Raw genomic sequence first — 144,179 nt, 5'->3', positions numbered from 1 at the left:
CGAGAACACCAGAATCACAACTAGCTGCTGGACAATCATCGACAGGAAGACACTGGAACTCACCAAAAAAGATACCCCACATCCAAAGACAAAGGAGAAGCCACAATGAGATGGTAGCAGGGGCGCAATCACAGTAAAATTAAATCCCATAACTGCTGGGGGGGGGGTGACTGAAAGAATGGAGAACACTTATACCACAGAAGTCCACCCACTAGAGAGAAGCTTCTGAGCCCCACGTCAGGCTTCCCAACCTCCTGGCAATGGGAGGAGAAATTCCTGGAGAATCAGACTTTGAAGCCTAGTGGGAATTGATTGCAGAACTTCAACAGGACTGGGGAAAGCAAAGACTCCACTCTTGGAGGGCACACACAAAGTAGTGTGCGCATCGGGACTCAGAGAAAGGAGCAGTGACCCCAAGGGAGACTGAATCAGACCTACCTGCTAGTGTTGGAGGGTCTCCTGCAGAGGCAGGTGGTGGCTGAGGCTCACCGTGGGGACAAGGACACTGGCAGCAGAAGTTCTGGGAAGTACTCCTTGGCGTGAGCCCTCCCAGAGTCTGCCATTAGCCCTACCAAAGAGCGCGGGTAGGTTTCAGTGTTGGGTTGCCTCAGGCCAAACAACCAACAGGGAGGGAAAACAGCCCCACCTATCAACAGTCAAGTGGATTAAAGTTTTACTGAGCTCTGCCCACCAGAGCAACAGTCAGCTCTACCCACCATCAGTCCCACACATTAAGCCTCTTAGATAGCCTCATCCACTAGAGGGCAGAGAGCAGAAGCAAGAAGAACTATAATCCTGCAGCCTGTGGAACAAAAACCACATTCACAGAAAGACAGACAAGATGAAAAGGCAGAGGGCTATGTACCAGATGAGGGAAAAAATAAAACCCCAGAAAAACAACTATATGAAGTGGAGATAGGCAACCTTCCAGAAAAAGAATTCAGAATAATGATAGTGAAGATGATCCTGGACCTCAGAAAAACAATGGAGGCAAAGATCGAGAAGATGAAAGAAATGTTTAACAAAGACATAGAAGAATTAAAGAACAAACAAACAGAGATGAACAATACAATAACTGAAATGAAAACTACACTAGAAGGAATCAATAGCAGAATAACTGAGGCAGAAGAATGGATAAGTGACCTGGAAGACAGAATGGTGGAATTCACTGCCACGGAACAGAATAAAGAAAAAAGAATGAAAAGAAATGAAGATAGCCTAAGAGACCTCTGGGACAACATTAAATGCAACAACATTCGCATTATACGGGTCCCAGAAGGAGAAGAGAGAGAGAAATGACCAGAGAAAATATTTGAAGAGATTATAGTCGAAAACTTCCCTAACATGGGAAAGGAACTAGCCACCCAAGTCCAGGAAGCACAGAGAGTCCCATACAGGATAAACCCAAGGAGAAACACGCCGAGACACATAGTAATCAAATTGGCAAAAATTAAAGACAAAAAAATTATTGAAAGCAGCAAGAGAAAAATGAAAAATAACATACGAGGGAACTCCCATAAGGTTAATAGCTGATTTCTCAGCAGAAACTCTACAAGCCAGAAGGGAGTGGCATGATATACTTAAAGTGATGAAAGGGAAGAACCTACAACCAAGATTACTCTACCTGGCAAGGATCTCATTCAGATTCGATGGAGAAATCAAAAGCTTTACAGACAAGCAAAAGCTGAGAGAATTCAGCACCACCAAACCAGCTCTATACCAGCTCTACAACAAATGCTAAAGGAACTTCCCTAAGTGGGAAACACAAGAGAAGAAAAGGATCTACAAAAACAAACCCAAAACAATTAAGAAAATGGTCATAGGAACATACATATTGATAATTACCTTAAACGTGAATGGATTAAATACTCCAACCAAAAGACACAGGCTTGCTGAATGGATACAAAAACAAGACCCATATATATGCTGTCTACAAGAGACCCACTTCAGACCTAGGGACACATACAGACTGAAAGTGAGGGGATGGAAAAAGATATTCCATGCAAATGGAAATCAAAAGAAAGCTGGAGTAGCTATACTCATACCAGATAAAATAGACTTTAAAATAAAGAATGTTACAAGAGACAAGGAAGGACACTACATAATGATCAAGGGATCAATCCAAGAAGAAGATATAACAATTATAAATATATATGCACCCAACATAGGAGCATCTCAATACATAAGGCAACTGCTAACAGCTATAAAAGAGGAAATTGACAGTAACAATAATAGTGGGGGACTTTAACTTCTCACTTACACCTACGGACAGATCATCCAAAGTGAAAATAAATAAGGAAACAGAAGCTTTAAATGACACAATAGACCAGATAGATTTAATTGATATTTATAGGACATTCCATCCAAAAACAGCAGATTACACTTTCTTCTCAAGTGCACATGGAACATTCTCCAGGATAGATCACATCTTGGGTCACAAATCAAACCTCAGTAAACTTAAGAAAACTGAAATCATATCAAGCATCTTTTCTGACCACAACACTATGAAATCAATTACAGGGAAAAAAACATAAAAAACACAAACACATGGAGGCTAAGCAATATGTTACTAAACAACCAAGGCATCGCTGAAGAAATCAGAGGAAATCAAAAATATCTAGAGACAAATGACAATGAAAACATGATGATCCAAAACCTATGGGATGCAGCAGAAGCAGTTCTAAGAGGGAAGTTTATAGCTATACAAGCCTACCTCAAGAAACAAGAAAAATCTCAAGTAAACAATCTAACCTTACACCTAAAGGAACTAGAGAAAGAAGAACAAACAAAACCCAAATTTAGCAGAAGGAAAGAAATCATAAAGATCAGAGCAGAAATAAATGAAATAGAAACAAAGAAAACAATAGCAAAGATCAATAAAACTAAAAGCTGGTTCTTTGAGAAGATAGACAAAATTGATAAACCATTAGCCAGACTCATCAAGAAAAAGAGGGAGAGGACTCAAATCAATAAAATTAGAAATGAAAAAGAAGTTACAACAGACACCACAGAAATACAAAGCATCCTAAGAGACTACAACAAGCAACTCTATGCCAATAAAATGGACAACATGGAAGAAATGGACAAATTCTTAGAAAGGTATAACCTTCCACGACTGAACCAGGAAAAAACAGAAAATATGAACAGACCATTCACAAGTAATGAAATTGAAACTGTGATTAAAAATCTTCCAACAAACAAAAGTCCAGCACCAGATGGCTTCACAGGTGAATTCTATCAAACATTTAGAGAAGAGCTAACACCCATCCTTCTCAAAGTCTTCCAAAAAATTGCAGAGGAAGGAATACTCCCAAACTCATTCTATGAGGCCACCATCACCCTGATACCAAAACCAGAGAAAGATATTACAAAAAAAGAAAATTACAGACCAACATCACTGATGAATATAGATGCAAAAATCCCTAACAAAATACTAGCAAACACAATCCAACAACACATTTAAAGGATCATACACCATGATCAAGTGGGATTTATCCCAGGGAGGCAAGGATCCTTCAATATACGCAAATCAATCAATGTGATACACCATATTATCAAATTGAAGGAGAAAAACCATATGATCATCTCAGTAGATGCAGAAAAAGCTTTTGACAAAATTCAACACCCATTTATGATAAAAACTCTCCAGAAAGTGGGCATAGAGGGAAACTACCTCAACATAATAAAGGCCATATATGACAAACTCACAGCAAACATCATTCTCAATGGTGAAAAACTGAAAGCATTTCCTCTAAGATCAGGAATGAGACAAGGATGTCCACTCTCACCACTATTAGTCAACATACTTCTGGAAGTCCTAGCCACAGCAATCAGAGAAGAAAAAGAAATAAAAGGAATACAAATTGGAAAAGAACAAGTAAAACTCTTACTGTTTGCAGGTGACAGGATACTATACATAGAGAATCCTAAAAATGCCACCAGAAAACTACTAGAGCCAATCAAAGAGTTTGGTAAAGTTGCAGGATACAAAATTAATGCACAGATATCTCTTGCATTCCTATAGACTAATTATGAAAAATCCGAAAGAGAAATTATGGAAACACTCCCATTTACCACTGCCACAAAAAGAATAAAATACCTAGGAATAAACCTACCTAGGGAAACAAAAGACCTGAATGCAGAAATCTATAAGACACTGATGAAAGAAATTAAAGATGAAACCAACAGATGGAGAGATATACCATGTTCTTGGATTGGAAGAATCAATATTGTGAAAATGACTATACTTCCCAAAGCAATCTACAGATTCAGTACAATCCATATCAAATTACCAATGGCATTTCTTACGGAACTAGAACAAATCATCTTAAAATTTGAGTGGAGACACAAAAGACCCCGAATAGCCAAAGCACTCTTGAGGGAAAAAAACAGAGCTGGAGGAATCAGACTCCCTGACTTCAGACTATACTACAAAGCTACAGTAATCAAGACAATGTGGTACTGGCACAAAAACAGAAACATAGATCAATGGAACGAGATAGAAAGCCCAGAGGTAAACCCACGCACCTATGGTCAACTAATCTATGACAAAAGAGGCAAAGATATACAATGGAGAAAAGACAGTCTCTTCAATAAGCGGTGCTGGGAAAACTGGACAGCTACATGTAAAAGAATGAAATTAGAACACTCCCTAACACCATGCACAATAATAAACTCAAAATGGATTCGAGACCTAAATGTAAGACCGGACACTATAAAACTCTTAGAGGAAAACATAGGAAGAGCACTCTTTGACATAAATCACAGCAAGATCTTTTTGGATTCACCTCCTAGAGTAATGGAAATAAAAACAAAAATAAACAAATGGGACTGAATGAAACTTCAAAGCTTTTCACAGCAAAGGAAACCATAAGGAAGACGAAAAGAAAATCCTCAAAATGGGAGATAATATTCGCAAATGAATCAACGGACAAAGGATTAATCTCCAAAATATATAAACAGCTCATGTAGCTCAATATTAAAGAAACAAACAATCCAATCCAAAAATGGACAGAAGACCTAAATAGACATTTCTCCAAAGAAGACATACAGATGGCCAAGAAGCACATGAAAAGCTGCTCAACATCACTAATTATTAGAGAAATGCAAATCAAAACTACAGTGAGGTATCACCTCACACCAGTTAGAATGGGCATCATCAGAAAATCTACAAACAACAAATGCTGGAGAGGGTGTAGAGAAAAGGGAACCCTCTTGCAGTGTTGGTGGGAATGTAAATTGATACAGCCACTATGGAGAACAGTATGGAGGTTCCTTAAAAAACTAAAAACAGAATTACCGTATGATCCAGCAATCCCACTACTGGGCACATACCCAGAGAAAACCGTAATTCAAAAAGACACATGCACCCCAGTGTTCATTACAGCACTATTTACAATATACAGGTCATGGAAGCAACCTAAATGCCCATCGACAGACGAATGGATAAAGAAGTTGTGGTACATATATACAATGGAATATTACTCAGCCATTAAAAAGAACGAAATTGAGTCATTTGTTGAGACGTGGATGCACCTAGAGACTGTCATACAGAGTGAAGTAAGTCAGAAAGAGAAAAACAAATATCGTATATTAATGCATGTATGTGGAACCTAGAAAAATGGTACAGATGAACCAGATGGCAGGGCAGAAGTTGAGACACGGATGTGGAGAACAAACGTATGGACACCAAGGGGGGAAAGCCGCGGGGTGGTGGGGATGGTGGTGTGCTGAATTGGGCGATTGGGATTGACATGTATACACTGATGTGTATAAAATTGATGCCTAATAAGAACCTGCAGTATAAAAAAACAAACAAACAAACAAACAAAACAACTAATACTAAACTTTCTTTGGGTTATTTGTATGGAAATATGTTAATATAAATGTTTCAGACATTACACGAAATTTCCAAAAGTCGTATATATTCTGGTATAATGTTATAAGTCATAATTCTAGTTATTACTTTAAAATATATATCTCAGAAATAACTAAATTTCCTTGTCGATTGCATTATTATGAACTTTCATCAAATCTTTAACCGTGGTAATTTTTAAATCTTTTGTCCTTTACAGGCAGTACTGGGTGTACTCTGATGCTTTCACAAAAATGTTCCTATAAAAGGGTTTCATCTTCACGGAATTCAAGGAAAAGACTCTGACAAGTACAGGTTTCTGGTAATTGACTATAGTGCTGAACTGAATGACTAAGCATTTTCAGAATGCTAATGGAAAACTGATGAATTCATAAAAGTGCTAACAAAAGATCAAGATGAAAAAAATTAATTACATGGGACTGAGTGAACTGATGAGGATGATTATAATTCTTGTGACTTTCTGTTTGAATAAAAAAAAAATTCCCACAAGGACTCAGAGGCAAAAATGACACAAATCAATTTTCACTGCAAAGTAAGGGAGCTGTTACAGTGGAGGATTACTGGACTGAATGTCAATATTATGACATAGTATCAGTGTGTTTCGTGTTTGGTAATTGCAATCATTGTTGTGGTCATCCATTTACAACGCTTGTTGTCAGTTTATCTCTTGTAAAACTAAAATACAGTGTGTGTGTGTGTGTGTGTGTGTGTGTGTGTGTGTGTGGAAAAAAAAAAGTGAATAAAAGAGCCAGGACTGAAAAAAAAAAAAAAAAAAGAATGAATGAATGAATGCCTGAATTGACTTATGAATAATTTTCTTTGTGGAATTTTGAAAAAAATATGGTTAAGAGAGTAAATTTTACATTATGTGTATTTTACCACAGTTAAACTAAAAAAAAATTAATAAATAGATAAAACCTAAAAAATGACATCAGTAAGAAAATGAAAAAGCAAGCCACAGACTGGGAGAAAATATTTACAAAACATATTTGATAAAGAATTTGTATCTAGAATGTAGGAAGACCTCTTAAAATCCAATTTTACGGTTTTAAAAAAGTGAGTAAATAAAAATTTTAAATAGTTAAAAGATCTGGACAGACACTTCACCAAAGTATATAGAAGATGGCAAATAAGAACATGAAAATATGTTCAACCTAAATAATCACAAGGAAAATGCAAATTAAAGCCACCGTGAGATGCTACTTCATACCCTGCGGAATGGCCATAAATAAAAAGTATTGGAGAGGATGTGGAAAAACTGAAATCTTCATATATTGCTGAGAGAGAATATAAAGTGTTATAACTCCTTTGGAAAATAGTTTGAGAGTTTCTTCTAAAGTTACACAAACTTACCTTATGAGCCAGTAATTTCCCCCCTAGGTATTTATTACAGAGAAATGAAGTTCCACATAAAGACTTGTATGTGAACATCAGTAGCAGCTTTAATCATAATTGCCTAAAACTGGAAAGAACCCAAATGCCCATCAGTTGTGAATTGTGATATAACCAGACAATGGAATGGTACTTAGCAATAAAAAGGAACAGACTACTGATTCATGCAACAACATGGATGACTCTCTAAAGCACTATGTTGAATGAAAGAAGTGAGACAGAAAACGTTACTTATGGAGTGATTTCAATGATATAAAATTCTAGAACAGGCAAAACTATAGGGATAAGAAGCAACTCAAGGGCTGCCAGTGATCAGGGACTGGTGAGAAGGGGTTGACTGTAAAGGGGCCTGAGGAAACTCATTGCGGTGATGGAATGTTCTATATCACCAGTGTGCTGGTGGTTGCAAGACTATATACATTGTTAAAACTCACTTAAAACTGATTGATTTATTGTATGTAAATTAATACCTCAATAAAAGTGAACCGAAAAATCATAGTCCAATCTGCTAAGAATTGCCTAATTAGAGTGAGAGCAAAATAACTTAGTAGATATGAACCACTGTGGTTCTCAGAAATGAATGGGCTTATTCTGACATGACAGCAAACTCGAGGGCATTCTCCGTGTGACTGTTTTGCTCAGGGAATAATAGTGCAGTGGAAGTATTCGGAATCTTTGAATCAAAGAACCCAGGGATCACCTCAGAGGCTAAGAAGACACCTCAGAGATTCAGAGATTCCAGGAAAACTTTCCTTTCTTGTAGGGATCAAATGTACTTGCTCTGTGACAGCCGATCCTGACATCTTGTGCTACCACAGAGCAGGCAATGATTTCTTTTTTTCCATGATGTTTATCTGAAGGACAAGTGTAACCTGTGCATGTGTGCACATATGTGGGCAGGAGATTTAGGGATGCATTCTTCCACTGTAAGTGGTCAGGTTGAACATGCCAAACAGCAGGGAGAATTCCTCTGAGGCCCATATAGCTAACATCTGACTGGCACCCCACCCGGGTATCCAAATGGAATGCATGTCTTCTGCTCACAACCTGGCCTTCTTCCGGAGTTCTCTCCCTGCAGGGCCACAGCTAGAAGCCAGAGGGTCATTCCTGACCACCTCCATCTCCATACCCAATCCCTGACCCGGTCGTCTTGACTTTACCTTCTGATCATTCCTTAACACGTCCACTTCCTTCCATCCTACAGCACACCTCCTGTCTGATCCACCATCATCTGGTTCCCAAGGGGCTGTTAGCCTCCTCGTGGGTCTCCCTGATTCCATCAAACCAAACTCCTTCTACCAAACTCCTCATTGCAGCCAGATGGGTCTTTAAAAATGTAAATCTGTGTGTGATGATTTGATTAATGCCTGTCTGCTTCCAACTGGACTGTGGAACAGACCTTGTCTGCTTTGCTGACAGGTCCTAGTATAATCTGACACACAGTGAGTGACTGATATATATTTGCTAAGTGAAAGAAAGTGTGGGAGGACTGCTTGATTTCATGAAGATAAAGGAAAAAGAGAAACAAGGCTAAAAACAACATCTGGGTCAACGTCAGTTCCCAGCAATGCTGTGAGACCATGGCATTAAATAAATAAATAAAGCTGCCATTTCAATCGCACTGGGCTCGGAGGAAGGTCTTTGAAGCTAGAGACCAATATGTGTGTATGTTTACACATGCATGTATTTCCAGGGAAGGGCAGAGTTGGCTCCTGTAACCTACCCAGGTCCAAGTCGCTCAGATGCTTCACGCTCCAGGTCAAATTCACAGACAAGTTCATAGTTACCTGAAAGTACAATAGCACTATTATCACGTCCCACTTACTTCCACTAACTCTGAGCTGGACGCTGTGCTAGGAAGTTACTCAAAATCGCTTATTCTTCAAAGCCATTCTATCAAACGTTCATCATCCCCTTTTTAAGAAAAGACAACTGAGTTTCTGAGACATGGTGAACTTGCCAAAGACTTACAGCTGGCAGATAACAGAGCTAGAATTTGATTCTAGGTTGCTGATTCCAGAGCACACTCACCTAATGTCTCAAGTATATTGCTTTCCACACTTGTTTTATACTAAAATGTATCTATCACCTATCCATCGATGTTTTATTGTCACATGGCTATTGACAAATTGATAACCTATGAGGAAATTCTATATGCATGAAAACAAAGACACAGAGATCCTGGGTGGCTTAGGAGCAGCAGGAGGCCACTGAAGGGTGAGGGTGATTTGGTTTGGTCCCCTGGGGAGACTTTCAGTGTCTTTAAAGGTGGCAGGGAACCTCAGGTCAGCCAGGGAAGCACAAGAAGAAGCAGCGCGCTTAGGATGAGCAGCTCCAGGGTATGGGGGTTTAGCAAAAACACACATCACCTGCTTCCCAGGCTGCTCGGAGTTGGCCCTAAGATTCAGTTATCGTGGACTCACTGCAATTTTGTTTCCCGCCCTCCCCCGCACCGTTGGCAGCACACACCATTAACTCTCCATGGGATGTAGTCAAGGGTTGACGTGGGTCTCAGGACAGATGTGTAAGAAGGCAGATCTGGCCCTTCTCGTAGGACAACAAGGAGGGGTGTTCACTCTCATTTCCCCATAGCCAGCATGTCTTGCCTTCCAGATTCTCATGTCCCCTTTCCTGGACTGCCTGGAGGCAATGCTGTTTTTCTCCTCCTCCAGGATGATGGCATGTGAGAAGAGACTGTGAGAGTTAACACATCTCTAAGAGGTAGAAGTTGATTCCCAGAACACCATGAGCAGTGAGCTTTACCTTGAGCAGCAGCTTCAATGTACAGAGCTCACTGCTCACAAGACCACAGATGGGTTTACATTCTTGATGATACCTCATCAGACTCTAAGGGATAAATGCGCCAGGGAATGCTTGGTGTCAAGGCAGCCCTATTAGAGAGATGCTGGGAGAAGGGACAGAGTGTGCATGTGTGTGTATGTGTGTGTGTGTGTGTGTCCTCAAGTCAAGCTTCAGTGTCACAGAGATTATTTAAATCAGGGATGGCCACAGACAACAAGTAAATGAATGGTTGTGTCTGTGTACCAATAAAACTTTATTCAAGAACACTGAGATGGGGATTTCCCTGGTGGCACAGTGGTCAAGAATCCATCTGCCAATGCAGGGGACACGGGTTCGAACCCTGGTCCAGAAAGATCCCACATGCCGCGGAGCAACTAAGCCTGTGTGCCACAACTACTGAGCCTGCACTCTAGAGCCCGTAAGCCACAACTGCTGAGCCCATGTGCCACAACTACTGAAGCCCGCGCGCCTAGAGCCCATGCTCCGCAACAAGAGAAGCCACCGCAATGAGAAGCCCGTGCACCGCAACGAAGAGTAGCCCCCCTCACCGCAACTAGAAAAAGCCCACACGCAGCAATGAAGACCCAACGCAGCCAAAAATAAATTAATTAATTTTTAAAAAAGTTTTAAAAAAATTTAGAAAATGAACCCTGAAATGGATCTAGGGATTATCATACTAAGTGAAGTAAATCAGAGAAAGACAAATAGCACATGACATCATTTATATGTGGAATCTAAAATATGACACAAATGAACTTATTTACAAAACAGAAACAGACCCACAGATATAGAAAACAAACTAATGGTTACCAAAGGGGAAAGGGGGTGGGGAGGGATAAATTAGGAGTTTGGGATGAACAGATACACACTACTATATATAAAATAGATAAATGACAAGGACCCACTGTATAGCACAGGGAACTATAGACAATATCTTGTAATAGCCTATAATGGAAAAGAATCTCAAAAAAGAATGTATATATGTTCTATATATATATAACTGAACCACTCTGCTGTACACCTGAAACTAACACAACATTGTAAATCAACTATACTTCGATTAAAAAAAGAACACTGAAATTTCAATTTCATAAAATTTTCATGTGCCATGAAATATTATTATTCTTTTGATTATATTTGACCATCTAAAAATGTAAAACTGTTCTTACCTCATGCATCACACAAAAATAAATAGAGGACAGGATCATGACCCTAGTTTATTTATTTATTTATTTATTTTTAACATCTTTATTGGAGTATAATTGCTTTACAATGGTGTGTTAGTTTCTGCTTTACAACAAAATGAATCAGTTATACATATACATATGTTCCCATATCTCTTCTCTCTTGCGTCTCCCTCCCCCCCACCCTCCCTATCCCACCCCTCCAGGCAGCGTGACCCTAGTTTAAATCCTATGAAGAATGTGTCTCACCATTTGGGGGGGAAAAAAAAGAGCTGTGCAATATTTATATAGCAGACTTAATCTTAAGTCTACTTTCTTGTGTCTCAGGGAGGTACCGAGTGGTCATGTCATGCCAAATGTTTTGCAATTCAGGACCATCTTCAACAATGGGACCCCAAGTGGCAGACTGATCCTGGGGAGCGCTTGGACATAGCCATGTTAATTAACACCCACATTTAATTGGCAACTGATGTCCAGCAGGCTTTTCTGCTTAATAAAGCAAACAAAGGAGTTATTTGAAGAAGGATGAGTTTTTAAATTTAATTTCCTGAAAAAAAACCAAACAAACAAACCTCTGCGTGTGCCCACAGAGTGATGGAAAGAGATGTATCCATTGGATAATTTTTAATTAAGGTGAATGAACCCTCACTAGCTAAAAGGTTTTCTCAGGGGAAAAGTCTCAAACTGTTAACACATCGATATGTTTCTGTCCATCAGCTTTTCCCAGGGTGACAAGGATGGCCTTAATGGCAATTTCAGGGAAGGTTCTTTCTATACCTTCAGGGCTGTTTAGTGATGAGGTCTTAGAAACCATGGAAACTTCTCTGGGGAGGTCAAATTTCAACTGTAGCTCTTAATGACAAATCGTTACCTGGGGTCGTCAAAACAAGTTATACAAGCTGGCTATGTGCTGAGCCAAGATTCAGAGCAGGTACGTGTACCCAAAGCACTGTGTGCCACTGAGGCTTTTAAGGAGGCTCCAGGAAAGGAGTCAAGTAGAAAATATTCAGGTCCGCGTTTATCGTGCACCGTGATATGCCTCATGCTGCACATATAGTATTTCACTTAATTCTCACAAGCATCAATGAAGTACGTATCACTAATATTTCTATTTTCCAGATTGGGAAACTGAGGTTCAGAAATGATAAATGACTTGTCCAAGGTCTCTCAACAAATACTTACTGAATACCTGTTGTTTGCCATGAACGGAGCTCACATCTAGTGGGAGAAGCAAACAGCTACAAAGACAAATATATAATTACAAGTTGTGAAAACTGCTAGGAAGAAAAAGTACAGGGAGCCGCAAGAGGGTACGAGAGCTGGTAAGCACCAACAGTGTATCAAGTCTCAAAGCCACTCGATTGCTAAGCCACACTGAACAATGTAAGATGCAAAAATACATGTTTTCCTTAATAATTATATTCATTTTTTTAGTACTGCCATAAAAAAGTACCACGACTGGGTGGCTAAAAACAACAGAAATTTATTCTCTCACAGTTCTGGAAGCAAAAAGTCTGAAATCAAAGTGTCAGCAGGGTTGGTTCCTTCCTGGGCACACAAAGAGAATCAGTTCCATGTCTCTCTCCGTGTCGCTGCTGACAGCCATGAATCCTTGGCGCTCCTTGGCTTGTATCAATAGATGCATCACTTCAGTTTCCGCCTCCATCTTCACATGGCCATCTCCCTGTGTGTCTGTCTGGGTCTCTTTTCCTCTTCTTATAAGGACACCTCTCATATTGGACTAGAGGTGACTTCATAACTTCATCTTAACTTTGAGTACATCTTCAAAGACTGTATTTCCAAATAAGCCACATTCATAGGTACCGGGGGGTGGGGGATTTAAGACTTCAACATATCTTTTGGGGGTACACATTCAACCTCAAACAATTATCTATATTAGCTTTTCTGGTTTTGCTTTTGTTTCTTCCCCACAGTTTTCAGTATCGCCTCAGAGCCTGAAGGAAGCAGGGCAGGGTTGACCTCCTAGGTCTTAAAAGCAAACCAATCATGGGGGAAAAATGGACAGTTTTAAATTGCTGCTGCTGTCATCAGGGGGCTGAGGGCCAGAGACAGACAGGAAATGAGGCTGAGGATAGAGCTTCTGAGTAACATGTGAGTCTTCTAGCTGCACCCATATACCAAAGGTATCTGTAAAACCTTTCTCAAGACTAACAGCCAGGGCAGACTTTAGAGGCTTTTCTTGCAGAGGGCATTTTTAGGAAAGAAGACTCCCACCACCTGCATTTCTGCATTCTGTGGATGGTCACAATAGCAAACCATTAGAACACCTGGGACCATGGAACTACAGAGAGCCAAGTCCATGAGCGGACAGCCTAAAGCTTCATGTAACACAAAGGCTAAACTGAGAAACTTCCCTACAATCACAGACTGGTACAAGGAGGCAACTGGTCCAAAAAAAGATGTCCATCCCAGGCAATGGAGCGGAACAGCAGTGTGAGAGGCAGGAAATAGAATAAGGGCTGAGAACAAGGGTTCTTAAGTCAGGACACCTAGATGAACTCTGGTCCAAGACGCACTGCTGGCCAGCTCCGTCTAGGGCAAGCTACTGTCCTTCTCTGCATACCAGCAACCTCACCTTCATCTTTAATTCCACGGACCAATTCTGCGGTCCCAGATTGAACCCAGTGTGCCTCCATCCCCATAGCAAATGTTCAGGTGAACCACAGAATAGTTTCAGCTGAGGGTCAGCCAACATTTTCCATAAAGGGTCAGATGGTAAATAGTTTAGGTTTCGCGGGCGCAGTCTCTGTCATAACTACTCAGCTCTGCTGTAAACGGGTGAAAGCAGCCTTGGATAATACATACCCTAGAGAGAACTCAAGCAGGGGTGATCTTCCCCCAGATGACATCGGGCAATGTCTGGAGGCATTTGGGGTTGTCACAACCAGAGGCTGCGTAACAAAGTAGCACAAGCTGGGTGGCTTAAACAATAGAAATGTATTGTCTTATAGTTCTGGAGGCTAGAAGTCCAAAATCAGGACCAAGCAACAGGGTTGGTTGCTTCTGAGGGCTGTGAGGGAGAATCTGTCCCATGCCTGTGTCCTAGCTTCCGGTGATTTGCTGGTACTCTTTGGCATTCCTTGGCTTGCAGACACATGACCCTAATCTCTCCTTCACATTCACGAGTTCTCCCTGTGAGCCTGTCTGTGTCCAAATTTCCCCTTCTTATAGGACGCCAGTCATATTGGATTAGGGCTTACCCCCAGTGACCCCATCTTAACTAATCACATCTGCAAAGAACCTGTTTCTAAATAAGGTCACATTCTGTGACACTGTCACCAGCAAAGCCCATTAACAATTCCTAAGAAATAAAAAGAGAATTTGGCTAATAAAGTCTAACTTTTTTTTTTCCTTTGTACTTAGTCTAGTTTCACTTGCTCACAGGGTGCCGTGTGCAGAGTCCTGGCACCTGGCCCTTCAGACCAGAGTTCCCAGTGCGAAATGGCTGTGAAGACACCTCCACTCATGGGCCATGTGCAAAAGGGCTGCATCCAACACCTCAATTCAAGATGGTGGCAGTGGACCAGGTGCACAAATGCAGCACCGGGCACTGCCATCTGGAAAGGTCGATTTGCTCTGTCCCAGGGAGGTTTGTCCTCATCCATTAACACTCTCATCTTCTGCCCTTTGTCTAGGGGAATGACAGTCTCCAGTCTGTCTCCCATTAGGTGGATTAGTAGCTCCCAATTTATGTAACATATCTCTTCCTATCAGGGGTGTAGGGCATTCAGGAATATACAAGAAGGAATGGGTAAGTGTGTGTTCATCCAATTTACATTCTAATGGCTCTACAAATGCCCGTTCTTGGCCCTTTCCTGATACCCCATAATTTTACAACTCTTGTGACTGAGTTCGCCTGATCTGTTGTTCAGAACCGAGTTAAGTGACACCAGTGTCGACTAAGAATTTGACAGGCTTTCCCCCCCACATCCAACGTCACTCGGGGCTCCTTCAGGGTCAACTGCAGTGCCAGCTTAGGAGCCCCCTGGCCCCGTCATTCTTCATCTATTTGGACAATCTGCCTTTGAGGGCGGTGGCTGGTTATCTGTCATTTCTACCCACCTTTCAGGGGCGGCGAGGGCATTCTTTCTTCTAGTGTCCCTCTTATTTGCATACGGTGCACTGATTGGGTCCTAGTTTCCTTGGCTTGCTACCCCTCAGTGGGGGCTGTGGGTCACTCACTGGAGTTAAGAGTCTCTGTGGGGGGTTGGTTAGTCCAGATTCCCCCACTGACAGGTTGACATTGGAGGACAACAGCCAGTAGGTGGGCTTGCCCCTGGGCTTTTTTATCTTCTGACCTTTCCTCCTCTACATCTTGGCTATTAAACATCCAGTATGTAAACTTGACCAGGTAAGAGGTAGAGGTATCTGGTTCTATTTATAGTTTCTGAAGTTTATGCCTAATGTCAGGGGCACTTTGGGAAATGAAATACGACCTCAGGATTGCATCCCCTTCTAATGATTCAGGGTCAGTGATGGTATAGATTCAAAGGCATTTCCTGAGGTGCGGTAGGAATGCCAAAGCGTCTTCTGTTGGCTCCTGGTTGATTTCCTTTATTTTGTTCCAGCTGACAAGTTTCTTTCCTGCTGCCTGAATTCCCTTTAGGATCATATTTTTATAACGGGTCAGCCTCTGTCTTCCACCCGCTTCTCCACTGTCTCAGTGGTCCCAGTTGTGTTCATTATCTGGGACCACTTGATTCCCTGGTCTGAAAATAGCATGACCTGCATTGTTTCCGTTTTCTCTGTCTGTTTCCTCTCAGGCTTTTGAAAAGACTGTGGCCTTTTCTTCCCCCATTAAGAGTACATTGAGGAGGCTCTGGATGTCAGCCCAGGTGGCGTCATGGGTGTGAAACGTTCCCCTAATCAGATTCAGGAACCTCTCCGGATCTTCCCTCAACCCCTTACTATGACTTTCCAGTTACACAAGTGGTAAATGGGACATGTACCTGCTTGAGGCCTGCTTCTCCATAGGGGGCCTGCCTCAAAGGGAGTACTTTTCCTGGTAGGTTGTTGGACCCTGGCTCGTAATTAGTCCTGCTTTGCGTAGTAGCTGGACTAGGTTCTGGAAGAGGGGGCTGGTGTGGAGAGGCCCTTTGGGCCTGTTGCCCAAAGATGAGGAAGGCCCTCAGGAGAGAGTCAAGGACTGATATTACCTCAGTGGAGGAGCGACCACCTCCCTCTTGAAGAACTTTGTTCTGATATAAGGCCATAAAAAGCTGTACATAGAGAATTTCATCCCATTTCCTTTGTCTCTGTTATAGCAGTCCAATTGTTAAATGGTGTTGTGATTTAGAGACCCACTGACGGGCCAACTTTCTCCGTCTCCCAGCTGGTATTGGGGCCAGGCTGTACTATATAGGAAGATTAAATGCTACCCACAGAAACAGGGCCCCTGGAGCATGATTGTATAGAAACCACGATATATTCTGGTCACCCCAACCTAGGAAGGAGCCTCTCCCAAATGCTGAAGAAGAATGGTCCATGGAAGGGAGCAGTTTTATGCGGGAAAAAGGCTGGCGGGATACACAGTAACCTCCCAGACCCAAGTCACAGAAGCAAGAAGCCTACCCCCAAGGATTTTGGCCCAAAAGGTGGAGCTGATAGCCCTCACCTGAGTTGGCTCAGGAAAGGGGAGATCTTCTGTGTTTACACAGACTCCTGGTATGCATATGCCATTCTACATGCACACGGGACTGTTTGGGAGGAAAAAGGTATGCTTACTGTGGAGAATAAACGGGTGAAACATGGCTTAAGCATACTGAAGCTCTTAGAAGCAGTACAGCTTCCAAAAGAGATGGCAGTGTTTCACTGTAGGGGTCACCAAAAGGGGGTGCAGAGGTAATAAAGGGAAAGAGTAAGGTGGACACAACTGCCAAAAGGGTGGCCCTAGAACCAGTAACTTGGCAACTACCCCTCAAACCTTGAAGGCCAGATCCATCCAATTACTGCCCAGTCGACACAAAGGAAGAATTAGACAAAGCCCAAAAATGGGCTTTGCTAGAGATCTGGGAGGCCATGGGTGGCTAGCTAATGAACATAAACGATACTTTTTTCCTGAAATGCAGCTTGTCAAGCCATCAGGGAGGCTTATCAAGGAACTCACTACGGGAGGAAAGTCCTATATAATTGGTTACTTGAGGTCATGGTGACTCCTGGCATGAAAAGTATCATCAGTGGGATAGTCAAGGCGTGCCCCCATTTACACAATGAACAATTCCAGCACCAGATGCCTCCAGAGGCCCCCAGATAAGGCCTGTTCAGACCAGAAGGACACACCCTGGAGAAGACTGACATTGATTTCACTGTCATGCCAAGGTACCGGGTAATTTCAGATATCTCTTGGTGCTGGTAGACACATTTTCTGGGTGGATAGAAGTATTCCCCGATAGAACTGAAAGAGCAGCTGAAGTGGCTAAGGCATTACTCAAATAATCCCCAGGTTTGGGCTCCCAGGATCCCTGCAAAGCAATAATGGTCCAACATTTGTGTCTCAAGTGACAAAGGGGATAGCATGCGTCCTGGGCCTAAACTGGACCTTGCACTCAGCCTGGAGACCCCAACCATTGGAGAAAGTAGAGAGAACCCATCAGACCTTGAAATGGGCCTTAGCCAAGCTATGTCAGGGAACTCAACAAAATTGAGTTAAGTTGCTTCTCACTGCCCTACTCCACACGTGGTTATCCCCAAGGGATAAGTTCAAGTTAAAAGCCTTTGAACTTACGTATGGTAGATCCATTCCCCACCCATGAGAGAAGGGGCAACTTAGCTCCCTTGAAATGGAACAGCTCAAGTGTGCCCTCCAGGTAGGAGAAACCAGGAACGCTCTCACAGAATAAGGGTGCGCACATCTGCAGACCTGGCTCTCCACCCTTTCTGGCCAGGAGCCTGGGTGAACCTAAAAACCTGAAAAACTGGCAGCCTGAAAGCCCAGCTCACCCCTAAGTGGAACAGACCCCCAGTCCGTGATCTCTAGCACCCATTCTGCCCTGAAGATGCAGGGCGTGGCTGCATGCGTGCACCACACTCTAGTGAAGGGGGCCCCAGACTCCAGACAACCAGGGGCAATAGACCCCTGACTACTCGTGTGAACCTCTTTCTGACCTGAAGCTTCTCTTCTGAAAAATGACAGAAAAACAACAAAGCGTGACCAGGGAGATCCAGGCCCTGGCAGTGAGCCTCAGCGTCAGGGCACACTCGCCCACAGGCAAGACCGAGATACCTTCATTTTCTGCCTTGTCTCCAAAAGGTTAGAGAAATGGCCCAGGCCTGGTGACCATCACACAGTTCTAAAGGCAGCTGGGGAGCACTTCTGCTCCTTTGCCCGGATTACGACGACACCCACGCTCAGCAGGAAACAGTTACAGAAGATGGACCTGCGCCCTCAGCTCCCCTCAGCACCCCCAGAGAATAAGTAGGACAAATGACAGAGGAGGGATGTGTCACCGGCAAAGCTCATTAAGAATTCTTGGGGAATAAAAATCAAATCCGGGTAATAAAGTCTAACATTTTGTCTCCTTTGTGCTTAGTCTGGTGTCACTCCTCATAGGGTGCCCGGGCAGAGGCCTTGTACCTGGCCCTTCAGAACAGAGTTCCTAGCACCAAATGGCTGCGTGGACACCTCAGCTCGGCAGGCCAGGTGCAGAAACCCTGCACACAGCACTGCAATTCAAGACGGCGGTGGCAGGCCGTGTGCAGAGAGGCCGCGCCAGGCACTGTGATCTGGAGCCCTGAGCAGCCCCGCTGCACCCGCCCTGCAAGAACTCTGCCCCTCCCTTCCCCACTGCCCAGAACCTATAAAGTAGCCCCACCCACCGCCTGTCTGGAGAGCATGTGCTTTAGAGCTCATACTTCTCTAATCTTTGATTAAAGAATAATGCTCTCCTTGGCTTCTGAACCAAACTAGGTCTCATTTTACTGGTGCTAGTGACACCGGTGAGGAGGATTCTTGTTGGGGCCCCACTCGAAAGGGTCATTGGTGACAATACTAGTGGTTAAGACTTTAACATATGAATTTGGGTGAGCACAATTCAGCCCCAAAGATGGAACTACTGATGTTCAGCAAGTAGACTCCAGAGACCTGTTAAACATCCTGCAATGCACAGGGCAGCCACTCAGCAAAGAACCAGTCAGCCCAAATGTCATTTATGCCAAGACTGAGATGCCCTGGTGTAGATCTGTCCTGGGTGGGTCACTTTCCAACAGAATTGCTCCCTGGGAAAGGGCAAAACAACCATTTGTAAAGAAACTTTCCATTTTCATTCTGAGCTTCCTTGTGTCCAAAAGCTTTGGTTATTTTTGTTAAGGTTTACCCAAATCATCTTTTAAGTGCAAAATTCCTTCCACCATCTTCATATTCAGTTCCCAACCTTTATCTGCAGTGCTTCAAAATTCTCAAGGAGTATTGCTGATGTTTTATTTTCTGTACCTTGATGTGTGCAGAGGTGGATTAATACTACTTCTAAAGAAATTCATTTTCTCCTCTCTCACAACAAAGGTGATACACAGGAGAAATAAATTACAGGAAACAACCATTAGTACAAGAGTGAGTTCCACCAGCTGCAGCAGAAGGGACCCAGCCTGTGGTTGCTTTAACTTATATATATTTCAACAGGGAGGCCAAGTGGTAAATAAAAATTAAAATTAACATTTAAATGAACTCTGACTGCATTTGAGGATTTTTGTTATTCACATGGTTAAGTGTTACACTAAAAAGAGAAACGATTTATATTCAAATTACCTATTACACAACCACTTAGCACAAATAATTAGCAATGTAAGTCAACTCTTTCATTCCTGGCATCTCTCCCACCCCAACGTTTTTTTCCCCTTAGTGACCAAAAACATGAGGAAACTGCTCTCAAATGAGAAATAAAAGAGCAGATTTTAAATTACTTCCCCTCCTAACTTCTGCACAAAATCAAAGTTTATCATGAGTCGATGCAAATGAAAGCAAAAGTGTTTCTTCTCAGGGGGTGGAAAAGCATATTTCAGACCACCTCATTCAACACCTTCATTTCATTGATGAGAAAATTGAGGCCCACGCGGAACAGGGAAGAGCAAAATCTGACTCCATGTTGGATCTGTTTCTTTTACTTTAACCTTTGCTTTTCGTTTCTTTTGTTATTATAATCATACATAATGGCCTGCCTCAGGGAACCCTGCCCCTCGGCCTGAATGTTAAACTAAAATGCCTCTGTTCAGCTCACAGGGAGATATTCTGACCCTGCCCACCTGTGAATGGCTGCAGAAAAGAAGAAGTTAATACATTCCCTCCCTGAGGCTGGCCAAGCCAGGAGATGTTTTGCAAGACTTATGGCCTTTTTACTTTACTTTCTCACCTTCTCTCCCTCTCTGTTCTATGAAAGAAACTGGTATCCAGACCCCTGTAAGATGGTACTCTGGGACATTAGTCTGCCAGCTTCTCGGACACCTGGCTTTCTGAATAAAGTTGCTATTCTTTGCCTCAACACCTCATCTCCCGATTATTGGCCTGTCATGAGGCAAGCAGACTGAGCTTGGATTCGGTAACACACAGAGAAGCAATGTGTCCCAGGACACAGAGGAAGTTAGCAGCAGATACTAGCCTGGAGCTGCAGTCCCCACATGTCAGTGCACTGCTACGAGATGCGGTCGGGGTTCTTCTAGACATCTCATCAATGCCTACAAGCCCCAAAGACATTTGAGACCAGTTCTACCCTCAGACCTGGAGGAGAGGGGCCCTGCCTTGGGCTGCACACTATAGAGGACTTTGATCTTGCCCTGCCCTGGCTGAGCCCTCCCACAGGCAGAGTCCACAGGGCATGTGGGCATGTGCCCACCCAGAGCCTGCCGCCCCACCTGTCCGGACCTTCAAGTGCCCAGGATATCAGAAGTCCTGCCAAATGACACTAAGCTTCCTCCCAAGACTGGGGCACACTCTTCCCCAAGTTGACTCCCAGGAGAGGATCACACCACTGACTCAGCATGCCTGCACCCCAGCCCCCAGACTGAGGGATGGTGAAGGGTGGTAGTCTGCAGAGGATGCGGACAGATTTTGGGCGTTCAGGTTAGGCTGTCCAGGTGCTATGCCGGAGGCTCCTTGTGTGGCAGAACAGAGCCAGGGCCAGGGCCTGGCAGCTCAGGAGCTGGAGGCCTTGGGGACAGGAGCCTGCATCCCCAAGTAGCCACCAGCCAGTGCAGACCTTAGCAGAGTTCAGAATCCTATGTTAGAACCTGGCTCTTCCAGGTCAGTATGTAGGTGCATCTGCAGGGTAGGAGGATGGCATGGATCGCACTTAATAATTTGTCAGCTTGATGGATAACTTTTAAATATTTAGACAGAGTATATGGATCTTTCTTGGTACTATTGTCCTGGGCCCCACAAATGTTAGGGGTAAGGTAATCTGCGACACGTCAGAGGCCTGTGGGCTGGATTGGGCCAGCAGAAGTGTTTTGTTCTGTTTTTGGAAGGTTGGCCAAAATAAATAAATAGATAAATAGATGAAGATGTAATGAAATGAAATGAAATGAAATAGTAAAGATTCCGAATGTCCTTAGCTCCCGACCACACAGAGCTCACGCACACATTTGTTCCCATGCACTAGTTTGTGGCCACTGCTTAGTTCTTCAGCTCTATTCACATGTACACACTGAATCATTCCTGTCCCCAGTCTTTGTGAACTTGCTGTCCTGGGTTCTCAGATTTCAGCAAGTATTAAAAATATTATCAGTCCCTCTCTCTCTCCTCTCACACATGGTTCTAGCTGCATTCCTTTGCAGAGTTAATCACAGGAGACTTGGGTGGGAGTCTCCTTTCTCCTGCATTGTGTTAATCCCCCATCATTCGCTGTGCTTTAGCCCATCCTGCCCTGACCTGCAGAAGGGTAACTATGTACATTCAGAACCAACCTTGATTAGGAAAGGCTCCTGCCAGTGCCTTCCACCCAGTGGGAAAATGGCCTTTAGAAGCAGTGACTTTTGCCTAGCAGGAGTAAATTCAGTAAGGCAAGGAAACCCAAAACATGTCTGCAGAATCTTACGAAATCTTTCACAGAAAGACTTCTGTTAGCTCCTGACGGCAGCACCCCTTGGCCCTCTTGGAATCCAGGGGTCTGGCAAAGCCCAGAAAGTATGCCAGTGTGCCAGGCCCCACAACTTCTCCCTGATCCTTCAGCCAAACAATCCCCCCAAACTTCAATGCACGGTGACTGAAGCACAGACATCAGGGAAGTCTTGACTTCTAGTTCTGAAAACAGAGTGAATCCCAGTTTAGCCTCATCTGAGATCCTCTAAATGCACGTAAGAGTGCCTTCTGCAATTAAACTCTATGTCCCGAGTCCCTTTTCTATGACTGCCTTGTGCCTGACGTCTTTTTCTATTATATGATTGTACATGTGGGCTTCAATCTGGCCCTGCAAGAAAAAGGAAGCCCGGGGTTCTTGCATGGTGGGGTTCATGTCTATGAAAATCACCATAGGAAAACAGAAATTTCCCACAGGTTGCAGTCAGGTGGACGCTGGTTTGACTCCTGACTCAACCTCTGAGTGGCTGTGAGATCCTGGGCAGATTACCTAATCTCTCTGTTCTTCTGTCCCCCTCGTCTGTACAATGGAATGGTGACACCTCTCTCTGAGGATCTGTAGCACTTAGATAAGATATGGGCCATGGCTGTTTTCATGGTTTAGGTGAATCTAACATGGTTCAGTAGCACATCGGTGTTATTAACCAAATGCATTAAAATAATCTGCGCAGCCCATGGCCTCAAAAGTGAGCGAGACGTGTAAAAAAATGTATGACCTTTTGAACAAGCACACATATACGGTGAGTTCACAATTATTTATGATGCCTAATATCAAACATTGTTTCTATTATTAATAATAGTAGCCAAAGAGCTATAGGAATGACTTTTTACAGTGGGCTGGGGAAGGAGGCATCATTTTAACCCTCATCATTAAATCCTAACATCTTGCCTTACTAACTCTGCACCCCTTCTCTGCCATCAAATTATCCCTGCCAATGAAACACTGATATCTCACCACTACTGAATTTCTGATACCTTTCTGATTAGTGTATATTCAAATGCTTTTCCTTTCTGTATGATTTGTGAAATTCCTTATGAATAAAGGCTGTTTCTGCAATGAGCAAAGAGGTACAGCTTTTGTTCAGGTTTCAAAATAAGCAAAGAAAAAATAATCGAATCCCTTCACTGGCATTTTGCACCTCTCTTCCCTCCTCGGTCCCTTCTTCATCCCCCATGAAAAGAGCAACAAGAGATGGAAACTTCTATAGCGTTCCCCAGCTTTCTCTTAAGGATGGCTTTGGTCCGCGGTTGATAAGGAATAAACAGGAAGTTGTAGTAAACCCTGAAAAGGTTCTCCTTCCTTCCTCCTAAACAGCTCCTGCCCTTCAGAAACCCCAAGGAACATTTTTCAGAAATAAAAGTGAGAGATTAAAAAAGATGAGGTATGCTAGGCTGAAAACATGAGGGTTTCAAAGTTTCCCCTATTGCAATTAGGTCTTCAGCCTCTCTGAAAGCCCCCTAAATCTTCCAAGTAACACAGACACAGCCCCAAATAACATCACTATCATTTGGCTTTATCTGTACAGTAGACATGACTTGATATTTGTAATTACATCAGTTTGGAAGTAAACAGGTCTTACTTCTATAGCTTGAGTAAAAGCTTTCCAGGTCCCAGGGCACTGTGCATGACATCCAGATGCAAAGACCTCTTACCACTCTCTTCTAAGAGATAATAGAGGTAGTTTCAGGAGGTGTGATTACAGAATGAGCAGCTTTCATCATGGAACACTTCTACCAACATCACGTATTTATTCCACTTTACATGCCTGGGACACAAGTTGTCTGTCCCCACACTTAACTGAGGAAGATGTATGATCTCATGCAGCTACAGATCTACTTAGTCTGTTCTATTCTGCCCTATTAACCCACAACAGCTCCTGGGTCAATAATGAAAACCATTAGTGGACAATTAGTGGAAGACCTTGGTTGAGAACTCAGCAACTCCTCACTTTTCTATTTCTCATCAGACACAAAACCTTGATGAAGAAGGTCAGAGCAAGACTTGTTCCCTATGGTGAAGAAAGACAGCTGCATTTATAATAGCAGCTATGACAGAGGACAGTGGGAGTCCGTGAAACCCCCAAGTTTCTCTCCCACCAGCCAGCCGTGATACCACCCTTCCACGCGACTCAGCCACAAGAATTCACCAACGGATTAAGCCAATGGTTTCCTAACCTGGTTGCATGTTCAAATCCTCTAATGAGATTTTTACAAATGCACATCCTTGACCCTACTACAGACTTACATAAACTCTTTTGGGGTGTGGTCTGAGAATCTGTGGGGTTTTTTTGTTTTGTTTTGTTTTGTTTATGTTTTTGTTAATTTTTATTGGAGTATAGGTGCTTTGCAATGTTGTGTTAGTTTCTTTTTATTTTGAGTTTTCTTTTTTTATTAATTTTTATTGGAGTATAGTTGCTTTACAATGTTGTGTTAGTTTCTGCTGTATAGCAAAGTGAATGAGTCATACGGATACATATATCCCCTCTTTTCCGATTTCTTTCCCATTTAGATCACCACAGAGCATTGAGCAGAGTTCCCTGTGCTACACAGTAGGTTCTCATTAGTTATCTATTTTATACATAGTTGTGTATATATGTCAGCCCCAATCTCCCAATTCATCCCACCCTCTCTTCCCATAACCTTACGTTTGTTAACCATAAGTTTGTTCTCTATATCTGTGACTCTGTTTCTGCTTTGCAAATAAGTTCATCTCTATGAGAATCTGTGTTTTTAAAAGTGCCCCAGCAGATTCTGAGACAACTCCCCTGGTACATTTCCTGATTGGTGCTTGGGAACCAAAGGTTAGAAATGTAGGTGAGAACACTCTCTCTAAGAAGCAATGATAAAACTGAAGCTCACTTGTAAATGAAGGGGTGGCTTCTTCCAAAAAGTTGACTATGTAGATTAATTTATTAGACGAGATAGGGATATCTTTGTCTCTAAGACAGAGTTCAGGATGAAGGAGGTTGGTAGACAAGAAGACACTTGCAGGTTTTTGGTCTCCTGCATCCACATGTTTGGAAATAGCATCTCAGTTTTTCTTCCGGACCATGCCATCCCTTCCTTGCTCTCTTGCCAGTTTGTAAAGTGGGCTTCACCCCACCCCCAACTCCAGAAGTGGGCATGTGATCCAAGCCTGATCAGTTGGAACATTCCAGGTGCTAGGGAGCCATAACTGGTCAGGAAAGAGTATGATGCGTTAGGCCAATCTCAAATAGTCTTCCTGCAACACTAGGGAACGAAAACTCCTCTCTCTGCAGGTCTGTTGGCTGTGAGGAAGAGGACCCCCGCATGGGGTGGATCTGTCTAACACAGAGAGGCGGAAATAAAGCAAAACCAACCCTGATGACATTGGTAGAGCCCTGGTCTCACTGTGGTTGTTCCAGAACTCTCAGGGTTTGAACCAATTCATCCCTCCCCCCTTATTTACTCCTTAGCAAGCTTGAGCGAGATTCCTGCTGACAAAAAAGAGTCTAGGAAACATACTGGGACAAGTCCAGAAGACAGGATGCAGCGTGGTGGCACGGGGGCAGAAGGACAGAAGAAGCCAATATTACTTAACAAATGTTTACAGAGCCCCCACTAAGCACCGGGTACTAGGTCAGGCACTAGAAATACAGAGATACATAAGCCTCAGTCCTTACTCTGGAGGAGCTTATGGTCTAGCAGGTTCACAAACCCAGACAGATGATTGGAGTTTTGTGGACCTCATTGTTTGGGGGAGAGCTGGTAGGAAATCTACAGTTCTATTCTTCCAATTGTGGGAAACATCATGAAATAACTTTCGAGCTTTAATCTCCCCAGCAGTGCAGCTGAAATAGCTCTCACCTCTTTTCCCAAAAGATGTGGAAAAGTGTCACACTCTATGTCATACCCAGATGGTAAAATCAGCAAAAGGAATGAACATGAAAGAATTCTTTCATTCATTCAACAGACATGTACTCAGGGCTACTGTGGGCCAGGCACGGTGCAGGCTCTGTTTACAACAGTAAACAAGACAGCAAGCCCTGGTGTCATGGGTCTTACTTGAGGGAGGGGGGAGAGGCAGGGGGAAAACTGAGCAAATAAATGATACTCAGTAGTGGTCTGTGATATGGAGGAAGTAAAACTGTGAAATGTGGTAGTCACCCAGTAACCGGGGTGGGGGGAAAGGGAGCTACTTGAAAGCGGAGCGTCAAGGAAGGTGTTTCAGAGTAAGTGACATTTAAGCTGAGTCAAAATTATTGTTTCTTCTGCTCAAGGTCCTTGTTAGAACACATAAGGATGGAAAGCAAGGACTTGGGTGAGCTTATAGACCCAGGTTCTCGACTGTTTCTATGCCTGGTTGTTTATACATCTTTGTACATGCAGCAGAATTCAGTCTGAAATCTACTTTTCTATAACACATTGACTAGTAAGAAGGTTGTAGGGAAAGGGGTAAGAAACTCCCACCTACCAATTACCCACATTCACTCAAACAGCCCGGCGGGGCTTCCCTGGTGGCGCAGTGGTTGAGAGTCCGCCTGCCGATGCAGGCGACACAGGTTCGTGCCCCAGTCTGGGAAGATCCCACATGTCGCCGAGTGGCTGGGCCCGTAAGCCATGGCCGCTGAGCCTGTGCGTCCGGAGCCTGTGCTCCGCAATGGGAGAGGCCCACGTACCGCACACACACACAAAAAAAAAAACAGCCCGGCAGTCCTACCATCTTCCAGCATCAGAAGCAAGTGGAGGGCAGCAACTAAAGGCAAATGAAGCACAGCTCAGAGCCCTTATGCAATGAAGGGTTTTCTGATGGTTAAGGACCAAAACCATGTTCTAACCATAAATTAACAGCTGTTCTCCTGCCTAGAAATTGAAGCAAATCCCACTGTCTTTGGGCAAAAGACCCCCAATCTCCCCAGAAGCAGGAATGAGGATTCGATGGCCCGTTCCCTTCCCACTTTGAGAGAAGCCACTAGCATGCTGGCAGCAGAGCTGTAGACTGCCAGGAAGATGCCAAGCCCAGCTCTTATACAAGTCCAGAGCAGTGTGCATTAGGTACTGGCTGAAACCTGCTGGAGTAATTGGGAGATCAGACATTGGCTTTTATGTACTATTTGAAGCAGTTTTCCTTTGGGGGCTTTCGTTTTTTAATGCATTTCTGATTTGGCCCGGATTTTAGAATAACGGTAGCTTATGTGTGCTTAGAAGAAAAACAAAAGATTCAAATCGTGCTTTTAGCTTTCAAAGGCGAGCAATCTTTATGGCAGTGCCTGTTTCAAAATGCATTAGCCTCCTTTACCCTAAAACGCTGTCTGCTTTTCCTGGTCTCATTGTGTGTGTGTGTGTGTGTGTGTGTGTGTGTGTGTGTGTGTGTGTGAGCATGAAAGCCTTATGCCTTCTGTTCTAAGGTTTCAGAACCTGCCAAAATGATGCCAACAAGCATCCACCCCAGCACAACGCCTCCAAAAACCCACTGTCCCTTTGCCACCCACGTGTCTTCAGGAGCTTTACTGTGCTGTCAAAGCAAAGAGTGATGCTGAATGGTTGCCCCGGTGAGAACTCTCCAATATCATCACAGCATTGCATGAAATCCCACTCAAAGTGCTCTGTTGTCAGAGTAGGTCTCATCGTAAGATCTGCAAAGCCCAGGACAGGAGCGCAAATGGATCCCTATGCCCGCCACGTCTGAACATTTAAAAGTTACAACCGAGGTCCACCCAGGGCCCCCAGCCTGTTCCCCAACAAACCACCTTCTTGACCTGGAGGTTAAATGAGTCATGCTGTCTGTCCCTTCAGTGGCCACTGGCAAGCCTGAGTGATGGTAAGGTTTCGCCAGCACAGGGCAGGATGGAAGCTGAGCCAGGAGCCAGGATTCCTGGGGGTGACAAGATCTGCCCGCACCTGGGATGGGGACTCACCTGGACAAGCTCCTCAGGGAGCAGAGTGTACAGGTTTCCCTCTGCTGCCTGAGGATTTCCAGACCTGTAGGACTTTCCGAACTACACCATCCAAGCAGAAGGGGACAACCAGCTCAGTCACCTGGGGAACTCAGTTTGGGTGATTTGTGGCAGGCAACCTTAAAGCACTGACATTTTCCCTCATTTCCCAGGCTTGGCTATTCTCCCGCCTCCCCCCATACACCTGTGCTCTTAATTCCACATTCTCTGGAAGCTCCATCCCACTTTCCCACCTCTTACCCATAAGGCCCATTTGCTTACCAGACATACAGAATGCTTCCTTACAAAACCAAAACAAACAAATAAACAAGGTCTTTATTTTGGTGGTTCTGACACACCCCAAGCAGGGGTCCCTCTTGTCCAGATCTCAGGAGTGTCTGTAGCAGAATGAACTGAATTGGCTGTTGGTCTGGCCAAAGTTTGCTGGCCCATTAAGGTGGATACCAGTTGATGGTGCCTATTTGGTAACAGAACTCTGATTTTCCATTGAAGATATACTGTCTCACCCATGGCAAGAAGCCCTGCTATCACTCTCGATCAAGATACCCTGGCCTCTGTTGATCTGGAGATGGGCCACTCAGAGCTCACTTCTGGCCATCTGAATACCAGGGCAGAAGACAGTTGGGAATACCTGTCAGGTGACAGGCATTCCCTGTCAGGTGTCACCATCAGGTGACAGTTGGTGTCACCTGATGGTGACACCCTGGAAGGACCACCTGAGTGTCCATTGGTTCCTGCTTCCTGGGTCCTTGCAGCTTCCATGGTTTCTGCTCTTCCCAAGGCCCATTCTTCAGCTTTGCCTTCCATTCTGTGAGCTACGGCTTGTATACATCCAATAAATTCCATTCTATTAAGTTAACCAGGGTTAGTTCCTATTGCTTGCATCGAAAAAGCCCTAACAGACACATTAGTCATGCAGCCTTCATGGTGTGGAAGAGAGAGCTGGACTTTAACAAAGGGGCATAGCATCAAATCTGAAAGGATAGGAGTTTTCCTTTGGACTATGTCACTTGCCTGCTAAAAACCACCAACGAACGGATTGCACTCTTTATCCTCCCCAATCTCCCCTCCTGGCCACCACCACAGCCCACTCTCTCAACACAACCAAAATCTAAACGTGCTTTAACATGGCTCTCCATCCTTATTTATCCCTTACACAAACCCTCCCCTCTACAGACACCGTGCTACTTGTCTCCTCCGCATAAGTCCCTTTGTAGTTTACTTTAAATACTTCTGGGTAGATAGTATGACATTCGGAATGTAGCAGGTGAAGTTTCAACTCTTAAGGGTGTGGGCTATTCTATAAGAAGAATCATCTTCCAGACCTGACTGCAACAAGGAGAGAGTCTCAGTTTGGAATGCATTGGTCTCCTGTATGTATGTATGTATGTATGTATATGTGTATGTGTGTGTGTGTGTGTGTGTGTGTGTGTGTATACAGATATATGTCTTCTACAAGTAGCACAGCCAATTAGGGAGGTAGCTGTGCAGCATTTATTTTTTATTATAATTATTTGTACTGTTACTTCCTAGTTACGGAGAACAGTGTTCGGGGGTGCTCAGCTGATTGAAGTTCTGGGAAACACTTCTATACATTAGAGCTCCCTGATTAGGACATTAGCTTCTATAGGGCACTGAGAATGTTTTATTCATCTCTGCAAGTCCTAAGCAGGTCCTATGGCTGATATATGGTAGGTAATCACGAGTTCAATACAAAATGGCTGCATTAATAACTAAAAGACCATTAATTCACGGTCAGTAATCTGGAATTGGTAATATAACTTGAGCAAAGAAAAATTATAAGAACAGCAACAATGTAAAGATGTGCTTACTGAGTTGGCTAAAGATGACATATGTTTAAGCATTTTGTGATCCCTTTGCTTACAAACCAGTGCCTCCCACCACATCTCACCTATTCATGGAAACAAGCTTGGCCGGACCGTGAATGTTCATCCTCCACTTACCTATGAACTGGATTCACTGTATGTGTCGGCTGAAATGTCATTTCACTGCAGTTGCCTTCTCTGAGCATTGTCCCCGCCCACAAACGCCATTCAGTGTCCCTGCTCCCTGAACTGTTCTCTCGCGGCAGTGATCATGGTTGAATTATAAACTGATTTGGGTGATCATGTGATCACTGTTTATCTGTCATGCTAGACTGTAAGCTTCCTGAGCAGAGAGGCTGCATCTATTTCATTTACTCTTGATTCCCAGCGCCCAGCTTTAGGCTTTCACTTAGTAGATGCCCGATAAATACCTGAAACATTAATGAACAAATGTTCCACGTGTGTCATTTAAACAATTAGCCAATTCAGGCTGTTACAGCAATTCAGACTGGCCTTGCTGTCAACTTTCCTGAATAAATAAACAAGATTTTACAACCAGCCATAAGTCAAGACCCTAACAAAGCCATTTAAAAAGTACTAAGTTTAATCTCAGTGGGAAAAACTGAGAACACATTTTTGCACAGTCTAGCACCTCACATAGGGCGGGCCGTTCTCCTTGCCGAGCCTTTGGCCAAAGTATAAAATAATGGAAAGACAGACCCTCTGGGAACACCAGGAAACACGATGCAACTCTGTCCTCGGCTTTGTGCTGTTCTTTATGCCATCCTCGAAAACGTGCTGTTTTGACCTAATCGCTCCCATTTTCTTGCTTCGGGGATGACTCCTCATACTTGGCCTTATGTGTTATTATTCTCTTGTGGCTAATATTCCCAATGCAGAACTGACCCTTTGTTCAGATTCTTCTTTCCGCAGTGCTGCATTTCAGGACACACTGTTTCATCCATCTCCGTAGTCCTTTGTGTTGGGATTTCCAAAAAAAGCATCCCACAAAACTAACCAGATTTCTTCATGCCTCCTGTTCAAGAAGAAGATGCCCCGGATTTGCAAAGAGTGTATTGAACAACATGTTCGCAATGCTCCTGAGGAGGAAAGGTACTTTGGCAGAGGAACTCCATTACCACTCAGATCTTTACGCATGAATTCCAGAATATGACAGGACGCATGCTTCTCCCCCAAACTAGCAGATCCACATGGTAAAAGGTGACTGTTCCCTCCAGCCCCTGCCAGGCTGGCTCTTGGCAACAGCTGCCTGATTTCTCATTCCCTGGGTCCCCACCTCTCACTTTCACTCTCCCCTCTGCATCTATGTGACATTTCTAAAAGACAAGCTGTATTCAGCCTCCTGCTTAATCCCCTTCGATCTACGCATTCTCTTGACACACATGTATCAACAGTAAGCACCTGCTGTGTACCAGGCACAGGGCTCCTAAGAACACTGTGGCGAACAAGATGGCAGGTCTCTGCCACCATGGAGTTTCTGTTTTCTGTTGGGGGAGCCACACATGAACAGGTATCAAAGCTCCCCATCACCCTTGGGGTGGAATCCAAGCCTTCCTTGGGAGGCATTCAAAGCCCTTCAGGATGTATGTCTGCTTGCCTCTTTTCCAGCATTTTCTCACATATGTTCTAGAAGCCTCCTCGATGTCACATTCAATGCCATGGGCATTCTGAACTACTGGCAGTTCATCAGACCTGCCATCCTCTTTTGCAGCTTGGCTTTTGTCAACTCTGCCCCTTCTGTGTGCCTCGCTCTTTTTTTTTCCTTCTCTGATGCTTTTCCTAAAAATCTCCTAGTCATTCTTCAGTGCTTGTCTTATAGGTCACTTTCTATCCAGAAATGCTTCCTTAACACCTCTCTTCCCATTGCCCCTTTCCTACTCTCTCCCCAGCTGGGTATAGATGTCTCTCCTCTCAGTTCCCCAGTGCCTTAAGACCACCATATCACAACACACAACCACTGGTTTAGAATGGCCCATTTCTTACTCATTGTTTATACTCCCCCATTTCCTGGCAACTAGAGTGTAAATTTCATCTCCCCTCTTGGATCCACTACACTGCTAGACTTTTCTCTAGGAGAAAAGTTTATACAGAGCTTGCAAGGTTCATTGATATGTCAGAGGCTATAAACTGGTGTGAGGTAGGGACGGGACTTGAACCCACATGTCCTGTCCCTGAATGTCTGTGCAGAAACTGCAAAAGCAGATCACACTTAGGAATAGCTGACAAGGATTCAGGTGACTTGTGCAAGGGGACCATATGTCCCAGTTTGTGCAAGACAGTCCTGGCTCATGCCTGGTGACCGAGTATAATCATTCACATTTTCTTTCACTTCCAGAAGTGACACTGACTTACTTGGCACCATGTGTAACTTATGTGCCTATTTATATGGCAGCAGGATGTCCTCTGAATTTCACTTAGAAGGTATCCTAAGAGCGTTTGCTGAGGGCTCTGACAGGGCCACTGTTACAGATACAGCAAGTGTTTCCAAGAAAGCCCAGACCACAAACCAGTAAGAGCCCTCCTTACAACCAGACCATGCAATGCTCCTTCAAGTGCTCTGTGAAAATGCCCATTTGAGGGTGACTGTTTGGGACTCACTTGCCTGGAAGTTTATGTCGTACTCCAGAAAACGTGCATGATGATTACTAGGAAAGCAGCTGGGGATGTATCCAGACTTAGGAAGTTAATACGACCGTGACGGAAAAGGAGTCTGGTTCTTTAAATAACATTGAGAAGCCCTGCAGGTGGCACCGGCCACTTGGCAGACTTTACTGCTTAAGCAAAGGCGAGAAAGAAAAGTAAACCAAGAAGAAATGGTCCTCCCCAGCCAAGGGCAGAGAGGTTTTCCATGATGTCCAGTGGAGAGCAGACTGGCACATCTCCCATGGGAGAGTCAGATAGAGGAAGAATGAGGAAAGCCTTTGTTTGATGAACCTCCAGCCAGGACTGCAGACTCCAACCAGGTCTCAGACACAGTTTCTCCTTTAAACAGTTACACGAGTCCTTCATCTAACTGCCCCAGGCTACCTGAGGACAGTGGGTAGGAAGAAGAGAAGCCAGGCACATTGTCTCTGCCCTCGAAAAATTCAGAGCAGAGACTGCAGAGCCATTGCCTTCTACAAACTCTTCAATTAAACCTTGATCTGAACAAGTACAGTCTTGATGACATAGCCAACATTATGAAAAAATATTCTAGAACCAGTTGGAGCTTTAGTCTTTGTAGCTCTTATAAATTGAGAACATGAAACTATAACTCTTAAAAGAACTACAGAACCATGGAAATCCAAGCCTTTTTTTGAGGTGGTGAGAAGTCAGGAAGTTTAAAAGAGGGAGGCAAAAATTTTTCCACCAACTTGTGTCTGAAAGAATGAAAGGTAATGACTTGAGGTTATACTGCTAGAAACTGGTCCTGGCTCCTCCAAACTAAGCAGAGGAAAGCAGGGGAAGTGGTCCTTGTTGTCACGACTCAATGAAGGGATTTAAAGTGGGTTGCAAGATGCTGCCCCAGAAACAGACCACCAGCAAGGAGTTTTAGCCCTGAAGGAACTCTAGAATGATGTTTTCACCATCTCCTAAAGCCAGCTCCTCCTAATTTCCTTGCATTGGGGAGAACATGACAGAAGGACCATTGTATCATAGAATATTGAGGTTCGGAGATACTTATAATCCAACCACAAAACCCACTTCCCCCTCCTAAATTCCCAGAGCATTAAAGAGGTTGCAACTTCTGTCTTTTCTTAATCCCAAAGCAGTTATTTGAGGTAGCATCATAGTAATACTTCCAGTCTCGTCTTATGCTGCTGCCAACGCTAGCAATCTTTCAGTTCTTTGAATATTCCAAAGTGTTTCCTGCCTCAGGACCTTCGCACATGCTGTCCCTCTGCCTGGAAAATCCTGTTCACCCCTCTTTTGCCATGTTGACTCCTTTTCATCCCATAAATATTACCTTAAATATCATCTTCTAAGACAGGCCTTTTCTGACCATTCTATCTAAACTAGGTCCCTCTTCCCCTTCTGACAGATGAATAAGGTTTTTTCCTTCTTCATCATCATATATTTTCCCTTTCTCATGACCACTACCTTGGGGAAGGTACATAGGAAAGAACAAGAAGGCAGTAGCCCACGTCTTCCTGGTTTTGTTTTTACTAAGACCTAAGCTCATAGTGGATTTAGAAGTAAAGCAGAAAATCTCAAAGAAACTTAGAAGGGAAAGGATTTCCCCCAGACTAAAGGAGGATTCCCTGGAGAGAAGGAAGGAGGTACGAGAGAGGGTCTGTATGGGGTTCACTAGAGCCAAGAGTACCAGCCCCTTGCTTCTCTATAAGGCCTATGGGATGGGGGAGGATAAGTAGTGTGGGAGAGGAAAGAGCTATGGCCCAGCTGAGGTATATGCAAGAGGATGGGCTCTCATACAGCTCCATCTGGGCATGGAGGTGGCAGGAAGGGGGGCAGTCTATGAGGACAGAGACCATGGATGGCTCAAAGGCAACATATATGGACAGTTGACAGGGGACCAGATGAGAAACCTCCTACCCAAATTCCTCAGTACTGCTCAAGGCACCAGAATTGCAAAATGACCTGCAAAGCATGAAGGAAGCCAGGAAGGACTGTGGGCTCAGAACATAAAATGAAGTTGGGGTATAGAAAATTAAGAGAATGAGTTTGTGTATGGAGAGTCAGACTGTGATAATAGATTAATAAATAATATGTGGATGGGTGAGCTCTACATGGAGTTTAGGGGTATGTCCTTTTGAGACCCCATCAAGTGCTATTAAATGCATGGATGCTCTTAAAGACCACACATGAGGCAAGTCTCTCTACCCTTTAATAATTTACACTTTAGGGGAACGGAAGAAAGTCCAGGCTTTGGAGTCAGACAGCTCTGCCACTTTTATGTATGTGACCTTGGGTGAGGTACTTCACCTCCCTGAGCCTCATGGCTTTTGAGTAGATCAATGAGCTAATGCTTACATTATACCCAACATAATATTCAGCACATAGTAATATCTCATAAATCATGATTACAAAAAATTTCAAGTGAAATAGCTATGTACCCGGCCCGAAGCCCCAAAAGATGCACAAAAAGGTAACATTTTTTTTCCCATTACGAGTGACGAAATTTAGAGAAGAGATTTGCTCAAAGGCAAGCAAGTGGCAAAACTGGAACTTGAACCCATGTCCATGAGACTCTTAGACTAGAGCTCTAGTCACATTTGTTTTTTTCAAAATATACAAGGGCCAGGCACTAAGTATATAGCAGAGAAATAAAAATGGCAAAAAAATCCCTGCCTTCATGGAGTATATGTTCTGGAAGAAACACCAAAGCCCAGCCCATCATTAACATATCATTTGAGTTGCCTTTCCAGCAATGAGAATGGATCCTACCTGTTCATTGGCTCTCTTTATCCATTCCTTACGAAACGCAGATTTGCTGGATGGAGAAAGGATGCACATTTGCTAAGCACCTGTGATATGTTAGGCAATTTGCATGCATCCTTGTATTTAGAGGCAAACTGGAGTCAGGGCCACAGACAGACCCCATATCACAGGGCAAACATAACTGGCCCATGCAGGGAATGAGGCCGTAACCTCGATCACATTCTAAACACACCCAAATGAAAGAACTCATGGGCCATAAACTACTAAGAATGGTAAACATGCAAGTCCCCTTCTGCAACTAGCTCTAACTTTGAGAGTTGATTTTCAAATCTGAATGTTTTCTGTTTGTTCACATGTTTGTTTACATTTGAGAGACTTGATGGTGTAACATGGGACAGGACCATAGTCAGCTGGGTGCCCCGCTGTGTCTGAGAAAGACTGCTTCCAGCCCGGTGTCTCAAGACAAACGTGGACTTTGGAGTCAGACTTATTTGTGTCCCAGATTCTCCCTCACCTGCTGTGTGATCACGAGCAAACCACCTCAGGACTTCTCTAAACCTCTGTCGCCTCGTCAGTGATATAAGGGTGGTGTACTAGTTTCCTCCTGTTGCTGTAAGAAGTTATCACAAACTTTGTGGCTTAAAATGGTACAAACTTCCTATCTTACAATTTTGGAGGTCAGAAGTCTGACGTGAGTCTTGCAGGACTAGAATCAAGGTGTCTGCAGGGCTGAGTCCTTTATGGAAGTTCCAGGGGGGTATCTGTTTCCTTGCCTTTTCTAGCTTCTAAAGGTTGCCCACTTGCCTTGGATGAGTCACTGAGAAAAGTGTAAAAACTATGAATTGGGACTAGGGTGGTGATGGAGGGAATAGAAAGCAGGTTAGCTTGACCAGGACAAAAAGACTAGACAGTAGAGAGGATAATTATGACTCTGGGGGAAAAAAAAACAGACTCAATAGCAAATTTTTCCCCCAGAAAGTGAGGGGTTAACATTCTCTTCTGCAGAATTGAGTACAGGATACACCCTTGAGGGCTGATTTTCTGTTATAAACAATAACACTCCTTTCCCTCAGTCCTGCTGACTAGGAGAATGGAGATTCCTAAGAGTAGCACCAGACTCCCAGTGCTTTGATGCATCCCATTCCTGGCAGAAGAACTCCAGGTCCACTTGCTGGGGTGGCACTGAATGGTTTAGGTTTGCATGGAACCACTAGCAAATGCCCTCTCTGGTGACACAATGGAGGCAGAAGGGCCTCCCTGTACAGATGCCTGAGAAACCTTCACTCCCCACTAAATACAGCTCAGAAACTTTCAAGACCTCAGTCATTTCCAGACTCAGAGCTCAGATTTCTTCCTTCTGGTATTCAGGGCTCCCCATAATCATCACTCACTCGCCCGGTCAACATGCACGTGTCTTATATCCCAAAGCCCCTCAACACGTGGATTATATACTCAGATCTTCATCAAGTGCAGGCTGTCATCCAATGCAAACCACGTGCCAGAGCCCTTCCCTGCTCTGAAAGGACACCAATTGCCACGTACATTTCTTGAGTACTTACTATGTACCAGCTGATATTCGAAGAGTTGTGCACACAATCCTTGCTCTAAGCCTATGATATAGGTCCTATTTTGTCCCTACTTTATAGGTTAGGAAACTGAGACAGCTACAAATTAAATAGCTCACCTTAGGTCACACTGTCAATTCTAAAGCAGTGGTTCAACCAGGGACAAATTTGTCCCCCTGGGGACAGTTGGCAATGTCTGGAAACATTTTTGGTTGTCGCACTGGGGGATGGAGGGGGATACTATTGGTATCTAGAGAGTAGAAGCCACGGATGCTGCTAAACATCCTACAATACACAGGACAGCCCCACAACTAAGGATTATCTGGCCCAAAGTGTCAACAGTGCCAAGGCTGAGAAACCGTGCGCTAGAACCAGGTTTCGCACGCGGGTAGCCCCGTTGAACATGCATTGATGATATCCCTGGCCACGTGGTATTAAAACAATTTGTCTCCTACACTAGCTCATGAATTTCTCAAAGGCAGGGACCACTTTTTATAAACATTTATATCTCTCACGCATGACCTATTACTCAGTGAATGCTCGTAAAACAAATGAACCAACCAACAAGCAATTTCTGGAACAGAATCTTCTCCTTTCCTGAATGGTTCATTCTCTTTTCCTTCCTTTGGCCCTTATCATCTTCTGTCTTAATTTATCATCATCCAGACACTTGTCTCGTTTCCGCTATTAGAACAGAATATTCCAGAAGGCAAACACTGAGCCACCATGCTTGTGGTCTCAGTAGCTCCAGCATTTAGCCCACAGGAGACCTTTAGTAAATATTTATTGAGATAGAATGTTCTCCATTTCTTTCTCTCCTTCCCATTTTCTACTTTATGCACCCTGTGCTTTTCTTATCTTCATTTACTCATTCAATCTACTGAAAATTCCAAAGTGACTGACAGGCTGCGGAGGTTGTAGCCGGGGTGATTTAAAAATCGGGCATCATAGGTATGCGCTGGAGGATACCCAAGATACATTTAAGAGCCTGTGAAAGTGTTCTCATTTTAATTTTTTTAATCAGGAGAAAAATAAATAGTAATGAATATATAATAATGAACTCAGCCTGGATTATATTCACCTTTATAAAAAGGCAGGCATAAAACATAATTTTTTTTTTCAATGAAGGCCCAGAGTGGCAAAAGTGCTCAGGCTGGCGCTTCCCTGGTGGCGCTGTGGTTGAGAGTCTGCCTGCCGATGCAGGGGACACGGGTTCGAGCCTTCATCTGGGAAGATCCCACATGCCGCGGAGCAACTAGGCCCGTGAGCCACAACTACTGAGCCTGCGCGTCTGGAGCCTGTGCTCCGCAACAAGAGAGGCCGCGATAGTGAGAGGCCCGTGCACCGCGATGAAGAGTGGCCCCCGCTTGCCACAACTAGAGAAAGCCCTCGCGCAGAAACGAAGACTCAACACAGCCAAAAATAAATAAATAAATAAATAAATAAATATAAAAAAAAAAAGTGCTCAGGCTGCTGAAAGCCATAATGCAGCCCTGGGTTGTAGTAAGTACTGGAGCCTTTTGCTCCCTACCCTAATTAACTGACATCAGACATGCTTCCTCACCGCAGAGCAGAAGAAAATGTTCAGTGCCTGGGATACCAACTGCCTTAGTTATCTACTGCTGCGTAATAAATTACCACAAACACAGGAGCTTAAAACAGCACGTTATCTCGTACTCTGTGGGTCAGGAGGGCAGGCATGGCTTAGCAGATTCAGATTCTCTGCTTCAGGGTCTCACCAGGCCGCAATCAATGTGCTGGCTGGACTGCATTCTTATCTGAAGATTCAGCCGGGAGGAGTCCATGCCCACGTGCACTCAGGTTATTGGCACCATTGAATCCCTCGTGGTTATAGGACTGCATTTCTTGCCACATGGGCTCCCTCACAGCATGTCTGCTTGCTTCTTCTAGGGCAGCAGGAGGGCAAGAGTGACTCTCACTAGACCGAGTCTTATATGATGTGATGTAATCACGGGGTGACATCCTATCGCCTCTGCCATGTCACATAACAAAATAATGGAAGTGGTATCCCATCATCTTTGCTGTGTTCTATTGGTTGGAACAAGTCACAGGTCCTGCCGACATTCAGGAGAGGGGAGTACACCAGTGCATACTCACCAGCAGGTGGGGATCATGTGAGTCACCTTTGATGCTGTCTGCTATGTCAACCTCATGGGCATTCCACAAACAGTAGGAAAATGAGGGCCAACCAACCCGCAGGTGGGTACGTGAGCATTTCATTGCCAGGAGGCCTGGGCTCCCCCTTTTGATACACACGTGAATCACTCCCTAGCTTCATCCAGGTCCCTGCTCAAGTATCACCTCCTCAGAGAGGAGAAGGCATCCCCTGAAGCCCCCCTCTCACCTTTGCTCCTCAACGCCTTCTAGCCACCTCTGTTGCTCTGGCAGAGATGGTCAGAAGTGACCAAATAGTCCTCCGCTCTCCTACACATCCCAGCTACCCAGGCTGCTGGAGGAGGGCCAGAGCATGTGACCCCATATAGCACACAGTGTAAACACGTCAGCTCCCCAAGAATTTTCTCTTATGCTTTCTACCTCAGCACTCTCTCCTTCTTTCAATCGAAGAGCTTATTAGCATTCTAGGATATGATCTGAATTGTAACCTCCTGTAGAGCATCCTACATGGCTTCATATGGCAGCAGCCACCACCAGGCCACAGGACGTATGAGACAAACAAATGTCTTTCTGATTATATCAGGATGCCTAGTATCACTGTTTTCGGACCCAGTCCTGAAATACTGATGAGGTCATCTGACAGAGAGTGCTCAAACAGGTTAATGTCTTTGCACAAAGCATAATGTGTAAATACGTAGACAATGATCATGTATTCACACATCACGCTTTGGAAAGACGTTCTACGTAAAACTCTCCCTCTGGCACTCAGAGTTAAGGCCCTGTCTGAGTTGGGGAACTCGGCTCTTTGGCTGACCCCTGAGGGGAGCAGGTATGAGGCATAAGCCAGCATTAGTGTCAGGAACACCTGGAGATTCTGGTCCTGGATTCAAGGTGCTTACCCTGCAGCAGGGGAGAGAACAGGTACTTGAAATCCAGACCTCAGGGCTAAGCAGACCGTCAAGTGACTGCTGCAATGCCCAGAGCCTGTTGTTAGCCTCTGTGCTATACTAGCACCTGTCCACAGTGAGCATTAGCGGAGGCGAGGCTTAGCAGAGCTCCTGCACACAGTATGCGCTTGCTAGACAGTAGCTATTTTCAGACTTCTTACCTTTTGGTTGAAGAGAAACAGAGAATTCGATACACTACAGTGTATAATGCGAACATACCGCTTCCCAGTCAATTTTTTTCTTGTACTTTACCTTAAAGGGCAGCAGAGAAGTGGGTGCACGGGAAAAAACAAACAAGCAAAGACCCACCCCTTGACCAAACCTAGGCTTCTCTGAGCCCCTTCCCAGCCTGCACAGCCAGTTTTAGCAAGACCTCTGCTAAGTCAGGGTTCTTGAAGAATCCCCCTCCCTCTGATGTCTCCTCAGTAATTTTCTATCCACTGACCCCTCACTCTGCACCTGGCAATAAATCCCCCCTGTCTTTGCAATATTCAAAGTTGAGCTCAGCTTTAATGACTCTCCCCTATTGCAATGGTACTGAATGAAATCTGTCTTTACTGCCTTTAACTAGTACTGGGCTCAATTTCTCTTTCACAAAATAAAGCATTCAAAAACCAACAACTTTTCAGATAATTTCAACCAAATAATGCTCGTTTGTTGTAATTACGGGTTTTCTGGATAACGCTCTCAATCTCCTGCTTTGCTCTGAGGCTGTGGAGCTGAAGGGAGGATGGTGGAAGGCGGGCCTGCCTCTCAGCACTGTCACACTTGTGCACATGTACACACAAGTACATATGCATACCTGTACACATACAAACACACACAAGCACATATGTGCATGGACACACACACATATACACAAACACACACAGCCGCTTCTCCTTTACTTCTGCCTGGTTAACTCCTCAGTCAAGGCAGGGCCACTTCCCCCAGGATCAGTCCTTGACCTCCTTGACCAGGTCAAACTTCCCTACCACTTCAGGCCCTCCAGGTAGCACTGTCAGAGCCTGTGACTGGATGCTTGTTCCATGATTCTTTGATCAATGTCTGGATTCCCATCTGTCTATCACCTGAGCTCTCTGAGGGCAGGGGCACTGCCTGTTTTCCTCACCATCACACGACAGTGCCAGGCAGAGCTCCCTCTACATTGAAAGCCTCAGGAAACCTCAGTTGAGCTAGAGAAAGGAGGACAGAAGGAAGGAAAGGAGCGAAAAAAGGGGAAGGAAGGAAGGAAGGAGAGGGAGGGGGGAGGGAGAGGAGGAGGAAGTGAAAAAGGAAAGAGGAGAGGGAGGGAGGGAGGGAGGAAGGGCACAGAGTTTGAGTACTAAGGTCAGAGAGGGGAGCAGAGGTACCCCTGGCAACTGTGGACAGCCCAATACTCCTTGCTGAAGAGGTGAAGCTTTTGCCAGTAGGCAATGGGTAGTCGTGAAGAGTTTTAACCAGGAAGTGGGAGGTGTTGTAGTCAAATATGTATTTTAGAGAAATCAGTTTGGCTATTCAGAGCAGTATGCTGGTTAAATGGGCAGACTCCAGACTCCAGAAAGTCTGGAGACCCGAGTTAGGATGGTGATGGTAAGCATGGAGAAGAGGAGATGAACTTAAGAAATGCTGAGATGCATTTGGCCAGAACTGCTGATTAGGTACTGATGAGAATGGTTAGCGGGAGCCCACTGAGCATTTCCTCTGCCAGACATTGTGCTACAGGCTTTGCGAACACTATGCCATTTAATCCTCAGAAATTCATCAAGGTAGGTGCTCTCCAATTTTGTGGTTGATAAAAATGAGTCAGAGAGAGGTTAAGGAATTTGCACAAGTCACACAGCTAGAGATCGGTAGAGCTGGCTCCAGACCCAAACCTTTAGCCACTGGGTCCCCATGAGATAAAGTCACACCAGACATGAGCTCTGTATCCCTTCATGGAGCTCACAGTCCAGTGTTTTTAAACCTTTTCTTTCTAAGCGGAAGAAATACTATAAGGAACCAATCTAAATTCCCAGCTTGGGCAAATGGGTAGGCAGTGGTACCATTAATTAAAAGTAGAAGAGGGGTTGCTTGTTTGGAGTGAGGCTTGAGGGTAATGGCTTGCATCTGAAGTACTGCGTCTGAGCTGCTGTGGGACATCCAGGGAACACTGTCCAATGGGCTCCTGGATGTTCAGGCCATAATTCGAGAAGGATCTAGATACATATCTGGGAATAAAATTGGAAATGACAGCTGAGGATTAGGCAAATGGCCAAGATCAGTGGTTCTTGAAGACGTGTTCCTCAGAGCTTAGGGTTCTATGCAGGTGCTTCGGGAGCCAGCAGTGGGGCAGAGAAGGGGCACCCATGCTGCCCACCCCCACTACCACCAGGACAGAGCTCCAGACTTCAGTTTATAACCCTATTAGTTCTGCTTCTAGGCAAAGAGTTTAAGATGGATAGATGGGCAAATGGATGGATGGATAGATGGACAGACCAGGGAACAAATAAAGTGGACCCAATAGGCAGAGAATACTTTGGCTGGAAAGGTTCACACAAGCTCCCCAGGCACCCCAAGCCCAAGCCAGGTACATGCAGAAAGGTCACAAGAATATTTCAGATCTTCTGTCTCTGATAGGAATGAACAGTCTGGCAAAATGGCTGCCTTGGTTAATGTTTGCTCAGGATGTAAGTGGGAAATTCAGAGGCTGCCAATAATGAGACATAGGGCTTGTAGCCTGCCGACCCTGAGAGAAGCAAGGGCCAAGCCCCTGGGCCCTGACCACACCCTCGCTCTGGGAAACTCAGTGCCTGTAAGGACTAGAGGAGCACAGCTAGTCCTGGACGCGGGCCACATACATCTTGCTAAGTAAACCTCCACGACCTACTGTAATAACAGTGCAGGGAGACCGTCTGTGGGTCCATACTTTGAGTCTGACCCATGCAGCTATCTTCAATAATCTCTGTAAGCAAAGTTCCAAGCAGGACAAAAATGATCTCTGTGTTGTGTCAAAAGCCAGCAAACAAGATGTGATGCTGGAATGTATCTGGATCACACACATACACCCTCAGGTTTCTTTCTTCCTTCTTTTCTTTTATGGTGGGGAGTTTTTTTTTCTGATTTAGTAATAAATAAAAATATATGTGTGCCTATTCCTGCCTAAATTGTCAACAGCAGGCATGGCTATTAAACCACAAGGGCACCATCTCCTGTACCTACTTTGGATGTATTTTCCCCATTTTTGACTCCAGGAATGTTTGTTCTGGCTGCATCTGGGATGAGGATCTTTAAACTGATTTTTCATTTGGTGAGAAAAAGTGGGTCATATTGAAAATGGCTCTCTGCGAACCTGTAACAGATGCTGTTGCCACACAGTCATCATTGGATGAATCCACCATCCATGATTCCTATTAAAATTTTTATCAAACTGCCAGTGATTCCCAACTAGATAATTGAAACTAATTTTTTGGAGAATTCACATAAAAAGTGCTTCTCTAGAAATAGAAAGATCGGGGTGAATGGACCTTGTCTATTCTCTACACTATGAAATAAAACTTCCAAGCCCTCCTTTGATGGTGTGTTCTTCTGCCTTTCCCCTCAATTTCATGACACGCTCATTTGTGAAATAGTAGAAGTTGTAGTTCATCTATACAACAACAACCCTATTATTATTATCCCCATTTTATAGATGAAGAAACTAAGGCTTAGTGATAAGCAACCTGCTTGAGGAATTGCAAACTGGGAAGTAACAAAGCCTGGATGGAAACCTCTCTAATTCCTACACACCCCACTGTAGGTTGGCTCCCAGGGATGCATTAAATTAGAATCAGGGAACACGGACTCTGACCTTCTCTCAGTTACTATTGGTAATAGTAAGTGTAGACATTTATTGGGTGTTTACTGTATACCATTCATTTACAAGTATATTATTTCAATTCTTACAACTGGATTATGAGATTTAAGATTAAGAATCTTGCTCAAATAGAAAATGATTTGAACCCAGGCAATTGAGTCCAGAGTCCATGCTTCTAACTTTCACACCAAACTGTCCTCAGTGGGTGACCCTGGCAGGTTGCTTCTCTTCTCTGGACCAGTACCCTTCCAGGTAAACATTCAGCCATTGGCTATATTTCCTGTTCCAGTTATCTATGAAGTGTTACAAACTACCCCAAGTCTTAGTGGCTTAAATCAACCCTTTTTTTTGACTCACAATTTTGTGAGTCAGGAAGAGCTCTGCTGGGTGGTTCACCGCTCATGTGTAAGGTGAGCTGGGGCTGGAAGATTTACTTCTATATGGCTTTGTCACCTATAGATCTAGCCCCTTAGTGCTCCTTGGTTTCTCTCTTCCCACACGGCATCGCATCCTCCAGGACCCCTCTGAGTGGTGTAGGCTTAGAGCATGAAGGTCTTGGGGCAGGTAGGCTTCTTATATGGTGACTGGATTCCCCTGGAGCCAGGCTGCAGAGCAGGAGGTGAGCAGTGGGTGAGCGAGTGAAGCTTTATCTGCATTTACAGCCACTCCCCATCGCTCGCATGACCGCCTGAACCACCCTCCCCTCCATCCGTGGAAAAACTCTCTTCCATGAAACCAGTCCCTAGTGCCAGAAAGGTTGGGGACTGCTGCCATAGAGCATTCAATTCAAGCCACCTGGGCAGAAGTTGCAAGCCTTCTTCTAACTTAGCTTCAGAAATCCTATAACATCACTTCTGTCACATTCTATTGCCAAGCAGGTCAATAAAGCTAGCCCAGATTCAGGAGGAGAGGAATTATCTCTCAGTGGGAAGAGTTGCCAAGAATTGGCTATTGTCCTTAATCCACAATGTAGCCTATCTATTAGACTGAGAGTATATTCACCCCCTACAGTGGCGACACAGGTAACGCAAAAAGAGGAGTCTCGTTTACCAGTTTCCAGTTCAGCGTATCTCCTGGTTTATCCTATATGACTTATCAGTCTCAACAGTAGTAGTAATAAAAATAACAACAACAGCTATCATTTACTAAGCCTTACTAAATGCCGGTCACTATTCTCAGCACTCACATATATTAGTTCATCCACTCCTCATCACAGTCCTTTAGTAGGTTTTGTTACTATTATTATTTCCATTTTACAGAGAGAAGACTGAGTCACATGAAAGTTAAATAACTTGTGCAAGGTCACATGGCTTAGAAGGAAGGAGAACAGTGAATTCTCACAGCCTGTGACTTTAATTTATTTGCTCTACTCTTCACCGCCTCGTAAGTTATCATTTCAGGAAAGGGTTCAACATTCCCCTAACGGTTTTGAAAACCACTGGACTAGGCGATCCCTAATGATTCTATTTCTTTAGACACTGACAACTCCAAGAGTATTCCATGGTGGGTCTGGAGCCAGACATTTGGAGGTTCAGATCCTGACAGTGGGAGGTTTTAGTTTTCAAGGATGGCAGTGCTAGCATTCCCACCCCACATGATCTTTTGTGATGTGGCTTCATTGCTCCTTTGTGAGAAGATGGAATTTCCTCCTCCAAGGCCCTGGATCTTAGTGGGTCCTGTGACTGCACTGAATAGGATGGGGGTGATGGTGTGCCGGTACTTAGAACAACCCTTACCTGATCTGGCAGCTACCACATCTTACCTCTTGGAGCCCAGAGCTCCCATGTAAGAGGTCCAGATACTCTACTGGAGAGAGAGACAGAGAGACCATGTGCAGAAGCACCGAGGAGGCAACATGTGCATAAAGAAGCCATTTGGACATCCATCCCAGTCAAGTCTTCAGTTGATCCCAACTCCAGTCACCATCTGGCCCAACCATGTGGGAAACACACTTGAGAAGTGCACAGCTGAGCCCAGTCAACCTACAGAACTGTGAAAGATTATAATAGATTCTTGTTTCTAAGCCCCTGTTTTGGGTGGTCTGTTGTATGGTGATGGATAACTGGAACACTGGCTCTACCTCTTATTTACTCTATCACCTCGGGAAAGTCACTTAACCTCTTTGGGCAGCAGTTTTTTTATCTGAAAAATGGGAAGAGTTATAGTGCCTTCCTCAGAGAGTTGATGTGAGGATTAAAGGAGATAAGGCATGTATTTTTTTTTTTTTGCGGTACGTGGGCCTCTCACTGTTGTGGCCTCTCCCATTGCGGAACACAGGCTCCGGACGCGGCAGGCTTAGTGGCCGTGGCTCACGGGCCCAGCCGCTCCGCAGCATGTGGGATTTTCCCGGACTGGGGCACGAACCTGTGTCCCCTGCATCGGCAGGTGGACTCTCAATCACTGCGCTACCAGTGAAGTGCCATAAGGCATGTACTTTAAATAGCACTCCATAAAAGTGGGCATGTGCTTTTAAAAAGTCAATTACAGGGGCTTCCCTGGTGGCGCAGTGGTTGAGAGTCTGTCTGCCGATGCAGGGGACACAGGTTCGTGCCCCGGTCCGGGAAGATCCCACATGCTGCGGAGCGGCTGGGCCCGTGAGCCACGGCCACTAAGCCTGCGTGTCCGGAGCCTGTGCTCCACAACGGGAGAGGCCACAACAGTGAGAAGCCCGCGTACCGCAAAAAAAAAAAAAGTCAATTACATTACATTCACACCCATTAGGATGGCTATTATAAAATTTAAAAAACAAACAAACAACAACAACAAAAATCCCACAAGAAAATAACAAAAGTGTTGGTGAGGATGTGGAGAAATTAGATCCCTTGTGCATTGCTGGTAGGAATGTAAAATGGTACAGCCAGTATGGAAAATGGTATGGCAGTTCCTCAAACATCACAAATAGAATTACCATTTGATTCAGCGATTACAATTCTGGATACATACCCAAAAGAACTGAAAGCAGGCACTGGAACAAATATTTATACACCCATGTTCATAGCAGCATTGTTCATAATAGCTAAAAGGTGGAAGCAACCCAAATGTCCTTTGACAAACAAAATGTTGTCTACACATACAACGGAATACTATTCATCCTTAAAAAGGAACCTTGAACACATTATGCTAAGTGAAATAAACTAGTTATAAAAGGACAAATACTGTATGATTCTATTTATAATCAGTATCTGAAGTAGTCAAATTCATAGAGACGGAAAGGAGAATGGTGTTTGCCAGGAGCTGGGGGAAGAAGAAAACAGGGGGTCAGTGTTAATGGGTACAGAGTTTCAGTTTAGGAAGATGAAGAGCTCTAGAGATGGATGGTGGTGTTTGCACAACAATGTAGATGCACCTAATGCCACTGAACTGTACACGTAAAACTGGTTAAAATGGTCAATTTTCTGTTATGTATATTTTACCACAATAAAAAAACAAAAAAAAATTAAGTCAGTTACAATCATTATAGTGAGAGATCATTGAAGCCAGTTAAGTAAGCAGAAACGTACATTACTTGCATTCACTGCTAAAATTCATTAACACATAAAAGGTTTGGAGAGATGATACTTTGGGAGCATTTTCTGACATGTAAGGAAAGCTGAAATCCTAATAACTAGAGTGTGTATTACTAGGGATGCTTATTCATGTATCAAATGATCTTTCATTTTATTATCCAAAGTAGTAGCTTAAAGAACTCATTAAATATGCAGTTTGACTTCCAACTTCAAGACGGCAGAATAAAAAAAGGCTCTGTCCCCATTTCCTCTCACAAATCAATTTACGACAAAATGGAGAACAAAAAAGAGAGACCCAAGTGCAGCTTGGATTAAAATAGACGTTATCTATATCACTGAACCACAATATAGAAAATGACAATGTAGAATGAGCAGAAAGTAAATGAGAGAAGAAAGTTCAACTTAAGTTATGGCAGAAAGACATATTACTGATAAGTGAGTTGATTTTCCCTGGGAACCCTAGAATTCTCAGGAATCTAAGGCAGCAGGGACAGAGGTAGATGGGCTGAGGAAAGGGATGAAAACAGAAGACTAGGAAAATCTGGATAAGGAGCTATTAGACAACTAATTTTCCTGCCTGCCCCCAATTCAGCATAGAGAAGTGTCTAGCCCTCCTCTATTCCTAAAGGAGATGTGAGTGTATTTTCTGAAAAAACAGAACTAGAAGCATCCTGGAATGAAGAGTATGATGCCCTGTGAAAGGGGTAGACAGTTATGCTGAGGAAATTTCCCAGAAGAGAAGGGGAAAAAAGAGGAAAGGAAAATAAGAAAATTAGAAGATCAATCCAGGAGGCCCTATAGGTGACTAAAAATTTGTGTGAGGAGAAAACAGAGAAAATAGGCAGTAAATTAACAAAGAAATAATACAAGAAAATTTCCCAGTACCAGACATGAGCCCCAGGTGAATAAACCCAAGAAAACCCACACTAAGATCCATCATCATGAAACTTTCAAAGCAGAGATAGAGAAAAGCCTAAAAACATCCAGAGAGGAATAAAATGTCACATACAAAGGATCAGGGATCAGGATGGCATTGGACTTCTCAATAACAATACCGGAAGCCAGAAAACAATTAAACAGTGCCTTCAAAATTCAGAGGGAAAAAAACCTGGAATTCCCAGCCAAACTATCCATCAGGTGTGTGAATAAAATAAGACACTTTTAGACATGTAAGGTTACACACAGTTACTTCTGTACTCTGTACTGGAGAAGGAATGCCACTAAAATGGGAAAGTCAGCTAAGAAAAAAGACTTAGGATCAAGGAAACACAGAATCCAGCAAAGGAGAAAGGCAACGGAAATTCCAGGATATAGGAAGAGAGACCCCAGGATGAAATTGGTGCAGCAGTCCAGATAAGAGCAGAAGAAGGAAGGGCTCCAGGAGATTGATATCAAGGAGAAAAAAATGGAACTGATAGATTATCTGACAGGTTTGACTGAGTGGACATTCGTAGCAAAATTGAGAGGCATTTTATAGAACTGCTGGTGAATATATGAAGACTGAGACAGAGATTCAAAATAAATCCAGGAAATAGGAAATGGAAGAATGAAGATTTTATTTGTAGGTTGAGAAGCAAATGAAATCATAGAAGTATAATCTTAATATCCTCTCTGACTCAACTGTAAACAATATTTTCATGGTTATAGTAATGGAAACAATGATAATTACAACAAAATGTGCGATTATACTATTGGGGGCATAGAAAGAAAGGAAGGAGGGGCATAAGAGAGCCAGAAATCCTCACCTACACATAATACGAAAGAAACAGACAATGTCCAGAACTGATCATTCAAGGGATAATACACTGATATTATTTGGAAATATGGGAGCAATCACAGAAGAAATGATAAAAACAGAATGCAGAGGTTGTTGCTTCTGGGGAGCAGGATGGAGGGCGGGTGCAGAGGGAATTAGGGTACTGCTGTTTTTTGTTAGAAGCTTTCAGCATTGTTTGATGCTTGACTGCATGATAAAAATCATTTTCAAAATAAAAAATAGCTTCTCTGCCTACTTAATGGAATTTGATTTTCATATCAATTATATGAACTCCCAGGATCTCAGGAGAGTATTTAAAGTGGGTAAGAACTGCAAGGCTTCCTTAAAGACCCTTAGGAACCTCAGGTTTTTGTATCTACTCAAGTTGGCTGGTAGGAGGCCCTCCACCCACCCCAGCCCACCCTCCCCCAGCCCAGCCACCGGGGCTTTGAAGGCTCCCAGACTGGGCTCCTTCTACCTCTTTCAGCCTGTCCCTTTCTGCTCCATGAGCTTCAATTTCCTGCTCCAGAGTTAGCTGCTTCCCAACTGAAAAGGTCAGGTGTGAGTGCTATTTCTGGGCATTCACATTTAGTGGAAATGATTCAGGCAGGTTTAGGTTTATTACCTGAGCCAGGTAAACATGAACTGTCACCAGATCAAGTATCACAGTCAGAAAATTCTCTCTTTCTCTCTCTCCTTCTCTTTCTCCTTCTCTCTCTCTCTCTCCACCCCTCCCCCTCCCTCCCTCACACACACACAAACACACACATACACACACACACATACTGAATTTATTACCCAAATAAGGTTTACTGAAAGTTTACATAAGAATCCCTAGCCTAAGGGTGATATGCATGTCAGTACCATTACCAGAAATTTGATGTTGAAATAGATTTGCAGTACAAGCTTGTCTATCTAGATTGATTGGAAACAGGCACACATGACAATGTAGAAAAATCTAGATAATCCACAGTTACCTGCGCTCCTCTCCCCTGCGCAAAAGAGGACTGGAGAGGTCACGCAGTGTTCCAAATGCACTGATGTGAAATCTGTTCTAAACCTCCAAGGACATGACATAACAAGGCTGTTTATATTGACCAACAGCATGCATGGAAGTTAACATCAGTCAATTAGCAAAATGTATATGTGGCAGCCATTGCTAACCCGTACTGTGTAAATAACTGTTTTAAGTGTAAAACATGGTAAAATCCCTTAACTGTGTTCAGCCTGGCTGAGCTTCTCTGTGACCTTCAGCGGCAGAATGTTCAGCTGTCACTCAAAGGCCACTGCCAACTGACGTGGACAATCTCGTGTTGCTAGATGCCAGGGTCACCTCAGAACTTAACCCCAAGTCCCATCTGTAATAACAATGACAAGGTACATTTACATAGCACTTGGCCCTCTGCTGGGCCTTTTCAAATACCTTATTACCTCACTTAGCCTTCCCTGTAAGTCTGGGGAGCTTATGAGAGGCAGGAAGGCATGGGGGAACTTGGAGGCAGACAGATTCCTTCAACTCTTGACTCTGCCACTCAGGGGCTGGTATGAACGCAGCAAGTTCATTTCCCTCTAATAGATACACTGTACTCAAAGAACAGCTACTGTTGCAATCCCATTTTACAGATGGTAAAACCGAGGTTTGGAGAAGGTAAGTAATTTGCAAAAGTGGAAAGGTTGGGATTTGAAGCCAAATCTATTTATGTTATTCCCAGTCCCATGCTCTACCTCGCACTTCTTCTGTGTGGGTTCCTGGCGCCACTGCAGCTCAGGACAGTGATGCTCCAGGAGTTTTCAGTGGAGCCCAGGAAGGAAGGTGCTAATATCTGGAGTTGGCACCCAGCTCTCCACTGTCCCATTTCCATGACCCAATTCCTATCCGCTGATGTGCTAAAGTTACTGGCAATGGTGAAAGATACATTGAGCTGAAGCCTTTTGCTCAGACCTAGTCTCCTCTTGTTCTCTCCCAAATTCAGTCTGCCAAGGTCATCTGTCCCAGGTGCTGTTCCTTAAACACACAGGATGCTCCTCCTTAGGTCCTTTGCCCTGATTGTTCCCTTTGCCTGAAGCTCTCTTCCTCTAGATATCCATATGGCTAACACCTTCCCTCCTCTGGCACATCACTGGAGAGTTAACTTCTCAATGATATCTACTATTAAAAACTTATTCAATGACACCCATTAAAGGCACAGTAAGGAAGACTTTATTTCAAGGGGGGTAGGCTATTGCAATAGGTATAGGAACCAGTGCAATGGGGTCTTGCAGTGGGGGAGAGAGATTGGGCTCAATTCCAAATATAACAAGGGAGGACTTCCCTGGTGGCACAGTGGTTAAGAATCTGCCTGCCAATGCAGGGGACACGGGTTCAAGCCCTGGTCCAGGAAGATCCCACATGCTGCGGATAAACTAAGCCTGTGCACTGCAACTACTGAGCCTGCGCTCTAGAGCCCATGAGCCACAACTGCTGAAGCCAGCATGCCACAATTACTGAAGCCCGCATGCCTAGAGCCTGTGCTCTGCAACAACAGAAGCCACCGCAATGAGAAGCCCACGCACCACAACAAAGAGTAGTCCCCGCCCGCCGCAACTAGAGAAAGCCCGCGTGCGGCAATGAAGACCCAATGCAGGCAAAAAAAAATTAAAAAAATATATATATATATACATATAAAGGGAAAGCAGGAATTTATAGCCAAGAAACAGGTGTGGAGGTCAATGACTGGAAAATTACTGAGAGGAAACATCAGGGATAAGAGAGTATTCTAGCTAAACTGATCTACCAGGATTCTTGCTGAAGGCAGGCCAGAGCGGTCAGACATCTCGTGGGGGATGGTGAAGGATGAGGAACCCGATGAGATATCAAGGATGGGGGTTTCTAGTTAAACTGACTTAGCAGGATTCTTACTAAAATCAGACAATGCAGAGATGAACATGGAAGTCCAAAAGTCGAAGCCTGGTTGGAAAAGAGCTCAGGAGAGCTGGACTTGAGTCTGGTCAAGGAGAGAAACTTTGTCACTACGCTCACCCTCCTACTTAAAATCACAGCTGCACCTCCCCCATCCTGACTGGGTATTCCAGATTCCCCTCCCCTGCTGTTTTCCCCATATCCCTTAGTACCTTCTATATACTATGTAACATCTATTTATCATGCTCAGAGTGTACTGCCTGTCTCCCATCAATAGAGGTAAGTTCCATGAGGGTAGACATTTTTGTCACTGAGTGTCTTAAGTGCCTTAAACAGAGCCTGGCATATAGTAGATGCCCAAAAAATACCGTTAAATGAGTGAATAAATGGAGGAGTGGATGGATGGACAGATGGATGTATGGATGGACAGATGGATGTATGAATGGCCTGATGGATGGATGGATGAATGGATATGCAAAAAGACAGGCAGAATTGTTCTACTTTCTTCCCCAAGGTCATACCAAGGTGGGACCTCCCTTGCAGGCTTCTCCCTAAAGGTCCCATGGAATGGATACCAGATTCTCAAGCCCCTCATGAAGCTGGTCCCACAGATAGTCAGTTTCTTGCCCCAGAACTCAAAGCCCTCTGGGTCTACACACATGCCATGGCACATACACACACACACACACACACATACACACACACACACACACACACAGTGAATCCTCAAGCTTTCAGTCGAACACGAGTCCATTAGCAAGCAGTCTAAACAAACTCACTGGTGCAGAAACACTATTTCATTTGGCCTAAGTCTGCAGAACATGGACACAAATGAAAAAAACAACTCAGGCAGTATGGCCGGGAGACCTAAGAGACTCAATTGAACCTCATTACTGCACAATGTGGGTGGCTTGTTTCTGGCGAGGCTGCCACCATGCCAAATTCACCATGACAAGCTGTTGGCTGCGCTGTGCTGTGGTTCTTAGAAACAGCTGGAGGAGTGGAATGGACATGTCTAAATCAAAGATTCTGTCTCCCTACAAGCTGCAGAAGCCACACATCACAGGACTTGGGGTTCTAAATTTGGTCCCTATTCCTCCACTGACCAACAAGGGGAGTGAAGACAGAACAAATGGCAAAGGAAGAAGAGCTTCAGACCAGAGGCATGCTGCTTTATATGAAAGCGTCAGAAACAGTGTTTCTACCCCAGTGGGGATGGCTTTAGCTGGACTTAGAGAATAAGGAGATGCAAGCACATTGAATGAGGCTAGAGGGATGTGGTGGCCTATCGTGCAAACTGAGTATCTAACAATCAGCAGCTGGAAAAATAAATGACAGTGCATGTTGTCAAGGGATTACCATGTAATCATTAAAACTAGTATCGTGGAACTACATGAATTGGCATGGAGAGAGGTTTATGATGGGTTCAGTGGGAAAAGCAGATTATAAAATGATCCGGGGGGACCTTCAAGATGGCAGAGGAATAAGACGTGGAGATCACCTTTCTCCCCACAAATACATCAAAAATACATCTACATATGGAACAACTCCTACAGAACACCTATTGAATGCTGGCAGAAGACCTCAGACTTCGCAAAAGCCAAGAAACTCCCCACATACCTGGGTAGCGCAAAAGAAAACAGAGACAAAAGAATAGGGACAGGACCTGCACCTCTGGAAGGGAGCTGTGAAGGAGGAAAAGTTTCCACACACTAGGAAGCCCCTTCACTGGTGGCGATGGGGGGTGGGCAGGGGGGAAGCTTCAGAGCCATGGAGGAGAGGGCAGCAACAAGGGTGCAAGGGCAAAGTGGAGAGCTTGCTGCACAGAGGATCAGTGCCCACCAGCACTCACCAGCCGGAGAGGCTTGTCTGCTCACCTGCGGGGGCAGGTGGGGGCTGAGAGCTGAGGTACGGGCTTCAGAGGTCAGACCCCAGGGAGAGGACTGGGGTTGGCTGTGTGAACACAGCCTGAAGGGAGCTAGTGCACCACAGCTAGCCGGGAGGGAGTCCAGGAAAAAGTCTGGAACTGCCTAAGAGGCAAGGGACCATTGTTTCAGGGTGCGCGAGGAGAGGGGATTCAGAGCACCGCCTAAACAAACTCCAGAGATGGGCGCGAGCCGCGGTTACCAGTGTGGACACCAGAGATGGGCATGAGATGCCAATACTGCTGCTGCAGCCACCAAGAAGCCTGTGTGCAAGCACAGGTCACTATCCACACCTCCCTTCCCAGGAGCCTGTGCAGCCGCCACGGCCAGGGTCCCATGATCCAGGGGACAACTTCCCCGGGAGAACACAAGGCGTGCCTCAGGATGGTACAATGTCATGCCGGCATCTGCTGCCTCAGGCTTCCCCCACATTCTGTACCCCTCCCTCCCCCTGTCCTGAGTGAGCGAGACCCCCCAGTCAGCTGCTATTTTAACCCCCTCCTGTCGGGGGGGAACAGATGCCCTCAGGTGACCTACATGCAGAGGTGGGGCCAAATCCAAAGCTGAACCCCAGGAGCTGTGCGAACAAAGAAGAGAAAGGGAAATCTCTCCCCACAGCCTCAGGAGCAGCGGATTAAATCCCCACAATGAACTTTATGTACCGTGCATCTGTGGAATACCTGAATCAACAATGAATCATCCCAAAACTGAGGTGGTGGACTTTGGGAACTACTGTAGACTTGGGGTTTCTTTCTGCATCTAGTTTGTTTCTAGCTTTATGTTTATTTTATTTTAGTATTTAGAGCTTATTATCATTGGTAGGTTTGTTTATAGATTTGGTTGCTCTCTTCTTTTTTTATATATATATATTTTTCCTTTTTCTCCTTTTGTGAGTGTGTATGTGTATGCTTCTCTGTGTGATTTTGTCTGTATAGCTTTGCTTTTACCATTTGTCCTAGGGTTCTGTCTGTCTGTTTTTTTGCTTTTTTTTTTTTCTGTGTGTAGTTTTTAGCACTTGTTATCATTGGTGGATTTGTTTTTTTGTTTGGTTGCTCTCTTCTTTCTTTGTTTTTATGACTTTTTAATTTTTTTATTTTTAATAATATTATTTTAATTTTATTAACTTTTTAATTTTATTCTTTCTTTGTTTCTTTTTTTCCCTCCCTTTTCTTCTGAGCCAAGTGGCTGACAGGGTCTTGGTGCTCCGACTGGGTGTCAGGCATGAGCCTCTGAGGTAGGAGAGCCAAGTTCAGGACAGTGGTCCACCAGAGACCTCCTAGCCCCATGTAATATTAAATGGCGAAAGCTCTCCCAGAGATCTCCATCACGATGCTAAGATCCGGCTCCACTCAACAACCAGCAAGCTACAGTGCTGGACACCCTATGCCAAACAACTAGCAAGAGAGGAACACAACCCCACCCATTAGCAGAGAGGCTGCCTAAAGTCACACTAAGTTCACAGACACTCCAAAACACACCACTGGACATGGTCCTGCCCACCAGAAAGACAAGATTCAGCCTCATCCACCAGAACACAGGCACCAGTCTCCCCCTACCAGTTCCTACACAACGCAGTGAACCAAACTTACCCACTGGGGGCAGACACCAAAAACAATAGGAACTACAAACCTGCAGCCTGTGAAAAGGGGACCCCAAACACAGTAAGTTAAGCAAAATGAGAAGACACAGAAACACACAGCAGATGAAGGAACAAGGTAAAAACCCACCAGACCAAACAAATGAAGAGGAAATAGGCAGCCTACCTGAAAAAGAATTCAGAGTAATGATAGTAAAGATGATCCAAGATCTTGGAAATAGAATGGAGAAAACACAAGAAACATTTAACAAGGACCTAGAAGAACTAAAGAGCAAACAAACAATAATGAAAAACACAATAAATGAAATTAAAAATTCTCTAGAAGGAATCAATAGCAGAATAACTGAGGCAAAAAAACGGGTGACATGGAAGATAAAATAGTGGATGTAACTAGTGCAGAGCAGAATAAAGAAAAAACAATGAAAAGAACAGAGGACAGGCTCAGAGACCTCTGGGACAACATTAAACACACCAACATTCACATTATAGGGGTACCAGAAGAAGAGAAAAAGAAAGGGACTGAGAAAATATTTGAAGAGATTATGTTGAAAACTTCTCTAATATGGGAAAGGAAATAGTCAATAAGTCCAGGAACCAGTGAATCCCATACAGGATAAATCCAAGGAGAAACACACCAAGATACATATTTATCAAAGTATCAGAAATTAAATATAAAGAAAAAAATATTAAAAGCAGCAAGGGAAAAGCAAGAAATAATAGACAAGGGAATCCCCATAAGGTTAACAGCTGATCTTTCAGCAGAAACTTTGCAAGCCAGAAGGGAGTGGCAAGACATATATAAAGTGATGAAAGAGAAAAACCTACAGCCAAGATTACACTACCCAGCAAAGATCTCGATCAGATGTGATGGAGGAATTAAAACCTTTACAGACAAGCAAAAGCTAAGAGAATTCAGCCCCTCCAAAACAGCTTTACAACAAATGCTAAAGGAACTTCTCAAGAAGGAAACACAAGAGAAGGAAAAGACCTACGATAACAAACCCAAAACAATTAAGAAAAGGGTAAAAGGAACATACATATCAATAACTACCTTAAATGTAAATGGATTAAATGCTCCAACCAAAAAACACAGAGTGGCTGAATGGATACAAAAACAAGACCCACATATATGCTGTCTACAAGAGACTCACTTCAGACCTAGGGACACATACAGACTGAAAGTGGGGGGATGGAAAAAGATATTTCATGCAAATGGAAATCAAAAGAAAGCTGGAGTAGCAATTCTCATATCAGACAAAATAGACTTTAAAATAAACACTATTACAAGAGACAAAGAAGGACACTGCATAATGATCAAGGGATCAATCCAAGAAGAAGATATAACAATTGTAAATATTTATGCACCCAACATAGGAGCACCTCAATACATAAGGCAAATGCTAACAGCCATGAAAGGGGAAATCGACAATAACACAATCATAGTAGGGGACTATAACACCTCACTTTCACCAATGGACAGATCATCCAAAATGAAAATAAATAAGGAAACACAAGCTTGAAATGATACATTAAACAAGATGGACTTAATTGATACTTATAGGACATTCCATCCAAAAATAACAGAATACACTTTCTTCTCAAGTGCTCATGGAACATTCTCCAGGATAGATCATATCTTAGGTCACAAATCAAGCCTTGGTAAATTTGAGAAAAATTCCAATCATATCAAGTCACTTTTCCAACCACAACATGAAGGGACTAGATATCAATTACAGGAAAAAATCTGTATAAAATACAAACACATGGAGGCTAAACAATACACTATTAAATAACCAAGAGATCACTGAAAAAATCAAAGAGGAAATCAAAAAATACCCAGAAACAAATGACAATGAAAACACAACGACCCAAAACCTAAGGGATAGAGCAAAAGCAGTTCTAAGAGGGAAGTTTATAGCAATACAATTCTACCTCAAGAAACGAGAAACATCTCAAATAAACAACCTAACCTTACACCTAAAGGAATTAGAGAAAGAAGAAGAAAAAAAAAAGTTAGCAGAAGGAAAGAAATCATAAAGATCAGATCAGAAATAAATGAAAAAGAAATGAAGGAAACAGTAGCAAAGATCAATAAAACTAAAAGCTGGTTCTTTCTGAAGATAAAACTGATAGACCATTAGCCAAACTCATCAAGAAAAAAAGGGAGAAGACTCAAATCAATAGAATTAGAAATGAAAAATGAGAACTAACAACTGGCACTGCAGAAACACAAAGGGTCATGAGAGATTACTACAAGCAACTATACGCCAATAAAATGGACAACTTGGAAGAAATGGACAAATTCATAGAAAAGCACAAACTTCCAAAATGGAACCAGGAAGAAATAGAAAATACAAACAGACCAATTACAAGCACTGAAATTGAAACTGTGATTAAAAACCTTCTGACAAACAAAAGTCCAGGACCAGATGGCTTCACAGGTGAATTCTATCAAACATTCAGAGAAAAGCTAACACTTATCCTTCTCAAATTTTTCCAAAATATAGCAGAGGGAGAAGCACTCCCAAACTCATTCCACGAAGCCACCACCACCCTGATACCAGAACCAGACAAAGATGTCACAAAAAAAGAAAACTATAGGTCAATATCACTGATGAACATAGACATAAAAATCCCCAACAAAATACTAGCAAACAGAATCCAGCAGCACATTAAAGGTATCATACACCATAACCATGATCAAGTGGGGTTTATCCCATGAATGCAAGGATTCTTCAATATACGCAAATCAGTCAATGTGATACACCATATTAACAAGTTGAAGAAGAAAAACCATATGATCATCTCAATAGATGCAGAAAAAGGTTTTGACAAAATTCAACACCTATTTTTCATAAACACCCTCCAGAAAGTAGGCATAGAGGAAACTTACCTCAACATAATAAAGGCCATATATGACAAACCCACAGCCAGCATGCTTCTCAATGGTGAAAACCTGAAACCACTTCCACTAAGATCAGGAACAAGACAAGGTTTCCCACTCTCACCACTATTATTCAACATAATTTTGGAAGTTTTAGCCACAGCAATCAGAGAAGAAAAAGAAGTAAAAGGAATCCAAATCGGAAAAGAAGAAGTAAAACTGTCACTGTTTGCAGATGACATGATACTATACATAGAGAATCCTAAAGTGGCTACCAGGAAACTACTAGAGCTAATCAATGAATTTTGTAAAGCCAAAAAGTTTTGGCATTTTTCACAGAACTGGAACAAAAAATTTCACAATTTGTATAGAAACACAAAAGACCCTGAATACCAAAAGCAATCTTGAGAAAGAAAAATGGAGCTGGAGGAATCATACTCCCTGACTTCAGATTATATTACAAAGCTACAGTAATCAAGACAGTATGGTACTGGCACAAAAACAGAAATATAGATCAATGGAATAGGATAGAAAGCCCAGAGATAAACCCACGCACTTATGGTCACCTTATCTTTGATAAAGGAGGCAAGAATATACAATGGAGAAAAGACAGCCTCTTTAATAAGGGGTGCTGGGAAAACTGGGCAGCTACACTTAAAAGAATGAAATTAGAACACTCCCTAACACTATACACAAAAATAAACTCAAAATGGATTAAAGACCTAAATGTAAGGCCAGACACTATAAAACTTTTAGAGAAGAAAAACGTAGGCAGAACACTCTATGACATAAATCATAGCAAGATCCTTTTGACCCACCTCCTAGAGAAATGGAAATAAAAATAAACAAATGGGACCTAATGAAACTTCAAAGCTTTTGCACAGCCAAGGAAACCATAAACAAGACAAAAAGACAACCCTCAGAATGGCAGAAAATAGTTGCTAATGAAGCAACTGACAAAGGATTAATCTCCAAAATATACAAGCAGCACATGCAACTCAATATCAAAAAAACAAACAACCCAATTCAAAAATGGGCAGAAGACCTAAATAGACATTTCTCCAAAGAAGACATAAAGATTGCCAACAAACACATGAAAGAATTTTCAACATCACTAATCATTAGAGAAATGCAAATCAAAACTACAACGAGGTATCACCTCACACCAGTCAGAATGGCCATCATCAAAAAATCTACAAACAATAAATGCTGGAGAGGGTGTGGAAAAAAGGGAATCCTCTTGCACTGTTGGTGGGAATGTAAATCGATACAGCCACTATGGAGAAGAGTATGGAGGTTCCTTAAAGAACTAAAAACAGAACTACCATATGACCCAGCAATCCCACCACTGCTCATATACTCTGAGAAAACCATAATTCAAAAAGAGTCATGTATCACAAGGTTCATTGCAGCACTATTTACAATAGCCAGGATATGGAAGCAACCTAAGTGTCCATTGACAGATGCGTGGATAAAGAAGGTGTGGCACATATATACAATGGAATATTAGCCATAAAAAGAAACGAAATTGAGTAATTTGCAGTGCGGTGGATGGACCTAGAGACTGTCATACAGAGTGAAGTAAGTCTGAAGGAGAAAAACTAATACCATATGCTAACACATATATATGGAATCTAAAAAAAAAAAATGGTTCTGAAGAACCTAGGATCAGGACAGGAATAAAGACGCAGATGTAGAGAATGGACTTGAGGACACAGGGAGGGGAAGGGTAAGCTGGGACGAAGTGAGAGAGTGGCATGGACATATATACGCTACCAAATGTAAAATAGACAGCTAGTGGGAAGCAGCCACATGGCACAGGGAGATCAGCTCGGTGCTTTGTGTCCAACTGGAGCGTTGGGACAGGGAGGATGGGAGGAAGACACAAGAGGGAGGAGAAATGGGAATATATGTATATATATAGCTGATTCACTTTGTTATAAACAGAAACTAACACACCGTTGTAAAGCAATTATACTCCAATAAAGATGTTTTAAAAATAAATAAATAAAATAAAATGATCCATACTATGCGATCCTATATTTGTTCAGAAAACATGTGTATATAAACAACAGACCCCCAAAGATTAACCGTAGTTACCTTCAGTTGATGGGGTTATAGGCAATTCACACATCTGTTTCACTGTATTTTCTAAATATCCTACCACATGTATAATTTTGTCAAAAAGAGTCCAACATTCAGATATTAGGTTAATACGTGGAATGAAACCTGCCCATGCACGGAACACACGTGGACCAGTGTGCTCAAACATGCAAACCCTCCACTCACTGCAGCACAGCCTGAGCCACACTGAGCCTGGAGAGCCACGTGTTCTGACCTCTGGAGCTGAGTTAGTACCTCTCAGTAAAGGTCTTGCCCTTCCCAGCTTCCTTCCTCCCACCCCAAACTGCTGAAATCCCCATATGCCTTGGACCTGAGGCCACCCACATTGGGACAGAAACCCCCCTGTCCAGCTCAGCTTCTTCTCCACCATGCCAAACTTCAGTTATCCCAAAGGCATACTTTTGTGCCTCCTCTCCTTTGTATGTGCTGGTTCCCTTGCCAGGGATGCTCCTTCCTTCCAAAGTCTACCTAGAAAACTCCTCTTCTTGCAACAAAACTCAGGTCAGATGATGCCTCCTCTATGAAGCCTTCCCAGATTCTCTCAGAGAAACACTTCCTAAGACCTTTGTAAATATTTATTTCTAGCCAAAGTGGACCTCAGACAGGCTGAAGCCTGAGCTTGCTGAGGAATGCTCCTAGGAAATGGTTTCCCTGCATCTCGCAGTAAATATATTGGAGGTTTTTTGTCAGAAGATATTTGCATCTGATGAGTGAGCAGACACATAGCCAGAAACCTAGCTGTGGGGACAGGGGGTGAATAAGAGAGTCCAAAAGTCCCCATAAGAATAGCAGAAGAAACTTCTCACATCTGGCCAAATCCTTGCTTTGGGGCAGGTGATTGATCTTCAGCTATAAGTCCACAGGGGCATCAGGAAGACCTGGGTAGCTGTCTGTCCCTCCACCCAGGAGCACTCTGCGTTATTTCTGAAACCATGGCCTTTGGCATTAAAGAAACTGTACATCCTCAAATGCTGTCTTTGGCAAATTTTTGTCAATCACGACACAATTCCACAGTGGCAACCACGGACGCCGACAGCGGCAGGCTGTGGCTCTATCTGCCCTTCCATCAGACCAGGACCTCTCGCAAGACCAGAGATGCAGTTACACCTCCCAGTGTCGCTGTAGAAGGAGCGAAAGAAGGTGTGTGTTGCGGGGGAAGGGGAATGCCAGGACGTTCTTTATGACTTTGTCAGGGCTCAGCCTGCAGGTATAAGAGGAAGAAACTTAAGATTGCTGTCTCTCTGTCATCTCTCACCTAATGAAAGCTTTAACAGAGCCTTATCACGTCCCCCACCCCCACGGCATGCTGCTCCCTGTAAGTGCGGAGGGCACGGAGCCTTCCCCCATCTTTGTCACCTGCCCAATAGGTGCCGTTGGGGATGTCACCACGAGGCCAACTCTGCCTTCAGAACTCAATGCTTCAGACCAGTCCTTACTGGGTGAAGAAAGGGCAGCAAGCCAGGCCTCATCCCTTAATTACACAGAGCAGGCTGATAATCAAGGGGTAAATTGGATTGATGGCACTCTGTATTCTGATCAGGCACTAAATGCAACCAGTGAACAGTGAACTCTCTCTTCTGGCTGTGTTTTAACTCCACCAGTGGTAATCTGTAGCATTACGTATATAATCTAGGGGAAAAAAATAAACGCATCAGAGCCCGTCGACCAACAGCAACGACCACTAGAATGTTCAAACCCAGCACATTTAATTCGGAGTGTAAATGGCAAACGCCTTGTCAGTTGAAAAACAAAGAAGCAAATTGTCCATGACCCAGCTCTGCACCTTTGAATTATGCCATTTGTTAAGTATACTCTGCATGCATAGAATTAATCCAATTTGGCTCCATGGAAAAGAAATCATTTCCCTTAATGGTGCAATATTAGAATTAACCAATTCGGTCCTTATTTCACAGTCTCTCATTGCAGTCAGGCTGGATGAAATCTCCCAGGAGCTCTCAGAAAGTTTTTGCAAAAGCACCGGGGTGGGGTGGGGCATGGGAGAGAAAAGGTTAGCTAAAAGGAAACACCCACATGTCTCCTGCTACATTTAAATTAGCTCGTGATCACGTACATTTCTTTTCCCTTTTGTGGTGTGAGTCCAGGTCTAGCTTTGCCATTATGTCCAGACACCGGATATAGGTTGTTTGGAAAATCAAGGCAAAAAGGAGCATTTATCTATTAGTCAGACAGGAGATTTATATTTAGATGACATTCTTAGTGGAGCTAATAACTCCATTCAGCAATCAGAGGCACACAATGGAAACACAGCCTTGCTGGGCCCAACGTCACTCCAGGTCAGGTTTTCCATGCTCATCCCCCTAAGTGAATCGCCCTGCCTGGATGGAAGAGAAAATCTGCTAGTTCCAGCTCCGGTGAAGAGTGAGCTGGGTTAATAGAGAACTAAACACTGCTTCCCAGGTTTACTTCCCTTTACAAATTCTGAGTCTCCCTCGCGTGTGTTTGAGGAATGAAGAAGTAATGAGAAACTGCTTTTGCTAGGAGAGGATTTCAATTTCATCTGCTTTGCTTGACTTGGGCTTCTGGAAGCTCTGCCATGGCTGCTGTGATTAGGTACTAATCTAAACTTCCCAGCAGGCTGGGGAGAACTTGTGTGCTTCAAATTGCCTTCCAGTGGCTCTCCGTAGATTATACAATAAAATCGCAAGCTCTTTGGCAAGGCTTTTCACCAGCCTGTTTTAACAGCCTTATCCAGTATCTAACTTGGTACTTCCACAGCCAGAAGAAGGTGACCCCTGTAGCTCAGTCAGTTGGTGGGAAGGTATCAAGTCCTCAGTGTCAACAGAGCTGCCTTACTGTCTCCAGGAATTACACAGCATCCTCCATCCCTGGTTTGTGGAATTCAGAGCCTCTGCCACTTTGATTCCTGACCCCACTGGTCACCTAGCTGTGTATTCCCAGCGTTACCTCTCAGGTTAGAGACAAAATCAGTTGCCCATCTTGGCTCTCAAGTCCTGTCCTCTCCCACCTCTGGTTTTACTCATCCTCCCTCGGTAATCCTCCCCATCCCTGGTTTCTCTTTTGGCTTTGTCTTGTGTTACTGGGCTTGTTTCCCCCTCTGATACGTTAGTGGCCCCAGTGGATTCTGAACAGTATGACATCTTCTGTGAAGTTCTTCCATTCACTCAACAAACGTCTTCATGTGCCAGGCACAGCGCTAGGCAGTGGGGAGGCTCAGGGTAGAGGTCCAGATGTGAGATAACACACAGCCCCTGGGGAGACTGCAAGTTGCTCGGTACACCCGGGGTGCAGAAAGCAGGGCAAGCAGGACGATGCGGTTAAAAGTCGAGGGCCGGGAGTCACACTGCCCCTGTCTGAAGCCGATCCAGCTCCAATTAGAGCTGTTGAGAGGATCCAACGAGATGATCCCCATAACGCATTTGGCACTTTGCATATGCTCAGTAAATGTCAGTTCTCATCATTATCAAGTTCACGGATATTTTCACTATCATTTCAAGCACGGGGGCAGAACACACAGGAGGCACATACACATTAAGGAGTTAGGGCGACATCAGGGAGGCACTGAGAGTCCATTGAAGGCATCGAGCAGGGCTGGGATGGGGGATAACTGTGATGGAAATTCAAAACAATCACTATGGTGGCAGCATGAAGGACAGATTGGAAATGGGCCAGACTGAGAGAGAGGGACAAGTTCAGGAGGCTGGGGCAGTGATTTCAGCAAGAGACAAGGAGAGGGCTTCCCTGGTGGCGCAGTGGTTGGGAGTCCGCCTGCCTATGCAGGGGACACGGGTTCACGGCCCGGTCCAGGAAGATCCCACATGCCGCGGAGCGGCTGCTCCCGTGAGCCATGGCCGCTGAACCTGCGCGTCCGGAGCCTGTGCTCGGCAACGGGAGAGGCCCGCGTACCACAAAAAAAAAAAAAAAAAGAAAAAGAAAAAGAAAAAAAAGAGACGAGGGGAGTCTGAGCTCATGGTGGGGATGGACAGAGGTTGGTGGACTCTATAGGCACGAAGGAGACAGAATGTGGGCAGTGTAGGCACAGTGGCTAAGAGCACAGGCTCTGGGTTTGAACCCTGACCCTGCCGTCCCTATTCTATGTGAACTTGAGCAAGTAATTTGATCTTCTTATGCCTCCATGTTCCTATCTATGCCCTGAGGAGAATAAGGAATGTTATCAGCCTCACAGGGTTGATGTCAAAGTTAAGTTTGATATTGCATGCAATGCACTTAGGGTGGTGTCAAACACTGAGAAAGCGCTCAACAAATGTTGTTTATCATTCTAAAAAATGACAAGACTTGGTGACCCATTAGATAGGCCAGAGAGGAGGAGTCTAAGAAGACCCCAAGGGAGTAGCAGGTTGGGCAGACCAAGGGAATAGAAGGTATCAATGATCATTAAGGACCACCAGCCATCAGATGTAATATACACGTTCCCAAGTTGGGAAATAATTTTGTTTGGAGAAAAAAGTTCGGCCCAGCAGTTCCCAGAGATGTTAGGTGTACAAAAGCGGTCTTGTTAAATAAGGACACCAAGTTTCTTTAGATTTTTCTCTCAATCTCAGAGACTCAAGAATTCCACTCTGTCAACGACACCCAGGAAGGAAGGCAAGCCTCACACCTGCTCCTTCATCCAACGTCTAAGCTGCCAATCCGCGTGCCCTTAAAGCAGAGTATCGAGAAACTTTCAGCAGTTCTTGAAATAAAAGTAGTGTTGAGAAATCAGCCACAATATCAAAACTACAACACGGGATGCATTGCCATGACAACCGAACTCCGTTATTTTCAAATCCTATAGGAAAAATCTAGCCGGCAACAGAACTGAAAGGAAAGCTCTCTGCCTTTTATTCTCAGGAAGGAAGACTGCATGTCCTAAAATGTATCTTCTCATTTTTCTTGAAAATTAGACAAGGCCAAAGCGGCATCTTCCCCATGCATTTCCAGAACAAAGAAAAACATTCTCTCTGCCTACACGAGATAACGAATTACGTCAGTACTGGTCACCTGCAAAATCCTCACTGAGCATCCTTCATCTGGCCAGAACTAGCCACTCTGTAAGAATCAGCTCATGAAGCCTCATGACGAGGAAGGAAACAAATTATTTGTTCTGGGAATCCTCCCTGTACTACTGATCAATTCTTTCTTTGCATATAATTATATCAACATAGAACCTTACTGATACACACGTGGTATTTGGACATACCTCTTCAGGTGCCTCCAAACCAACCCTATGAAGTAAATGACTAATAATTACAAATAGATTATAAACAAATAGTATTCAAGCCCTCCAATTAGGAGGGTTACAAGTTGGCACGCCAGGTAGCATGGAAAAGTCCTACAAATGGCTTTTCAACCAATTCCTGACATATCTATGAGGAAGGAAGGTATCACGTCTATTCTGAAGTCAGGAGAAAAAGCAGGCACAAAATAGATTAGAGGCTTGTATAAAGACATAAAGAAATCCGGGACCTTAAAATAAATATTCATTAACTGCCTACGGTGCAGCTGTTGCTGGGTCAAGAGGCAGAGCTGCTGGTTTAGAGGAGATCGTAAATTCAACTTTCCTGCATACATAAAACAGGTAGGTCCCCTTATACTTGTAAAACCTGCAAAGGCATTTTCTAGCATCCTGTCCTTAAATCTTTAGTAACTTGTGGTACCCTCATTCCTGCAATTCTTTACCCTGGTAATAAACACCCATCTGCCCAAGCTGGAGGAGAAGCGGTTATAACTCCAGGAAAATGGATAAACTGAGAGGTGTGTACACATGCCATGTAGGTGTTGTTGGGTGTTTTTTTTTTTTTCTTACTTTCTATCCCAAAACAAACCTTTGTAAACTACAGATAGGAGCAACCTTTGACAAAGGAAATATTTGAAGATAAATATACTTGAAGATAAATATTTGAAGAAATATTTGAAGATAAATGTCTTTAGTGACTGTAAAAAGTCAAAAGGGGTCTCCACAAATCAATAGCAGAAATGATAAACCTGTTTTGCTCTTTAACAAAACCCCAATGATAAAGAAGGGGGTCATGTCCCAGCTCTAATCTAGGTGGGCTTTGGGCAAACTCTCCTCTCAATCCCCAGAGCCTAACACAGAGGCAAGCTTGTGCAAGAATGCAGCTGGTCAACATCCAGCTGGCTGGCTGGACGTGCAGGGGGAGGTGATTAGATGGTAGACAAATTGGAGCTCCAGGATCCACCAGGATATAACACATCATATCTAGGGCTACAACGTGAGTAGGTCTCCGGCACACCCAATCTGAAAAGCGCAATACTGGATCACTGGTAGAAGCCTGTGCATAGCCATCAACCTTCCCATAGCTCTACTTCCTGCCAGAATGAAGAAGTGTGAGCGGCATTCACCTACGTGCAGTTTCCCAGACACCAGTTTTTACCATAAGTAAAGAGTTGTGCCCCAAGGCTTGGAGAAAGACACCAGTACATGCTAAAAAGCTGTGCAAAGAGAGTTTGGGGAAAGAGAAGCTGCTCCAATGAGATTAGCAAGGCACACAGTAAGCTTGGCAGTACCCATGCCCCTCCAGGGAGCGCAGATTCTAGGAACATAATCTCATTTGGAGGAACCAGCTTTCCCACCATCTCCACAAAGACAGAAAATAAAGACAGGCAAAAACTGGCTCATTTGGGGTCCAGTGGAACTCACTAGTGTGTTCAACGTTTCTCTGTAAGTACCTCTTGGGAGCCATGGTTCCTGAAATGAGAACTCAAAAATGCCCAGTCATCACTAGCCTTAGAGAGAGATGATTGGTATTGGGAAAAAAAAGATTGAAAAAAGGGAGATATTCAACACAATTAGTTGCATTAGCAGCCACTGCTTTTCCTTCTAGTATTTTGGTTACATATTTTAGTTTTAAAAATCCAAATGGTTATAATTATAAGTTAACTATCTGACAAGACAGCTGACTGTAGTCTCGTGAAAAGCAATTATTTTGACACTGATTCCTTTCTACATAGGAGCAGAGTATTGTAACTGCAGTTTGCTAGAAGCTATTGCAACCTTCTCTGATGGGCTCCCAATTTGGCTGGAGTTAATTAATGGGTGTTGGGGGGAGGGGAGGGTGAAGCCAGCATGCAGCTTAACATACAAATTAATTGACATGAAATAAATTAATTAATGTTTAATTTAAATGTTATTAATTTACCAAACAGAGAGAAACAGGCACAGGGTTTGGGGAGCTACGGCATTAGCATCAGCTACAGAGGGATGTCACCGGGTTACCACGGCAACTGCCTCATTAGGCTTCCAGGGGACGCCAGTGCATTGCATGGGGCTGAGGAGCAGTGGGCAGAGGATTCCAAACATCAAACGGGAAATCAGAAATACCAACTAGAACCAAGCAGTGCTTTGAGGATGGGATTCAGGGTAAGCTGTTTATCTGCAGGTGACCTGGGCTCCAGCCTGCAGACAAGAAAAGACAGCATTTGAAACCCAACACGCCATCCTATGGATACGGTATTTGCCCTGGGAGAAGCAGGTGCACCATAGGATGTCAAGACATCCCCAGATGCCCCATCCTTGCTTGAGCCTCCCATTCTTTGCACATGCTGTTCCTTCTTCCTGGAATACCCTTCCATTACTTCCTTTATCTACCTCACCTCCTATGCACTTCCTCCAGGAAGTGACAGTTGGCTGTCCCTTCACAAGCCCTACAGCACCTACTGTATCCTATCGGAGTAACTGTCACTCTGCAATGTCACTGTGAACTCCCTCCCCTCCACCCCCTGACTATGAGCTCCCTGAAAGCAGGGCAGTGCTGCCCACTCTCCAACTGCTATTCTTGGGCCAGTGGCCTTGGCATCTCCAGGAAGCTGGTTAGAAATGCAGGACCTCAGGCCCCACCTTAGACCTACTGAATCAGAATTTGCATTTTAACAAGATCCAAGCACATTAAAGGTGATGAAACACTGCTACATACCACTGCTTCCCTAGAGTGTGGCAAATGGCAGGCATTCAACAAATATTTTAAAACCAAGCCTTCCCTTTATATCTAAACTCTGCTCCTGCCTCAAGTAGCATAGGTGAATCCAGGAGAAGCAGCAGATGGACCATCATTTATTAATGTGGGTATCCATGCATGATGCTGAGAGGGGATTTGGAGCCTCCACTGCAGGGGCTTAAATCCTTGCCCTGGCACTCTATGGCCTCAGGAAAATTACTTAACTGCTTTGTGCCTCAGTTTTGTCATCTCTAAAATGGGGATAATAGTTCATCCATTTAACTGTTACTTAAGCATCTGCTGTGTGCCATTCACTGCTCCAAACGCTTGGGAATCAACAGTGGCCAAGAAGACAAAAATCTCTACCTTCTTGCTTTGAGGATTAAATGAAATTGTGAATATAAAGAACTTAGCCTGGGACATGGAGAAGGTTTAAAACTTTATCATTCTTATTCTCTAAAGCTCTTTAAATATCCTTTTCCTCCATACAAACACTTTTCCTGGCTTGCTCAAATAGAGTTTTATAGTCATAATTGTGGGCTGTCTTGCTGGCATAAGCTGAGGGTGAACTCAGCTGGGGGGAGAGCGTGAGAATGGAGATCACTCCTCCCATAGTATAGCTCCACACTCTTTGCACCCAGGTGAAGAGTATAACTAAAGGGTGATTTGTTTCTTTCATTTCTTCCTTTTTTTCCTTCTTTCCTTCCTTCCTCCCTTCCTTTCCTTGCCTTTCTTCTTTTTTTGGAAATACAAGTAACCATAATGCAGAGGGTCCACTGGAGAGGTAAGATGAACCCAAGTTTTAGAAGGATTTACAGCCATCCAGTATGGTAGCCATATGGGTCATATATTAGCCATATGGGATATTTAAATTTAATATGATTAAATTTAAAATTCATTTCCTCAGTCACACTAGCCACATTTCAAATGCTCGATGGCCATATGTGGCTAGCAGCTACCATATTGAACAGTACAGATATAGAAATTTCCATCATTGCAGAAAGTTTTCTTGGATAGCACTGGTCTATAGCTGTGTTTCTCCAACTTTAATGTGCCTATGAAAAGCCCGAGATCCTGTTAACATGAAGGTTCTGATTGAGTAGGTTTGCAGGGGAGCCCAGAATTTTGCATTTCTGCTCCTACGTGATGGCTGCACTTTGAGTAGACAGGGTGAAGCCAGAGAGTCAGAAAGATCAGGAATTTCCAAATCTTACTGAGACAGGTCTGATTGGGGGTCCCTCATAGACTGTGACTTATTGGGCACTTGACCAGTGATCTTCTGTTGAGAAGTGGTGGAAACCAGGGTCTTCAGAGGACCAGTAAGAACTAATGATGACTGCTGAGTGAGATACATAATATTCATTTCTGGACCACCCCAATCTCTCCAAATTTAAATCCAGCCAATCTCTTCCCCTATGGGCCAACTCACCAGTGGCCTGTTCTGCTCAGAATTCTGGAAGGAACTAAAGAAAATTTAGTGGAAGGACAGGGAAGTTATTCCAAATGATGTTAAACCTAAGACAAAGAAGATACGCTTTGATCTGACTTAATTTTCTTTTACTACATCACCAAAATTCTCACTTGGGATATTTTCAAAGGTTATTATTTCCCTCTTTGGATCCTTGGCTTCAACCTCAGGTGTATATTTAATTATCTAGAAACACTGTTAAAAATATGCATTCCTCTGGGGGCTTCCCTGGTGGCACAGTGGTTGAGAGTCCGCCTGCCGATGCAGGGGACACAGGTTCGTGCCCCGGTCCGGGAAGATCCCACATGCCGCGGAGAGGCTGGGCCCGTGGGCCATGCCCGCTGATCCTGCGCGTCCGGAACCTGTGCTCCGCAATGGGAGAGGCCACAACAGTGAGAGGCCCGCGTACCGAAAAAAAAAAAAAAAAATGCATTCCTCTGGATAAAGAAGATGTGGTATATATACAATGGAATACTACTACAGCCATAAAAAAAGAAATAATGCCATTTGCAGCAACATGGATGGTTCTAGAGATTGTCATAACTTATTTACAAAACAGAAACAGACTCATAGATGCAGAAAACAAATTTATGGTTACCAAAGGGGAAGTGGAGGAGGGATAAATTAGGAGTTTGAGATTAGCAGATACAAACTACTATATATGAAATGGATAAAGAACAAGGTCCTACTGTATAGCACAGGGAACTGTATTCAATACCTTGTAATAAACCACAATGGAAAAGAATATAAAAAAGTATATATATATATAAAGAATATGAAAAAGTATATATATAAATCAATATATATCTGAATCACTTTGCTGTACACCAGAAACTAATACAACATTGTAAATCAACTATACTTCAATTAAAAAAAAAGTCACGCGCAAAAAAAAGTATTTAATGCTTTCCTTGTTGCCACTCCCAGTGATTGATTTACTTGATCAGGAGGAGAGCCCAGGAATCTGTGTTTTTAAGCACTATCCAGGTTATTCCAATGGGCAGCCAGCGTGGAGATCCCCAACTTTGAATAGCCAGCTTCTTCATACAAATGAACTGCTCCCTCCCCTGGGTATATCCCACACCTTCAGTCCATGCTCTGCTACCCTCCACACTGACAGCCTGGGGTCTAACTTGCTTTGAGCTTCATGCCTGCTCCAGGAAAGCCCTTCAGTATTCACCTTCCAGTTCTGTGCACCCTGACACCTGGTGAAAACACCTTCCCCCATCCCTGCCCCTGCCAGGTAATCACTGTCACAGGGAGAAGGACTGAATACATCTCTTGATTTTTCTAAATTAATGAAACAGACATGATACAAACTGGATTATTTTTAAAAGAAATAAATTGTCAATATCTTGACCACCGCCAAGGAATCTGCCGGGTTTTTTTCTGTTTCTTCTTAGTTCTTATGCATGAATACATGGGACCTTTCAAATACTTTTGATATTTTGAAAGTTTTCTATTAGCAATATCTCCCATGATGCTACATAGTTTTCATGGCCACCACTTTAAATGGCTGTGTAAACTTTCACTGAAATGATTTAATCATAATTTATTTCCATGTTGTTGTGTGTTTGGGTTGCCTCTCATTTGTCACTGTTGATAAACAAAGCTGCAGTGAAAGTCTTTCTACATTGAACTTTTTCTGGGCCACAGGCTTTAAGTTTCTCTCGTCAGCCCATGTGAATTTCCAGCTTCAGTCATGCCACGCTTTCTCTCTGTCACCTGATCTATATCTCTAACATGACAAGCCAAAGCAGAATTTCCATTGATGTTTTCCAGTGGGCTGCTCTAGGCATTCGGGTGCAATGATGCTGTACTGTATGAGATTTCCCTATATTCTGTAGGAAGTTTGGCATCCCTGTCTCATCCATGAGATATCAATCATGTCCCTCAGTTACTATGACAACCCAAAGCCCCCCAGCGGCCTGAGAAGCCAGGGTTTGTTGACCTCTGCACATTGCCCATTGGTTTGTCTTGACTTACCAGACCCTGATCAGAGTCCCTTAGGGGAGAATCTCAACAGAAGAGGCTTTAAGAGTCAGCCACACATACAGGATCAGCTCTAATCCCTACCCAGGCAGGCGCCCTCATCCTCACTCACCTGCCTCTCTTCACAACATCTTTGAGTTTGGCTTCTTGGTCACGCCATTCTACCCATACTTGCTTACTGAGAAGACCCTTTTCTTTTTACCTTTCCTTAATTTTCCCTCCACTAACATCTCCTGCATCTTCTCTTATGAACTCCACATGTAGGACACTTTCCAGCCAGTATTCACACAAGAGACGCAGCACAGCCTGTGGGTTAAGATCACAAACTCAGAGCCAGACCCTTGGGTTTGAATCCCTCCTGGGCCACTCTCTAGTTTGTCACCCTAGGCCAGGAGGGTATTTGAGGCCCAGGGAGACACATTTCCTCATCTGTAAGATGGAATGATGATATTAATGAAAACCTCATGGGATTTGGTTGACGAGTCTGCTCAGAAGTCATCAAGTTACCTCATGGTGGAAATGGGATGTAAACCCTAGGCAATTACAAGCAAAACATCAGTATGTTTCCACCAAACCAGCCCACCTCTCTTTCAAGAACATCTGGAAAGCTTTATTATTTTACACTGTCATTAACTATCTAAACCATTTGGAAGAAGAACGTGCAAGAATGGAAATGGTACACTCTTGGGAAATGTAAAGAGAACAGCTCTGTGTTTACACTATCAGTAAGGAGTGCCTGAAGCCTTTGGTCTTTAGCTACAAATACAATAATATAGAAATGCTATACGGCATGACATTTGAAATCCGCAGTGTGTTTGTCTGTTGCTTTAAATAAAAGAAAGAGTGCTATAATCCACTCTGCTATTTTCGAGACCTGTACTCTGCATAGGTCAGAGACTTCTTAATAATCAAGATTGCTATCATCCATTCTGTCCTTGCAATTCTCTTATAATTGTAGCCTTCGGGCTAACATTTATACAAAGCTTACAATGGATTTGCAAAGGTGAAGTTATCGAAAAAGATTTTAAACCACTCAGATTAGATATAAACACCATGACTGAATTTAATGAACTGGAGAAAAAGAAAAGTCAATTTTTGTCACGTATAAAGAAAAGGCTAGAAAGAATGTGCGTTCACACCAGACACGCACACACACACACACACCCCAAGATCCTAGTCGTTAAGCAGTCTCACCTACCCCCACCATCACTCAACAAGATACGAAATCAATTGTCATTCTCTCTCTATTTACCAGGTGCAGCATGGGAAGTCAGGCTGACACTGATCCTTATCCAACACAGAACAGACAAACACATTGCACCTGAGGAATCTTTACCCAAAAAAAGGCATGTTTATTCACATCCCATTTCCTCTCGGAGAATATCAACCCCAGAGAAAACCATCTCCAGTTTGCATCTCATGCTTGCAAATACTTCTTGAATTTCTATTTGGATTGCAGCCCTTGGAGCGATTGGCTTTCCCCAGAGAATGTGAAGTCTATCTCCACCAAAGCTTGAGATGTGATAGGACGCTGAACATCAGGATACCTTGCTTGGGTCCCTCAACATGCTTACTGCATCTAAAATTTCCCCTCCAGAATTTTAAAATAATATCCAGGCACTAACCTGAGCACAGAAGCTGGTTGATTTTCTGATCTTGTGGGTTTTATGGCAATGAGTCTCAAATGTTGGTCAGTATCAGATCACCTGGGGAACCTGGAAAAAATGCAAAGAGCCAGGCTCTCTCCTACTTCAATGAGCCTGGCATCTGTGTTCTTCCTTAGCTGTCAAGGTGATTTTGATATACATAGAAGTTTGAGAACTACCACTTTAACTCCTTGAACTACTAAGCTCCTCAAACTGTTATGTGTATACAAATCACCTGGGAATTGCGATAAACTACAGATTGTCGTTTTGATTTGCATTTCTCTAATGATTAGTGATGTTGAGCATCCTTTCATGTGTTTGTTGGCAATCTGTATATCTTCTTTGGAGAAATGTCTATTTAAAAGTGTCTGCACTTTTAATCCTGTTTAAAAGCAACTTTAAAAAGTGGGCCAGGGACTAGCATACATGGTAGTGGTCTAGAAATCTGTGATAATCACTGAAACCCTTCTGCATTGTGTATTTGATGTTGGAGTGAAGAAGTGTACGTCTCCCACCCCACCCCCACTAGCTGTGTCCAGACCTTTTTAAAAATGGCTCTTTTTCTGATTCAGTTCTGTGACCTCTCCAACACAGTTTAATCTTTGGGGATCTGTAATAAAGGTTTCAAAGGTCTTCTGTCCATTTCTGGATTGGGTTGTTTGTTTTTTGATATTGAACTGTTTGTGCTGCTTGTATATTTTGGAGGTTAATCCTTTGTCAGTTGCTTCGTTTGCAAATATTTTCTCCCATTCTGAGGGTTGTCTTTTCCTCTGGTTTATGGTTTCCTTTGCTGGGCAAAAGCTTTTAAGTTTCATTAGGTCCCATTTGTTTACTTTTGTTTTTATTTCCATTTCTCTAGGAGGTGGGTCAAAAAGGATCTTGCTGTGATTTATGTCATAGAGTGTTCTGCCTCTATTTTCCTCTAAGAGTTTTATAGTGTCTGGCCTTACATTTAGGTCTTTAATCCATTTTGAGTTTATTTTGGGTATGGTGTCAGGGAGTGTTCTAATCTCATTCTTTTACATGTAGCTGTCCAGGTGGATAGACCTAGAGTCTGTCATACAAAGTGAAGTAAGTCAGAAAGAGAAAAACAAATACCGTATGCTCACACATATATATGGAATCTAAAAAAAAGAAAATGGTTCTGAAGAACCTAGGAGCAAGACAGGAGTAAAGACGCAGAGGTAGAGAATGGACTTGAGGACACGGGGAGGGGGAAGGTAAGCTGGGATGAAGTGAGAGAGTGGCATGGACATATACACACTACCAAATGTAAAATAGATAGCTAGTGGGAAGCAGCCACATAGCACAGGGAGATCAGCTCGGTGCTTTGTGTCTACCTAGAGGGGTGGGATAGGGAGGGTGCGAGGGAGATGCAAGAGGGAGGGGGTGTGCGGATATATGTGTATGTATAGCTGATTCACTTTGTTATACAGCAGAAACTAACACAACAATGTAAAGCAATTATACTCCAATAAAGGTGTTTTTAAAAAATGCAGATTGTGGTCCAGTAGTTCTGCAGTAGGATTCCAGAGTCTGGACTTCTAACCACTCACGGGGGATGCAATGCTGCTGACCCATGGTCCACGGAGTAGCAAGGCTCTGGGACAGTGGCTCTGAGCTGTGGATGATTTTGCCCCCCAGTGGACATTTGGCAATGTTTGGAGACATTTTGGGTTGTCAGAATTGGTGGGGAGACTGGCATCTAGTGGAGACAGTAGGGATGCTGCTAAACATCCTACAAGGCACAGGACACACACCCCCCAGCCCCCATCCTGCCTAACCAAGAACTATCCAGCCCAAAAGATCAAGAGTCAAGATTAAGAAACCCTACTGTAGGACACACACATTTAAAAAAAAAAAAAAAAAAGATGGTGAGAAACCTGGCTCATATAAGAGCGTTAGAATGGCTTTATTAGAAGAAATGGTAAAATGAACATCCTTCTCTCAGAGCTGTAGCCACAGAAGGATTTGTGATTTACAGAATATAAAAAGAAACCTACATGCTTGCCCCTCAGGTTCTGAAGTCTCAGACACCTAAAGGAAAGGTGACAAGTGCTGCCAACCACCGGTATTCTTACCAACGTCCTGTTTTCGGATTCCAGATGATCTACATTTCTTACTTTCTACCCAGATACTGCAAAATCATGCACACACAGAGGAAACAGTCTCTGGGAAATCAGATTTTGAACGGTCCTGCTGACTCGATTAACTAAAACCAAAATCTAAGGAAGGACAGGTACATGAAGGTGAATTACCCTGCTGTTCCTGAATTGTCTTAAGAAATAAACTGGACCTTCACGGTGTACATCCAGCATAGTATATCCAGACTCCACCGCTAAATTTCACAAAACAGTTGACTAGTCACCTTGACACATTTAGTCTTACGGCAGTTTTAGGGGGTCTGGGCTCCTCAACTGTTTTACGAAGAAATGATACTTTCCGGTCAGCCTGTCCAAATGTGGAAATGGGCTTTGTCTTATACAGGTCTGGGGTGGGGTAAAGTGAGGTGGGGAGAAAGAGAGTGGATATCCAGCTAAAGATGTTCCCAGGAGTTCGTGCCCAGGCTGGCAAGGAGCCCAGACCAAGGGATGGGTATCGACAGCTTTAGGACATAACACTCTGCTCTTGCCCTCACCCTGCTAGAATAATCTGAAGAAAAGATTTCATGGCAGCAGAGAAGACTCTGGGAAATATCTCCTAGTCAAGAGTAACGCAACCTGTCACCAAGGGATCGACCAGAGTGGAGACCACATTCACCCACTCAGTCGTCCACACAGGTGAAGAGCTCTGAAGGAGAGTTCTCAACTACTGTGTGATGGATACGTGCTTGGCACCACCCACTGGCTGGTGGAGATCATGCTGGATGAAGTCATGGTGATCATGGTGGAGGAAAGGGAACCTTGGCTGAGGTGTGTCTGTAGAAGCTTAGGGGTAAGATAGGTGGATAGTTAATGAAGGGAGAATGGTCAGGAGAAGAAGATATATCACAAATATCCCCAGATGTGCTGTGATCAGCCTTCAGGACCTGGTTCGCATGTCTCTACCTCCAAGAAGCCCCTGCTTACTTTCCCAAGAAGAAAGATTGTTTCCCTATTTGTATTCCCAACAGGTCTTGGTACATGGCTGGATCATAGAGCTTATTGCAAGTACTGAAATTGTGTGTGTGTGTGTGTGTGTGTACGGACTGTGAGCTCTGGGTGGGAAAGGCCTGTGCCTTTACTCACCTTTGAACCTACCCTGGCACCCATCTCAATGGCCAATGTCCTACAAATATTTCAACATGATGGATGTCTCAGAGATAGGGGAAAGGGAGGGAACAAAGGTACAGAATCAGTCAGATCCAAGGGTCTAGTGACCCCATGGAGAAGTCATTTGTTTTCCAAGCCCAGCAACTATTCCTTCTTCCCTCTGATAACCCCACTCCTTCCTTAATTTTCTCAAGGAGCACCCAGCTCTCAGTTGACGTGGCCCAGGAGGGGAACTCCTTTCTCTCTATTTCTGAGAAATGGGTACATGATCCAAGCCTGGCCAATCAGGGCATTCTGTCCCCCCAAGGCTCAGGGATTCTTCAAATGTGGACCCGTAATCCAAGTCGATCAGTGAGACTTAAATCTGGGTTTTTTTGGAAGCCCTCTTTCCGCTGGGGTTGCTGTCTATGAGGGTGTCACTATGAGAGGTCTCCTCTAAGGAGAACATGCTCAAAGATGAAGATGAAGCCAGCATGGAGCAGGTCAGAGCCAAGACTGTGGAGAAACCAAGTCCTTAAGGTATTGGTGAGTCCCTGAAAACTACTTGCTCTCTCCAGAGACTTCTACTTACATGAGCCAATAACTTTCCTTTGAGCTATGCTTACAATTAATACATCCCTGAGTAATATACTCCAGTCCAATGGGGTGCTTCTAAAGGACCCCAAAACGATGCAAGGCCTGGTTATTCTTCTCTTGCCATTGGCTACAGGCTGCCATCAAAACCCCGAGCTAGGGGCTTCCCTGGTGGTGCAGTGGTTGAGAGTCCGCCTGCCGATGCAGGGGACACGGGTTCGTGCCCTGGTCCGGGAAGATCCCACATCCGCGGAGCGGCTGGGCCCGTGAGCCATGGCCGCTGAGCCTGCGCGTCCGGAGCCTGTGCTCCACAAGGGGAGAGGCCACAACAGTGAGAGGCCCGCATACCGCAAAAAACAACAACAACAACAACAAAAAAAAACCCTGAGCTACATGCAAATCAGCCAGGGATGTATATAATACAGGCACAGCACATACCCCCACCAAGGCCGCACACTGTCATCTAAGGGTTTAGGAGCAATCACCACTCCCTGACACACCAAGCCACCGAGTGCAACAGGCTTGACAGCTTTCTCCACTTGGTTACGTACTCAACCTATATCATAAGCAGTGGGTTCAGATAAGAGAAGATCAGAACTAGCAGTTCCAACCTACTGGGATTTTCTTTTGCTGATACACTTCATGCTTTTGGCCAACACAGACACACAGAGGCACAGCTTCTAATATTATTAAAACAACAGGCAGCCATTATCAGGAGAGGTGGCTCTAATTACACCAACACATCCGGAATATGGCAGCTAATAAACTGTTTGGGGGTGTATGGTATTTTTCAAGCATCCAGTATAAATTTTAAAACATGTTAAATAAAACAAGTCATTTCTAAGCCATAAGTATGCAAGTGAGAGTTAAGTTTCTCTTGGCCTTTTGTGGGCCAGTACTAATTAATCCTATACACGAGAAAAAAGCTTTTTAAAGTTAAAATGTCACATATGCGCAAATTATCGTGACTATCAAATTATAGCTGTTATTGTTAGCTCTATAGAGTTGCCCAGAAGGGCTAAGATCCTCAAGTTTACATGTGAAGATTAATAAGCTCTGTCTTTCTGTCTTTCTTTTGCTTGTCAGTAAGTTTTGCCTAGAAGCAGATATCATTACATCATAACATCAACTCACCCACTGTGTGTTGGGCCATAAGCTATTGAAATAAACTTCACACAGCAGATAGGCACTACAAAAACTGGGAATAAAAGCATGTAGTATAGCTAGATCAGACACATTAAAAAGCTTTTGTTTTATTCTGATTCAGAGGAATCTCCCCATCTGCACCAAATCAGAATCCCTCTATTCACCTCTGCTGTAGATTAAGCATCTTACAGGCATATTTTAAAGATGTCCACGTTGGAATGAGAGATCATGTGTAAGAGTGTGTGTGTGTGTGTGTGTGTGTGTGTGTGTGTGTGTGTGAGTGTGCAGGGCTTAAGTGATGGAAAGAAAGAAGAGAGAGATTTATTGCCCCAACCTCCTCCACAGGTAGAATTTTGTTCCTTTGTTAATAACCTGGGTAAACTGTTCAAAATTGGGCTTATCTGTTGAAATGAGTCTTCTCATTAATCCTTGGGGAAAATCTTCCTATAAGGCATTCATCTGGGTGATGAAATGAACCCCTCCCAATAACATACCCTGTTTTGTTGTTAAAGAAAAATCTTGCAAACATAAATGTCAATATATGGTTTAAGCAAGCTCATTTAGTTTTGTTTAGAGAATTTTTATTAGTGTTTGTTTTTGAGGTACTTTTGCTAATCAGTCAAAATCAATTGACAGGTAGGAAAATACATATGATCAAAAGGGATAGAAACATCTGTTAGGAAAATGCATGGCATTTTCCAAACAAATGCCACAAATCCAAAGGTGTGGCAGCTTGGCCAAGGTTGATGAAGGGAGAAAGAGAAATGGTTGGGAAGAAAGCGGGAAAGGGGAATCAAGTCCGGAAAGTTTCCTAAGAAAAGTGTTTTTTTGTTGCTTGGCCTTTTTGGCAAAAGGGGAACAGCTCCTTCCTCTATATTCTCACTTTCCTTGCCTCGTCTGTAACCTTCCTTTCTACTTTGCACAGTTACTTGCATGAAATTTACCATAATGGAGTGGCATGCTTATTTGTTTTTCTGGTTTTGGGGTTTTTTAAATTTTTTATTGATTTTATTTTTGGCTGTGTTGGGTCTTTGTTCCTGCACGCGGGCTTTTCTCTGGTTGCGGCGAGCGGGGGCTGCTCTTCGTTGCGGTACACAGGCTTCTCGTTGCGGTGGCTTCTCTTGTTGTGGAGCACGGGATCTAGGCATGCAGGCTTCAGTAGCTGTGGCACGCAGGCTCAGTAGTTGTGGCTCGTGGGCTCTAGAGCGCAGGCTCGGTAGTTGTGGCGCACAGGCTCAGTTGCTCCGTGGCATGTGGACTCATTCTGGACCAGGAATTGAACCTGCGTCCCCTGCATTGGCAGGCAGATTCTTAACCACTGCACCACCAGGGAAGCCCTGGCAAGCTTATTTGGACAAAAAGTTCCTGGAGAGCTGGGACCATGGCCATGGGAAGTACTCAGTGGATAAGCAATCATGTTCCTCTAGGGAGGAGCCATCTGGTCTCTCTCTCCACCCAAATCTGATGCTGGTACATTTCCGCCACAGGTTTCCCATCATTGGAATTATTTATTTGTTCATTCATGCAGACAGCTTGGGCCTACTGAGTGCCAGGCACTGAACTTAGCCCAGACAGTGCCTCTAAAGTCACAATTGTTCCAGATAGAGGCAGCCTTCCTGCCTCCTCCAGATGCCCAGGGACAATAGATCAGTTGAATCAATTGGCCAGGGATCAAAGAAAAACATAGAGGTTCTGGAGAACAATCCAAGTCAGCTGGTGAGTGGCTTCTCTCCTGTCTCTGTTCTACATGACTTCATTAATTCCACACTATTTACGGAACATCAACTATGTCCCAAACCTCCTTCTAGGCAGTGGGGATACAAGAGTGAACAAAACAAAAGCAAACTCCAAAACCCTGCCTTCACAGAGCTTACCTTCTAGAGGGGGAGAGAGAGAGAAATAAGAAAAGTATAGAGCAACTACACGTTAGCCAGTGATAAGTGCTAACAACTTCCCTGAGCCTCAGTTTCCTCATCTGCCAAATGGGGATAATAATGTGATCACGGGGATGTTTGAAGGACTAAATGAGTTAACCCACATACAGCATTTTGATCTGTGCCTGGGGCACATATGCTCCGTAGATGTCAGCCATTATTATTGTGATCATTATACTGGCTAGCATTCAGGTGGCGATAGCTTAGCAACACCTTGTGGCTTCCGTGGAGTGCTGGCGAGGGTGCTTGGCGCCCACGTACCCAGGCATGACAGCTCTGGGTGAAGATAAATCACTCTTTGTTTGGGCTCGACAAGTGGAAACAGAATACCAACACAGTCTTCTCCCACGCTGGAAAAATTCCACACAGCATGTGCAATGCCCTTTCAAATTAGAGGGGGAAAGGATTAGAACACAATGAAGGATTTTAGTCAAGAGGGCAAGAGCTACATTTAATCCAACAGAGCCTCGGAACCCAGGTGAGGCAGCAGGGCAAAACAGAATTCACTCTGTGGTCAGATAGGCCTGCTTTACATCTTAGTTTACCACTTACTTGGTAAAGTGACTTAGGCAAGTCATTTTTCCCCTCCAGCCTATACAGTGCAGGGGACACGGGTTCTAAGATTCCCTGGCCAGGGAACTAAGATTCCCACATGCCGCAGGGCAACTAAGCCCACGCGCCACGGCTACTGAACTCATGTGCCTCAACTAGAGCACACGTGATGCAAACTACAGAGCCCACTCACCCTGGAACCCGTGCGCCACAACTACGGAGGAACCCACGTGCCCTGGAGCCTGAGTGCCAAAACTAGAGAAGAGAAAACCTGCACACCACAACTAGAGAGAAGCCCACGCACTGCAACCAAAGATCCTGCATGCCTCAATGAAGATCCCGCACGGCACGACTAAGACCCAATGCAGCCAAAAATTAAATAAACAAACAAACAAACAAATAATAGGCTAAGAGAATGCATAGGTTCATAGTGAAAACAAATGCATGTGTCTGGAATACAGAAAGTGCTCAATTAATGTAGGTTGCTTTTCCACCTCTCCTAAGAAGGAGAAATGGTCAGTTTCTACAGTGGAATTGTAAATGTTGTACAAGTTACTTTCTGAACCTAAACTTGAATCAGAAGGTAAATGTTTACAGACACGCATTTGAGGCTATGTAGTCTTCTGTAGAGAAATAAGAATGAAACTAAGGAGTAAAGACATAAAAGCAGGTGCAAGCATCTTAAGGATGGAATTTGCAATGGCAGATTCCCAGGAAACAGCCCAAAAAGGTCCCCAAGCCTTTGCCTCTGATTGGCCAGACATTCTTGAGAGAAAGAAGAGATGTGATCTATTTTTGAAAATATACTACCTACCTCTGAGGAGGAGAAGAGAAGACACATGTTCTACTTGCCTCCTGCCAGACTGACAAGAAACTGACCAGAACTGCTGCCAACTCATCTCAAGAAAACATTTTTTTTGAAGAAACTATAAGAGACAAGCTTGATCAAGCTAAGCTAGTTCCAAAACTCTGCCAAAGCAGCAAAGGCATTTTCATTTATGTTAACTGCCCTAGAATTAACCCAGAAAAGAAAATCCCAAATGCACACATAAAGATTACTGCATTTACTTTCTAATGCAATAAGAGCAACATGAAGGCAAACTCCAGTTTCTCTGTTTTCTTTCTGGATCCTCAAGGAAACAGTAGGTTTTTGTGAGTTTTGTAAAATATACCCACTCATCGATACGCCAGCTCTGAGAGGCTAATGGGAAATAAAGGCCATTAACACAAGGACAAAGGTCTAGGGGAAGCAAAACCACAATAAAATCTGTTTGGGGCATAGCTGATAGAAACCCGTAAAAGGAAAGTAGGAAAATTCATGCCAAGGGAGATGTCCTGACAATTCACAGAGGGTCCACAGTGGGACATGTACAACCTCACCAGTGAGCCCCAAACATTGACCTTCTGGGAGTCAGGAAGCCTGAGTTACACATACGCCTTTGATCTCAGTTATGGAACCCCAGGTACATTACTTTAGTTGGCTGCTCCTCAGTTTCCTCACCTGTGAAATGGGTATAATATTTAACCTTGAGGGGCTTACATAGGATATTGTTCATGGAAATGCTCTGTGAGCCAGAGTGCTGTGTGAGTGAGGGTTAGATCACACACAGGCAGGGAGATGTGCTTACATTTTCCTTACTGTAACATGGAGTATGTGTGAAGGGTTTGATACATACAGCAACGGTTCATCTCAGAGCCCCGAATTATCCTTTTTATTTAACACCAGGCTTTGGCAACACTTACTGCATTGGGAGAGAAGAGATATGAACACCCCACCCCAAGATGTTCAGAACTGAGATATGCTCTGAGTAGCGTGCCTGGATACCCGGCTAGCCTAGCAACAAGACTCAGAACTGTCACATTCTTAAAGGGACATGGAATGCTCAGGTTTAAGGGCATGCAGCCCTACGTTTCAGGCCTCAACAGTCCCCACATCTCTGGTCACGTGGAGGTACCTTCTGGGGAGGCCCGGTGTCCCAGAGTGGTGGAAAGATCATGGTGCCCTGGAATCAGATAGCAGGGTCTGACCTCTCACCACCTCACATGGCAGCTGCTGGAGCTTGGGGGATGTGTTTCAACTTGATGAGCTTAATTCTCCTCTGTAACATCCCACCATGAATCTCACCTACCTCCCAGGGTTACATAAAATCACAGATGTATGCACTTGGCCTCATTAAATAATGTAGGACAATAAGGAACTGCTAAAGGGTGTTACCAGCGACACCTAGGCCTGCAGAGTGAATGCAGGTCTTCGTTCCAGGGAGCTTTACAAAGCCCTTCCCAATAGACAGGGCCCTCACCAGGGCATTCCTGGACTCTTTGGCCCTCCCTTTAAGACAAAAGAAGATTGAGAGAGAGAAAAGTCTTGTAACTCAAAAATGCATTTTTCTCTATCGGCACACACATAATATTGGCCAGCAGTAGTAAAATATAATTATCATAATGCATTTCCTCAAAGGTCAGTTTTTATATCTTCAACTGGGTTAAAAAGTGAATTTTGTCCAAATCAAGAAATAACTTGAGAGGTGTAAAAAAGAGAAAGAGATTATAGTAAAATCGATATTAGCAAGAGTGAAATTGCAAGACTAGAGGCAATAGAAACCTCTCCTAAGCCAAGGAAAGAGATCTCATCGTAAAATTATAATAAATTACTTTAGTTTTATCTCTGGGCAAATTGCTTGAATATTAGTATCACTGAAGCTACATTTCCTCTCAACCAAAGAATGCAGTTCGGCCTTGGCTCCAGTACAAATCAGATTAGGGCAGCAGCATCCTGACAATGTTATCTTATTAACTTGTAAGGAGCTCATTATTTTAAACATGGCTCCACTTTCTCGCCTTCTCAGGCTTTCCTCCAAGATATCATTTTTATTTAGATGCTACATCCTGGTCCTTCCAACCAGACTATTTATGGATATTGATTGTTGAATTTCACATCATTTTCATGTGTTACACAATATTACTCTTCCTTTGATTTTTTTTCCCCAACCATTTAAAAATGTAAAAATCTTTCTTAGCTTGCAGGCTAAAAGAAATAGGCAGTGAGCTGGATTGGACGCACCGGCCAGAGTCTGACTTGCTTTAATTCTTCTGGAATGGTCACTGCTCTGACCTTGCAGAAGCGACAAGAGCTAAGTGCCCAGGCATCCTTTGTAACCCTGGGTCCTGGGACAGCTCAGCATCCTCCCACATCTCTGACATTTTGACAGGTGATTCTCTCTTGTCTGACTCAGAATGGTAACACTTCCAAGCTGTTGGTCCCACACCCTTGTCTAGATGACTTTGAGGTTCCTCAGTGTCTCAGGTTGTCCAGAAAATCCCAGATTATGTGGAAAAACTATAGTAGTCACAACATAGCACCCAGCCTTCCTCTGCTGTAAAATGCTACCGTTTCACTGCAGTGTAGTGAAAAGGACGTAGATGGCTGGCTGGCAGGGTAGAGAGTTGTCACGAGAAAGAAATGGAAAAATTACAAAAGGTACATATGAAATAACCTTTCAAAGTGGAGCTCCCTGGAGCTATTTAATGCAAGGGCAGACAACTCACATTCCTGAGGCCCCAAGGGAGCCCTGCTATCACTGCCTTTGCTGGGTTGCAGGTGCCACATTTGAACCAGAATTCACTGGACCAATCCCAGGTCGATGAAAGGCCCTGAAAACTCCAAAACCAACATCGTCAAGTTCTACAGGCTTCCAGCAAATGTGGTGCCTGGTCAAATCAGCATCTTGCCTCTCTGGAGGGGACTCTTCCCAGAGTGAGAGACCCATACCGGTGTTGGTCCCTCGGCACAAGCTCACTGAGGGGCTGCCTCTATTTCATCCAAGACAACAGAGGGGTCAGCATGGTTTCTGTTTGATGATGGTGTCAGAAAAGTATGGCAAGGACAGAGACTTGGTACTAAGGGTTCACATTTCCTAGCTTATTTTCCCCCAAAACCTTCCTCTTTGGGACCTTTCTCTGCATCAGCACAAATTCCATGATTTTGGAGTTTCATGTCCTACAGAACATCCTCTGACAAATGATGGTGTAAACCTGGCAGCAAAGTTCCTGGTACTGCCAAGGATAAACAGAGTGACACAACAGAAAACCTCTGTGGGTTGTCTGTCCTGCCCGATGGAACCTCACACATCGACTACGGCACATAAGGCCCAGCTCCAGATCCAACTTTGTTTCTGCATATTTGAAAACAATCCTGCATACTTGAAAAATTAGCTCACCAGATTCTGTTTAGTTGGTTTCCTTTTGAAAGTGGCATTTAGAGAAACCAGAACGAACTTGGAGACGGGCAGCCAGGGGAATGAGGAATCTTGAAACCATATCTTTAGAGAAAGACTTGAAGGAACTGGGGATATATATTCCGGAAAAGTGAAGACACAGAGAGAGGTGAGCAGATGAATGCTGTCACCATCTTCAAATATCTCAAGAGTTGTCACAGGGAAGAGAAATTAGGAAGCTGACCTCAGATTAACTGAGAGGTACCACAGGGCAGGGATGCTCAAGTCTATCAGACTCAAAGTCCTCTTTTTAAAACATACAGGCAGACCTCGGAGATACCACAGGTACAGTTCCAAACCACTGCAGTACAGTGAGTCGCATGACGTTTTTTGTTTCCCAGTGCACGTAAGTCATGTTTTCACTGTAGTCTAGTCTATTAAGTGTGCACTAGAATTACGTCTAAAAGAAATTCCTTATGCATGTTAACGTACATACCTTAATTAAAACATATTTTGTTGCTAAAAAAATGCTAACCATCATCTGAGCCTTCAGTGAGTTACAATCATTTTGCTGGTGGAGGATATTGTGAGAATTACCAAAATATGACACAAAGACAATGCTAGAATTCCCCTTTTACTACTTGAATTATAAAGGAGGAATAAAGTGAAATAAATAAATGGCAAAAATAATGTATATTTCAAAAAGTAAGTTCTCAGGGGCTTCCCTGGTTGTGCAGTGGTTGAGAGTCCGCCTGCCGATGCAGGGGACGAGGGTTCGTGCCCCGGTCCGGGAAGATCCCACATGCCGCGGAGAGGCTGGGCCCGTGAGCCATGGCCGCTGAGCCTGCGTGTCTGGAGCCTGTGCTCCGCAACGGGAGAGGCCACAACAGTGAGAGGCCCGCGTACCGCAAAAAAAAAAAAAAAAAGTAAGTTCTCAGGCAGGACTAGTCCGTGAGCACTCACTCAGCCTGACTTCATTTGGTGTCAAGAGATAAGCAGTTGAATTTTGTTGATATTTGTTTTCATATTTGGCATTTAGGAAGCAGCATTACGTCAGTTTACTTGTTCATATATGAAGAATCACCATGACAGCTGCAAGTAACACGCTGGTTCAGGCGGCTGTTCTGGTGGGTCAAATGCCATGAGGCATGTGTACCTTTGATGAATATTTTCAAAATGGGGAGCAACTCCTGGTAAAATTCCAAATAAAACAAGGCACAGTCTATCCTCAATTTACATGTAGTTACACTCCTCAAAAATCCAATGTAAATTCAACCACACAAAAAAATTCCACAGTCGGATCACTGTAAACAGGTTCTCCACACACATGAACATCTGGCACCAGGTGGTTTACAAGACACGTAGGAGATGGAAAAATTCTTCCTTATAAATTGCAGGACAAGTAGCATTTCTTCCTCCCACCAAATGCCAGCAGCCTCCCTCAATCACTGTGAGATGCAAGCATACTCCCAAAATGCCCCCTAGAGGGTAGAACCACCCCCAGCGAGGATACTGCTGCAGGAGACAGCTGTGATGTCAACGTAATGACGAGAACATCGACCAGCTTACCTACTGCTTACTCTGTGCCAGGAAACAGGGAAGCGCTCTACAAATATTAACTCCTTTAATCCTTGCAGCAATCATGTTATTCCACAAATGAAATTCGGAGGCTCTGAGAGGTTAAAAAACTTGCTCAAGGTCACTCAGGTCATAGGAGAACAGGGATTCAAATCCAGGCAATCTGGCTCCACAGTCCAGGCTCATAATCCCACACTATTCTCGCTCCCTATATAGAGTCTATAATTTAAGAGCATCCAACCGAAAGGCTGCCCAGTTCTGGAGTCTGGAAGTCCAAACTCCAGGTGTTAGTAGGGTTGGTTCCTTCTGAGGGCTGTGATGGAAGGATTTGTTCCAGGTTTCTCTCCTTGGCTTGTAGACGGCCGTCTTCTTTCTCTGTCTCTCCACGCTGCCTTGTCTCTATATGTTTCTCTGTATATAAATTTCCCATTTTTGTAAGGACATCAGTCGTTAGGGCTCACCCTAATGACCTCATCTTAAGTTAAGTATGTCTGCAACCACCATATTTCCAAATAATTCTGAGGTACTGGGGGTTAGAATTTCAAAATATGTACTCAAGCGTGGGGGACATAATTCAACTCACAACAATGTCTTAATTAAATCAAGGAATGTTCATAATGCACTTAGCATGTGTGTGCACGTTCTAGGTGTTTTGTTATCATTATTGTTTCTATGATTAAGATTCTTCCTCCCAAGAACCATCATGGAAGACAAGGAAATATTATTAATAATATAATCAATTTAATATTAATTTATTAAATATTGATACATCTCAGAAGATTCATCCATGGATTTCCAAAAGATAAGAAAAGAAAGACATGCCTCTGGCTAAACATTTTTTTCCTAAACACACCCAAAGTGTGCTGACCTAAAGTGGACCTCTCCTGACTTAGCTAATCAGGCTCCAAGGCTAACCCATCTTACGCATTAAATAACTCACCGAAGTCTGCAACCTGTTCTGTAACACTGTGACTGAACCAATTCTACAAAATGAAACCAACATTTACTTTCTGTTCTCATTTAATTGATTAATCCATTTTTTCACTCAAAAAAAATTATTTTCGTATCTGGTCTGGGCCAGGTCTTATTCTAGGTGATACATAGGAAATGCAGGGAAAAGCACTGTCTTCAAGAAGCTACTTTCTAATGGACAAGACAGATAATAAACACGTAAAGAAGATGCTTTAAGATAACAAGAACTGCTATAGAGAAAATAAGACTGATGGAAGAGAGAGGAACAAGGGAGGACTTACATTAACCAAAGGGCAAGAAGGGTTTCTCGTTAGAGGTAATACAGGAATGATGCAAAGGAAGTGGCCAGGTGAAGACCTGGGGGCAGAGCCCTAAACAGAGGCAACAAACGCAAAGGAGGAAGAAGCCAAGAAAGTTGAGAAGATGTGGAAAGGAGATAAAGTTGAAGGAAGAGGAGAGGCATGACTGAGAATGTGGAAATGACCGGGAGGTTTCAGCCAGTGGCAAAGAATTAAGTTCTTTTTTTTTTTTTAAATAAATTTATTTATTTTATTATTTATTTATTTATTCAGGCTGTATCGGGTCTTTTTGTTGCTGTGCACGGGCTTTCTCTAGTTGCGGTGAGCGGGGGCTACTCTTCGTTGCAGTGCACGGGCTTCTCACTGCGATGGCTTCTCTTGTTGCAGAGCACGGGCTCTAGGCACATGGGCTTCAGTAGCTGTGGCACACGGGCTCTAGAGCACAGGCTCAGTAGTTGTCGCGTACGGGCTTAGCTGCTCCGCAGCATGTGGGATCTTCCCAGACCAGGGCTTGAACCCGTGTCTCCTGGATTGGCAGGTGGATTCCTAACCACTGCGCCACCAGGGAAGCCCGAATTAAGTTCTTAAGAACGGTCATTTACACACAGGTGCTTTTCCTCTGGCCACAAGATGCTTCGCCTAACCTTAGGAACAGGATTTTTCCCGTGAGGCGGTCAGCCTTTCTCTGACGTTACTCAATCATCATGGCCTCTAACACATCTGTTTCCATCGTTGTCCACTCGGAACACATGGCTGGTAGCCTAGCATCAAAGCACCATGAGAACACTTAAGCACTCTCTGACAATGATATATGAGTCTCAGCCCTGCTCATAAAAGGGCAGGGAAAAGCCTGGAATACCAGCTTCAAGCTGAGGTGAGGGGTAGACTGTTTGTAAGAGACTGCTCTCGGCTACAAAGGGTGGTAAAGCTTGGGACCTTCAGCTGAACAACCGAGAGACGCATCCCATTCTGGACATCCCACAGATCCTTTCCCCAATACATAACTCTGATCAGAAATGAAAATGATATGTTAGAATTTCAGCACTTTTATATTCTGAGTTGGCACCAGCCCTTGCCCCTAGAAAAATTTTAAATTACTATTTAGATGATAATACAGAGGATACTCATAAGGCAACAATATCAAACCCGTTAAGGTGTTTCTTAAATGCCTGAAGTTTGTCTGCAATACTCTTGAGCTACATGTTTAGTCAAAAGCAAATGGAGAGTGAGAGATATTGCTTGTAATTAAGGAAACTATCCAATCATCCGGGGGCACCGATGACTCTACAGCATACGGCACGTGCCTCTGATAGACTTGTGCGCTGTGGCTTGTGGACCCTACCAGGATAGGAAACATCTTTAATGCCCTATCCCCCAGCCCATAGCTAATGTCCAGTAAATCCCTGCTGAATGAACAGCTCTAGCAGGTATGGGGAGTGGTCAAGAGTAGTCTGCCTATGATAGGCTCCTGACCCTACCACTTACTAGCTGTGTGACCTTGAAGAAATAACTTGACCTCTCTCTGCTGCAAATTTCTTCATCTGTAAATTGGGAACTATAAGAGTACCTACATCGAAGGGTTGTTGTGAAAATTAAATGAATTAATATATGTAAAGCACTTCGAACAGTGCCTGGCTATATCAGTACCGTCGACTTCCTCATCGTCCTCATCAAAATCTTCATCCCCGCCCAAAAGAGAGAATGACTTTAAAGCAATAATGCCATCAGTCATCTGGTTATATGTACATAGAATTATCTCTTGGCCTGCCTATCCCACTAAACATTATGCTGCCTAAGACTGAACCCCCTTTTCAGTGCTGTATCCCCAGTGCTCTGGTTTGGTACACATTAGTTACTAAGTGCTTGGCTGTTTGAATGAATGATTGAACAAATAAACAATCCCCTTCTGAGATCCTGAGAAGTCCCTCTTAATACAATGGCATTAGCAGGCTTGATAGATCAGCCCCAGTCTCCTTTTCTTGAAACATTTTAGCATTCTGTGATTGCATACCTTTTACTAGACCATTAAGGAGGGGGGCGAGAAGTGGTGCGGAAGCTAAGGGTACTAACGCGTGTGAAATCGCTCACCCTCGGGAAGAATCCACGGGAAGTTATTTTTATCCTCAGATGCATTTAGGCACAGGAGACTCTCGCATGACCAACTTAAATTTCAGGTTAGCAAATGAACCTTAAACACAGGCATCGGGAGCAGCATGCCTTGACCTTCTTAAAGGAAGAGCGGCAGGGCCACAGCTCCAGTTACCTCTAGCAGAGCCAGAAGTCTAACGTGCCATTCCAATTTAGAATCAAAGAAATTTATCAGAGGAAAGACTCACAGGGACACAACAGTATAAACCTCTCATAATACAGACGAGGCAATTGAGGGCCAGAAGGAAGTAACTGGACCAAAGGCACAGGGCTCGGCAGCCGCAGAGTCAGGATGCAAACCCAGGATTCCCGACGCCTGGTCCGACACCTCTCCTGTACCTCCTGATGGCTGAAAGTTAAAAATCATTATCAGAGGGTCTCGCATAAGCCTGCTGATTTTTAACAGCAAGTACGATGCATGTTTTACTTGTCCGTGACTTTCAGTCACGGACACATCAGCGAGCCAGTATTTGAATGTCAACGGGATCTCCATGCTGCGATTGATTTGGAAACAAATGTGATGGAACCATGGCTTATGTATCGGCAGAAGGGTGACTGTAGACCCCATCACATGGTGGGGGCATTCACTTCTCATATTTCAGGGCCAGACACGGCTACCTTTTCCCTTTGCAATGCCACTGGTCTGCCTCACTTTTTGTCACACATGCCTCCTGCCCTGTCAGGAGTGCGTGATTGCTTACGAATGGCATTGCATTTTTTTTTTTTTCTCTTAACATCTTTATTGGAGTATAATTGCTTTACAATGGTGTGTTAGTTTCTGCTTTATAACAAAGTGAATCAGTTATACATATACATATGTTCCCATATCTCTTCCCTCTTGCGTCTCCCTCCCTCCCACCCTCCCTATCCCACCCCTCTAGGTGGTCACAAAGCACCGAGCTGATCTCCCTGTGCTATGCGACTGCTTCCCAATAGCTATCTATTTTACGTTTGGTAGTGTATATATGTCCATGCCACTCTCTCACTTTGTCCCAGCTTACCCTTCCCCCTCTCCATATCCTCAAGCCCATTCTCTAGTAGGTCTGTGTCTTTATTCCCATCTTACCCCTAGGTTCTTCATGACCTCTCTTTTTTTTCTTAGATTCCATATATATGTGTTAGCATACGGTATTTGTTTTTCTCTTTTTGACTTACTTCACTCTGTATGACAGACTCTAGGTCCATCCACCTCACTACAAATAACCCAATTTCGTTTCTTTTTAGGGCTGAGTAATACTCCATTGTATACATGTGCCACATTTTCTTTATCCATTCATCCGATGATGGACACTTAGGTTGCTTCCATCTCCTGACTATTGTAAATAGAGCTGCAATGAACACTTTGGGGTTTTTGGGGGGGTTTTTTGTTTTTGCAGTACGTGGGCCTCTCACTGTTGTGGCCTCTCCCGTTGCGGAGCACAGGCTCCGGACGCACAGGCCCAGAGGCCACGGCTCACGGGCCCAGCAGCTCCGCGGCACGTGGGATCCTCCTGGACCGGGTCACGAACCCGTGTCCCCTGCATCAGCAGGCGGACTCTCAACCACTGCGCCACCAGGGAAGCCCTGCAATGAACACTTTGGTATATGACTCTTTTTGAATTATGGTTTTCTCAGGGTATATGCCCAGTAGTGGGATTGCTGGGTCATATGGTAGTTCTATTTGTAGTTTTTTAAGGAACCTCCATACTGTTCTCCATAGTGGCTGTACCAATTCACATTCCCACCAGCAGTGCAAGAGTGTTCCCTTTTCTCCACACCCTCTCCAGCATTTATTGTTTCTAGATTTTTTGATGATGGCCATTCTGACTGGTGTGAGATGATATCTCACTGTTGTTTTGATTTGTATTTCTCTAATGATTAATGATGTTGAGCATTCTTTCATGTGTTTGTTGGCAATCTGTATATCTTCTTTGGAGAAATGTCTATTTAGGACTTCTGCCCATTTTTGGATGGGGTTGTTTGTTTTTTTGTTATTGAGCTGCATGAGCTGCTTATAAATTCTGGAGATTAATCATTTGTCAGTACAGAAATACAGATCAATGGAACAGGATACAAAGCCTAGAACTGAACCCACGCACATATGTCACCTTATCTTTGATAAAGGAGGCAAGAATGTACAGTGGAGAAAAGACAGCCTCTTCAATAAGTGGTGCTGGGAAAACTGGACAGCTACATGTAAAAGTATGAGATTAGAACACTCCCTAACACCATACACAAAAATAAGCTCAAAATGGATTAAAGACCTAAATGTAAGGCCAGAAACTATCGAACTCTTAGAGGAAAACATAGACAGAAACTCTCTGACATAAATCACAGCAAGATCCTTTTTGACCCACCTCCTAGAGAAATGGAAATAAAAACAAAAATAAACAAATGGGACCTAATGAAACTTCAAAGCTCTTGCACAGCAAAGGAAACCATAAACAAGACCAAAAGACAACCCTCAGGATGGGAGAAAATATTTGCAAATGGCATTGCATTTTAAATGTCCCACAGGAAGCTGGCCATCCACAATGAATCTATTTATAAAAATAAAGACTCCTTTCATACGGCCATATGACTGCAGAATCAGAAGAATTAAAACAGCAGCTCACCATTTTTAGAGCACAAACTATGTTCTAGGGATTGTGCTAAGTGCTTTACATGCATTATCTCATTTATGTCATACAAACACCCGTGAGGTAGATACCATTGCCATTCCCATTTTATAGGTGAGAACACTGACACTTCATAGCAGACAGACACAAAGGTGGTCCCTAATGATCCCTGAGTCCTGGTGTTCATGCCCTGTGTGCTCCTCTCCCCTTGAGCGGGCAGGAAGGACTTGGGACTCACTGTAATCAGTAGCATTTGCAGAGGTGACAGGAAGTCACTTCCATGCTATGTTACTTAGGATTTTAACTTCCATCTTGCTAGCAGACACTCTTTATTGACTCTTCCTTGCCAGCTTTGACAAAACAAACCACTGTACAGAGAGACCTATATCACAAGGAACTAGGGTGACCTCCAACTGACAGCCAGCAAGGAGCTGAGGCCCTCAATCCCATATTCTACAGGGGTCTGAATTCTGCCAACAACCATGTGAGCTGAAAGCAGATCCTTCCCCAGACAAGCCTCAGATGAGACCCCAGCCCTAGCTAATCCCTTCACTGCAGGCTGGGAGAGACCCTGAGCAGAAGACCCAGCTCAGCAGAGACTGGATTCCTGCCCCACAAGAACTGTGAGATGATAAATGTATGCTATTTTAAGCCACTAAGCTGTGCTGGGTTTTTTTATGCAGCAATAAAGAACTCACACAGGCATGGATAAGTTAAATGATTTGCCCAAGGTCACTTAGCCGATGGGCGGCTTAACTAGGTCCGAACATGGAAAGTTTATCTTCTAAATCTGATCTGGGACTGTCACAGAGTTCAAACCTCTGAGCTCCTTCCCAGTCTGACAGACGGACACGTGTAGTCTTTCCTCGAAGATTTCTTTTAATGGGAATGCTGCGCCTGCCCTTGTTTTCTCATCTGAGGTCCCTGACACTACGGACCCCTGAATCCACCCACAGGAGCATCACGATTCAGCAGCAACACCCAGAACTTAAGTCAAAAGATCTAAACCTAAAAACCCCCATCATCCTTCTTCCTACCCCTTCCTAAAGCTCAATGTGTCGGCAATGTGCTTAACCTCACCTTGCTGTTTGGGAACACGGCACACTCATAGTAAGACCATGGACACGGGAACTGAATGAGATGTTACAGGTAAAACATTCAGCCCAGTGGTACCTGGTGTATGAATAATTGGTATCTTTATCCAAAAGATTCAGTTCAAGTTCTATTTCTTAGAGTTCTGTTTATAAACAATCCTGGCCTTGCCTCTGGACTCCAGACCTACATACCCACTGTCTATACAATGAGTTTATTTGTATATCTCTTTGGAACCTCAGCTCCAAACATACACTCTTCATCTCCCCAGACACCCTGCCCAATAACCCAGCCCCCCTTCAATGCTCCCCTTTCCTCTGGGGAAACACTCTCCATCTTGTTACCCAGGTTGGAACCTGAGAGTCAACCTTGACACCCACCTCTCATGCATCCTGCCTCAGCCAATCCATTATCAAGTCCTCTTGGTTTTCTCCTTCACTCCCCCAGAACCTATTTTACTATATCTCTAACTATTTCTCAACCACCATCAGCTTGGCCTTGTGCCTGGACTCTTGCAAGAGCTGCCTAGCACTCCACATCCTGGCTACTCATTCTACTCTCTTCTCTGCTCTGCAGTAATCATGTTTGTTATTGTTTTAAAATGAAATTTTTATTCAAGTACATTATGCACAAAATGATCATAAGGGTACAGCTTCCTGAGCATCCACCAAGTGAACATACCCACAAAGCCAGCACCCAGATCAAGAAGCAGATCACCCCCAGATCCCCTAGAAAACCCCCATTGTGCCTCCTCTAGCCAGCCACACCCTCCTTGTTGTAGTATTCCATTATCTGAATATACTACCATCTATTTCTTTCTTTTCCTCTTGATAGATACTTGGGTTGTTTCCAGTTTAGTGCTAATCTGAATAGTGCTGGTATTTACATTGTGCTTTTTTGGAACAATGTAAATGCTCTGGTATTTACATATATGCATTTTGGCAAACATATGCAGGCATTTCTGAGGGTATGTCTACACACAGGAGCAGAAGTGCCGGGTCATAGTGTGGGAATATGTTCAACGTTTGTAGACACTGCTGAATAGTCTTCCAAAATAGTTGTACCAACTTACACTCCTACCAGCAGCGTCTCATTGCTCTGGTTACTGCACATTCTTGTTTTAAAATTAATTTTTATTGGAGTATAATTGATTTACAATGCTGTGTTAGTTTCTGCTGTACAGCAAAGTGAATCACTTATACATACACATATATCCACTCTTTATTACATTCTATTCCCATCTAGGTCATTACAGAGTCTTGAGTAGAGTTCCCTGTGCTATACAGTGGGTCCTTATTAGTTATCTATTTTATATATAGTAGTGTGTATACGTCAATCTCGATTTACCAATTTATCCCTCCCCACCTCTTTTACCCCCCTGGTAACCGTAAGTTTGTTTTCTACATCTGTGACTCTATTTCTGTCTTGTGAATAGGTTCATCTGCACATTCTTTTCCGTGACAGATACCCTCTGCCATTTGCAATGTAGCCATCCTGATAGGGGTAGGACTGTAGATCACTGTGCTTTTAATTCGCATTTCTCTGATTCTTAATAATGCTGAACATTTTTCATATGGTTTTACAGCTATTTAGATGTTCTCTTTTGTAAGTGAATGTTAAAAAATCCTTTGCTCATGGGCTTCCCTGGTGGTGCAGTGGTTGAGAGTCTGCCTGCCGATGCAGGGGACACGGGTTTGTGCCCCGGTCCGGGAAGATCCCACATGCTGCGGAGCGGCTGGGCCCGTGAGCCATGGCTGCTGGGCCTGCATGTCCCGGAGCCTGTACCCCACAATGGGAGAGGCCACAAGGCCCTGCCTTTTCATTATTGATTTGTAAGGGTCTTTATATGTTATGGAAATGAGTCCTTTGGCAAATATATGCATTGCAAACATCTTCTTTCATCTCATGGACTGTGTTTTCACTCCCTGTGTGGTATCTGTTGAAGAACAGAAGCTCTTAATTTTAACATAGTCCAATCTACCAATTTTATTTCCTTGCTGGTTGAAGCTTTGTGTACCCTACTTAAAATGATTTTGCCCATCCCAAAATCATGAAGCTGTTCTCCCACATTTTCTTCTCTGAGAGTTTTGGGTTTTGGGGGTCTTTTGTTTTGTTTTTGCTTGCATTGCTTTTCTTAATTAGGTCTACAATCCACCTGTCATCTTTTTTTTCACATGAATCATCCAACTGACCCCGCAACATTCATTTTAAAAAATCATTCCACCACCATATTGCAGTGTCACCTATAGGTCAAGTGACTGTATATGTGTGAGTCTAGTTCTGGGTTCTCTGTTTTGTTCCATTGGTCTTTTTTGTCCATCCAGGTGTCAGTACTACACTGTCTTAATTACTATAGGTTTTAATAGGTCTTGGTATGTAGTAGTATAAGCCCTTTACCTATTTTTGCTTCTTCTAGATTGCCTTAACTAATCTTAGCCCTTTCCATTTTCACATAGAGTTTTAGAATCATCTCATCAATTCCTACCCCCAAAAAGGTGAGGGGTTTTGACTGAGACTGCATTGAATCTATAGATGTAGGAAAAGTTGACGTCTTTACAGTATTGCATATTCTGATCCACACACATGATGCATCCATCCACTTGTCTTTTTAAATTTCTCTCATTAATGTTTCACATTTTCAGAAGAACTTCTGTTAGATCTATTCCTAAGTATTCCACTTTTTATGCTATTGTAAATGCATCTTTATTAACTCTTTACTTTCTGTTTTCTTGCTGCTAGCATATAAAAAACATTTTTTGTAGTATAGTTGATTTACAATGTTGTGTTAATTCCTGCTGTACAGCAAAGTGACTCAGTTATACTTATATACACATCCTTTTTTTTTTTTGCATTACACGGGCCTCTCACTGTTGTGGCCTCTCCTGTTGCGGAGCACAGGCTCCGGATGCGCAGGCTCAGGGGCCATGGCTCACAGGCCCAGCCGCTCTGCGGCATGTGGGATCTTCCCAGACCGGGGCACGAACCCGTGTCCCCTGCATCGGCAGGCGGACTCTCAACCACTGCGCCACCAGGGAAGCCCTACACATCCTTTTTTATGTGCTTTTCCATTATGGTTTATCTCAGGACATTGAATATAGTTCACTGTACTATACAGTAAGACCTTGTTGTCCATCCATTCTAAACGTAATAGTTTGCATCTACTAACATCAAATTCCCACTCCATTCCTCCCCCACACTCCCTCCCCCTTGGCAACAACTAGTCTGCTCTCTATGTCCATGAGTCTGTTTCTGCTTCATAGATAGGTTCATTTGTGTCATATTTTAGATTCTACATACAAGTGACATCATACAGTATTTGTCTTTCTCTTCCTGACTTACTTCACTTAGTATGATAATCTCTAGGTCCATCCATGTTGTTGCAAATGGCATAATTTCATTCTTTTTTATGGCTGAGTAGTATTCCACTGTATATATGTACCACATCTTCTTTATCCATTCATCTGTCGATGGACATTTAGGTTGCTTCCATGTCTTGGCTATTGTGAATAGTGCTGCCATGAACATAGGGGTACATGTATCTTTTTCAATTATAGTTTTGTCAGGATATATGCCCAAGGATGGGAATCACTGGATCACATGGTAATTCTATTTTTCGTTTTCTGAGGAACCTCCATACTGTTCTCCATAGTGGCTACACCAGCCTACATTCCCACTGGCAGTATAGGAGGATTCCCTTTTCTCCACACCCTCTCCAGCATTTTAAAACAAATTTTTCATAGTGCCCTTTTATCCAATAACCTTGCCAAGTTTGTATATTAGTTCTAATAATTTGTGGGTAGATTCTTTTGGATTTTCTACCTAGACAATCGTTTTCACCTGCAAATAGTAACAGGTCTTCTTTTTCCTAATCACCATGATTTTTATTTCTTTTTCTATCCTTATGACACTGTCTAAGACTAACAAAAAGTAGTTATGAGGGAAATCCTTGTTTTATTCCTGGTCTCAAAGGGAAAGGCTTTCACTATTTCACCATGAAGTATGATACCTGCTGTAGGTTTCCTGAGGATCTTTACTGTATGCAGTGAGTGCCTTTCTATTACTCGGAAGCATGTTCTTTTCTAAAAGAAAATTCAGTTATGTCACTCCCTCCTTTGAAGTTCTCACTGTGCCCACGACTGAGTCCCTCCCCTTAGAAATGTTGTGTCCCTGGCCCTCGACTCTTCAATCTCAACTACCTTCAATTTCTTGAGCACACCACACTCCCATCACCAGAGTTCCTTTGTAGGTGCTCTGCCCCCTGCCTTGGAGCATCCTCTTTACATGTCCTTCTCCTTGTTAAAACTTACTCTTCCTTCAGACCTCCGCTGGAGGGCCATCTCTTCAGGGAGTTCTTCCCTGTCCACTGCCCCCACAGACCAGATCAGGCTATTTGGGGATAAGCAGAACTCATAGAACTATCTGTCTTTCCTTCACAGCTCTCACCTCCCCTAGACTCTCCACACTGTAAACTTCCTAGGAACAAAGACTATTTGTTTTGACACAGTCGTGTCCTCTCTTATCATCACAGGGTCCAGCTCAGTGTCCAGCTCCAAGTGACTTGGTGCTCAGTGAGTATTTGTTGAATGAATGAATGAACGAACCAACTCAGACAATTCATATTAATCTCTTTGGGTCTTAGTTCCCACAACTGTAAAATGATGAGCTTTGTGTCTTTTAATTTTGACATTTTCTAATTCTCGTTGGAGAGTAGCATGGTTGTAAAAGATATGGGTTAACTTTTGATGGATGTGACCATTCTTCTCTCCTTTTCTGGTTTTGTTAGCTTTGCTGAATTTGAAAACATAAAAGCTAGTTGGTGTGCTTTTGTGACTGTGACCATCAGTACTGTGAGCTCACCTTAGCCTCGTTGGAGGCAGGTGGCAGACTCTGTCCACATGGGAGCCCTGCTATCAGAAAATGGAATGTCCTGGATCAGAGCTTCATAGAACATGTGGGTCTCACGTTCTGGAAACAAATTAAAGTTAAGTGGGGCTTCCCTGGTGGCACAGTGGTTAAGAGTCCGCCTGCCAATGCAGGGGACACAGGTTTGTGCCCCGGTTTGGGAGGATCCCACATGCCGTGGAGTGGCTGGGCCTGCAAGCCATGGCCACTGAGCCTGCACGTCCGGGGCAAAAAAAAAAAAAAAAAAAAAAGAAAATTAAAGTTAACTGCCCTACCACGGGGTTTCCCCGGTTACTTCAGAAACCAAGTCCTTCCCAATGCCATCCAGGAAGAGCTCTCTTTGACCTGGAATGGAGTCACTTTTTTAATATAGATTTATTTTTTTTAATTTATTTATCTATCTATCTATCTGTCTATTTCTTTATTTATTTATGGCTGCTGCCCATTGCTGTGCGTGGACTTTCTCTAGTTGCAGCAAGGGGTGGGGGGCTACTCTTCATTGCGGTGCGTGGGCTTCTCATTACGGTGGCTTCTCCTGTTGTGGATCATGGGCTCTAGGCGTGTGGGCTCAGTAGTTGTGGTGCATGGGCTTAGTTGCTCCGCGGCATGTGGGATCCTCCCGGACCAGGGATCAAACCTGTGTCCCCTGCACTGGCAGGCGGATTCTTAACCACTGCGCCACCAGGGAAGTCCCTGGAATGGAGTCATTTTATGGATAAGATTCAGACTGAACTTCAGACAAATTAGAAGGTGAATGTTTACAACACAAAAAGAATCATTTGTAAAATAAAATGGTTCTCAGCTTTAAATTCTCCCGTTCTTTTAGTAAAGGGATTTATGTAAAACTGTGACTCCATTAAAAAGAAAAAAAAGTCATTTGTACCTATCAGTTCAATTTCTCTGTAGTGTAAAGAGAGATACATCCACATGATGAACCCAACGTTCTCGAGTGGCCCCATGCCCTTCCCTTGCCCTCACAGTTACTCCCTATTACTTTATTCTGCTTTACTGCTCTTGTAATCTAATCACTTTCAAAAATTACCATGTTTATATTTGGTCCTTTATTTTGTTTTTACTTGCCTAACCCAACAAAAGTGAAGGCTCTATGAGGACCAGGACTTGTCTTTTCTGTCCAGCACCTAACACAGTGTTTGGATGAGAGTAGACACTTGATACACACTCATTCAAAGAATGACCAGATTGGGAATTCCCTGAGAGTCCCGTGGTTAGAACTCTGTGCTTCCACTGCAGGGGGCAGAGGTTTGAACCCTGGCCAGGGAACTAAGATCCCACAAGCTATAAAATAGATAACTAATAAGGACCTCCTGTATAGCCCAGGGAACTCTAGTCAATACCGTATAATGGCCTATATGGGAAAGGAATCTAAAAAAGAGTGAAGATATACATATACATATATATATATATATATATATATAGTAAATCAACTATACTCCAATAAAAATTTTTTTAAAAAAAGATCCCGCAAGCTGTGTGGAACGACCGAAAAAAAAAAGAAATGACCACATCACCACACCAACTACCAATCAACTTACCTTTAGAAACAGAAAAGATAATGCCAGGTTAGAGATAATTCATCAAGTGGAAATGTTTATTTATTATGTAATAATTAATCTATCTCTAAACTAAACATTGAATAAGTTAATGTTGACTAAAGCTTTTTTTTTTTTAAGTTTCTTCCCTTCCTTTCTTTAGGAAATCTGGTAATCTGGAAATTCCTTTAACTGACTCTGTGTATCAATCAGCCTAAGATTTGCTGCAGTAACAAACAACCCCCACATCACAGGCACTTACAAGCATAAGGATATCATTCTCATTTATGTCACATGTCACCCCTAGCTCAACAACAGCTCCATCCCACGCTGCCTTCAATCTGAGACCCAGGCTGATGGCACAGCCTTCATTTGGGACACTGGCCCCTAAAGCTTGGGCTCTGACGTGGCACAAGTTACTTCTACTCACGTTGCCTTGACCAAAGCAAATCACACGGTCAGGCCTGACATCACTGGAGCAGAGGAGCACCTCAGGAAGGGAACTATAATATTTGGTAGACCTGTTACAGACCCTATCACACCGTGTTTTCAGCTTTGGGAGCTGATGAGGGAGAGAATGATGGAGAATTCCAGATCCAAACTCAAAAAGAAAAATAAATAAAAACCATTCTCATTTGACCCTTGAAAACCACGTGAGGACCACACTCTGCCACTTCTGAACTTATACAGAAGTACAGAGGAGATGAGCTGATTTTTCTCCTCCCACATGCTCAGGAGAAGGCCTCTGATGACCATTTTGCCCACCTCCAATCAGGAGGCAGCATCAGCAAAGTAACTGCTCATTACTTCCCTGTTCTTCACCTTCCCCAAGAGCTCAGAGTCCTTCCTGCAGGTTTTCCTTTTACCTACTTGGACAATTTGTCTCTAATAGAGAGGCATAATTCTGGAAACTGCAATCTTTTAATTCCCAGCGACGTTATCTTAAGGCAGGTTGATTTGGCTAACAGCAGCCAGCTTTCAGGAATAACCTTTCAGTGAAAGGTATGCTTCTGAGCCACCACTTTCAGGAAATTATCTCTCCCCTCCTATGTCTCACTACCGAAGGGAAGAGAATTTCTTTGCAGAGACTAAGAACTGATACCCAAAGAAGAGAGTAAAGATAGGAGATTTTTGAGACTCCCAATTTCAGGCTGTGTAAATTGGAATGGTAAAGGCAAATTGGGAAGAGAATAACCTTGGTGAGAAAAAAATATTCTCAAATTCGGCAGTATTTATGGATCTCCTACTGTGTACAGTGACATGCTGTACTATGCCCTAGAAACAATTATAAAGGACACAACCCAAGTATTTAGGGGTGTCTACAGCCTACTAGAGAGACAACAAATATTTTCCATGGAGTGTAGAAAGTGGGCTTGTTCTGAAACAAAAATCAAGCCTGGGACTATTGGGATGTTATCCTATAGGTGCTAAATTCATAGATAAGAATGAATAGAAGTTGGCTGGGGAGAGTAGGAGTTAGCTGGTTGGTAGTAGGGAGGGTGGATATAATGGAAAAAAGGCATCCAGGAGGAGAGGACAGCCTGAGTAAGGCACAGAGGGGTGGGAATGAGATACACTGCTATCCGTGCCCATGGCTCACGTTGGTTGGGGCTGAGAGTACACACAGGAAAAAAAAACTGGAAAAAAAAACAAGTCAACCATGGTATTTGCTGAAGGAAATTGGGGGAGGGGAGTTCCCAGAAGAGAAATAGCCCCACTGTCCCAGGTGTAAACAATTAGCCATCACCTTTTCTCAGCCAAACCCCAAAAACAACTAGAGTAAGAAACAGGGCTTCCCTGGTGGCACAGTGGTTGAGGGTCTGCCTGCCGATGCAGGGGATGCGGGTTCGCGCTCCGGTCCGGGAGGATCCCGCATGCCGCGGAGCGGCTGGGCCCGTGGGCCATGGCCACTGAGCCTGCGCGTCTGGAGCCTGCGCTCTGCGGCGGGAGGGGCCACAGTGGTGAGAGGCAGTACAGGGGGAAAGAATATTTGCTCCACATTAAACACAACAAAATTCATCTCCCTGAGATGCCCAGTTGTATCCTGCTACTAGCAGGATCAGATGGTCCATTCCAAAATAAAATGTGGTACCACTATGGTTTTCCACCTTTCCAGGTACATGCTGTCAAGAGGTTGAAGAAACTCCTGTTCTGTGACATCATGAAAACACAATTTCCTGCCATGGTTTGCTGAAGCCGGCTCTTACCAGATTGTAATTATTACATGTCCAAGAATTCTGTGAGCCCATAGTTAAACATAATGATATAAACTTGCAGTTTAAGAAATTACATCAAAACAAAGGTAATACATACTCAAAATGTATTACTTCCTAACTATTTTACTACGTTACTGTTATCTTTGTTCTCGACGTTATTTATCAATACATTTATTTTATCTGCGTGGTAAAAATGCAATTTCCCGACCCCATGTTCAGCAACATCACACTGGTAGCATAAAATCCATCACAGTGAGAGTATTTACAGCATGGAAATTGGCAAATGTTACCATTCAGGCCCTCCTCCTTCCCTACCCCCACCACTTCTCCCACCAAGAGCTGGTTGTTAACATTTACCAGCACACCAGTGATTTCATAGGATGTGTCAAATAAGCACGTTAACTAGTCTTCCCTGTTCTTGCTTCTTTACTCCCTCCCCTCCCCCATACACCATGAACACATGTATAGACACAAACCACATCTACCTGAGTCTCCCTTGATCACTGGCACAACTTTACTCTGGAACACACTCTGCTCTTCCCCCTTTCTTCATGAATAAACTCCAGGATGTACAATTCAAACCCTATGTTGCTGAGCTTCCAGTAGTAACTGTGCTTCAGTTTTCCCATCTGTAAAATGGGAGGGTTAGATAGGAAAATCTCAAAGGTACTATAAAGAATTGGAAACCCTTCGTTTTAATATACTACCCCCCAAAACACTTCATAACATCAAAGTAGTTAAAATCTTCTTTTATTGAGAATAAGGCAGATGCCAACTTTGCCCTCACTGCCCAACTCTACCACGCCTATGGAATCTTAGGTGAGCTACCCGACCATTCTCTGCCTCAGTTTCCACCCTGGTGAATTCATCACTGTCATTGCCATTACACTGTCCTCAGCACAGTCCACTGACTCACCATAATTTTGAAGTTAACAGTATTACTCATTTTAAAGACTTCAAAATGAAAGGATCAGAAAAGCAGCAAAAATATACACGAAATGCTAATTAAATGGGTGGTAATTATTTCTGAAATGTGATTTACCTTAAATGCAATAAAATCAACATTAAACAGATTAACAGAAATTGTAAATAACGATTTAGCAGAATGGGCGTTAACTCTTTGAAAGAACCTGCTACCCTAAAAGGGCACATACAAGCAAAACTGTACATTCACTCAAGCTGAAAAATATACATATGGACCTACAGTTCAAAGGCTGAAGCAAGCAGGTACCTCTGAGCCATCCCCTGGATTAAGGTAACTCCACTTCTGAAGAAAGTTCCATGTGTAGAGGTACTATATACTTATTGTCCAAACCATGACACTGGGGAGGGAAATAACACGCTCACACTGGAATAAGTATAAACCAGCACAGTCCCAGGCAAACCTGAAGGTAAGGTCCGAGCACCTCTCAGCTATCCTCCAGTGCTTTGGTCTGAAACCAAAACTTATTCTAAGCCATGAGCCTGGAATAAAGCACTAGTAATTCAAACAGGAAAATTCACTACCTGAAGAAAGGATATGCCCCCAATGAGGCAACCCAACTAGAAGAGGTATGAATTGTGTCTAATTGTGATGTTGTTAACATACTCTGATATAAGCCATAGACCTAGAGCAGAGAATATATAGCTGACCTATAGCAAAGATAAATAAAATTATATTTTACTCTTATTCAGAGAAGAATCCAAGTTTGTGTTGTGTGAAACGTATATAATTTGGAGGCCTTTGAAGGAAAAAGAATTTAAAATTACAAATTCAAATGAGATTAACAGTAAATATTTGTTTAGAACGAAAAAAGAAATCATAATAATTACAAACATTCTCAAAAGCTGGCAAATAACACACGTCACAAAGTCATAAAAATCTGAAAAACGACATGATAATATTGCTATCAACTAACTTCCTAACATACCTCCATAATCGTTTCATCCTGTAGAGTGTGACTACGTTCTCGTTGATTAACTCCACATTTGATAGTAGTCTTATACTATTTTCATGATGAGAACACAAAAATAACACAATCTGTCCTACAGAAGAGCTGGTCCAAAAAATGTTGGTAGATTCAAGATGGCTGTGAATTTTTGTCACTCCTCCCATTGGGTGGACTCTATTTTCCCTCCCCTTGAATCAGGACGCAGCAAAAATTTATACTGTTTTCCAATCCAGGCCTCCTTCCTCCAGGGACTTCTTCCCACTTGGAACCCATACTGTGAGGAAGGTCAGGTAGTCGGTTGGAGAGGTCCACATGGGGAGAACCAAGGCTGAGCTCCCATCTGATGGCCAGCCCCAATATCAGATAAATGAGACTATCCTGGACCTTCCAGCCATCTCAGTAACCCAGCCAACATCTCATGAAGCAGTATAACCACCTGATCAAACCACAGAACTGTGAGGAATAATAATTGTTTTAAGTCACCAAGTCTCTGAATGGTTTATTATTTAGCAATAATAGTTTTCTTTCCCAAATTTTATTATGAAAATATTCAAACATACAAGTTGAAAGGATTGTAAACACTCGTATACCCACCTCTTTGATTCCAGAATTAACATTTTACTATACTTGCTTTATCACATAACTATCTGTTTGTCCATCCATCTCCCTATTTTTTACACACTTCAAAGTTGCAGACATCAGTACACTTTACTCCCAACACTTCAGTATGCATGTCGTTAACTTGAGTTAAGGCCTTGTTTTTTTCTTTTGAGGTAAAATGTACATAAAATGAAATACACGTATCTTAAGTTTACCATCCTGAGTTTTGACAAATGTACACATCTGTGAAACCCAAACCCCTAACAAGATACAGAACATTACCAACTCAGAAAGTTCTCTCCAGTCCCTTCTCATCAATCCCTGCCCCCACTTCTCCAGATCTGTGCCCCCACAACTCTTTGAACTTGTTTTCTACCACAGATGAGCTTCACCAGTCCAGAGCGTGATAAACAGCAAATCATACAGTACATTTTCCTTTGCATCTGGCTTTTTTTCACTCAGAATGTTTATGAGATTTATTCACATTGTTGTCTGCATCAGGGATGTGTTTCCTCTCAGTACTGAGAAGCATTCCTTTGTATAAATACACCACAATTTGTTTATCCATTCTCTTGTTGATGGACACCTGAGCTGTTTCCAATTTGTGGCTGTTACGAAGAAAGCTTCCATAAACATTCTTACTCAAGTCTTTTTGTAGACACATGTTTTCATTTTACTTGAGTGGATACCTAAGAGTGGAATTTCTGGGTCAAAGAGGAGATGCATGCTTAGTTTTATAAGAAACTTCCAAGGCCTTCATCTGAAGTGAACTTTGTTTTTTATTAATGATAGTTTAGAAAAGTTCCTTTCAGCTTCACATCTCATTATTGGCAATGTCATATCTGTAATGCCCTCTCTGTAGTTTCTCATTTGAGTGGTTTTTCTTACCAGGGAAAAGCCTCAGATGGTTCCAGTCATTTGATCTGGCTAGGCATGCCCTGCTTAGGGCTGGCCCAGCTCTGCCAGGTCCTCTCCAAGGATGGTGGCCAAAGTGGTCATGAAGTCTAGGTCAGCCATACTGGCCTCTAAGCAGGCAGTGTTGCCTTCTAATCCTTCTCCTTGGAATCAAAGATGAGTCTAAATGCTTGATGCGTTCACCAGCGGTCTATGGTTACTGGGTGACTTAAACTTTTATTCCTTTACTAGTATCTCCCCCTGGAGCCCCTGTCTTCCCAACTACAATGTAAGCTTCCCTGAGAACAGAATCTTGCTTCTCCTATTCACTGCTTCATCCTAACCACTTAAAATAGTGCCCAGAATAGAGTAGGAACTGAATAAACAAAGAAATGGATGAATGAATGAATGGCTGGTCTCATTTCTACTGTGTAACCCAACCCTGAAGAACTGCTTCTATATTGATCTACAGCTATGTACACTGATGCCTGAAGCCTCTGCAGAGCAGTTAGCATACCTGGTCTAGGTGATATGTCTTTCTCTGGTTCCACCTGAGGAATGAGAGCCCCTCTAGGTCAGGTACTTCATCTAGTTTAGCAGTATGACCCCACAATACCCAGAAATGTGCTTTGTACATAGTAGGTACTCAAGAAGTATCAATTTGATCTCTGCTTACCACATATACTAAGGGCTCTTCACCTGGGGACCCCCAAATTGCAGGAGTAGCCTTAATTCCTGATGTTGTCTGCAAAATGTTTTCATAAGTATACTTTTTAGGGTGGGGAGTTTAACACATTCTCAAAGGGGCTGGTGACCCAAAACATGCTCAGAATCACTGCAGTAGATTTTGACAAAAGCTACTTTTGCTTTCTTTTATGAATAAAGGACTTCTGGCAGAGCCTGGCTACATGCTTACCAAGCCCATTTCCTTGCCATTTTAGCCACACAGCTGGACTGCATTTCCCAGTCTTCCTTGAAATTAGAGACCATATGACTGAGTTCTAGCCAATGGAATGTAGGGAGAAGTGAGGTCCCAACTTCCTGACTTGAGCCCTGAAACCTCCTGGGTGATGCTCCATGTGCTTTCTCTTCTTTCACTGTCTGCACATCCAGGGGATCCAGGGAGGTCCTAGAAAGGATTGCCTTGGAGTGAGCAGAGCCATAAGATGAAAGAAGCCCAGGCCCTGCATGACCACTGGGAAAGCTGCCTGTTGAACACCTATTTGGACTCTTGATTTAAGCAAGAAATAAAATCTTCATGTGTTAAAGAACCATGACTCTGGAGCTGTATGTAACAACAGCTAGCATTACTCACCCTGACTAATACAGCAGCAAAAGGCATTTTTATCTCTAGTATTTCCTGCTGAAATATGAATAATTTGGCAGTCTGGTCTTTCTCCCCCCATACAAGAAACAACAATGTCCTTTCTTGCCAAATGCTTATGACTGTGACATTGCAATCTGGACTACATTGATACAAAAGTCAATGTAATTCTGCCTGCTGAGTGCCCAAGCACCCTTCTGTTGAGAGAAATCCCTCAGGAGATAGGAGGCAGGGGCACACCTAAGGCTGTGGAAGAACACTTCCTTTCTTCTACAGGTCAGCAGGCGATAGTCCTCTCCTGGCTTCCTAGCAGTTGTGGCATGGGTATGTGACCTAAGCTTGGTCAACTGACTGCTCCCAGGGCTGAGGAAAAAACCAAAGGGACATTAATCACAGGGCTGTAGCAGATTCACAAGTCCCATGACATGGCAGCATGAGTCTGCATGGGGAGAAACCCAGTGTCCCAGCAGTGCTGTCCAGATGTGAGGGCCCCAGTGGCCCACACTTTCCTCCTCTGTGGTGTACTGGTTCTACCTTCCTCCTTGGCTCGTTCTCCTCAGCTTGGATCTCCAGCCTTCTGCAAACCAGTCGACAGCCTTCCAACACATTCCTTTCCTGCTTAACTGCAGTTGATTTCTATTGTTCGCAACCAAGAACCTTGACTGCTGTACACCCCCAACTGAGTCACTGAATCCTCGAGTCAACCAAAAACAGGAGGAGATGAATGCAATTCAATGCAAGCAACACATCCTTGAGACAGATTTTCCTCCTCTCTGATACAACTTCCTACTGACCAACACCATTTTGTAAAATATTTTTTCTTATTTTAAAAGCAACATTTGTTCATGGCAGCACATTAGAACATGTGACTATTACAATGAAAATTTTAATTACTCCTAATCTCATCAAACCAGAAATAACCTATTATATTTCGTACAAGCTTTCTTCCTAACACAAATTTATAAAAGAAAAAAAAAATACAATGATAGTACCTTTTATAATTTTATATCATGATCAATTTTCCATATTATTGTTTTATTCAACAAATATTTACGGTATGGCAAGGATGTGGAGAAATTGGGAACACTCATGCATTGCTGCTGGGAATGTAAAATGGTCCGGCCACTTTGGAAAACAGTTTGGTATTTCCCAAAAGTTGAAACAGAGTTACCGTATAACCTAAGAATTCCACTCCTAAAAATATATTCCAAGAGAAATAAAAACACATGTCTGTACAAGAACTTGTACATGAATGTTCATAGCAGCATCAGTCATGTTAGCCAAAAAGCAGAAACAATGCGATATTATTTGGCAATAAAAAGGAATGAAATACTGATTTATGGTACCACACAGATGAAGCCTGAACACATTATGCTAACTGAAAGAAGCTAGTCACAAAGGATCACATATTGAATCATCCCACTTATATTAAATGTCCAGGATAGGCAAATCTATAGAGACAAAAAGCAGATTAGTTGCCTAGAACTTGGCAGTTAAAGGGAAATGGGGAGTAACTCTTATTAAGGGATATAGGGTTTCATTCTGGAGTGAGGAAAATGTTCTAAAAGTGATTACTGACTATAACTATGAATATGCTAAAAACTGTTGTATTCTTTAAATGGGTAAATTGTATGGTGTATGAATTAGATCTCAATGAGACTTTTACCAAAAAAATGTTTATTGTAGGCTTATTATATGCCATGCGTTGTGGTGGTCATTGTGCATAAAACTAAGACAGACTCTATCCCTTCCTAGTATTTCTTCTTATATTTTCACCACAATTATGCAACAAACTCTCAATAGTTGAAAGGTTAGACTGCTTCCACATTGGGATGAACATCCTTGCAAAATTATTTTTATCCACCTCTCTCATTCCTTTCTTAGAAGACATTTCAAGAAGTGTAATTATTTAGGTAAACGATGAATTTATTAATGCTCAAGCTGCTGTGACATGCTTCCGTCCTTGACGTGTGAGAGAAATGCCATTTCTGTTGATGAGTCCAGTAAAGAACAGCCCATTGCCCATTTTCTTGAGGCTTACTGGGCTACCTGATATATATATCAGGCAGCCCAGGACAAGTCATTTCTACCATCACTCCCAAAATTTACTGAGGTTGGACCAAGCTTGAGTTGATAAGTATAAGAGCTTCCCTCTCCTTGCCACCCCCATCTTCTGCCCCCATGTCTTAGATCCACACTCCCCTTGACGTTTTGAAAAGGAAAGAAAGGGTCCAAAAATGAAAATGTGTTGCTTTTGAAATAAAAAATGAAAAGGCATGAGTTTTGTAAGGGCTGAGACAAAAGATAAATGAGTGTGCGAAGGTGTCAAGAGAAGAAAAGAAGGTACCCATGAGATGGGCAATCCAAAACAGCCTGCCCTTAGTGGAAGCACATCACAGTCACCTAAGCAGAGCCCAAGGCTCTCTCCCTTAACAGAAGTCAGCCCTGGTTCACTGGAGTCCCTCCAGGCTTTGGGTCTTTGCACAGTAACAACTGAGGTCAATCAGTTATTAACGATTCCTCTAATTATTCTCCAAGACATGGGAATTCACATTGAAGTGGTAACCTAGCAAAGCAGGGTGACAGGAACTCTACTCTGCCTCTGTGTGTGACAACAGCCAAGCTGCTTTCATTCTCAAGGTCATTCTTCTGATTTGTAAAATAAGAATGTCCTACCCAACAATGTTTAAGACAGGGATATTTGGGTCAGCAATAATGATGACACAGTCACAAATGCAACGTGTCACAGCATCTCCCAGTGTCTGTAAAAACCTCCAGAGTTACTGTATCCTTTCACGTGGGCCCACTCTGGACCACAGGGCTAGCAGTGGAGACTCTTAGCTGCCCTGACTCCCTCCTTCTCTGTACATGGGAGGTGAGCATTCTCATGTGCTATAAACAAGACCTCTTGCTTTGTCACAGGTTCAAGTCCACTCTGCCTTTCAACAGATTCCCTCTCCTTACTGTTCTGCTTAGTACAACTTTGCATTTGACAGAGCTCCATAATTGCAGGAATCTGTAGAATGTTTACTCTGGCTGATTTAAATAGGGCAGCAAATCCTCTGACATTCCTCCCCTTAAGAGATGGAGATCTGTGTCCCTCCCCTTGAATCTGGGCAGGTTTCTGACTGCCGACACCAATAGAGTACAGCTAACATGACACTATGGGACTTTTAAGGCCAGGGCCCTCTTTCTCAACCTTTTTTATTCATTATTTTCCCCCTAGAAAGCCTTTTTAGACATTTTATCCTACTTGCATTTCCAACTCCATAATATTTTAATTCCACAAATATAGTTCTTGTACTGTATGTATATCTGTTTTTTTACACAAAAAATAATGTTTTTCACACCTTTTCATGAATCAACTTTCGACCCCAGAAAACAATATCACCTCTGTTGAAAATGCTTGGACTAGGCCATAAAAGGCCAGGTAGCTTCCCATGGATTCTCTTGGAACTCTACTCTTGGAGCTTTTAGGTGCTATGTATTAAGTGTATATATAGTATATATATATATATATAAAGACTACCCAGCAGCTGCCATGCTAGACAGACCATCTGGAAATACAACATATACAGAAAGATGCCCCATAAGCTCAGCTATTCCAACCATCAGTCATGGGAGTCTTCCCAGCCCAGGCTCCAGACATGTGAGTAAAGAATCCTTCAAGAGGACCCCAGCTCCAGCTGATGTCTGACTGTAATCACATTAGAGATACCAAGCCAGATTTGCCCAGACTAGCCAATCCCCAGAACCAGAGGGATAATAACACATAATTTGATTACTATGCTGTGACATGGTTTATCACCCAACAGAACACTTACAATGTACCAAAAGCTATCCTAAGAACTCCACACTTATTAATTCATTTTATCCTCACAACATCCTATGAACTAAGTATATACATTTCACAGATGGATTCAATTCTGGCAACTCATCCAAGAAGAACTGTAGGACTGCACTTTGCTTGGGAACTACTGCTCCATGGCTTCTTCTAGCTGTAACGTTTTTTGGTTCTTCTACCCATCATAATACCTGTTTATACATTCTTTTATTCAACAAGCATTTATTAGTCATCACAAGCTAGGTACCACGCTAAGCATTAAGGATAACAAAATTAGTTAAAAGTCATAGCTCCTATACTTATGGAGATTGCAATCTAACAAAGAGATAAAAATGTTATCAATTCAGTTTGATAAAAATTATGATAAGTGTAAGGCCAGAATGCTATGGATACAAGTGGAGACCCAAACCAGAAGAGGGGCAGGGGGAGGACAGGGAAGCCTTTCTTGGAAAGAGTGGCCTTTGGAAAGAGTTTTAAGAGAGAAGAGACACATGAAGGGTCTGAGATGGTAGTAGAGGAAAACCCTGAGCTCACCTCCTCCAACGGACACACTGAATCTACACCTACATGTAGAACAATTCCTCCAGAAGAAAACCTGAAGACTGACTGAATAGCTACTGCCTGTAGAAGGATCACATAGAAATGTGTAGGAAAGACAGAGAACGGTACCCACAGGAACCCCACTTCTGACTCAGTGACCTACAGTAAGGAGGGATATTGCTGAGGAGCTAAACTCAGACTCACCCACACTGGGACACTGAGAAAACAGCAGTTTAAAGGGCACCTAGACTAGAGGGGAAATAAATCCATTTACTAACCTTAGAGCTTCTGCCAAATGGGCAAGGAGCCTTCTCCAGGATTGGAGGTACCAGTGAGCACCATTGTTTGAGTCCCTCCAGGACTTCCCTTGGCCCACACCCACTCCAGCTCCAGCCTTCTGCCAAAGTGGCCTCAGGCATGGTGCCCCTAAGGGACTTCCCCTGGCACAGGCCCATTTCGGCCCCAGCCATACTGTCAAAGCCACCAGTTACAAGCAGTCTATACAGGGGACACTTCCTTACAAGGCCACTCCTTCAAGACCAGGAGAGTAGCTTTTTTGCCTAATTTATAGAAACATAAAATGAAGGTCAAACAAAATGAGAGAGCAGAGAAATATGCACTCTACATAGGAGCATCTAGATATAAAAAGTAAATATTATCAGAAATAAAGGGAGAAACTGATAACACAATAATAGTAGGGGACTTTAATACTCCACTTACATCAATGGATAGATTATCCAGACAGAAAATCAATAAGCAAACACTGGCCTTAAACAATACATTATATTAGATGGACTCCCTCTCTCCCTCTCTCCCTCTCTCTCTCTCTATATATATAACATTCCATTTAAAAGCTGCAGAATACATGTTCTTTTCAAATGCACATGGAACATTCTCCAGAATAGATCACATGCTAGGCCACAAAACAAGTCACCATAAATTTAAGAAGATTGAAATCTTCTCAAGCACCTCTTCCTATCACAATAGTATGAAGAAAAAAAAAAAAATTATAGGCCAATGTCCCTGATGAATATAGATGCAAAAATTCTCATCAAAATATTTGCAAACCAAATTCAACAATACATTAAAAGGATCATATGTCATGATCAAGTGGGATTCATTCAAAGGATGCAAGAATGTTTTGACATCCATAAATAAATCAATGTGATACACCACATTAACAAAACAAAGGATAACAATTATATGATCACCCCAATAGATGCAGAAAAGGGATTTGACAAATTTCAACATCCATTTATGATTTAAAAAAACTTTCAACAAGCAGGTATATAGAGAACAGAACTGAACCTAATAAAGGCCATATATGACAAACCCACAACTAATATAATAGTCAATGCTGAAAAGCTGAAAGCTTTTCCTCTAAGATCAGGAACAAGAAGACAAGGATGCCCACTCTCACCACTTTTATTAAACCTAGTATTGGAAGTCCTAGCCACAGCAATTAGGTATGAAAAAGAAATAAAAGGCATACAAATTGGAAAGGAAGAAGTAAAACTGTCACTATTTGCAGAAGATGTGATACTACATATAGAAAACCCCAAAGGTTTCACAAAAAACAATGAACTATCAGAAAGAGAAATTAAGAAAACAACCCCAGTCTTACCCCCCACTGCCCACAAGCTTGGGGCTGGAGTCCTGGAGTAACTCGGGCTCAGGAGCAGAGGGCCTGTGGCGACAGGACTCCCAGGAGCCATGTTGTCAGAAGTCCGCTAGTGTCTGCTCCAGGGAAAGTCATCCTTCATGGAGAGCATGCCGTGGTCCATGGCAAGGTAGCACTGGCTGTGGCCTTGAACTTGAGAACATTCCTCTGGCTTCAGCCCCACAGCAATGGGAAAGTGGGCCTCAACTTACCCAACATGGTAAGCAAGTGGCAGCAAGTGGGCCTGGGATGTGGCCAAGCTTCAGATGCTGGACACCAGCTTTCTGAAGCAAGGTGATGCCCCAGCACTCACCCCGGAGCAAGTGGAGAAGCTGAAGGAGATGGAGGGCTTCCCCAAGGACTGTGCCGACCATGAGCACCTGGCTGTGCTGTCCTTCCTTTACTTGTACCTGTCCATCTGCCAGAGTCAGAGAGCCCTGCCCAGCCTGGATGTCACTGTGTGGTCGCAGCTGCCCACCGGGGCCAGCCTCGGCTCCAGTGCCACCTACTCCGTGTGTTTGGCGGCTGCCCTCCTGACAGCACGCAAGGAGATCCCAAACCCGCTGAAGGATGGCGAGGCCGCCAGCAGGTGCGCTGAGGAGAACTTGGAACTAATTAACAAGTGGGCCTTCCGGGGGGGGAGGGTGATTCACGGGAACCCCTCCGGAGTGGACAACCCTGTCAGCACCTGGGGAGGAGTGCTCTGATACCAGCAAGGGAAGATTTCATCCTTAAAGAGGCCGCCAGCTCTGAAGATCCTGCTGATCAACACCAGAGTCCCTCAGAGCACCAAGGCCCTGGTGGCCGGCATCAGGAGCAGGCTGCTGAAGTTCCCAGAGATCATGGCTCCCTTCCTGACCTCCACAGACGCCATTTCCCTGGAATGCTAGCGGGTGCTGGGGGAGATGGCAGTGGCCCTGGCCCCAGAGCACTACCTCGTGCTGGAGGAGCTCATTGACATGAACCAGCACCATCTGAATGCCCTCGGTGTGGGCCATGCCTCACTGGACCGGCTGTGCCAGGTGACCATGGCCCACGGACTGCACAGCAAGCTCACTGGCACAGGTGGCAGGGGCTGTGGCATCACGCTTCTCAGGCCATATCTGGAGCATCCAGAGGTGGAGGCCATGAAGCAGGTGCTGACCAGCTGTGGGTTTGACTGCTGGGAAAATAGCATCGGTGCCCCTGGTGTCTCCATCCACATGGCTGCCTCCCTGGATGCCCCTGTCCGGCAAGCCCTGGATGGCCTCTGAGATGAAACCACCCCACCACGAAGCCCCTTCTCAGATTCTGGGCACTGGAGTTGGCCTCTGTGCTGGCCAGTGGGCACCCAGCTCCTGATGTTGACTGGGAGGCCCCCAGCCCCTCTGTGATGCCCCTCCCACTGGCCATGCCCCCAGTCCCTGGAGTGAGTCAGGCAGCCCAGAAGCTATGTCTGTGTTCTACAACATTCTCTTGAGCCAGCGGGCAGTGGGGCCATGTGGAGTCCTCTGAGACTCAAGGGCCTCTTTCTTGTCCTCCCTGAAGCGCCCACAGACCCACAAATTCCCTGGCAGAGCTGCTTGGATCCCAGATGCAGGGGTCTGGTTCCCAGAGCAGCGGACCTTCTCCCTCCCTCCACCTCTGCTCACCTCCCCCAGGAAGCCTTCCCAGGCTGTTCTCTCCAGCTAGACTGTGGGTACCCCTAGGGGGTGTCTGGGTGGTGGTCTTTGTCTTCTACCCTGTAGCCCAAGGGTTGGCCTACATCTAGAAGAGTGGATGTGCAGTTTCTTCTGGTCTGAACCCAAGGGGTTTGCAGAAAAGATGGCAAAGGGGGAATAAAAATATCTTGAGTTAAAAAAAAGAAAAGAAAACAACCCCATTTACAATTGCATCAAAAATAATAAAATAGCTAGGTATAAATTTAACCATGTACTCTGAAAACTGTAAGACACTGAGGAAACCAATAGAAAACAACACAAATAAATGAAAAGATGCACTGTGCTCAAGGATTTAAATAATCAGTATTGTTAAAATGTCCATTGTATCCAAAGCAATCTATGGATTCAAGAAATCCCTAACAAAATACCAATGGCATTTTTCACAGAACTACAAAAAATAATTCTAAAATTGGTATAGAACCATGAAAGACCCTGAATAGCCAAAGCAATCTTGAAAAGGAACAAAGCTGGAGACATCATGCTCCCAGACATAAAATTATACTACAAAGTTAAAGTAATCAAAACAGTATGGTACTGACACTAAAATAGACACATAGATGGAACTTCCATCGAACAGAGAGTCCAGAAATAAACCTATGTTCATATGGTCAATTAATCAATGACAAAGGAAGCAAGAATACACAATGAGGAAAAGACAGTCTATTCAATAAATGCTGTCGGGAAAATTAGACAACTATATGCAAAAGAATGAAACTAGACCACTTTCTTATGCCATATACAAAACTAAATTCAAAATGGATTAAAGACTTAAATGTAAAGCCTGAAACCATAAAACTCCTTGAAGAAAACAAGTAACCTTGTAAAACAGGGTTTTGTTTTGACATCAGTCTTAGCAATACTTTTTTGGATATGTCTCCTCAGGAAAGGACAACAAAAGCAAAATAAACAAGGGGGACTACATTAAACTAGAAAGCTTTTTCACAGTGGGAAAAAAACACCAACCAAATGAAAAGGCAACATACCAAATGGGAGAAGATACAAACTATATCTGCAAACTATACATCCACTAAGGGATTGATATGCAAAATATATAAAGAACTCATACAACTCAATAGCAAAAAACCCCAAACAATCCAATTAAAAAGTGGGCAGAAGATCTGAATAGGCATTTTCCCAAAGAAGACATACAGAGGTCCAAAAGTTATGTAAAAAGTTGCTCAACATCACTAATCATCAGGGAGATACAAGTCAAAGCCACAGTGAGATATCACCTCATACCTGTTAGAATGGCTATTATCAAAAAGACAAGAAGCAACAAGTGTTGGTGAGGATGTGGAGAAAAGGGAACCCTCATGGCTGGTTGGTGGGAATGTAAATTGGTGCAGCCACTATGGAAAATATTAAAGAGATTCTTCAAGAAATTAAAACTAGAACTACAATATAATCCAGCAATTTCACTTCTGGGTATTTATCCAAAGAAAACAAAAACACTAATTCAAAAAGCTATTTGTACCCCTATGATCATTGTAGCACCATTTTCAATAACCAAGATATGGAAGCAACCTACATGTCCATCAATAGATGAATAGATAAAGAAGATATGGTGTATATATGCAATGGAATACTATTCAGCTATAAAAAGAATGAAATCTTCTCACTTACACTAACATGGATGGTCCTGGAGTGTATTACGCTAAGCAAAATAAGTCAGACAGAGAAAAATAAATACCACTGGATTTCATTTATATGTGGAATCTAAAAAAGAAAACAAAACGGAAACAGTCTCACAGATACAGAGAACAAATTGGTGGTTGCTGGGGTGGGTGGGGGAGGGAACAGATGAAATAGGCAAAGGGGACTAAGAGACACAAATTTCTAGCTATAAAATAATGTACACATAGAAAATATAAAATTGTAACATCTTTATATGGTGACAGACTTCATAATATACAAAAATACCAAATTACTACTTATACCTGAAACTAATATAATTTGTATGTTAATTATAACTCAATAATTCCATAAATAAATGCGGAAAAGAAGACTTAGCCAAGAAAAAAGACAGCGGCTGATATTCCAACAGAATTACAGTTGTGCAAAGTCAGGAGACAGTAAAGTATATTCAGGAAATTGTCAGTGACTTTCAGGAATTTGGGCATGAGTGAAGGGAGAAGACGGTGCAAGGTGAGCAACTCATCTGGTTTGCCTGAGACTTTCAGAATTTTAAAACTGAAAGCCTCACATCCTGTGAAGTCCCTCAGTCCTAAGAAACCAGGACAGTTGCTTTCCCCAGGCAGGCCAGAAGGGAGCACCGAATGGTATTAGTGAAGTAGAAATTGCTGAGTGGAGGCTACACAGTCATGAACCATGTAAGCCATTCTTGGGCAGGTTTGACTTTATCCCCAGGACAAATACGGAGTCAATGAAGGATCTTAGGCAGGGCTAGAGATTTGATTATTTAACAGCAAACTGGGGTTGAGCCAGAGCTGAAATGAGAACTAACTCCATGTGCTTGGGGCACAATAGTCTCTTCACTTCTCCACCAGTGTTCAGAGAAGCTTTTCAACATCATGAGATGTTTGCAGACATGGAACTAGACGCCTACTTGCATTTCCAGCTGACACAGAGCCCAGAACCCTGGGGAAGAAACCATGAATCTAATCTACAACTCCCTCTCTACTACATACTGACACACTCCTATATTTTAAAAAAAGGAAGAGAAGAGAACCCAGCAAAGACCATCCTTGACCCAATGTCCCCTCCAGCCACTATCCTATTTATCTACTCTCTTTTATGGAAAAACTGCTCTGAGAGTTGTTCATTCCTGTTCTCTCCAAATCCTCACCTTCCATTCTCTTTTGAATGTATGAGAATCAGTCTTTTACCCTGAAACTAACCTGTTACATTAAAAACGTTCATCCCAAGGTCACCACAAGTTCCACACTGTCAAACCCAATGGTTAACAATCCACATTTCACTCACCTCTCAACATCACTTAATACAGTTGAGGACTTCCTCCTTTTACAATTTTCTCCATAAAGTTTTATGGTTTTCCATGTAGATGTCTTATAATATCTTTGGTTATATTTATTCCTAGGTGTTGAATAGTTTATGCTACTTTAAAGGCACACTTTAAAGGAATTTTAAATTTTTATCTTATATTTGTTTCCACACTTTAAAGAAATTTAAAATTTTTATCTTATATTTGTTTCCAGTGTGTAAAAATAAAATTAATTTTTATATATTTAATTGGATCCAGCAAGCCAGCTAAATTCACTTATTAATTCTAATAGAGTACGTGTGGATTCTTTTGGTTTATCCACTTATACAATTATGTCTGCAAATTATAACCGTTTTATCTATTTTTCTTACCCTACTTCACAGGCTAAAAGTATCAGTAGAACATTTAATAGAAGTGGTGATAGTAGATATATTTTATTCCTGCCCTCAAAGGGAACACTTTCAGTATCTCCTCATTAAGTCAGATTCTTGCTATTGGTTTCAACAGATGTTCATTATCATATTAGGAACTTGCCTTCTAGTCCTAGTTTGCTGAGAGCTTTATTATGATTGAATGTTGAATCTTATAAAATGTCTTTTCTCCATCTATTTAAAGAATCGTATAGTTTTTAATAATGTAATAAATTCATTGATTGATTTTAAAATGCTAAACCAACTTTTCATTTATGAGATAAACTTTACTTGGTCAGGATGTATTACCCTTTTTATATAGGACTAGATTCAGTTTGCTAATATTTTAAGTTTTTCTTTTTTTCTTGATTACCCTTGCTGGGGGATTACCAATTACATTAATCTTTTTAAATCATCAATTTTGGGCTCTATAAATGTTTCTATTGTACATTTGCTTTCTATTTTACTGATTCAATTCTTTATTTTTATTATTTCCCTTCTCCAGTGTTTCTTGAGCTTAATATGCTGTTCTCTTTAGAGCTTCTTGAGATGAAAACTTGAGTTTTTCAACTTTTCTTCTTTTTCTAACATATGCGTTCTGTGTAGTCAATTTCTTTCAAGCATTGTTTTAGTTGTATTTTAACAGCTTGAGTGTCATTATCATTCAGTTTAAAATGTTTTAATTTTCATTATAATGTTTTCTCTGATTCATGAGTTACTTTGTAGTATATTGTTTAACTCCTAAACATTTGGGAATTTCTAGTTACCTTTTCATCACTGATTTCTTACTTAATTCCACTGTGGCCAGAGAATGTATTTTGGATAATTTCAGTCCAGTGATATTTACTGATATTTGTCTTATGGACAATTATTTGTCCGATTTTGTAAAGGTTCTGTGTGTTCTTGAATGTATTTCCTGCAGTTGTTAGCTGCAGTATTCTACATGTGTCAATGAGGTCAACTTTATTCATTGTGTTTTTCAAATATTTTATATCTTTTTCCATTTTTTGGTCCACTTATTCTATTGATTAATAGAAGTATCTTAAAATCCAGCTGTGATTGTATATTTATCTATTTCCCATTTTAATTATATCTATTTGGGATTTACATATTTCGAGGCTACGTTAGTAGGTGCATACAAATTTAGATTTGTTATACATTCTTGTTGAAAGGACACTTTTATCACTGTAAAATTTTCTCTTCATGTCTAGTAAATTTTTTTGTCTTAAAGTCTACTTTGTCTGGTATTTTTATAACTACGCCAAATTTCTCTTGGTTAGGATTCTCATGGTATAACTTTTTCCACCCTCTTACTTTTACCTTTTCAGTGTCTTCATATTTAAGGTATATTTCTTATGAGCAGTATACAGTTATTGTCTTTAAATCTAGACTGGAAATATTTGATTTTAATTGAGCATTTGCTCCCTTTACACTTAGAGTAATTCTTGATATACTGGGGTTAAAACTACTTTTTCACTATTTGTTTTATATTTGCTTCCTCTGTTTGTTGTTCAATTGTGCTTTCTTGCCTTCTTTCAAATATTCAAGTACTTTTTTATTATTTCACTTTCTTCCTTCCATCAAATTCTCACTTATATATTATTTTATTATTTTAGTGGTTACCCTAGAGATTGCAATATGCATGCTTGGCTTATTAAAATCTACCTAAATTAAGACATTACCATTTTTTGGACAATGCCAGAACCTTCTACACTTTAACTCCATTTGCCCACCTCTTGCCTTTTGTAACTGCTTTAGTTTATATTTTTTCTGTGTACATTTTAAGCCCTATAAGGCATTACTACTACTGTTTAAGTTGACAGATTTCAATTAGATTTACCAGATACAGACCCTTTCCAATCCTTCCTGAATAACCATGCTTCCATCTAGAAGCACTTTCCTTTTGCCTTAAGTATTCCTTTTAGTGCAGTTCAGTTTTTGTTTTCTAAACATTTCTTTATTTTAATTTTTGAAGAATTTTTTGCTGGATATAGATTGTAGGTTAGAATTTATTTCTTTCATTAATTTAAAGAGCTTTCATTGCCACTTGATTTCTATCATTTTTGCTGAGGAATTGGCTATTGGCCTTATTGTTGCTTCTTTGAAGGTAACGTATCTTTTTTCTCTTGATGCCCTTAAGATGTCTTTTGTATTTGGCTGCCAACGTGCTTTCTTATGATGTGCCTAGACTGGTTTTCTTTGTATTTATCCTGAGGTTTGTAGAGTTTCTTGAATTTGGGGTTGATGCTTTTTATGAGTAAAAAATGTTTTCAGTCATTATTTCTTCAAATATTGCTTCTGCTCCATGTGTTCTCACCTCTATTTCTGGGACTGCATTTACACATATGTTTGACCTTTAAATCATGTCCCACATGTCTTTTAAATTAAACTTTAACATTTGTCCATCCTTTTTTTCTCTCTGCACTTCAATCTGGATATTTTCTATCCACCTATCTTCCAGTTTACTAATCCTCTTTTCTTCTGTGTCTAATCTACTGTTAAACCTACCTACTGGATTGTTAATTTCAATTATTTTATCTCTAGGGTATAGTATTTCTGTGTAGTTTTTTTAAATAGATTCAACTTCTTTGATAAAGTTCTTTTCTTCTATTTTCTTGAACAAATGAACCATAGTCATTTTGAAGTCTGTGTCTAAAAACTCCAGTATTTGGATCACGCATAGGTCTGTCTTTCTTGTTACTTCTAGTCATTTGGCCCTATTTCCTATCATATGCAGGAATTTATTAAAATGCCAGACATTGTGAATATAAAAACTATAGACGCTCTATTTAACTGCTAAAACTTCTGCTTAGCACTTTAGTCACCTAGCAGCTGTTTTGTATTTGTTTGTTTTCTGAGTCTTGCCCCCACATATGTATAATTTAAGAATGTTCCAATTGCGTCAGTGTGAAATTGCACATAGACTTTTGGGCTCATTTTTCTGTAATTTCCTCCTTTCTAGGACATTAAGCCCCCCAAGTCCTAACTGTCTTGGCATCAACAAATTCTAACCCTTGCCTCCCCAAGCTATCAAGACTTCTGTAAGCTCCAGGTCATCTCTTTCTGCTCAGCCTTTATTCCCCTTCACTGTGAATCAGCAAGTGCCTGAGGGAAGACAGCAGAGAGAAACGTGGGGCTCACACGAATGAAAATTTTCTTCTTGCCAGCATTTGGCCTCTCAAGTTCTGGTTACCTTGGTCACTCTCTGATATCTTTGGAGAGCTTTTTTTCTGTTTTTCATGTATTTTGTATGGTTTTATTATTGTTTTCAGAGGGAGGGGAGGGTTAGTCTATCCAAGCCCCAACAGAATCAGAAGTTCTATATCACTTCTTTTAAAACCTCAGACCAATTCTGTGCAATAGGTATAAATCTCCATTTTATAGGTGAGGAACTAGGGCACTGGAGATTTAAATTATTTCACAAGAAACATCATCAAAATAGAAGAGCTGAGTTTTATTTTAAGTTCCATGTTCTTTCCAATCTACCACTGACACCTCACCACCAACTCTCTTTGGATAACATCTGGAACAAAAGAACTCAGCTGAAAAACAAGGATAAAGAATGATTTCTCTGTCACTTAGCTCTCCTCCCACACAGGCAGGCTCTTTCTACCTCCGCTCTGATCCTCACCAACAACAGAGAGCAGACCTGTATTTCTGAAGTGAGAAACTGTTGAATAATTCATAAGACAAGGAGGGCTCCTAGCTCAATTCAACCTTGGATGAATTGTCTCCATGGCCCTACTGAAATGAAGAAAAATATTTTCCTTATGCAGTAAATGTGGTTCAAAGGGAGGATTAATTAAGTAAGATGCTATTTAAACGTATACATTTTCCTGACTAGTACCACACTTTTAATGGAAGGTGATGCTTAATAGACTAGAGATGCTTTAATCTCTCTTCATACTGACTTCCTAAATTTACAAAACATACGACACTTCTACTAACATTTTAAGGAAGATAGGTGAATGCTTCCATACACACTTCATTTTAAGTGTCTGCCCTTAAAAAGATATCTGTTATTGACTGTAATAGTGTGAGCCACAACAAAGGCATTTATATTCATGTAGATATAATCTACACTTCCACAGGTGTCCAAGTGTAATGTACAAGTGCCTAATGAACCCATAAAATAAAATGTTGCCAACAAGAACTGTTTGCCTTTCCTATAAAGAAAATGAAACTCCATCAGGCTGGCAAGCATGAACTTCAGCATCCTAGATATTTTTAATATGATGGCTTTCTTACTACAATTTCTGCGGAGAATAATATATAGGAAAATAATGTTTCTCCTTTGTGATTACATTACCATATGGAGTAATTTGTCTTGACTGGGAGGTCATTTTAACTGATGAGTTCTTGAACAGTGAAATGGAAGCTTGGTTCTATGACAGCAAAGGACAGACTGACTTATTAAAACTGTTAATTATGGATTTTTACTAGTCCATTTCACGTTTGCCCCCTTGGAAGATCAAAAGCATGAATGCATTTGGAAAGTCCATCAGGAAACATTAAGGATAAAAATTAGACAGAATGGTCATTGTTACAAATGGGAAAATCATCTGGAAACTGAGATTCTAGAGGTAGACTCTAAGAAGTCTTGCAAAGACACAATTTGAAGAGCAGAGCAGATGGGGTATGGGTATTAATGTGGGAACAAGTCTCACAAGATCAACAGCCAAAGTTTTAGAAAAATCACCCAGACATCTGGATTCAGGGCAGGCTGCAATGGATTGAACAAAATTAATTGTCTTGGTCATCTAAAACCCAGAGGAAAAGTGGCCCAAATCTAGGAGAGACTTCCCAAGGACTCTGAGCAAGTTTTAAGTTTTCATCAAAACACCTTTCAAAAGCTGGATTTATTGTTCATGTGCTCATATTTATCCCTTCAGTTCATTCATTCATTCAGCAAGACTGACTGACCTCTCCTGTGCTAGGACCACAAAAATACTATGACATTATTGGTCCTCCCAAGGAGCTCATGGTTGCATGTGGGGACAGATGAATCGATGCCAATTTCCTGATGGTGCAGTAAGTCCTATAAAGAGGGAATGTGTGATTGATTCGTTCATTCATTCACCAATATTTAATGAGTACCCACTATGTGCCAAGCTCTGTACTCAGCACTGGGGACACGAGTAGCTATAATTTTAGTAGGGAAAATTGATAAATAAATTCATAAACAAAGTCGATATTGTGGTTCAAGCTTCAAGGAAGCACAGTGAAATTTCCAAATGCAACTCTTTCCTGAAGCCTTTGGTTCTGAGCCCAGAAGAAAGATTGGACCCTCTGAAGCATCACCCCTAAGTCCAATGTCATCTCAAGCTCCTTTCCGACTCCAAAGATGCTCTTCAAACAAAGAGACCTTTTTCATGTGCTTGGTCTGGGCTGTGATGAAGTAACCCTGGGTTCTGAATAGTGATCTCGAGGGGCCACACAATCAAAAGTCACCCCCGCCCCCCATCTGCCTTCTGAGTAATGGCAGGAAGTAGTGACCCTGATCAAAATGCACTTGGAGGCAGGGCAGGGCAACTGACTCAGCCACCAGCCTGAAACATGCTGTGACCCATCTTCCTATTATAGCTCCCCACTGGAAAATCTGTAAGGAGAGAATTCCTGTCCATTTTTCTTATCACTGTACACCCAAAATGAGCAGAGTACCTAGAGCACAGAAAGTGATCAATACATATGTGTTAAATGAATGACCAGATTTGACAAAAACATAATTATGGTAAGAAAAGTGCTATAAAGATAAAAAAAAATCAGGTGATAGCAAATAGCAATGTGTATAGTGGGGATGTAAAAGAGTTAATGCAAAAAAAATTTTTAAATAAAAAAAAGAGTTAATGCAGCAGGTTGAGACGGCTACCCTTAGAAAGGAGGGTTTGCAAGGTTGACTCTTGGCTGGTATATTAGTTTCCTAGGTCTGCCATAACCAATTACCACAAACTGGGAGGCTTAAAACAACAGCAGTCTATTCACTTACAGTTCTGGAAGCCAGAAGTCCCAAATCCAGCAGGGCTGCACTCCCTCTGCGAACGCTATGGAAGAATCTGTCCCTGGGCTCGTAAGCTTCTGGTGGCTCCAGGCATTCCTTGCCTTATAGCCGCATCCTTCCAATCTCTGCTTCCATGCCCACGCTACCTCCTCTTCTTCTGTCAAATCTTCTCTGTGTGTCTCTTATAAAGACACTTGTCATTGGATTTAGGGCCCACCCAGATCATCCAGGATGATAGTTTCATCGCAAGATCTTTAACTTAATTGCACCTGCAAAGACCCTTTTTCCAAATAAGGTCATATTCACAGGTTCTAGGAATTAGATGTGGACAGATCTGTAAAGAGGACCTCACTCAACCCACTATAGCTGCTATCTGCCAACTGGAATTGTAAACAGTTCCCTGTGCTGCTATAAAGCTTTCCCTAAATGGTAAGAGCAGCTCACTGTGCCTAGGCTATTTGTACAAAACAAATATGGTTTATTCTGAATACGTGCCTTCCTTCTGGGAGCCTGGAATTTTGATACGTGCGAGGTAGAGAATACCTACATAACCATCCCCCAATAAAACCCTGAGTCTCTGATGGGCTTCCCTGCTAGAAAACATTTCACACATGTCACAATTCAGTGCCGGGGGAGTTAAACACACCCTGTGTGACTCCGCCAGGAGGGACTCTTGGAAGTGTGTGCCTGGTTTTCCAACAGACACCACCCCATGCGCCTTTTCCCTGTGCTGATTTTGCCTTGGATCATTTAACTGTAAAAAGTCACAGGCATGAAACCTCCTAGTGAATCATCAAACCTGTGGGTGGTCTTGGGGACACCTGACACAGGAGCCTACTTAGGGCCCCCAGGGAAGGCTTCCCTGAAGATGTGCTATTTGAGCTGAGACCTAGGATGAAGATCACACAGCTCATGAGTGTTGGGGCCAGGACAGAAGCTGTTCTCGTACCTGCAAGACGGGGGTATATCAGTCAAAGCCTGCAGGAAACCCATGGCACACTCCAACTGGGTTATTGGGGAAAGTTTTAAAAAGGGATTATACACAAAGGCATGGTCGGGATTTAAGGAAACCAACCAAGGAAAATACAGTACCCTTGGGCTAGCAACAGTGGGAAAGTGAACCACCCATAGGCTTGAAAGGCTAGTGGGAGGGAGTGGTTATCAGCACCCAGAGAAGGTAGCTATATGGAGGGACTGACCAGAGCCAGAGTCCGTGGTAAGCTAGTAAGAAGGGAGCCAGGTAAACAAATACTCTGACCTCACTCTCCTCTGATCTTCTTTCAGTGTCTCTGTTGGCCAAACCCAACTGCAAGCCTGAGATTAGGGACACCAGTTGATAAGGTCCACAGGGTTGAGCCTCGTAGGCCATAAAGCAGGTTGGAAAAGGGTGGACAGTGAGTCTGGGGGCGGGGCAAAGGGAAAGTACCCCAGCACAGCGGCAATACTAGTCCCTACCACCACGAGGTTATCCTGATAATTAAGCAAGATGGTACATGTAAAGGGAGAACTCAGCACATTGTCTGGTATGATGGAAATGCCTGATCACTATTTTATTGATGAAGGTGATGATGAAGGTGAAGAAGAGGAAGAGAAAAAGGAGGAGGAAGAGGAGGAAGAGAACGAAAAAAATATCCCTTTGAGAAAGGAGCTCCTTGACAACAAGAATTTCCTTATTACTGTCCTGACATTGGTAGATACTAAGGAAATACATTAAACTAATGAATCAAGGGTTCTTACACTCAGATTCTAAACCCTGATTCAACACACAGGGACTTGACCTTAGAGACACAGAACAAGAGAACCTTAATTTTATAGGTGATAACTAGAGCCCAGAGAAGGAAAATGACTTTCCCAAAGACACACAGTAAGTCAATGAAAGAGATGAGAGCAGTATCCAGATGTTCTGATTCCAGTCCAGTTTCTTCAAATAAAACCAGGCTGCTTCTGGTGATGGCATCTGAGAACCCCACAAGGTATCTGCCTTTGAGGATGAGAGAGGATGCTCCTCTCCTATCTTCAGGACAGTCTATCAGAGTAAAAGGCTCAGGATTTGCCTTCTGCACACTCTAGCTGGTTAATCTTACTGTTTTTGCAAAGATCACGGGCCCCACAGTGGATCAGGGAACCTCCTGATGGTGTGGATTGTACCTGCCTGCACTCAACCTTGACTGTTGGTCTAACAGCAGTTGACAGCTGAACTCCTTTTAATTAAACAAAAGTACTTGGGAGCATCCCCACATCTCTGTACATTTCAAAAGTAGGGTGGTGTTTTGCACAGGGATGTAAATTTTTAATTTATTGGAGGCTTCTTCAGTGGTTGCTGTCTTTTACTTCTCAATTTGTACTGTTCTCAATTTGTACTGTTTACCAAAATATTCTATTTCCCCTTTGCACATGCCTCATCCACTCTGATTTAACCCAAGACAACTCTCTGTGATGCCATATCTTTGGAAGCCATGCTCTGAAATTCTTCCCAGATAACTCAAAATGAAATTCACAAGATATTCAACTGGATGTGTGCTCCCTGAATCAGGGAAACAGGATGTGTCTTGGTCTGGCAACCAAGGTATGTGAAAATGACCAGGAGGGTCATTCAAGCCCATGTTGAGAATGCATTCATGTGTAGCCATGAAATGTGGTAGACTGATTGTATTAGTGACCCCAATTATTGGACCCGATGAATCCATGCCCTCTGAGCTATACCTGTGGTCCCCGCCTCATACACACACAGTCTGATTCTAATTCTGCATTCAGCCCTATGACCTGCTGTGGCTTAAGCGGTGTTAGCAGATGAAGAAAGCAGAGACTTCAAAATCACATGCATGCTTCCACTTGCTCTCTGTCACAATTAAGTTTGCTCACTATTACATCTCTGTTGGGCTGTGAGGACATGCCCAGTTGGCCTGGTGGAGGAGTGTGAGAATCAGTGGAGGAGACCTGAGTTGTCGTTCCAGCCGAGCCATCCTAGATCAGACACCAGCCAGCCAGCTCCCAGACATGTGGGTAGTCTAACATAGGGGGCAGAAGAACCTCCCCACTGAGTCCGCCTAAGTTGCCCACCCAGAGTGAGCTGAGCAAACACTTATTGTTTCAAGGCAGTTTGGGGCTGGTTTGTGGCAATAGATAAATAATACACAGAATACATCCATCTTCACTTTTACCCAAATCTATAATGAGATTTGAGTCAACACTGCCATCTCCAGTTCTCATTACAGTCATCACAACCAGAAAATCGGGATGCCAGAAGTTCTTTTCTTCATGACCGAGTATTGTGATTGGCTTAGACAGAAGCCACAACCCCGTAAGGGAGCCGGGATGGCCTATTTTAGATAAAAAATTAGAAGAAGCAGGCGTGGAGGCCATGCCAATAAGTCAGAGTAGAAGAACCAGGCAAAGTGCCACGCCTTTTGTCTCTCAAAGAAACTCATTAAGAATGGGCGTTGGTTCTGGAACAAAAGACATCTTGACATTTTGGTCAAGGAAAATGGAACTCCCTTGAGAGAGAGTCATCTTAAGAGGTCATGTCACCCATCCCCCTGCCTCTGAGCAGATCCACACCTCATTCACTGCAGACAGTTAGTAACAGGTGCTCACGGTGGCCCAGAACCCACCTGCTTCATTATCAGTGAGTTAACTCTTGGGGGTGAGATGCTCTGGACTTAAGCCCCTGCTATACCACATCCAAGCTGCATGAGCACAGGTGTGCAACTTCACTTCTGAGCCTAAGTCTCCTCACCTGTAAAGTGAGAATCATATCAGCATGTCCTTCCAGAGCTGTCATAAGATTAGGTGAGGTGTAGATGGGCAGAGCACATGGCCAGGCTCCTGGGACACCCTTGAAAAATACGAACTATTATCAGCCCTTGTCAGTGCTCTTTGCTAATATTTAATGCCTTAGTCATTCACTCACAGATATTATTTTCTCCATCAGAAGAGAGATCAGGACAGATGGTATTTGGAATATTCCTTCTGCTTAAAAAAACAAGAATAAAATTATTTGACTTTTTAGCCTTCTTTATTCTAGACTAAATATTCCTGTAGTCTAGGACATGAGTGACAATTTAATAGGAACATTAATCCACTTAGCAAAGTGGAATTTTCCTTGGCATCAAATAAACCAAGGTTTACATCCATTTTTGGCATTTATCAACTGTGTACCTTTAGGCAAGCTACTTAACCACTCTGGGCCTTGGTTTCCTCTTCTATAAAATGGGTTCTGCCTACATCCCAGGATCATATTAAGAATAAGTAATTATTAGCTATTATTGGTCATTGTATTTTAATCCAAAAGACAACGCAGTCCAAAATTCTCAAATCACAGATGGAGTCCACCTGAAATTATTTATCTGGTGATGTGTAGCACAGGGCACCTGTCCTAGTCATCTGTCCTCCAAGTAAAGATTGACATCATATGAAACCTCAGCCTGGCGAACTGACCAGGTAGCAGGTGAGCCTAGGTTTGAAAAGGATTAAAGATGCAAAGGATTAAGCCTCATGAAGTGCTGGGGAGATGTTCCAAGGACAGGGAATAGTGCAGGGAACTGGAGGGACGAGCCAACTTGGCATGTTCACTGCCTGGCACGTCGGCCGAGGGGGCTGGAGCAGAGGGGGTGGGGAGAAGAGTGATGGGTGATGCACTCAGAGCGGGGCCAGGTAAGACCTGGCTGTTGCTCAGAGGGAGATGGGAAGGCTTCAGGGCTGGCGAGCAGAGGAGAGACATGATCTGACGTACCTTTAGTCAGGTTCACTCTGGTCGCTGCGTGGAGAATAGACTTGTGGGTGTGCTTGTGAAAGAACGGAAGCCAGGAGACAAGTGATGAGGCTTCTATAATAATCCAAGCAAAAGATGAGCATGGCTTAGAAAGGTGCTATCGGTGGATGGAGCTGAATATTGGATCTATTTTGAACATAGGGCCAACGAGATTCACTGTTGGGCTGGATGTGGGCTATGAAGGAAGAAGAAGGAGCTACGATGCCTCCTGGGATTTTGGCTTGAGCCTAACTACACCTTCCCACCTTAGGGTGTTTGAACTTGCTCTTCCTTCTTACTTGAATATTCCTCTTGTGAATACTCACATGGCTCACTCCCTTTCCTCCTGCAGGTCCATGCTCCAGCATCACTCCATCAAGGAGGCTTTCTCTGACCACCAACTATAAAATAACCACCACTCCCCCTGACCCCAGGGCTTCCCAACTCCCTTGAAGTGCTTTGTTTTTCTCCATAATATATACCCCTGTTTGACATCCTGGATATTTACACTTGTTTGTATTGTTTGTCTCCCCTGTATGAGTTTGCCTGGGCTACTGTAACAAAGATCCACAAAATGAGTGGAAATCTATTGCCTCACAGTTCTGGAGACTGGAAGTTCGAGATCAAGGTATCAAGAGGGTTGCTTCCTTCTGAGGGTTGTGAGAGGGAATCTATTCCTTGCCAGGGGAGACCCTGGCTCTTGGTGGTTTCCTGGCAATCTTTGGTGTTCCTTGGCTTGTAGAAACAGCACCCTGGTCTCTGCCTTCATTTTCACGTTGTATTCCCCCTCCATGCTTATCTGTGTCCAAATCTCCTCTTTTTATAAGGACACCAATCCTCCTGGATCGGGAGCCCACGTAACTCCAGTAGGACCTCATTTTAACTTAACTAATTAGATCTGCAAACCTATTTCCAAATAAGTTCACATTCTGAGGTACTGGGGATTAGGACTTCCATATACGAATTTTTCAGGAACATAGTTCAATCCATAACATCCCCCCCAACTAGAATATGAACCCCATGAGGGCAGGAACTTGTTTTTTGCTTACTGCCATATCTCAGGTACCTAGAAGACTCCCTAGTACATAGCATACGCTGAAGAAATACCTGTTGAATAAATGAATCACTAGAGAAGATTGGGGAGGAGAATTTTCACGGGTACAAGTCAAGTATCTCACTTTAGACTTGCTGTTTGAGATGCTTATTAGAAATCAAAGTAGAGATGTCAACCGTGTAATTGAATATGGAATCTTAGCAGGCAGGCTGTGGCTGCACTTGTAGATTTGGGAGTCATCAGCAAGTGCACAGCACTTAAAGCCATGAGACTGGATGAGATTAACTGGGGAGAGAGTATCCACAGAGTAGAAATCGAGAAACAGGAAATCTGGGTGGTCCAACCCTCAAAGTTCAAATGCAAGAGGAGGAACCAGCAAAGAAGACTGGGAAGAAGTGGTGAGGGTGGTGAGGAAAATAAAACAGAACAGTCTGGTGTCTCATAAGCCAGGAAAAGAAAGCATTTCAAGGAGGACATGATCACATGCTGATATGAGGTCACATGGAAGGACCAACCATGGACCTCGGCAAAATAAAGGTCATCAATGTCCTTGACGGTGGGGACAAGACCCATCTGGAAGGGGCTGGAGAGCAGACAATGAGGAAGTAGAGGCAAGGAGTACAGGGAAATCTCTTGGGGAGTTTGGCTGTGACGGACGAAGGGAAGGCAGAGCAGACTTCGTCAGAGACAGACTTTTGGCAGCTAGGATTAGAAAGGGGGAAGCAGGAGACTTCCCTGGTGGTCCAGTGGTAAAGAATATGCCTTCCAATGCAGGGGATGTGGGTTCTATCACTGGTCGGGGAACTAAGATCCCACATGCCACGGGGCAACATAGCCTGCGCACCACAACTACTGAGCCCACGTGCTGCAAACTACAGAGCCCACGCGCCACAGCTACAGAGTCCATGCACTCTGGAGCCTGTGCGTCACAACTAGAGAGAGAAAAAAACCCTGCATGCCACAACTAGAGAGAAGCTCGTCCCGCAACAAAAGATCCTGCATGCCGCAATGAAGATCCCGTGTGCTGCAACTAAGACCTGACGCAGGCAAAAAAAAAAAAAAAAATGTTGTTAAATAAATAAGTAAATAGATAGGGGGAAAAAAAAGAAAGGGGGAAGGGGGTGGCTCTTCACGGCTTCTCACCCATTTTATATCTCACGGATCCACAATACAAGTTCCAAAGACCTGATTCTTCCCAGACCATCTCCCAAACCTAGCAAGTCTGCCCCCCAGTTCAGGAAAAGTCAGAGGCCACTTGCTGGAAACCACCCTGGCTTAAATCATCCTTTCAGATGATCTCAGTTCCCTCGGTAATGGCCTTGCAGGTATCCTAAGAAGTGAATGTGAAGTCCCAGGATGCCCTAAAAGATGACACTTTCTCAGCTGCCTGCACTGAATACATGCAGGGCGGCGGGCTCCCCAGTGCCTGGAACCACCACTTAGCAGTTTTAGAACTGAGCTCTCAAACGAGTCATTTTCTCCACAAGAAATCACAGTGGGAAATGAATGCCCAGGGATAATGTTGCTTGAGGCAGGAGGAGGTCCCCAGGGACCTGCAAGTGCGGCAGCCCTTGGAGGATTGCTGCTCAGAGGTCGAGGGAGAGGAGCCTCCTGCCCTGTCTCCATGGTTTCCATGGTTTCCTTCCTTGCTGCCTTGGGGACCAGCGATGCCCTGCTCCTTCGCAGGAGAGCACAGGCAGGCCACGGTGCTCCCCACCACGCCTGATTTCCTGCAGCTGCCGAGAGACACGTGCTTCAATGCCAACGTCACTGGCCCATCTGTGTTGGAGACCACGTGGGGAAAAGCAGTGCCAGCCCTGGCAGGTGCAGGGTACTAGCTGTATCTGTTCTTGGCAACGGACAGCAGACCCGTCCCTGCAGAGTAAAGACCCTTCTCTGGTCTTAGGAAAACAGGAACTGGAGGTCTGAACTGGGAACTCAGGGTCTGGCTGGCTGGGAAAGCCGGTACTCACTCCCCCACCACCATCCCCACCAGTGGAGTGGGTATGACACCCCTCTGCCTGCACTGTCTCAGTTCATCCAAATCGCCAGCCAGGAGGTAAAGCAGGGTCACTGGCTCCATTGAGAGGTAGGGAGAGTGAGGCCTGGGGAGTGAAGTGCAGTGGTCACCAGTCACAAGTGGTAAAGGCAGGACTGGACTCGGGCAGCCCACCCCAGGCCTCTCCATTTTCCCTGCAGTCCACAGTGTGTCTGTGTCTACACCACCTGACTCTGGCCAGCAGAGTGGTTTCCAGAGGGTCATCTAGGCGTACTACTGGGGGCCAAAGGAGCTTCCAAAGCGCCACTGAGGTAATCTTCTCCACATTCAGGTTTCAACTCCGGAAACCTTGCGTTCCTCGCAGGGTAGACAAGAGTGACGCCTACTTAATGCATGCTTGAGTCAATCAACACACATTTGTCAAAAACCTCCTCTGTCAACTATGGATGTCACCCCAGGGAAGCCAGGTGAAGGGTGCCTGTAGCCCTCTGTACCAGTTTTGCAACTTCTGGAGAGTTTGCGATGCTTTCAAAATAAAAAGCAAGCAGAAACAAAAATCAAAACCTAGTCTGTGCCCCATCCCATCTAAGGTGCCAGGGAAAAGTTAAAAAGGTGGGTAAGCCCTGGGTCCTGTCTTTGAGAAGCTTCAAGTCTAGCTGGGGTGGAGTTGGGGGTGATGGGGGAGGGGAGCAGCTACACAGACACAGTATAAGGTGGTGATTGAAACCGAAGGTCTAGACCAGCACCCACCAGTAGAACTACAATAGAAGCCTACACGTGATTGTGAGTTTTAGTTGTCTGGTAGCCCATTAAAGAAAGTAAAGAGGAAAATAAGAAATTAACTTTAATAGACGTTATTTGACCTACTATATCCCCAAAATGATCCTGTCAGTAAGTAATCAGTATAAACAATTATTAATACAATATTCTACACCCTTTGGTGACCCTAACTCTTCAAAACCTCATCTCAGTTCAGCCTCGCCATTTTTCAAGTGCCCGACAGCTGCAGGTGGCACTGGTCTACACTGGGACTTCCTGCGTTCTGATACTCTCTTCACTGTTCTCCAGCTGTGTGGCCCTGGAGAGGTCTTGTCACGGCTCTAAGCCTAGACTTCCACCTCACGGAGTCCTTGCCAGGATTGCGAGATAAGATTCACATGTCAATTACCATCGGACCCAGCATCTAGGAAGTGCTGTGAGTCAGGTCTGCTACTATTAAAAGCAGACAGAAGCCAGGGCTAAGGGGAAGCCCAAGAAAAGAGTGTCAGATCCAAAGGGCTAGTCGGGTCCTACCCCCTGGCTCCATCACTGTCCCTGGAAAGATGGTCCTTCCCGGGGAGGCGGAAGGGTAAGCCGGGACGAAGTGAGCGAGTAGCATTGACATATACACACTACCAAACGTAAAATAGATAGCTAGTGGGAAGCAGCCACATAGCACAGGGAGATCAGCTGGGTGCTTTGTGACCACCTAGAGGGGTGGGATAGGGAGGGTGGGAAGGAGACGCAAGAGGGAGGAGATGTGGGGATATATGTATACGTATAGCTGATTCACTTTGTTATACAGCAGAAACTAACACACCATTGTAAAACAATTATATCCCAATAAAGATGTTAAAAAAAAAAAAAAGGAAAGACGGTCCTTCCCTGTGTCCTTTCCCGTTCCTGCTGCTATTTTCCTTCCTGGTCCCTGAGCAGCCTCTTACAGGGACAACAGCTCAGGTGTGTTGAGGGAACATCAGAGGGAGGAAAGGAAGAGGAGGGATGGGAGAGAAAGGCAGGAGAGAGGGGTGCAAGGGCAGAAGGAAGGGAGTGGGGAGGGGGAGGGGGAGAGGGGGGAGGAGAGGAGGGGGAGAGGGGGGAGGAGAGGAGGGTGAGAGGGGGGAGGGGAAAGGAGAGGAGGGGGAGAGGGAGAGGGGGAGGAGAGGAGGGGGAGAGGGGGAGGGGGAGGAGAGGAGGGGGAGAGGGGGAGGGGGAGGAGAGGAGGGGGAGAGGGGGAGGGGGAGGAGAGGAAGGGGAGAGGCTCGGGAGACCTTGACCTTGCCTCAGCTCCTCTGGGCAGCTGCCCCCAGGGGCTCTGATTGAAAACGACAGAGGCTAGGACAGACGCCCTGACAGTGCAGCTCCTACGCAGGCACCCTACTGCTGTACTCTGCCTCCCTCTCCTGGGCTCAATAATCCTGTAAATCAGGAAGAAGGCCCAAGCCCCTCCTGCAGCTTGGTGGGAAACCAGCTGGAATCGCAAACACTGGGTGGCTCGTGAGGTCTTTCTAATTCAGAGGGAAACATTCTACCTTTAGGTGAAGACATGAAAACAGAGTAATGCAATCAGAGGGACCTACTGGCTGTGAGGGGCCTTTCCCCCGTGCAAACAGAAAATTAAGAGGCAGCTCCTGCCTCCTTGATTTCACAGCAGAGTGAATTCGCTCAACCCAGCCCCCAGGACCCGCCGCATCAGGTGTGGGGCTGGGAGCCAGGAATGCAGGTGAACACACAGTTCCCATCCTCAGGCTGCTCCAGTGTCTCAGGGGAGCAGCAATGCCAGGAGGTCATTGCCACACTGACACGTCCAAAAGGGCAGAAAGGGATTCCTTCTGAAAGAATGACCATTAAATCTCCCAACCTCATAAAAACCACAGCCCTCGTCCAACTGTCGAATCCCGGCATCGACACAACCTCATCACAGCATCACTCAAGTCTCCAAACAGCCCTAGAAGGTCCCCGTCATGCCGAGGAGGTGGGCACTGTGACAGTCCCCGGCCTGAGCTGCCATCCTGTCCCTTGCATCCCCCTACGAGCTTCCAGGCAGGTCTCCCTTCTTTGACCCCTGCCCCCTACAATCTAGTCTCAACATGGGACCCAAAACCACACTTTGAAAATGCAAGTCAGACCCTGTCTCTCCAGGGCCCCCCCACCAGGTCACTCTGTGAAAGGTCCCTGGTGGTCTCTGTCCTCTTCTCTGGCCACTGTCCCACTGCCCTGCAGCCTCGCCCCCTGCCCCTCCTGATGACCCAGGTATGCACCTGCCCCGGGGCCTTTGCTCTAGCTGCGCCACCTGCCTGGGCCACTCCTCTCCAGGCTCCCTGCCTATGACCCCCTCACCCTGGCTTCAAGTCTTAGTCCAAGTGTCACCTTCTCAGGGGGGCCACCCCATTTCATGCCGCAGCCTGCACCCTCCACAAGGAGGTAGACAGGCGGCACAAACGGCCACTGTGGTCTGTCCCTTCCTCCCCCACGTCCACACCTTTCACACTGTCACCCTCAGCTCTTTCCTTTAAGAGGTGGCCCATGGAGTACAGCAGAGATGATGAAGTGCCTCCCAGTTGAGGCCGAGCATACATCCGCTCTCCCAAACCCCACTTCTGCCATGACAGCAATCCTGAGCTGGCCCACTGGAGGAGAAGACACCACAGGGAATGGGACAGAGCTGTCCTAACTGAGGCTGTCCTAGACCAGCCAGCAACTACAGGCACACATGTGAGTACCGCCAAGACCAGAGGCACCCAGCAGAGCCCAAACTGCACCAATCGATACAACTATGGTCTCCACAGCAAGGCCATCAGGTTTGGTGACTGTTTGTTAGGTAGCAGTAGCTGACTGCTATACCCACCCCAAACACTGCCAATCACCTTACCCCCTTGACATCTTTCTTCATTCCACAGTACTTATTACCTTCTAATAGACTGTAAAATATACTTATTGTTGTATATATTGTTTATTGTCTATCTCCCCCAACTAGACTATATAGAATTGTATCCCCTCAAGGGCAGACACATGTGTTTTGTTTACTGATGCCTCCCCAAGTGCCTAGGACAACATATGGCACATGATAGGTGCTCAAGAAATAACTGGAGAATTAATAAACAAGTGGGTACATAATCATAACCATCCCACCACTATTGTTTGAGCACCTGCCAAATGACAGGCATTGTTCCAAGCTCCGTGGTCAGTGAGTTTATTTAACTCCCAAAACAGCATTCTGGGATAGCTTTCTCATCAGTAAAATGGGGATGAGAGCACCTAAGACTCAGAGGGGTTAAGCAACAGCTCAAGGTTGCACAGCAAGTGAATGGCAGAGCTGGAAGGAGAACCCAGGTATCTGACTACAAAGTCCATCTAGGGTACTGTCCTGCCTCCCACCCCACTCCACAAATACACACACACACACACACACACACACACACACACACACACACCAGAGCAAAAGTGTTTAACCCCTTAAAAGAGCACAGAAGAGAGAGAGGGAGAAACTTTCATGGAGAAGATAGCAGTCGAACTAGGCTGTGAAGCATGAAGAGGATTTTAAGAGAGATAAAAAGGGAGATAAGAGGTAGCTGTTATTTACTTAGAAAATTCTCTATTTGCCCAGATGATAGACTCATTCCTAAAGGAGCCAGAGGAATAACAATTAAAGCAACATCTTCCAACACAAAATGCTGCGTGTACAAAAGACGATGCTTGCTTAGGTTTGAAGAGGATAAGGCCTATTTGGAGACACCATCCATGTAAGGAAACCACAAAGGGGACAGTTAGGACAGGGCAACAAAAGCTGGGGAATTGCAATTCAAGGAGTGCTTCTCAAGTGTACTCCCCAAAATGCTGCATCCGCAAAGCTTCTAGAGAATAAAAGTTAAAAGCTAAAAGCTTCATACTCTTCCTTAACCTCTCTCTCTCGCTTTCAACTGCCAATGTTTCTACATCCAGTTGTTTCTCTCTTGAAAATAGCCCTCCACCTATTTTAGATGGTCAGCAGCTTCCTCCTAGATTCTGGCCAAAATCTCCCGTCTGTCTCTCTGCCCCGTTCGCCCCACTGCCCACCTCTCTCTAGTTCATCACCAAAGCTGATATTAGAGTAATTTTTTAAAAAACAGACATTATCGTGTCCCTTCCTCCTTCAATATCTTGCTGAAATCAAGATGAAGTCCCAACTTCCCGTTATCACACACAAGTGCCTGCAAAGGGGCCCCGACTTATCTCGTTAGCTTCATCCCAGAGAGCCCCAGCGCCCAGCAAGACCTCTCCGTTGCCTGGATGTCTCCTAATCCCCCATTCATCATGCCTCTGTCCACCTAGAACTCTCTCCCCGACTTCTCTGCACCTCATTTTTCTCACCTAGAAATGGGTAGGATGTCACTCATCACTCAAAGTTGTTGTAAAAATAAATGGAAATAATGCAAGTGGGAGCTTCTATCCATGCCAAGTCCCAGAGAGCCCCAAATGTTGTCGGGACAGCTGAGCCAGGAGCTGGTCTCATTGCTCCCTCCTCTGTGTGGGTAAAGTCACTCACCATCCTGAAGAGGTGTTGCCCTTGTACGCAAGGCCAAAATCAGTCCCACCAACAGTATGGGCGATGCACCTTTAAAGCCCCATAGGACAGTTGCCCACCTCCCCTCCCCCAACTCTCTGGACTCACCTTCTGTGCCCACTACCCTCACTCTCCTGAAACCACACCCCCTCCTTCCTCAAGTGCCCACCTCAGGGCCTTTGCATATGCTGTTTCCAATGCCCAGAATGTTCTTCCCAGATATACACGTGGCCCACTCTCCCCTTCCTGCAGATCCTTCTCCAGGGGTGAAGCACAGGAGGACAGAGGGGGATATATGCTCCTGCATGGAAAACACTCCAGCAGGGAAATTCTCTTTTCAGTTTTACCCTGAGTAAACGGTTGACTATCAAACAAATAAAAAGACCACTGCATGTGTTAATTTCTGGATAATTCTAGGAGAGAGAGAGGAAAAAAGACAAAAAAGAGAGAACAAATTGCACTGCCCCCAGGAGCCTTTTACCTTCCTTAAATGTGCCTTATAAACAAGATTCCCAATCCACTGCATCAAATGGCCCCCATCCTCCAACCCACTCTCCACTCCCCTAACTGTGGGTCTAGTTCTCTCCATGACATGTATCACCATCTGCTGGTTGTATGTCTCTCCCCACTAGAAAGTAAACACCATGAAAGCAGAATGCACGGGGCAGGGGTTGGTTTTGTGGTTTATTATCTTTATTTTCAATGGGGTAGAAGCTGGGCTCCTTTCCCTGAATACACATACAGACTCTGTTCACACACAAACCCTAGGAATTAAATCATTATGCAAAATTATAAGTAGGAAGTGGGGGAGGAGGAAGGCAGGAATTTCATCTGTTTTATTGTCTGCTTTATTCTCAGCACCTAGAACATGCCCGGCACATAGTAGGTGCTCAATAAATATTTGGTCAAATGAATGAATAAGCTGGTCCTCTCTCAGCCAGGGGCACAGTGCCTGTGAAAGCTGTGACTATGTGAACCGGGCTGAGATAAACTCCCCAGGCCATAGCCAGGCCTGGGGTTTTCCATAAGCTTGTACAGAACACAGGAGCATAGACTTCCCATGGCCCTCACCACGGCCCCATCCAATGTCCAATGCCTGAAAGTCCACCTTTGGATAATATCGTTCCACATGTTCTCAGATGCATAGCACAGGTATGAGCCGGATGAGCCTCAGAAAATACAAACCGACTTCAGAAATAACCCAGAGGTTGGGTCTCCCCTCCACCCATGCGGCATATTCATGCTATCCCCACTGTGACCACAAGAGGTCGCTGTGGCCACATGTAGCATTCGATATGGACCTGGTCAGGGAGTGAATTTGTTGGGATTTTCTCTAAGTCTGTGACCAGGGCAAGTGGGGAAATGCACTCCCTAAGAACATCTTTGGGACTGATTCTAGAATTGCTAGAACATACATGACTTCGGTGCATCTTTATAAAAGCAACAGATACAATCAAAAGTGGGTTCTAACTAAGGTCAGGATACCTAGGTTAGAATCCAGCCCCACCTGCCTGTGTGATCTTGGGCAAAGCTCTGTGCCTCAGTTTCCCTTTCTGCAAAATGGGATAATAAAAATGCTTTCCTCTTAGGGATTCTGTGCGCATTAAATGAGTGATGCACATAGGACTCTCAGAGCAATACTGGCATGGACTCAGGAGTTGTAAAAGTTAACTTTATTATCACTTCTCCTCCATATCTCTAAGCACGATTTATAACAATAAATTTTGTGACTATTAATAGCTTTTTTCCCCAGTAGACTTTAACTTCCATGAAGGCAAGGATGGGGTTTAATATATATATATATATTTTTTTTTTTTTTAAATAAATTTATTTAGTTTTGGCTGCATTGGGTCTTCGCTGCTGTGCGGCCTTTCTCTAGTTGCAGAGAGCGGGGGCTACTCTTCGTTGCGAAGAGCAGGCTCTAGGCGCGCGGGCTCAGTAGTTGTGGCACATGGGCTCAGTAGTTGTGGCACACGGGCTCTAGAATGCAGGCTCAGTAGCTGTGGCGTGCGGGCTTAGCTGCTCTGCAGCATGTGAGATCTTCCCAGACCAGGGCTCGAACCCGTGTCCTCTGCATTGGCAGGCGGATTCTTAACCATCGCGCCACCAGGGAAGACCCTAATGTATATTTTTAAACTTCTTATTAGAAAAATTTGAAATATACATGAATGTAGAAGGAATAGCCTGTGTCTGTTTCTACTCATCACAGACCCCTCCCCAGCTCCCAGCGCAGTGCCTGGAGCATAGCAGGCCTTCAACAAATGATTTTCTAATGGCTATTTATTAGGTGCTATTATAAGCCAGATCGGTGTCAGGCACCAAGGCTAAGAGAGTGAATTAGACCCAGGTCCTGTGATAAAGGAGCTCACAGTCTAGTGAGAAAGGCTGATTGAATTTGTCAATCTCCCAGGGCAGGGATGAATGAATGGAGGGAATGGGGGCATCTCACCTAATCAGGAGAGATTGCCTGGAGGAAACCTCTATGTGTAGGACTGAAGGATACATAGGAGCTAACTCGTGAAGAAGAGTGGGGGAGGGGAAGAGCAGCCCAGGCAGCGGGAACAGCAAGTGCAAAGGCCCTGAGGGTGCGAGAGGACACAGCCATGCTCAGCAGGATCAGTGGGACTGACCGCCAATGGATTCTTCAATGCGACTCTCACTCTATTGAAGCATTTTCCAGGCTGTTCTGGGGACTGTGGATAAAGAGAATTGGTCATGAATACTGCCTGTTACTTCCTCCCTGCCATCCTGCAGTCCATCTCAGAGCCTCTCAGGGTGAGGTCAGCCACAGGGTGGCCTCCTGCATGGTTGGTTTTCAAGCCACAGAGGGCCTACACCCAGCTCTGGAAGGACAGAAAGCTGAGTCAGAGATATCAGCCAGGAAACGTCTGCAGCCACCTGGACGTGATTGGACCTGAGGCTGAGAATCACTGTGGTCCTGATGGAAACAAAGGCTGGGAGTGAGGCAGGACCAGAGGCAAGAACAACAAGGGGGCTTCCCTGGTGGCGCAGTGGGTGAGAGTCCGCCGGCCGATGCAGGGGACACGGGTTCATGCCCCGGTCCGGGAGGATCCCACGTGCCACGGAGCGGCTGGGCCCGTGAGCCATGGCCACTGAGCCTGCGCGTCCAGAGCCTGTGCTCCGCAACGGGAGAGGCCACAATGGTGAAAGGCCCGCGTACCGCCAAAAAAAAAAAAAAAAAAAACAAGGAACACATTAGCTGGGATGGATGGTTTGGACGGCAGACCCTACCGAGCCATCTGGCCTCCTGCATCTTCCTCTAACCGTATCTCCATCTACCCCCTACGCCCTCGCTGCTCCAGCCACACGTGTGTCCTTTCTCTTCTGGAACCTGCCAAGCTCGTTTGCTCCTAGAGTCTCTCCACCCTCCCAAAGATTCATCTCTCTGCCAAGGGGGTCCTGCTCACACCATCACTTCTCCCAGGCCAGACAACTCCTACTTGCCCCTCAGGTCTCCCCTTAAATATGACCCCAGAGAGGTTCTCTGACCTTCCTCCAAAGCAGATCCACCCCAGCCTGTTAATCTCTTTAATTAAATCTTGTGCTTCTCCTTAAGACTACTTACCAAAATTAGCAACTGACTTTCTACTTGTGCATGATTAACTTCTGTCTCCCTGGCTCCACTGTAAGCTCTGGGTGCACGTGCCATGGTTTCAGTGTTCCCCACAGTGTACCCAGTGCCCAAGCAGTGCCTGGCACATATAAGTGCTTAATAAACATTTGAATGAACGAACAGGGTCAGCATTAATGCACACGCCCATTCAACAGCCAGCAGGATTACTACTATCCGGTTCCCGTCCCATCCTTAGACATCCAGCACTGACCAATCTTGTCCCCTGGGTATCACTGTCAGTCATCATTATCACCATCAGATTTATAATGACAGTAGCCAATGTAAACTATTAGAAACAGGGGTACCCAATTCAAAGTCTCTTCCTAGTCACTCCCTATCTCCTTACCCTCTTACTGGCTGAACAGCAGTATCACTGCCATAAATTATCTGAGTTATTGGCTTGCTTGGTTTTTTTCTGACTCCCTGCCCCAGAAGAGCGGAGACTTGGATCATCTTGGGCACTGTCCATATCCCCGGCATCGAGAGCAGTACTTGGCATCCAGGAAGCGTTAACTCTCACCTTATAGTCCGTTTATATCATTTCATTTTGCATTTCCGCACACCTCTGTGATGCAGGTACAGTGAAGCCCACATTACAGGTGAGGGGGGCTTCAGTCCAGCGACTAAATCAGGGCTAGTTGGTGGCAAGCGGCAAGGACTGGAGCTCTGACTCTTTGATTCAGAGCTTTCTCTAAGTATCCTGGCAGCTCACAAGGCTCTGATACCGGGCAGGATTTCTCCTTCCACCTCCAACTCATGGAGCTTCCCTACAAAACTCAGAGCATTCTTAAGCTTCTCCTTTTCCTTAAACGTGCCCATCCCTCCTGAAATTGGGCACTTAATCCATCTTTGAGCTGATCATTCTCATAGCTGCTAACTTAGTAAGTGCTTTTCTTTTAGAACCCCATCTTAATGAGCAATATGCCTCCTTGTATTATAAAATCTTTCTGAGTATGCATTAGAAAAAATTTTTTGTAGATTAGTAAAAGCGCATTCCTGTTTTCATGTTACTTTATTCAAAGCTAATACGTGCTTTCCTTGGTTTTCTAGTAACTAGGTATAAAAATCATGTGTTGCAGCTTTACAGTTTTTAAAATACTTTAGAGATACTTAAACTGTAAAACCTGTCAGATCACCAACACTGCACCTGGACTGATAACACTGACGCCCTCTCTTGCCTCACTGCGTGCACACACGCCTCCTGTCCTTACCCTAACGATGTCCCCTGGGGTCTGTGAGGTTCTGTCAACCCCGTGCTCGTGCTAACGAAGTTCTGTACAACTTACCCACTGGCAAGAATACGAGCGTGGACCTTTCAACCACTAGAACAAACTTTTTTAAATTGACAGTTGCAGAATTGTGGAGTGTTTCTACCTTGATCTTTTGCTAATGCGATTAGCAGCATGTTTTGCATGTATGACTTAATAAATCCTTGAATCATGAAACAAACAAACAAACAAAAAACTCAGAGCAAAGGCAAGATCGTCCTGTAAGCAAGACCCACACTGGCTGTCCCCACCCTAAGGTCCTCACCCACTCACCAACCTAAAGACAAAAGCAAGGAGGAATTTTCCTAAGTCTGCACTCACAATCCAGGATGCCATAGCCTCACTTAGTAACCCGGACCTCTCAGGACCCTGAAAACATCCTTCCCTTCCTTGGGTCCTCATTGACTTACTAAGATACAAGAAGCAAAGAGCAGCTCTCTCAGTCTCTTCCTATATCTTTTCTGTGCATCCTTCAAGTCCTTGTTGGTTTTTCTTAAACCTGAAAGCAATAACTTGTTCCCCAACAACAAAACAGAGGGTGCACATCACGCTCCAAGCATGTATGCAATCATATGAGCACAGACTTCCTGCCAGAGATGCAATAATTACCACAGAATTAGTGGGCCACACTCGGAGGATACAAACTTAGTGACAAGAGCCTTGGAGGGATGCCCAGAAAGAAAAGATGACCATGTGTGTATCGTAATACTTCCCAAGAAATACTTCTCCTAAAAGTTCCTTTCAAAACGTGAGCTGGCAAGGAACTGGAAGACAAGTTTTGTGATGTGACAAAGATGTCTCTTGGGTAGAAGACTATAAACAGTAAATCAACTTAGAGAATCAGGGCTAGAACTGGGCTAATTTGACACTTTCACAAATGATCAAGAAAACCAGAAAGAGATGATGGAGTAACACTTACAGACATCATTAAAACTTCTTGCAGGGGCTTCCCTGGTGGCACAGTGGTTGAGAGTCTGCCTGCCGATGCAGGGGACACGGGTTCGTGCCCCAGTCCTGGAAGATCCCACATGGGCCCGTGAGCCATGGCCGCTGAGCCTGTGTGTCCGGAGCCTGTGCTCCGCAATGGAAGAGGCCACAGCAGTGAGAGGCCCGTGTACCGCAAAAAAACAAAAAACAAAAACAAAAACAAATAAACAAACAAAAACTTCTTGAAGTGTTGACATGCCAAGCAAAGAAGAGTCAACCTGAAGATTGTACAATTTAGTGATAACAATAACAAAGAGAATGTCTACAAGGGAAAGTACCTATTAATGATCTAGAGGGAATTAGTACAAAACAACTTCAACTCAGTGAATAAAAATGGGAACATATTTTCCAGTTCCAATCGGGATTGATTATTGCATTAATCACTCATTCATTCAACAGTCTTTCTAGAATCTTTACCTTAGATCTCACTATATACTGGCATTATGGGCATTCACCACATACAGGTGCCTATGATGGGTCCAAAAGAAGAACACTTCTTCGTGGAATTGCTGGTATGACCCAGCAATCTGTGGACAGCATAGTTACAACTGCCAGGAACAGAGGTGCCTCATAACCATGGAGGGATATTAAAAAGATTCATGATTTAAAAAAAAACAATACCCAT

General features: G+C 43.7%; 1 pseudogene; it reads left to right on the top strand.

The window, feature by feature from the left end:
- The first annotated feature begins 61,565 nt into the window (after positions 1–61,565).
- Positions 61,566–114,743, top strand: LOC136119077 (mevalonate kinase-like; annotated as a pseudogene).
- Positions 114,744–144,179: the final 29,436 nt, after the last annotated feature.

Source organism: Phocoena phocoena, chromosome 1 (genome assembly GCF_963924675.1).
Source record: "Phocoena phocoena chromosome 1, mPhoPho1.1, whole genome shotgun sequence".
Classification (NCBI taxonomy): domain Eukaryota; kingdom Metazoa; phylum Chordata; class Mammalia; order Artiodactyla; family Phocoenidae; genus Phocoena; species Phocoena phocoena.
The sequence above is the reverse complement of the archived record's forward strand: the minus strand, read 5'-3'. Positions and strand labels throughout refer to the sequence as shown.